This window comes from Colossoma macropomum, unplaced genomic scaffold (genome assembly GCF_904425465.1).
Source record: "Colossoma macropomum unplaced genomic scaffold, Colossoma_macropomum, whole genome shotgun sequence".
NCBI lineage: Eukaryota > Metazoa > Chordata > Actinopteri > Characiformes > Serrasalmidae > Colossoma > Colossoma macropomum.
In genome coordinates, this window is record NW_023494787.1 from 32719716 (window position 1) to 32854841 (window position 135126).

General features: G+C 38.9%; 7 protein-coding genes across 8 annotated transcripts; 6 read left to right on the top strand and 1 right to left on the bottom strand.

The window, feature by feature from the left end:
• Positions 1–43001: 43001 nt before the first annotated feature.
• On the top strand, positions 43002–48069 carry LOC118805876 (immune-associated nucleotide-binding protein 13-like). Its single transcript, XM_036567015.1, has 3 exons — positions 43002–43158; positions 44752–45063; positions 45512–48069. Exons 1-3 carry the CDS (start codon positions 43146–43148, stop codon positions 47050–47052), a joined length of 1866 nt encoding a protein of 621 aa, XP_036422908.1. The 5' UTR covers positions 43002–43145; the 3' UTR covers positions 47053–48069.
• Positions 48070–48928: 859 nt separating this feature from the next.
• On the top strand, positions 48929–82233 carry srebf2 (sterol regulatory element binding transcription factor 2). The gene is made up of 20 exons (XM_036567014.1): positions 48929–49299; positions 60012–60295; positions 60532–60742; positions 61604–61782; positions 63545–63694; positions 65004–65279; positions 65637–65751; positions 66247–66398; positions 67445–67658; positions 69560–69735; positions 71831–72080; positions 72377–72546; positions 73117–73288; positions 75291–75408; positions 76216–76325; positions 76584–76716; positions 77200–77365; positions 77728–77904; positions 78883–78988; positions 79343–82233. The coding sequence occupies exons 1-20, from the start codon at positions 49209–49211 to the stop codon at positions 79546–79548; spliced, it is 3456 nt and encodes a 1151-aa protein (XP_036422907.1). The 5' UTR covers positions 48929–49208; the 3' UTR covers positions 79549–82233.
• A 2368-nt stretch (positions 82234–84601) lies between these two features.
• nol12 (nucleolar protein 12) lies at positions 84602–87079 on the top strand. The gene is made up of 6 exons (XM_036567016.1): positions 84602–84773; positions 84902–85007; positions 85101–85149; positions 85461–85603; positions 86049–86137; positions 86393–87079. The coding sequence occupies exons 1-6, from the start codon at positions 84667–84669 to the stop codon at positions 86592–86594; spliced, it is 696 nt and encodes a 231-aa protein (XP_036422909.1). The 5' UTR covers positions 84602–84666; the 3' UTR covers positions 86595–87079.
• Positions 87080–97362: 10283 nt separating this feature from the next.
• On the top strand, positions 97363–102759 carry LOC118804908 (serine/arginine repetitive matrix protein 1). Its single transcript, XM_036565521.1, has 5 exons — positions 97363–97366; positions 97887–99825; positions 100523–100607; positions 101363–101428; positions 102721–102759. Exons 1-5 carry the CDS (start codon positions 97363–97365, stop codon positions 102757–102759), a joined length of 2133 nt encoding a protein of 710 aa, XP_036421414.1.
• On the top strand, positions 102523–123943 carry triobpb (TRIO and F-actin binding protein b). 2 transcript variants are annotated; one of them, XM_036567019.1, is made up of 13 exons: positions 102523–102895; positions 107044–107100; positions 107311–107398; positions 107772–107861; positions 108152–108261; positions 110636–111056; positions 113478–113709; positions 116521–116632; positions 119987–120146; positions 120278–120394; positions 121327–121413; positions 122143–122325; positions 122882–123943. In XM_036567019.1, exons 2-12 carry the CDS (start codon positions 107093–107095, stop codon positions 122302–122304), a joined length of 1587 nt encoding a protein of 528 aa, XP_036422912.1. In that variant the 5' UTR covers positions 102523–102895; positions 107044–107092; the 3' UTR covers positions 122305–122325; positions 122882–123943. The 2 variants fall into 2 exon arrangements, with proteins under 2 accessions (XP_036422912.1, XP_036422910.1); XM_036567017.1 differs by having other exon boundaries at positions 102527–102895; positions 107330–107398.
• A 2071-nt stretch (positions 123944–126014) lies between these two features.
• Positions 126015–128265, top strand: ndufa6 (NADH:ubiquinone oxidoreductase subunit A6). Its single transcript, XM_036567020.1, has 3 exons — positions 126015–126170; positions 127007–127122; positions 128038–128265. The coding sequence occupies exons 1-3, from the start codon at positions 126044–126046 to the stop codon at positions 128167–128169; spliced, it is 375 nt and encodes a 124-aa protein (XP_036422913.1). The 5' UTR covers positions 126015–126043; the 3' UTR covers positions 128170–128265.
• A 1123-nt stretch (positions 128266–129388) lies between these two features.
• Positions 129389–132201, bottom strand: LOC118805880 (essential MCU regulator, mitochondrial-like). Its single transcript, XM_036567021.1, has 3 exons — positions 131996–132201; positions 130638–130781; positions 129389–129623 (listed from the first exon to the last, which is right to left on the bottom strand). The coding sequence occupies exons 1-2, from the start codon at positions 132170–132172 to the stop codon at positions 130644–130646; spliced, it is 315 nt and encodes a 104-aa protein (XP_036422914.1). The 5' UTR covers positions 132173–132201; the 3' UTR covers positions 129389–129623; positions 130638–130643.
• Positions 132202–135126: the final 2925 nt, after the last annotated feature.

The following is a 135126-nucleotide window of genomic DNA, read 5'->3' on the forward strand; positions in this document are numbered from 1 at the left end:
ATTTTGTAAATTATTGAAATTATTTAAGAATGTGCTATTAAGTTTTTTCTTCTTCACTACTTAAGTAAGTGACCTGGAAGGACCTCCAGAGAATTACACTGGGCAAGTGGATATTGGAAGGTTTTGGAACGCTCTGGCCATGGAGGTAATTGGTTGTAGATTTGTAAAAAGTAATGAAAGCCTGTAAAGTATGCCTTATGCCAGCATTTCCCAATCCTGGTCCTGGAGAATCCCTGCCTTATACATTTTTGTGTAGTTCCAGCTCTAACACAGCCACTTTATCTCAGGAAGGGCTTGTTATTTAGCTGATTAATTCAATCAGTCGTGCTAGAAGAGGCAAAACAGCCCTATATGGAGGGCAGGGGTACTCTAGGACCAGGATTGGGAAAACGGCCTTATGCTATCAGTGCCATATGCGTAATAGACCAAGATATAACACATAACTCTTTTTGGCATTTTCTCTCGGTTCAAAACACAATCCGTTTGCAGTCCCACCAACCTATCACTTTTGGGCTCCATGGATTGATCCGCGTACAAAGAAGTCTGATGTTGTTACTTACACTTCAGGGTAGATGCTAAACTTTATTTTGTGGTGTCTTTTGACTGTGCACACATACGGTGACTAAATTTAAATTAATACTATCGTATCTTCTTCTAATAGGACTTCTTTACCTTGATCTTGACTTTACCTTGCAGTTCTTTTTAATTTGTTGACTAGGTGGGAGTAATATGAAAATTTTGTAGAGAGTGTGGTTTAGACTCCAGAGGATCTCGTTATGATCTCCTTCTCAGACTTTCCAATGAGACGAAATCAAGACACACTTATAACAAAGTGTTTGAGAAAATTTAGGCCACCTCAGGTAATCACATTTTTTACTAAAACAAAGTGTTGTTTGAGAATGGTGCATATTACAGTATGCTATTTGTAAAAGTGTATAAAGAAATGACTTGTTTGAGATTTAACATGGTAGAGACCATATTATGATGCATTCACTCTTAGGTTATTTGAAATATAAAATATTATTTGTACTCAGAATGACTGTTTATTGTTATGGGTAATGGCTATCTTTCTTTTTTCTAACTCCTACTCCTGTCTAGCCATCTTTTCCTTCGGTAGGTGGCAGAGCCCAGAGAGAGAAGGAGACCTATGAAGGCATGAGAGCTGAGCTGAACTCAACCAGAAAAAAACAAAAGAAAAGAAAGGACTGAAAAGTCCCAGCGAGCGTCTTGTCTTACTTTGTGGGCTGAAAAGCTGAGTGTTTTGCGTTGTGTATAAATAATAATAAAAGAAAGCTCTCCGTCTTCACACCTGCCCCCGGCGTCTTTCCTCCACCCATCGTTAAAGTTGTTACAGTTGCCTACTGGCACCTTCTAAGGAAACAATAGCCCATGCAAAACAAGGAAGGGTGAAGGTTTCACTACACTGGCTGGAGAGCCCCAAAGAAGTCAAAGACAAGGGGGTCACCCAGTGACCGGCTCGGCAGAGTATTATTGCCTGTATGACAAGTTTCATGAGGCAAATATGAAAGATGACAGGGACCTTCTGCGGAAAACATCCCTGGTCCCACACCTGGCTGGCAAAGTAAACAACCAAGTGGCAGAGTAACTCTTTGACAAATTAAGAAAAAACAACTACTTCCTGAACATGAGCCAGCCCTCTACTAACGTATTCTTGATAAGGAACATTGTTCATCACATAAATGCACAAAAAACACAAAGCAAGGTTGGAGAGAATCCAGAGGACATTTGGAGTTGACGTGTCACTGAACATCCACAGCCAAGCTGTGACAGGTGGGCAACATGGATACAATATTCATATCATATTACATTTTTTTTGTGTCATCAACAATAAATAGTACATATCATTTATTTATTTCTTTATTTATTTGCTACGTCCAGTATATAAGAACATCCCTGGTAAATGCCGAAATTACATAGATATTAGGAGATATCAGAGTTTTGTTTGACTACATCTAAATTACCCCATGTATCGGTTGCAAACATGTTTGCCAGTGAAATGTCAGGCTGTTATGGCAATGTCTTCCAAAAACGTATGTTTTTCGCTACCAACAGATTTGTTTTATTTCAGATCAGCTGAATTGCATTGATCAGTGCTGTACTAAATGTTCTAGCAGCAATTTGTTTCATTCTGTTGAAGATTAATTTGGTGTAATTGTTATTCCAGGAACTGCAGTTTCCTCTCAGATCCCTGCTGAATTACCCCACACACAAGTGGTGATTTTAGCTGGTGAGTGAGGCATTGGATGGATGTTTGCCTGGGATGTCCTGGATCATGTACTTACTGTGGTTTTCTTTTTAGTCGAAATAGTACAGGTGTGTGGTGATGAATGGCGACGTCTGACATCACTGGACAATATTCATGACACAAGAGCTGCCTGGAACTTCACTTTACATCCTGGTCAGAAGGCACTGGTATGATTGTTTAAAAATATAGAAGCAAAATATATTTAAAAACTTCAGTAATAATTCATGTAATTGCAAATCTCAATATCTGAACATTGTTTAAAGCTTGATTATGTGTTGGACACAATGAGGACTCCAGATGAGCCAGTAGTTGACATTGGCACAACTACACTTAAGTGCTCTGAGTTCACTTTACCACCACATAAATATCACTATAAGTGAAGTAATGTCAGTCAGAATAATTGTTGAATTGATTAATTGTCAGGGAAAGGATGTACATGCCATTGATGCCTATGTTATAGCATGTTGGATGCCCCCTCTGGAAGCAGGTTCAATCCTGTCTCTTCCAGTAAGTGATCACTTTTTTCCCATTCACTTTGATGCTGTATTAGTGAAACACTATTGTCTTTGGTACTCAGTAATGTTAAAACTCTACTGTCTGTTGTACTACTTCTGACTTTCTGTATGCATTTTCTCTTCAATTTGATCCATAAGGTTGATGCAGTATCTAAGGACATGATTCTCCCTCCTGTGTGGAAACCAGGACACTGGGATTTGTGTGTACATTTAAGCTTTTTACTGAATTTTAAAATACTTTGTCAACTGTGTACTGTACAATTAATCTGCCTTGTAATTAGTCACAATCAGCTTGTCACGGAACCATTTTTCTTTTGATTCAAGGGAAATGTCATGAAATGAAATATTACAAGTCTGTAGACCCTGTATTTCACAGGTCTTAAAGCCAAAAGACAGAGTGATGCACTCCCTTGACTGAGAGCAGGTGTTGAATGGCTGGAGGAAAATCAACATCTACTGAAGAACAAATGCTTGACACCACAAATTCTTTTCATGGAGGAGGACAATGCACTGAATGCCCTTGCACAACTGCAGGCACACTGTATGGCACTTCTGGATGATGATGATGAAATAAGAGCCCCATTTTATTTCACATTCAAAACCATGGAAGACATGGAATTGTTCATGTCAGAAGTTAGGGACAAGAGAAATGTTATGGTATCATCCTTTTACAACCCCAACATTTAATTAGTTTCTTTACCTCGTGGTAAAGCCTAAAAACCCTGTCCACGGTTCTGAGAATTCTGAAACACGCTGAACATCAACATTCTGTTAATTTCTTTAGGTTTTTCTTTAGGTAAATGTCAGTCCATCCATCCATCATCTAAACCGCTTATCCTTCTGGGTCGCGGTGGGGTGCTGGAGCCTATCCCAGCTGTCATGGGGCGGAAGGCAGGATACACCCTGGACAGGTCGCCAGTCCATCGCAGGGCAGACAGACGTCACCATACCGCCCGGTAAATGTAATTTGTTTTATTTATTATTTTATTTTTATTGTTCCAATAAAATATTATGCTCGGTTTAAGCCTGCTTTATGTAGTTTCATTCCTTCACATGTGTAAGTGTATACATAAAGCCCACATATTATTTAAAGCCCACTTTCAACCTTCAGGTCAAATCAAAGGATAACTAAAAAAAGTTTGTGCTGATAATTATTTCAGTTAATTAAGGAATCAGGTCCTTAGGCCTACATATTTCCGATGTTGGGGTGTCTACATAACCCACTAGCTTCCCCAGGCCACATAAGCTCAAATTTGTGCATATTTACCCTGTGAATGTCTATATATGTTTGAAAACTAAAGTTTGTTTAAACCCTAGGCTTAATATTATGCTTAGTTTAAGCCTGAGGTAAAGCTTTATGCCTGCACATACAGTGTTAAGTGTACACATAAAGCCCATGTATTAGTTATGCCAACTATCAACTCTGAGGTTAAATTCAATGGGAATTGAGCTAACTATATGTCTACATAACCCATCAGCTTACCCAGGCTACATAAGCTAGCTAAAGTAATATTTACCGTGAATATCTATACCCGTTCAAACGAAAGTTTATTTTAGTCTAAAGCTTAAAATATAACACCTGCCCAATGCAAACTGATCACAAATATATCAGAAACCCACATAAAACAATAGAAATTTTTGATTAGCCTAACACTCGCTAAGAAAAAACAAAATTAGTGTCAGTGCATGCGCAGAATCCAACTGGCCTGAAACTGCAGGTGTAAATCTGCGGCTCTGCGGCAAGATATGATTGGTTCACTCCACGTGCTAATGTGGTGAGTGTGCCCACAAAGGGGTTGGTTTCGAAATCTGTTCTGTTACCTGTCACTATTTACTGTCATCCCCACTGTCTTGTTCTTTCAGCCTTGATCGATTCCGGGGCAGAAGGCAACTTCATCCATGCCAAACTGGTGGAGCAGCTACGAATTCCTGTACAGAAGCTCCCAACCATACTCAAGGTGGCTGCATTAGATGGGGGACCAGTGGGAGTTGGCACCATTTCCTGCATCACAGACCCTCTAGAATTGCATACCAGCGCCCTCCACAAGGAGACCCTATCCTTCCTAGTTCTTGAACAATCTGAATTTGAATTAATCTTAGGCCTTCCTTGGTTAGAAAAACACAACCCTACCATCTCATGGTCTGAACATACCATCACTAAATGGTCAGATTATTGTGTCCAATCCTGTCTGACAACTCCTATGTCCATTTTATCCACCTCAATAGAAAGCCCCAATGCTGATGCCACATTTGTCATTCCCCCTGAGTATCTCGATCTTAAAGAAGTGTTTAACAAACAGAAAGCCACAGAGCTGCCCCCACATAGAGAATATGATTGCGCAATCGAACTGATAGAAGACCCTGTGTTTCCCAAAGCCCGAGTATACCCATTAACACAAGAAGAACAAGAAGCCCTCGACGTGTACATCCAGGAAGCCCTCCAGCAGGGTTTCATTCGGCCATCGACTTCCCTGATTGCTTCCAGTTTTTTCTTTATTAAAAAGAAAGACGGCGGGCTACGACCTTGCATAGATTACAGAGCTCTTAATCAGATATCTAAGGCCTATCCCTATCCTCTTCCATTGGTTCCGGTGGCATTAGAACAACTGCAAGGAGCCAAATTTTTCACTAAATTGGATTTACGTAGCGCCTATAACCTCATTAGGATTAAGCAGGGTGATGAGTGGAAGACTTCTTTTGTGACCACCAGGGGGCACTATGAATATCAGGTGATGCCCTTCGGACTCTCTATCGCCCCCTCTTTGTTTCAAGCCTTCATTAATGACGTCCTTAGAGACATGCTAGGGCACTATGTTATCGCTTACCTTGATGACATTCTGGTCTATTCACCTAATCTAGAAGTACATGTCCAACATGTGAGATCTGTCCTGTAACGCCTGTTAGACAACAATTTGTTTTTAAAAGGAGAAAAATGCGAGTTTCATTTACAGTCTGTAGCATTCTTGGGGTATAAGTCCACAAGGAGTAACAATGGATGACCATAAAGTAGACGCTGTAGTTCAATGGCCCACACCTAATTCAGTTAAGGAACTGCAGAGATTCTTGGTGTTTGCCAATTTTTATCGCAGATTTATTAGAAATTTTAGTAGCATTCGTTTCGCTTTCGTTTCAACATCACATATAGACCAGGGTCTCGTAATACCAAGGCCGATGCATTGTCCAGAATCCATCAGGGGGATAACTCCACAGCCAAACCCGAGGTCCCAGAACGCATTCTGCCCCCTGAGGTGACTTTCTCCTCTATACGTTGGGAGGTGGATGAGGAAATCGAAAGGGCACTGCTCAGTATACAAGTTCCCAGCCAATGCCCCCCACAGAAACTCTATGTTCCCGAACCCTTCCGTACCCAGCTTATCACCTGGGCCCACTCTGCGTTAACCTCAGGACATCCAGGTGAAACAAGAACCCACAAGCTCCTTGCTCAGTGTTATTGGTGGGAGTCGATGATTAAAGATATCCATTCCTTTGTATCCTCATGCTCCTTTTGCTCCCAATGTAAAACACCAAAAACTCTACCCGCAGGAAAATTAATGCCATTACCTGTACCCAACAGGCCTTGGTCACACATCGCGATAGACTTTATCACCGATCTACCAGAGTCACAAGACTATACTACAATTCTAACCATAGTTGATCGATTCTCAAGAGGAGTGCGATTTGTGCCGTTTACCACCATCCCCAGTGCCTTTCAAACTGCACAAGCACTGTTCCAAAATGTCTTTCGCATATTCGGAATTCCAGAAGACATGGTATCCGACAGAGGACCACTATTCACATCCCAGGTATGGGCGGCGTTCTTTGAACACCTCTTAGTTTCCATTAGCCTATCCTCAGGGTATCACCCCCAATCTAACGGCCAATGTGAAAGGGTTAATCAAAAATTAGGCAAGTTCCTGCGATTGTTCTGTCATGATAACCCATCTGAATGGTCTAAATATTTAGTGTGGGCTGAGATAGCGCAAAATTCTTTAACTAGTTCTGCCACAGGGATGACTCCCTTCCAGTGTATCTTAGGCTATCAACCACCCCTAGCTCCTTGGACCGGGGTGCAGACTGATGTTCCGGCAGTGGATGAGTAGATGACGAGGAGCGAACAGGTTTGGGAGGAAACTCATCAATGCATCGAAACTGCTCTCCAGCGCCACAAGGAACAAGCTGACTGACATAGAGGTCCAACCCCTATCTATCAACCAGGAGATCGGGTGTGGCTGGCCACTAAGGATTTCCGCAGCTTGGAGGGAAGTTGTAAAAAACTACAGCCCAAGTATATTGGGCCTTTTAGGATAGTCAAAAGAATTAATGAAGTCACTTACAGACTTGACTTACCTCCACGTTTCCGGGTCTCATGTTCATTCCATGTCTCACTTCTTAAACCTGTCATTGCAGGGCCCTTGGACGAGGCCACTCCTGACGTCACCCATCCGCCACCGGAGGAGATAGACGGGGCTCCAGTCTACGCTGTCCGTAGGTTGCTGGACTCCAGAAGACGCGGGGGGCTTCTTCAGTACCTGGTGGACTGGGAGGGGTATGGCCCCCCAGAGGAGCAATGTTGGGTGTCGGCTAAGGATGTGCTGGACCCAGCGCTCGTGGCGGACTTCCACAGTTGACATCCAGAGAAGCCAGCTCCTCGCCCCAGGGGTCGCCCCCGTAAGCAGCTGACCAGTTCTCTTCCAGCCTGCCTGCGAGGTTCCCACGAGGAGGGTTCCTCAGTCCAGCACCTCGGCAGCTCTGGTTCAGCCCCTGTTCACGGATCCGGTGGTAGGTGTGGGGGTCGTCCTGGTCGTCCTCGTGCCGAGGCCCGCCCGGACTCTTTGGGGGGGGGTACTATCACGCATTGTACGAACTCTCAGACGGGAACGGACTTCATTTCCCAAGCTCCTTTGGAAGATCATGTGACTTCGAACTTCCCTTCTGAATTGGAGTCTCAAGTGGCCTCCATTACCCACAAGTCAAGCGGGGATCATATGACTTCTGACAAGCACTCACACACCTATCAGCGCTCCCAATTCCCTGAGTATTGACTAGCTTCACCTGTGTGCCTAGTCATGTGTTTAGTTTAGTAATATATAAGCCCGGGCTTTAGTGAGTATCAGTGCGAGGTATTGCTTCCCTGAGAACTTACTGAGCGTTAGTTCTGATTACTTGATTCTGTTTTTTTGACCATTGCTTCGTTTTTGACTCGTTTTTGCCTGTACCCTTTTGTACTGTTGCCTGGTATTTTGGATTTGTGTTTTGACTATTTTGCCTGCCTTTTTGACCTCATCTTTTGTCTTGCCCCATTGTTTTGTTTGCTTCGTGATATGATCACTTTTGTGATCTTTTTACACTTCTTGGTTTTGACCCACGCCTGTGTTTTGACTACGTTTTTGCCTAGTGTTAATAAAACCAATCTTGTTAGTTTTATCCGCACGCATCTGGATTCTGCTGAATGGTTACAGTAAGGCTGTACTATCTACAATAATAAAACCGTAATATCTACAAAAACACTGAAGAGAAAATATAAAGAATATAAAGAAAATTGCAAAAGTAAGTGGAAAAAAAGAAGTGAAAGAGATTGGTTGAAACCATTCACAGTGCTTTGTAAGTACACAGTCTTGTCCCTTCAGCCTTTTTTCACTTTTCAAAATCTTATTTGCACCAATTTATAATTTGTAAAGTCATGATTTGTCTAGTAGATTACTGGTTTGGTTGAGTGCTTAAAACTGTTCATTTAAGGATTTAAAAAAAAATCTGTGGAGAAAAAAGTGGGCAGTCACTGTCCTGCTCTATTATGGGGCCTTTAAAAGCAGGTAGGCAACAGTAAATTGCCCATTGTCCCTGTTGTGTGTGATTTACTATCAGAGTAAATTTGCAGTATTTTCTGTACAGCTTAAGTCAGCTGGTGGTTAATTGAGTAAAGAAAACTCTGCTATAACAATGGAAAACAGTGCTTTTTACTGATATGTAAAGCATGTGGGCATGGCTTTGGAAATCACTTGCAATCTTGAGTTTTTAGTTGGGAGGGCATTTAGCATGCAAGTCGCCATAAATCTGCACAAAAAGTTCATGAGCAGATGTTTGCAGTAACATCTATTAAAACTACAGATAAAGTAGTTTTCAAAAGATTATTTAATATTGTGGTTTTATTAAAGATTTTTGTTAAAACACAATGTTTAGAAAAGCATATAAAGTAAAACTACAATAGAAAAGTAGGTCAAAGCAGATATTGAGAAAATTTTTAGACATCTCCTAGGCCTACAATATTATATTATTTAATTTTTTTTTAAAGATTTTAAACAAATCAGTTAATATTAAAAGCTGTTAGCTAAAGATATAGGTCTAAGCAGCAGCAGAACGTGTTTCTCACGGTTATCTGCTGCTACTCAAACTGAACATGTCTGTGCAGTACAGAAGAGCGAAGGAAGCAAACAGCATTTTTCTAAAACTATTTCTAATTTTCATTATCATTTAAATTATTACATTTTTTATAAATCTTTAGATTTTGATAAATTGTTGTAGAAATACACACACACACACACACACACACACACACACACACACACACACACACACACACATATATATATATATATATATATATATATATATATATATATATATATACACATACACCGACTGATACCGACTGGCCACTCCATTAAGTACACCTCCTTGAATCCTTGAATCTGCACTCATTGCCAATTTTATCCGCTCCACTTACCATATAGGTATGGAAGCATATCAGTGGCAAATTCATAATGAAAATGTAATATATAAAATGGCAATTTATTTGTATGTTTACATTTAAATTTCCCACGCATATATGCAATGTTGGGCTCAAAATAAAAAGCTATTTTAACTTGTCATTTGGTACACTAGTATTGACATTTCATTTACACAAACATTTAGATGCTTTATAAGTAGCTTTATTTAAATTAAAAGAGTTGCATAGTTATGCTTCATACGATTGGTGTCAAAATGATAATTAAAATGTAATTTACCTTATACGCATTTACACTGTCTAATAATGCTTTTGAATTTGCATCATTAAAGAGAAGTCCAAGCTAGAAAGAGGGCAAAGTTCAGATGTAAAAAAGTGCCTCTCCTCTTTGCAATTAGATATTCTTACCTACTGTGCTCATTCTGTGGCAAAATGATTTTGAGAATTTGACCTGATTGTATTTTCTTTTTTATAGACTTTCACCTGTCAGGCGTCCCATCAGGTCAGGGCCAGCAGCACACTCGGCAGAAAGGGCGTTTTGCCTGAAGAATGGGGCCCGAGTGGCGCAACCGTCTAAACGTTGTCCAATGACATTGCGTGAGCGGCAGTTCGAAAAGAAGCGGTGGCTGGCTTCACAGGTCTCGGAGGAAGCCTATGTTAGCCTTCACCCTTCAAAAGAATGGGGCCCAAGAGTTTGCAGCTATTCTTACATTAGCAGATGGGGTAAAGCAGAGCAATATGTCCCCTGGTGTTGCTTACTATGTCTTTATATATGACTTGATGAGAGTGTTACTTGAAAGTGTGGCCAGGTTTTCTGGTTTATCTTTAGCTTTTTTTAAGTTTCCATTCCACATTTAATGAAGCTGCAGTAACATTTGGGTGCATTTAGGCACCAGAATGTAATTGCTGTACCATTTAAGGTTGAACAAATAAATTCGAAAAAGCAGGGGCTGAAAGACTGCCTATTAATAGGGGAGCAGGGAGGCCTGCTAGTTGATGCCATGAAGGAATATTTTCTACAAAGTGAGTATCCGAGTTGGAAATATTGTTTTTTGTTGTTGTTGTTTTTTCTGTTTTTTTTTTTCTAAATGTGTTAAGTGTTTAATTATGCTCCTGGCAACCACTGCAGTTTCACCTGTTTTCTAGCCCACATCTGATCTAGCTCATCAACTGACTATCACCCTTCATGAGCTGGATCAGGTAGGGTGAGGAGAGAGTAGACAAAACTCAGGTACTGTGGGTTGCTAGGAGCATAATTAATAATAAAAAAGGGGGCATAATTAAGAAGTAGTTGTCTGTTCACATGCTGTTCTTAAAGAAATGTAATAAAATTTCCTCCCCTGCTCCTTTCGTGTTTTCTCTACTCTCTACACACCAGATCCCAACTAATCATCTCATTAACAAAACTTTCCTTTGTTGAAGTGGGTGAGTTAGAGCAAGGAAAACACTCAAATATGCAGAGCAGGGGTCCTCCAGGGGATTGTTGAATATCACAGCATACGGTATTTGGCCCAGATGTGAGTTGGACCAGAATTGGCCTAGATTCAAACCGAGGCTGTGCCGAGTGTCACAACACACAATACTTGGCCTGGATGTGGGCCAATCAAATAAATACCGGCTTGCGGTACTCGGCCCGGATGTGAGCTCAGCATTTGGGCCGGAATTGGGCCTAGATTTCAAACCGAGGCCATGCCGAGTGTCACAGCACGCAGTACTCGGCCCGGATGTGGGCCAGTCATTCGGGCCGAGTACTGCGTGCTGTGACACTCGGCATGGCCTCGGTTTGAAATCAATGGACCGATCAAATAAATACCGGCTCGCGGTACTCAGCCCAGATGTGAGCTGAGCAATTGGACTGGAATTGGCCCTAGATTCAAACCGAGGCCACACCAACTGTTGCGGCTCGCAGCACTCGGCCTGGATGTGGACCAACCGTTCAGGCCAGACGTGGGCCGATCTAATAAATACTGGTATGGGGCACTTATATAGGCCACAGAGTCTGGGCTGATGAGATTCAGCCTTGGCATGCGGCATTTGGGCCAGAAGTTGCCCGACTGATTTTTGCTATCTGGTACAGGCCATTAGACTACTCAACTCCCACTAACAACTCACGACACACTGGCATATCAGGACTGTTAAACCCCTGAACATACACACAGACTGTCTGAACACTTTCTTAGAACTCTTCTATATACTCTTCTATATAAAATCTTCTGTATAAAAATAGATTTTTTTTTCTGTGCAATATTTTTAATGTTCTCATCACTTGAGCACTTTATCACTATTCACCAGTGTCAAGTTTACATTTCCTGTTACACTGCAATAATACTATCACTGAGAACAATGTGCAATATTTTTTTCTATACAATGTGCAATATTCTTTTAAAAATGTGTGTGTATATATATTTTTCTCTCTATTTGTTTTATGTCTGTCTATGCTGCCTAGTATGTCTATGTGGAGTCGCGAGTTGCCTTTTATGTTATAATTATGTATATTTTTGCACATCAGAGTTAGAGAAACGGGTAACACTTTATAATAAGGGTACATGAACTGGCAGTAATTAAGGCATTTACTAATGAATAACTAAGCAGAAAGTAATGAGTCACTAATCAGGAACAAATGAATAAGTCATATATTAACAACCACGACTAAATTACTAACACATGTACTAATGAATGAAGATGAAGGTAATAAAGGCTTTATTCAGTGCCTGAATTAATTAGGAATTCATGTGTTAATTAAGCATACAAAAAGAATGTTAGTACACATTGGCATACTGCCAGAAGCTCTGTTAGTTTCATTCTATTCATGTAATTTATGATTACCTATGTCATACTGCAATGTCATACTGTTACAACAGAAACATAAACTGTTGTATGTTTAATAAACTATAAACTAGTTTATTTACTGAAAATAGGCATTTGATTTAATTAAACCTGTGAATTATCTTAATGTATGCCACAGCTATTCTGAGAAATACCACCTTCAGAAAATGAAAATGTGTTTCCCATTATACATCTATTATTCTTTTTAAAAATTTGCTATATCTAAATGTTTTATTAATGGAAACACAGCATTTTGCAATGTAACACTTCAACTGTTTCCGCAGCTGGAAATTACTGCTATTTTTCTTCGCCAGTAAATGGCAGTAATTGTGTTAAATGCTATATGTCAAGCGGCCATAGAGTCTTGAGTGAATATCTCTAGTAAAACGTTCAAGAGAAGCGAATGAAAATAATTGAAATAATAAAAAAAAAATTAAATATTTCTCTTTTCGCCTTTTTGCAATATTTTGCATTTTTCTTACTTTTAAAGGTGAGTTATGCATATGCATACAGTATTATATACGTAATTTACATCGCAGATATAATATTTACACGTGGTATTGTTGTCTGAGTGTTGTGAGTGCTAGTATGTATGTTCGTGCTTCACCTCGTTTTAGACTAAGGTGTAAAACATGCAGTTGTTATCTGTGGTGAAACAGAACGGATTTGCAGGAACTATTATTTCTAAATTCGTTATAAAGTAGCTTAAATATTTGGTTTTGTGCTTAGTTATTTGCAATAAACCTTTTTGGTTTTAATAGTAAAGTGTTTGTGTTTCTCACGAGCGTCGTGTGATTGTAGTAGTAATATGTGGCGTCAGGCACGTCTATTCTGTCTGGTTAAAATCACGTTAATTTTATGCAGCTTGGTTCATTCGTTATTCTTCCTTTGACAGGGACTCTTATTGTGAAGGGCTATGTGTGCTGTGGCAGTGCTTCACAGGGCCTAGTAGTAAACAGACTGAGCCGAGACGCCGAGACGGCGAGAGGGCACGCTAACTGTGCTTAGCCGAGCGCTAACCTAGCGCCATATTCTCCCCTTTCTTTTGTGCTCCGTTCTGAGTTTTTCAGTAAAGCTGAGTCACAGACTCGATCTTCACCTTGTGTGAGTTATTTGGAAACACCGCTGCAGTATGAATATCTTTGTGACTTCAATTAGCTAGCAGTTCGGTCCGTTTTACAGATGTTTGTGGAACTACAGAACCAGTATGTATTGGTTTCTCTTCATTTTCCGTGTTACAGTGACATATTCACGTGCTCTAGTTCTGTGTATTGTGTAGAAGTCATAAGATGATAATAAAATATGCTTTTTATTCCTGTGAATTTCGTCAATGTCATGTTTTCATATGAGCCATATTGTAGCTACTTCATCACTGTTCTTGAGAGGGCAAAAGAATGACTGTCATTTTGGTAAGTAAAATGATTAACCGCTGCTATTTTATTAGCTCATTAACTCACCATGACGAATTAGTATATAATCAGTAATAAAGTGTGAGTCGCTCATCACTTTCAGGGGCACAAACATGAATTCATTATGAAGAATCACTATTTAATGAGTAATAAAGTTTGACTGGTTCATCACTTTACTTTAGAGGGCACAAACATTATGAATTCATCATGAGTTATCAGTAATCACTGCTTTCTTTATAGTGAATTGAGAATTGACATAGTTTTGTATTTTTCTCACTCTGACACACCTCAACCAGCACAACAGGAGCTTGTAAATTAGCAGTTGAGTTCAATCAGGTGTACTAGATCTGGGAAAGTACAAAATGTGCATACAATTAAGGATTCTTATGACCCCAGGAGAAAGACACTCCAATAATTAACTCATTTCTGAGTTCAGTGGTAACTTTAGGCTAAACCATTCCCTCATGAGGCACTGTGTATCACTACAGGAGTTAAAACATGTCATATTATTAACATGAAAGATGAATTAAAACTATGGCAATTGTCACAAATGAGGACTAGTTGCAAAACAATTTCAATGTAAGCTTTTAATTTTACTAAACAGTCACTAGGTGGGCAATAAACTCAAGACCTGACAGATAGAAACAGGCAAATACAAGGGCTGCTTACACAACATGATGAAGAAGAAGGATAAGATGATGAGAGGATGGAGCTATAAAAAAAAAACAGTTGACTTTGATAGGCATAATATTCCAGAGCACTGTGTCCCAGGGGGCTCTTGTGACAACATTGATTAACACATGAATTCCTAATAAATTCAGGCACTGAATAAAGCCTTTATTACCTTCATCTTCATTCATTAGTACATGCGTTAGTAATTTAGTCTTGTGGTTGTTGATGACTTATTCATTTGTTCCTGATTAATGATTCATTACTTTCTGATTAGGTATTCATTAGTAAATGCCTTAATTACTGCCAGTTCATGTACGCTTATTATAAAGTTTTACCGAGAAACGCAATGTCGTTCAGCTGTGCACTGCTTGTTGTACAGTCTGAATGACAATAAAGTTAACTTTGACTTTGATTTCCCGGAAAACGTTTGGGGTTACGGGAAAATTGTTACTTTCAAACTCAGATCTGGCATGGCCACCAAGAAATTTCCGAAATTTAGTAGGAACGGATGGTCAGGCCAGGTGCAAAGATGAACTAAACCAAAGCCCAGTGCACTTACCTCCATTGCTAGGGCACCCTCCTTGCCCCGTGTCTCTCTTTCTGTCATGTGATGGGTCTTGTACACATTTCCATTCCCATTAGAAAGCAAGACCACTAGGTTTTAGTCCTAATGGTATTAATAGTCTTTTTTCAGCAGGGTTGTGCTTCCTTAGCCTTGTCCAGAAGTGACTGCTTTAAATCATGTACAAACCTACTGTGTCTACGTCCTTCCATTTGTGCTGCTCAGCCTGTTTAAATTTTTCTACATTTTCTGAGCTTAACTTCATGTTTTAATTAAAAAGTAAAAGAGATACTTGAGAGGATATTCGGTAGTTCAAGCTCTAGGGGAACACTGTGCTATTTGTGTCCCACCAATATTACATTCACAGATCTAAAAATATGTATGTACAGTAGACGCAAAATACATTTTAAACATCAGTACAGCGGTTCTTAACAACCTATGTGCATGTTTCAGGCAGGTTAAATAAATTTAAAGAGCGCTTAGAATTCAGGATTTTGCCAATCCCAGCTCACCTCACCTAAAAATGTAACAACTGAAGGAAATAAATTTTGCTTTTTTTTGGAAATAGGTTTTTGCCTTTCCTTCAGTGTGTTATATAGCTTTTTGTGCATGTAAACAGTCTGTAAAGTTATAAAGCCAAAAGTACACACCAGAGGGAGTAACTCTCACAGAAACCACTTTTCTTAGCTGCCAAATAACGACATTTTGAACACAGCCTGTTCAATACATCACACAACAAGCAGTAATGCTGATGTGTATGGCGTGATGATATTGGCTCGTCACCAGACAGAACACCAATCGAAGCATAGTCTAATCAGCACACATATCCCGTATGCTGCACGACAGGAATACAAGCATTCATATTTTGAAACATTTATTGAATATTATGAAAGTTATTGCATATTAAACATACTTGTACATCGTGTTGTCTGAGGAAAGTTTTGGTGTTTTTTTCCCCATCTACTATGAACAGGAAACATTATCAGTGTAACGCTTAAAAAGCCACCGGCTTCAAGATAACAACACATAAGAAGACATTTGCCCATTTTTTTACACAAGACAGACACAAAAGGCCGCCCATATGCGCCATGTTTTCTAGCAGCTTCTTTAAAGCTTCTACCGACCTTAATGTCACCTATACAAATATTTAAAACAACCATTCAAAACAGACTTTTAGCTGACTCAATTTACTATGCTCATTCCATTTTTCACAACAATTTCTTACTGCACATCAACAGTAGGCCTAATATTGCAAAATAAATGCTGCAGGATTTACATTACTGCTTTTCAAACCTTCTCAGTGCTATATAGCACGCATACAAACACGTCCTTTACAGGGAACAACTCTAAATACGGCATTTATCTGCACAAGAATATCAGGTATCAAATTGATACCTGACTTATGCATAGGCTACATTTTTTACGTTTTATTTCCTCTCAGTATGTTTAATTCAGTGAATAGACACTAGCTATACATTTAAATGAGCATAAGTGCAAACACTGTACAAGACAGGGCAGCAAAATACAAAAATAATGAGCATGTGTTTATAATGACATGTATAGCAGTGAATACTTCCACCAATAGATCACGACCACCACCCGGTTGTTATTTTCCAAAACGGCACCATGCGTTAAAAGTCAAAACCATTTCTCAGGGAGGCTCACAGACAGACATAACACACATACAGACTGCAAACAAACTGATTACCACGGATGCTGCCCCATACATAATTCTTGACAAACCATTTTGGGCAATAACAGCTTTCTGGGTGTATAAGAAAGTCTGACTAAATGTGTTGGAGCAAGAATACAGAGCTACAGCACTTCATCAAAGACAGGGGAGCGAGCAGCATTTCTTATCTCCTAGCAGCTCTCCACATCATGGACTTTAATCCAGTATCCACTGCTCGTGGACAACTTTTACTTGTCTGAAATGTAGACTGCTTTTCTGTAGAGCCTGATGGACTTTAAATAAACAGAGAGGATCATAAATCTAAACAAGGAAAGTCAGTCCTGCTGCTGATAAAGTTAGCTAGCCAGCTAATTACATTTTATAATTAATTATTAACTGCAATTATCAAAGAAATCCTCAAAACAAACTCACAGTGCTCATCAGTATCTAAAAGCACACAGGTAAACACACCTTGGGGAGTAGCTGGGTAGTGGACTGCATTGTGGAAGTCGTAGTTTTCCCAGGTGAAGCTTACGGAGACCACAGTGAGAATAAATATGTGTATTTTCTCAGAGTTTTGCACAATTCATTTTCAGAGACCCTAAATATTTCTATTCTGTTGCTAAGAGCGGCAGTGAATCATCTCCTTGAGCTAGCTGAGCTGTCGACTGCTGTGCCAAACGGGGGGCCTGCTGGCTTGTTGGTCTAGGGGTATGATTCTCACTTAGGGTGTGAGAGGTCCCGGCTTCAAATCCCTGGATGAGCCTTGGCATTAAAAAAAAAAGGTAGAGCTTGAACTGAGAGGGTGCTCCTACTCTCTCCTCGATAACAATAAAACCATTTTGCTGGCTGAGTTGGCGAATCTGGCATCTCAGCGGCTGTGTGTTTGTGAAATGGAGTGAAATTATGTTCCTCCAGAACCATGGAACAAAATAATACAGTACAGACAAAGTGCAAATGTGTAGACGTAAGTGTGCAAACATTAAACTAGAAACAATACAGTAAATACGATAAATAAAACAGACATTAGACACAGTAAACAGACAGGACAGTGCAGCACCCATTTCTGAACATGAGGCAGTGAGGATATTTGCAGAGATATTTAACATGCTATGATATGTAGGTATACGCAGTCAGATTATAACATACGTGAGCACAGAGGTTACTGAGCTAGAAATATACAGTACTTGAGTAGAATACAGTATTAGTAGCAATGTTCCAGATAGTGCAAGTAGGTTCAGGTGAGAGTCAGGTGGAGATGGCATCATCTGTTGAGCGGTTGGGGCGATACACAAACTGCAGTGGGTCCAGTGAAGGGGGAGCTGGTCTTCAATGTGCCTCATGACAAGCCTCTCGAAGCACTTCATCATGATGGGAGTGAGTGCAATGGGACAGTAGTCGTTGAGGCAGGATACTGGAGACTTCTTCGGCAAGGGATGATGGTGGTAGACTTGGTGGTGAAAGGATGTTGGAACGACTGCAGTGCACAGAGAGATGTTGAAGATGTCCGTGAGAACATCTGCCAGCTGTTCAATGCATTCTCTGAGCACTCAGCCAGGTATGCTGTCAGATCCTGGGGCTTTTCACGGGTTGACTCTGTGTAGAGTTCTCCGCACATCAGCAGTGGACAGACACAGTACCTGTTCGTTTGGAGGAGGTGTGGTCTTCCTTGCCATTGTGCAGATCTGTGCTTCAAACCATGCATAAAAGTTATTCAGCGCATCTGGAAGGGAGGCATCACTGTGACAAGCAGGAGGAGATGTCTTGTAATTGATGATGGCCTGGATGCCCTGCCACATGCGCCGTGTGTCAGCATTTAGGGAGCACTGACTTCAGATTAGCGTGGTTGAAATTCCGGCAACAATAAATAGTCTGTCTGGGTCTGTGTTTTGGAGATCACTGATAGTGCTGTACAGCCCGTTCAGTGCGGCGTTAGCATTAGCACTGGGAGCACACCGCTGCTATGTACATTGTAGTCAGCTCCCTTGGCAAATAAAAAGGCCTGGCTCTGACAATCACAAACTCCACCAGCGGTGAGCAGTGACTAGAGACTAGCGCCGCATTTTTACACCATTCAATGTTGATGCAGACAAAAAGGCCCTCTCTTTGAGTCTTACTGCACAGTTCAGCGTCTCTGTCCGCCTGGAAGCACAGCAGGCCGTCCACCTGAATGGCTGAGTCCGGAGTGGAGCTCGTCACTCATGTCTCCATAAAAATGAAAACACAGCAGTCTCTGAACTCATTCTGGGTTGTCCGCTGGATTCGGAAGTAGTCCAGTTTATTTTCAAAGGAACAGACGTTCAAAAGCACGATGGATGGCACCATTGGCCGCCTGGAATTAGCCATTAGCCTCGCGTGCACCCCAACTCACTTGCCGCACTTCTGTCTCCTCGCGCACCGCTTTCGACAAGCCCTTCTTTGGCCACCAGGCTTACGCAGCACCATAGATCGAAGTAAGCTCTTCCCGCAGTCCGTCTGAAAGCAGAGATTGTGGCTGAATTCTCAGCTGTAGCAGGCTCTGGCGATGGTAGACATTGCTGCTGGTTGTTGTAGTCATGATTTTTGTGTTTTGGTCAGGTTACAGCGACACATAGTAAAGAAAAGGAGAAAAAAGCACCACTTTGTTCTTCCCGTAGTGGCTGCTGCAGCTACACACTGTGCCGCCCCGAAGTAATGGCATTTAGCTTCAGCCAATACAGGTCTTCTAAAGTAATCAAGTGGAATATATAACCAAGTACATGCAGACTTCCTATTTGCTGTCTTAAACCTTCTACTTAGTCAAACAGTATGAACTTCTTTTCACTGTATCCATAGTTTAGTTTCAAAATAAAGGCTTGATTTAAAAGCTTTGAACTCCTGGCAAGACCCCTTAGAGCCACTGGTTGATGCCGGTTTAGAGTATTGGCCATTTAAAGTATCCCACCACTCTATTGGGACTCAATAGAGGCTTACCTTTTTTTAAAGTTCTTAATGTACTGGGCTCACTAAGTGTTTCCGCTACTTAGCTATCCAGCAAGCTAAACATGAGGCTATAAGATGAACAAAGACCATGGATGCAGAGTTTGATCTTTAGTTCCTTTTCTCCTATTACTCTATTCTGAAACTGCAAAAATGCAAATAAATCCTTTTTTAACTCATACATGTCTCAATGAAGCGCAAATTCCTACAGACTATGAATCTCACTGACATGCTCGACAGTAACTGGGACCACGTTAAATATAGCCCCTATTACGAAAGCAAAGAAAAGCTATTTTTAACAGAAAACTACATAGTATATTGCTTGTTCTCATAAGTATACAACTGATACGAAGTAAAAAGTAAACAAGTTATACTTATGGGTATTGCCCACGTGGTCAAAAGAATGCCTTTAAAAGCAAACTGATTCTAACTGTGACTTGAACATGAGGCGACAACGAGCGAACTGCAACTCTCTTCTCCCCTACGAGAACCGAAAGAGAACGTGAATCCACATATTATAACGTGAATAACCTGTAGCGGCCAGTAGGTGGCGATCTAAGACTGCAAACAACAAATAAAAACCTTCTATTACATGAACAGACTACATTTGTGGTCTACTGAGACCATGACACTTAATTTTGAATCACATTTATTTTTATTTCAAAGTAAAGCTTAGATGCAAAACCTGATTGCAACTTCTACTGTCAGTTAGCTTTCAATACAAGCTCTTAACATGCCCCACATTGCTTAGTTTCTGATATTAGACCAGACCAAGGGTTCTCATAGATTATTGGCCATTTAAAGTATCCCACTAAGCAATGTGGGGCTTGGTCATGGCTAGTATTGAAAACTAGCTTATATTAGACGTTCCGGTCAGGTTTTGAACCTAACCTTTACTTTGAAGTAAAAATAACCTTGACCTGTATGTCCCATTTAAAGTATCCCACCACTCTATTAGGACTCAGTAGAGGCTGAATTTTTTTTAACTTCTTAATTTTGAATCAAGGTTATTTTTACTTCAAAGTAAAGGTTAGGTTCAAAACCTGACTGGAACGTCTAATATCAGCTAGTTTTCAATACTAGCCATGACCAAGCCCCACATTGCTTAGTTTCTGACATGAGACCAGACCAAGGGTTCTCACAGATTTGTATACACTGGCTGAGGCTGGAAGCCAATACAAGTCTTCTAAAGTAATTCAGTAGAATATATAACTAAGTACATGCAGAGTTCCTATTTGCTGTCTTAAGCCTTCTGCTTAGTCCCACAGTATGAACTACTTTTCACTGTATCCACTGTTTAGTTTCAAAATAAAGGTCTGTTTGCAAAGCTTTGAACTCCTGGCAAGGCAGCATGGTCTCCCATCCAGTCACTGAACTGGACCAGCCTTGCTTGGCTTCATAGAACAGTCAAGCCTAAGGGTTCCCAGCATCATGGAGCCACTGGTCTAGGCAGGTTTAGATTATTGGCCATTTAAAGTATCCCACCACTCTATTAGGACTCAGTAGAGGCTGAATTTTTAAAGTACTTAATTTAGAATCAAAGTTATTTTTATTTCAAAGTAAAGGTTAGGTTCAAAACCTGATTGCAACTTCTGATGTCAATTACATTTTAATATAAGCCCCACATTGCTTAGTTTCTGACATTAAACCAGACCAAGGGTTCTCATAGATTTGAATACACGGGCTGAAGATATTAGCCAATACTTCTAAAAAAATTCAGCAAAATATATAACTAAATACTTTCTTTATTCTGTCTTATGTCTTCTGCTTAGTCCCACATTATAAACTACTTCTCACTGTCTCCAAAGTTTAGTTTCAAAATAAAAGTTTTGGTTGAAAAGCACTGAACTCCTAGCAAGGCAGCAAGGTCTCCCGTCCAGAGAGCTGGTTGGAGTTTTATTTATTTATTTATTTTTTTAATACGATTGGTTATGGTAGGCGACCAATCAGAATACAGGGTGGGCAGGGTTATAAGAACTTTGAATGCAGCGACAAAATCTCATAGACCACTGTAGTCGTGCGTCATTCTGTGGTCTTTGTTATGCCCATATTAGGAACTCCGGGTATAAGCTCCATTTCTCTATGGCCGGAATGAATAGGGTTTTCGAAAAATCGCCTCTATCGCCCGCTATGTTAAATAAAAATTTTCAGAACCCGATACGTTTTGTCCTGTGTACATTTGTCTCCCGAATACCACTGGATCCTCTGAATTACGAGGTCGTAAAGAGCTATAATACTAATATTGCTACATAAAACTAAGGCGGGCTGTGGCAGTGCTCTGACAAGCTGTGCTACCTTATCAAAATCTTCTACCGTAGCGCATATTTACAGGTATACCCGCAAATAAAACCTCTGGGTGGGATATTCTGATAGGCTAAAACCCCTTATCAAAAATACTACCCGTGTTAAAACTACGAGGCTGAATTTAGCTTTTTTTCACCAGCTTCCTGTTTGAATGTTCCCGTTCCACCTTAATTGGGGCAGCAGCTGTGACTAGCTATCACAAACATTAGCAAATAAGACAAAATACTGACCTGTTAGTTCGGTCAAACAGCAAAAATAAGTTAATGTTGCTCACCTGTTAAGCGTAAATAGTGAAACCTCCCCATATTCTGCCTTTCAACCCTCCATGAAGCTGAAGTCAGCTTCTTTTTCGCCGGCTGCTTGTTGGAATTTTCCTGTTCCACCTTAAATGGCGCAGCTGTTCAGAACGTGACTGCTGCACCATTTAAGGTGGAACGGGAAAAGTCGAACAAAAAGCTGGCGAATGTTCTGAGAAAATATCTTCAGAAAAATGTTCCCAGCATTGAAATAATAATTAGGATATTCTGATAACCTAAATCAGTTCATCAGGGGTGAGCAGTGATATTAAGCTGAGTTTGTACTGGATTAGCCTGAGTGGAGGTACGTTTGTAGATCTTTTCAAATCAATCTATCGTGTTTCAGTGAGCATCAGATGAAGAACAGAGAACTGCAGGGAAACCTGCTGATTTTGTTCTGACTCCTTTTCATCGGCCCTCAGTCTGTACATGGAAATGTACACTGCCAAAACCTGCTTAAGGGGCTGCCAGTCTAATGACGTAAATTCAGTGCGCAGTAGCTTTAGCTCACATGTATATATTCTCAATATTCATATTTTAATTCTTTAATGACCTCGTAATTCAGAGGATCCAGTGGTATTCGGGAGAAGAATGTACACAGGACAAAACGTATCGGGTTCTTAACATTTCTATCTAACACAGGGGGCGATAGAGGCGATTTTTCAAAAACCCTATTCATTCCGGCCATAAAGAAATGGAGCTTATACCCGGAGTTCCTAATATGGGCATAAGAACATGGCGCCGACTACAAAATGACGACACGACTACAGTGGTCTATTGCTAGCTACGAAAGCAAGCAGCATAACTAGCCGAAATGGACGACAAATCTGCAAAAGAAAGAGGTAAGTGGACTGACAGAGAGCTCTCGTTTCCACGTAATTGCTGCAGCAAAGGGGATTCTTCTTCGCGAGGGGCTGAAGGCCTCAGCATACTTCTTGCAAAACGAAATTCTCGAGGGTTGTGCGAAGCCTTCGCGAGCTTACGACCTTCGCATACTTTATGCGCCTCTTTTTACCGACCAATCAGAGGCTTTGTCGCGTAGTGTCTTCGTCCGCGGAGTTCGCCGAGCTGCCTCGTGCGTGACACGGCGAACGAAGCCTCCGCGCGACGTCTGCGGTTGTTCGTTTTCTCCGCAATTACGTCATATTGTTCGCTGAAGCCAGGCGAACGTCGTCACCACAAGAAGTCTGCTGAGGCCTTGAGGGCAAAGATGGCTGTAGTTCGCGAGCTGAGGGGCGACGGCTGCTGTGAGGTTTGAACTGCGAGCTGAGAAGCGACGGTTTCGCTGAGGCTGCTGTGCTGATAGAACTGCGGTAGGACACGAACACTGGAGTTGAACTACAACTCCAGGTACTGAGATTTATTTATTTTTTTTTTTTCGTTTGCTCAGTGAGCGAAGGGGACAGTGTTTCTCTTTCGGCCACAACGCACCCCAGCCACGTTAAGGCCTTTTTGTTGTTTTTTTTTGGTTTTGTTTTTTTTTTTGGTTTTGTTTTGTTTTGTTTAGCAGCTGGCTTAGACATATTAAAGGGCCCATGTTAGCTCAGTACCACTCATTTGGAGTTTTCAAGAAAGTGAATGTAAAAGCTTGATGTTACCTTGAAACGACTAAGATCTGGTGAATTTACCTAAGCCAAAATTTAGAGCCAAATATTTAATGGATTTTCATGCTGAGAGTTGGTAGTACAAGAAATTAGCCCTTAAGTAAAATCTTACATTTTTCTACTAAACAATTGATTTCACGTGGTTGTTTATTAGTACTAATATTTGTGCATTATTGTTATTGTTCACATTACTATTTACTGCAAGCAGTAACTGACAGCTCTGTTATCCACAGTATTCCTACACATTTAAGGTTAAAGACTTGGTTGAGGGTTAAGCTGAAATATACAAGAAGCCAAATAAAGAGTTAAATTAGGCTCCTAAAGAACCCAACGCCCACTTGTAGTCTATAAAACTGGGTATCGGGGCGTTACACTGTCTTCAGTTTGCACAACTTCATCCACATCCTGCTCTCAGACCACCTTTTAACCTTGTGCCATTTATATGAAGCTTACTTCTGTTCTCATCGCACTGCTCTGCTGGTACTTATATTTATATTCTGTTTATAGAGCATCTTACAGTTTGTACAGCACCTTCTACATTCTGCTCCTAAAGTAGATTGTGGTACGTTTAACTTGTACATTAGCCACGTTTACATTCAGCCTAATAATCCGTTAATAATCCGATTAATAGATTAATCGGAATAGAGTACGTCCATGTATACACTTCAGTCGGAATAGCCTAGTCCGATTCGGGCCATTCGGAATACAATTTCTATCCAGTTGAACGAGGTGGGTAATCCTGTAAATAATCCGTTAAGTAGAAGAGTAATAACCATATAAACGCTTGGATCTGATTGCATTCAGTCGGAACGTGTAAGTATGTTCTGCGCATGTCTGTTCGTGTCATAGCAAAAGCGGAGAACTCAAACTGGCTCTGGCAAAAGTTTATAACGTTCAACGTGGCGGGAGCAGAAACTGGTCTGTAGAGAAAACGAAGTTTATGCTTTGGGCTTTAAAAGACGGCGGTGGGAGACAGCGTCCATCTTGTGTGTCTCAGAACATGACGTCTTCCTCTCGCCCTTCTTTAATAACAACATGTGAGGTACATTGTTCTGAGTCTGACATACTTTTAAAGTACTTAAAAACAAAAGCACACCAGCTGAAAACTCATCTCACGCTGACTGGACTCACGTGATGTTCGCTGTCATGGTAACGTTTACTTTAAGTGGTACTCCACGCATACGCGTCATTTTCAATCGGATTACTTTCTGCTCCTAAAGCAACTTGTGGTACTTGGACATTCTGTTTGATAGATCATCTTTACCGTTTGTACACCTCCATCTACATTCTGCTGCTAACGCAGCTTGTGGTTCTTTTAACTTTTAAATTCTGATTATGAAGCGTCTTACAGTTTGTAAACCTCCATTCTAAAGAAGAATTTTCTTCATAAAATCCACTCGTGCAGTTTTTATGAAGATTCTGACATTCAGCAATGTTTTCTTATTTGGGATTTGTTCTTGTAGTGCGCATGTAAACGAAGACTTTCCATCAGATTGTTTAATATTGTGTTCATATAAACACCTCAGTCTCAATCTTTAATCGGAATGTATTCAATCGGATTGGCAAAACTCTTTGCATGTAAACATAGCTTTTCTGTTTATAGAGCATCTTACAGTTTGTACAGCTCCATCTACATTCTGCTCCTAAAGCAGCTTGTGATTCTTTTAACTTTTAAATTCTGTTTATGGAGCATCTTGCAGTTTGTACAGCTCCATCTACATTCTGCTCCTAAAGAAGCTTGTGGTACATTTTAACATTTTAAAATCTGTTCATACATCATCTTACAGTTTGTACACCTCCATCTATGTTCTGCTCCTAATGCAGCTTGTGGTACTTTGACATACTTTTGTTAGAACATCTTACAGTTTGTACAGCTCCATCTACATTCTGCTCCTAAAGCAACTTGTGGTACTTGGACATTCTGTTTGATAGAGCATCTTACAGTTTGTGCAGCTCCATCTACATTCTGCTCCTAAAGCAGCTTGTGGTACTTGGACATTCTGTTTGATAGATCATCTTTACCGTTTGTACACCTCCATCTACATTCTGCTGCTAACGCAGCTTGTGGTTCTTTTAACTTTTAAATTCTGTTTATAGAGCATCTTACAGTTTGTAAACCTCCATTTACTTTCTGCTCCTAAAGCAGCTTGTGGTACTTTTAACTTTCAAATTCTGTTCATGAAGTGTCTTACAGTTTGTACAGCTCCATCTACATTTTGCTCCTAAAGCAGCTTGTGGTTCTTTTAAATTTTAAATTCTGATTATGAAGCATTTTAGAGTTTGTACAGCTCCATCTATGTTCTGCTCCTAAAGCAGCTTGTGGTTTTTTTAACTTTTAATTTCTGTTCATGAAGCGTCTTACAATTTGTACAGCTCCATCTACATTCTGCTCCTAAAGCAGCTTGTGGTTCTTTAAAATTCTGATTATGAAGCGTCTTACAGTTTGTAAACCTCCATTCTAAAGAAGAATTTTCTTCATAAAATCCACTCGTGCAGTTTTTATGAAGATTCTGACATTCAGCAATGTTTTCTTATTTGATATAAGAACAGTTCTGCGCTTTAAGAACACATCATGAATCTGACAGACTTTTTACTTAGGAACTTTCCTAAGAACACATTTACGAAAAAACAGGAAGATACTTGTGAATGAGACCCATTGTTGGTCTGTGCTTATAAATTTATATATTTATTTATTTATTCATTCATTCATTCATGTATTTGTTTATTTGGTGTTGAAAATTAAATAGTGTGTTAATCGGTTTCTTTGTTTTGTACAGACCTTCAGAAAGTAATGGAGAGGGATGACGTCCCTGGACATTTACTTTTGGGACATGTGGGGCCGTTCTCCTTATTGTATGACCCTAGCAGAGTTTCACATGAGGTATGTATAGCCTTAAACTCACATTGGTCCTGGGCAAAAGGTTCCACTCGCAAATACTCAATCTTATTAGAATCAGTTATATTTACAAGTAGGTTACACATGGAATGTTTTTACTTTTTGTTTTCTCTACTACCATGTAATGTTTTCCTGTGTTTCTGCATTTTATTTCTTTATTTGTATGAGGTGCTATTGTTTGTCATCATTAGCAGCACTTAACTGATATGCAAAAAATATTGTTAATTTCAGGTTTTGCTTTTCTAATTTTATTGTTATTAAAGAGTGGAGAATATTCAAAACATTGAAATGTATTGGGTTGAATTTCCAGTATATTAGTCAAATTTACATGAATTTTAAACAGTTCATGTTGTACCTGCTTTCTCAATTTCTCTCCCATTTATTTGTGAATTCTTCTGATTTTGTACTTGACCATCTGCTGACTTTTTTTTTACACTTGCACTATTTTATTTGTCAAAAAAGTCATTTTTCTGCTTTTAGATCATAAATGCCCCTTTCTTTCTAAAGAACAAGGTAATGTGCTATATTGCATCTTGTACAGTGTGCAAATGTCATTTATTACTTAATATGTCTTGCACTGGAAAAAGAAATTGACACTGCAACATTTTACAGATGCTCTATATAGAGTGATCTGTATCTTCTCGCCATAACAGCCCATAGTACGTCTAAGATCCATGATGGATGCAGAGGGGTAAGGAGCGCATACTGCATGAAGGTATGATTAACAACAACCTCAAGAAAACCTGATATTCCAGTTATTGCAATGGGAATAATCCCAACTGTTTTCCTTTGTTTGTTCTCTATCTAAGCTGTCCAAATATTATGACCAGGTTTAAGTTTTATGATATGTTCTTTTCCCCTACCAATTGGCTTCCAAGAATGACACACTACATGCCTACAAATGAATTATGGCTGCTTAACTAGAGGGCTGAGATCACTGGATCTTTATTTCAAGTACATCAATTCTGCAAATTATAATGCTTGATTTTAAATTTTTTTTCTTTTTTTTTTTTTTCTTTTTTTTTAATCATAATGCAGCGTTCCGTAGCAAGCGTGGAGTAGATGGACAAAGTATGTTTCTGAGAGCCTAAACCAGACATTTGGGCTTACACTAAGCAAGTATGATGATGTGTCTGTTGTTTGGGATGGCTGTTCTGGTTTGAAACAACACCTGAGGATGTGAATGAATGTGCAAAATTACATGATATAAATTCAAATGTCTAGTGGTTTGAGTTTCTCTATACTTGTACTTATTTTAGCATTGCAACTTGGAGAGTAAAGAGATTATGTATTGTAATCCCTTGGGAAAGTCAAAGGGAAAAAGTGTAAGCATCAGAGACGCCTGTGAGTATGCAAACCATTTCATTACTGTTTCCTGTCTTTCATCTCACTTGATTTCACTTCCAATATGAACTTTCATATTCTGCTTTTACATTTGTTCATTTGTTTGCAAAGAGGAGAGATCCTCTTAGTCCATGGACAGTCAAAACTTTTCCTCATTCAAAACAGCTGGATTCTGTGTCATGTGGAGTTTTCACCATAATGGTAAAAAAAGAAAAACAAAAAAAAGCACATACTTTATTAATACAGTACAAGCTCAACCCCATGGAACAAAGATGTTATGTTACTAATTTGTGGTTTTAGTTTGCAGAATGCATTCTTGATGGAAAGGAGTTTCCATACACCTGCATACTACAGACGCGTAAGGAACTGGCTTCTGAGGTATGGGCGGCACTAGGTGACTAGACTTTTTTGAAATTTCATTAATTTATATTTTAAATTATTATTATAAAATCATTATTTTCTCAGATTGCATACATTCCACAGATCGCAAGAAAAGTTGTGGCAGTTGCAGTGAAAGAATGCTGCCTAAAGATGGGGTTTAAGATCAGTAAGTACTCACATAAGCTCACCGGTTAAAAATGCATGCATCATTTAGTTTCTAAAATTTGATTGATGCTGCTAAGGCAAGGTGTCACCCTGCCTTAACAGCATTAATCCTTTCACTTAATCATTACACCAGTCTCACCAGTCAACTCTTCTACAGACTGGCTGCACATTTCAGTCAGAGTTCCTCTGTTCCTGTTTTAGCATTTTACCTGCTGTTCCACATTCAGATTTGAGATTGAGGTCTGGCAACTTTTCTGGTCAGTTTAAACTGTTTCAGTGTTATATCATGTCTGTTGAACCAATTTTATTAAGCATTCAGTGGAAGAGTGGGCTAAAATGGACAAGAACTATCTTGAGAGACTAGTGTAATCCTAACACTAAAATATTGGCACGGTTGTTAAGGAAACTGGATTGCTTAACCAAATATTAGAGAAGAGACAATGCATGTGACTGATTTTTATTATTACATGGGTCTTTTCCCCCTTCAAATAGGTGTGAAAGAACAGGTCACCAGCGAGGTCTGACACATGGGTCAGTATGACCTCATACATTATGCATAATTTAGTCATGACGATATTCTGTGAGAACTAAACGCCTTTGTTTTACACAGACTGTGATGCTACACGATGTGGAACTTCAGTCCTTACTTACTTGTGTAAGTTTGCATTTTGATGGCTGTTTAACTCCATTGTCCTCCTTGCTAACTACCCTTTTATCTCTATCTGTCAAAACAATTATTATGTGTTTGTCTTACCATTTTACCTGTCTGGATTTTTTTTTCTCTGCAGTCAGCGCTAACACACTGGAGGAGCTAGAAGGTTGCACACATGCTAGGACCCAGTGTCAGCTGGGTTGTGATGTGTTCAATATGATAAAACAGTGCCTCACTGCCAAAAAGGGTGCTCTAGAGGAGATTAAGAAAAGCTAAGCAGGTTTTGCATTAGCTTGTTCACTATCACTGATGCATGTGATTGGAGAACCCATCCCCCTTAGGTCAACACTGGATAGCAAACAGCATTAGTATAAAATATTAGAGCACAAAACAGAAAAACCAGGTGAAGTAATGGTTATAATTAGATAATTTGAGTCTGTGCAGCAGCAGAAACATCTTAAGGCTCAGTTCATGCAGATGAGTTTCGCAGCGTTGTACAGCGAGAAGCTCCATGGTGGTCAAACCAGTCCAGAAGGCTGGTGAGCAGTGGGCACACAATCAAGGAAGAAGCAATAGCATCAGACCGCACAGGATGGGCAGTTGTTCAACGTGGCAAAGAAAAAGAAAACACACAGAGTTCTGTAAAGAGGGACTGACTACAGTTTACAGTGTTGACAGAGAGCAGCAGAGACTCCGGCAGGTCTAGTTATTACGGCCTAACTAAAAACGAGAGCCAAAAGGTAACAGTGACACGAGGGCTCCCTGAGGTGTCAGCACCCCTCCGCTTCACTGTAAGCAAACTTATGTGAACGTGTGAGAGCAGCGGGACGACGGCACCAACACTCCCAGTTTACCATAATACTGTCCATATATGTCCATGAACCTCCAGATCTGCACCTTTTATCTAACCGGAAAAAAACTAAATACCATGGGCTTGACTAAACAAGTGGGTTTTTAGCCTAGACTTAAAGACTGAGGCTTTGTCCGAGTCCCGAACACTGACTGGAAGATTTTTCCAGAGTTGGGGGGGCATTTTATGAAAAGGCTGTATCCTCTGATGTAACTTTATTCATTCTAGGTACTAATAGTAAGCCAGCACCTTGTAATCTAAGTAGGCGTGATGGTTCATAGTAAGATAGAAGTTCACTTAGGTACTGAGGGGCGAATCCGTTTAGCTTTATATGTCAGTAAAAGAATTTTGTAATCAATGTGAAATTTTAACTGGCAACCAGTGAAGGGTTGATTAAACTGGGATGATATAGTCAAACTTTCTGGTTCTTGTGAGGACTCTGGCTGCAGCGTTCTGGACTAACTGATACTTGTTAAGGCTTTTGCTGGAACATACAGATAGCAGGGTGCACCTCCTGATTTTACCAAGTCGCGGCTGTCCTGAGGGCAACATCTGTGATGAAGCCCTCAGGCCAACAAAACACATCAGCCAATCAAAATCTCTTAGCGTCTGTGACATCATCAGTGTGAGCCTGTTTTCTTTTCAAAAGACATTTGAAAGGAGGAGCGGAGCTATATCAGGAGCTGCAAGCAGAGCTAACCGACCTGCTAAAGTTTCTAATCTTAAGGTAGGGACACTTCTGTCAGACTCCTGCTTATTTTCTTCTGCAAAATGGGTAGTTAGGCACAGATATGTGTAGGTTTTGTTATTTTTGTACAACTTTACCACGAAAGATAGCAAATGTTAGCTAGCTAGCTAGGTGAGCAGTTAGCCTGTCTTACAATGAAAGTTATTAATGTTGGCTACTTAGAACAAAAGTTACCATGCTCCACAGCACATAGCAGTATAATATTATCTAGTATAATATTATATAGTAAATTTGTACATTATATGTAAATTTGTGAAGGTATCTATTTTAATGTAGAGTTAAGTTTTGAGAGTTAAGTTTTTTCCATCACAAAAAAACAGATTATTTTCTCATTTGGTCCTTTGTGAGCTCAAAATGGCAAGAAATAGTATTTTTATGAATTGAGTAATAAGCTAAACTGAAATATTTAGGCTATAATAGCATGTTTTCAACAACATGTTTAGTCATTGAAATTAATGTCTCTGTGTTGCTGTGAGTGTTGTCCTGAGTCCTGCATCATCATGTGTGTTGTCCTGAAGGCATCATCATCATGTTATCCTGAATCCTTCATCATCGTTGTGTGTTGTCCTGAGTCCTTCATCATCATTGTGTGTGTTGTCCTGAGGGCATCATCTTCATTATATGTGTTGTCCTGAGGGCATCATCATCATGTGTGTTGTCCTGAGTCAGTCATCATGTGTGTTGTCCTGAGTCCATCATCATCACGTGTGTTGTCCTGAGTCTGTCATCATCATGAGTGTAGTACTGAGTCCATCTTCACCATCATCGTGTGTGTAGTCCATCATTTAATCTTTTGTTGTCCTGAATCCATAATTTTTGTTTTCTGTTTCCCTGTCTTCGTACTACTATGACTACCACTCATAATATTAACAATAATAATACTTTCTTTGCTTGTGATGCTGCTTTTTGTTATGTTTAAATCTAATTCCCCCTTCAATAGCTTCAATTAATGGTCAAAAATAACCAAAAACAATGTATGTTTAGTTTATTTGCATCTATTGTTGTCTGGCTTTTGTTTTGTTTTGTTTTTTTTTTTTAGACAAAGATGGAGTCTGATGATGATGATGATGATGATTTTTTTTTTTTAATGTAATTCATGTTTAGTATGTATTTAACCTCTTATTCTCCAGGGTATATTTGGGTTGGTCCATCTGAATTTACCTGACCAAATTGTAAGGCAAGTTATTGAATAACTGCATGAAATAAATGCATATTTTTATTTTATTCCTTTATTTATTTTAAAAGCTCCCCTCAAATTAACAGAAAATGTTTTATGATCATACACATATTGCTATATGCTTACAATTTACTGCTGAAAGCCAAAAATCTTAGACGCTCTTTGTAGTATTTTATAAAAAATAATTTTTACAGAGCAGATCACTGAAGAGACACCATCTTTTTATAGCCCAGATTTGTGGAAAAAAGTGTCGACTTTCAGTACAACAAAAATTGTGAGTTCAGCTTTTTCTATTATAAGGGTTTAAAATTACATTACTCATCTATTTGACTGGAAGGAATACGGTTACAGCTCTCATACGACACCCACTTTTTGAATGTAGCTCATCAAATATGAAAGTTATTAAGAATGTGACGAAATGCATTTTGGAACCACAGGTGGTTCCAAGGAGCTTAAGAGGTTAAACAGATTCAGAGGATCAGGATGTGTAATTCTTTATGGTTTGAATACAACTATACAAAATAGTATTTTTACTGACATAATGACAAAGAATGGTGGTTTTATATAACTGAAGTTGACTACTAATTTACAAAATTATTATGGTTTTTAACATGTTGGGAAGTGAGTCTTTCCCTGGGAGGCACTTGCACAACCCAGGAAGACAAAGACCCAGGGTTAATGAAAAGTCATGAAGTAAGTTGATTTACTTGAAAATGGTATTTAGTCATCTACTGGGATTTGGGTTCAACAGGAAATTTTAAGTATGTTTTGTTTGCTACCTTTTAAAATCTGCACTGAGCTACACGACACTATAAAAGTAATACCATATTATGGATGTACTTCAACACCTTTTTCAACTCCAGCAGACTGCTAAAATCTATTGTTCTGATTTTTTTTTTTCTTTCCAGGAAAACCGAACAGACGATGAGGAGAAACTTGCATGTGCTCAGCACGGATTCTGACCTCACTTCAGAAAAGCATAATTTTGGCCCATTTGAAACAGACCTTTGCCTCTCTCTTTTGTTGAAGATTTACTAAACTAGTTACTTTTTCCAATAATGTTATATTTTATTGGGTTGTTCAATAATGAATTAATTGATTTTGATGTTGATTTTGAGAAATGTTACTTTCTCCTCAAAAACAGAATAAAAACGTACATCAGATCACAAATTTGTTGACAGGTTTAATTAAGACACACAGTAGCATCATTCAAGTACTTTGTATCCACTTTATTTTCCATGTTGCTGCTTATTTTTCACAAACCTTGGTGACTTTTTTTGATTAATCCAAGTCCATTTATGACGAACAGCCAAAAAGTGTAACAAGAAGGAGTCACTAAAGAAAAAAAAAAAAAATCATACTATCTAAATATGTAGAAAATAAAGTACTTATACCTTATAAATTTATAAAGTCCCTGTCACCAGGGTTAGATCAAGCTTAAAGTTAGCTTGGTAAGAAGGATTGTTGCATGATGAGAGAGAACTCTGGTTAAAGAAAGCTGAGAAAGTCATCTGTAATTTAAATTGTAGTTTAACTAATTAGAACTGCAAACAAATTATCCAGTTATAAATTTATATAATTTAGACAGCTTGTGCTAGTCATTGTTGGTGTGGCTTTTAAGCAAGTTAGTGGCATGGACTTGTTGATTGTGCGCTAATATCTGAAAAGTTTTCTTATCATCACTTTGTAACAAATGTTTCAAAAGCACATTAGCTGGCCAAACTCTGAAAGCCTGTAAATTTAATTGTACAGTATATGACTGTATTAAATTGACTTTACCAAGCAAATAATTTTCTCACACTGTTTGCATATTTTGAAATGTTGTATTGTTCTGCCTACAGGGGATTTAAGACCCTTCCAACTGCTTGTAGATCCTATATTATGTGGTATCTTGTTTGTCTTCCACAGAAGCTCATCAGTGAGGTCATCCCATCTTCAGTTTCTTACTCTGCAGAGAAACTGGGACTTGAGGTGGTGAAAAAAGTGCTATAACAAATGATAGAAATTAAATTTTAAAACAAAATACAGCAGAATAGCAAATTAAACATTCTCATACAACGTACAGAATATTTTACATATGCATATTCCACACAACTGCTGTCCTCTTAGATATGGATACATTTCAAGAAAGCATTTTTGTGACAGCTGAAAATCACTATAAATGGATTAGCAGTATGATATAATCACATCATAATGAAATAAATTACTGTATCATAAGACTAAATATTCTAGATTTTTTCATAAGTATATACGTACCTTTACAAAGTTAGCAACCGGACGAAGAAACTTCCATGATGTTTCTTGAAATTCTTCTTTCTGTCATACAAATGCATACTTTAAATACGTTAATGTGTGGATTTAAATGTGTTTTCTGTGTTAAAACTTGCTGGACGTTGTCTATATTTACTAAACATTGTTCATTTATCCACTTACAAACATCAGAACAGAGTTTTAAAAATACTAATGAATGAATTGCCTTACATACCATGAAGAATGATTTCAGTATTGAGAAAAACTGCATAAAGTCCTGTCTTGTCTCTGTCTTATCAGGCCATTCATGCCAGATTCTCCTCTTGACAGCCAGTGCATCCTGACTATGGCATCCTAAACTGTTTTCTAATAGGCAAAACATGCAGAAGTGCATAGGTTGTGGTCAGAACATTTGGAGCAAATTACAATTACTAATAGTAGTTGCAGCAGAATTGAAATAGCATAGCGAATATTGTAAGTATTACATGTCTCCATTCCATCATTAAATGAGGCAGATAGAAAGAACAGTAGATAAATTTAGACACATGATGAAGATGATGCCCTCCAGACAACACACTTGATGATGGAGGACTCAAGACAACTCAAATGATGATGATGGACTCAGAACGACACATATGATGGTGATGGACTCAGGACAACACACATGATGAAGATGATGCCCTCAGGACAACACACATGATGATGGACTCAGGACAACACACATGATGATGATGAAGGACTCAGGACAACACACATGATGATGAAGGACTCAGAACAACACACATGATGATGATGCCCTCAGGACAACACACATGATGATGCAGGACTCAGGACAACACGCATGATGATGATGCACTCAGGACAACACACATGATGAAGATGATGCCCTCAGGAAAACACACATGATGATGCAGGACTCAGGACAACACTCACAGCAACACACAAAGACATTAATTTCAATGACTAAACATGTTGTTGAAAACATGCTATTATAGCCTAAATATTTCAGTTTAGCTTATTACTCAATTCATAAAAATACTATTTCTTGCCATTTTGAGCTCACAAAGGACCAAATGAGAAAATAATCTGTTTTTTTGTGATGGAAAAAACTTAACTCTCAAAACTTAACTCTACATTAAAATAGATACCTTCACAAATTTACATATAATGTACAAATTTACTATATAATATTATACTAGATAATATTATACTGCTATGTGCTGTGGAGCATGGTAACTTTTGTTCTAAGTAGCCAACATTAATAACTTTCATTGTAAGACAGGCTAACTGCTCACCTAGCTAGCTAGCTAACATTTGCTATCTTTCGTGGTAAAGTTGTACAAAAATAACAAAACCTACACATATCTGTGCCTAACTACCCATTTTGCAGAAGAAAATAAGCAGGAGTCTGACAAGTGTCCCTACCTTAAGATTAGAAACTTTAGCAGGTCGGTTAGCTCTGCTTGCAGCTCCTGATTTAGCTCTGCTCCTTCTTTCAAATTTCTTTCGAAAAGAAAACAGGCTCACACTGATGATGTCACAGACGCTAAGAGATTTTGATTGGCTGATGTGTTTTGTTGGCCTGAGGTCTTCATCACAGTTGTTGCCCTCAGGACAGCCGCGACTTGGTAAAATCAGGAGGTGCATAGCAGGGCATTACAGTAATCCAGCCTTGAGGTAATAAATGCATGACCTATCTTATCCCATCCTGTAGAGACAATGCATTTCCTAATTTAGCAATATTGTGGAGATGTAGGAAAGCTATTCTGATAATATTTGTTATGTGCATCAAAGGACAGATCAGGACCTATCGTGACACCAGGGTTTTTTACAGATGTACCTGATGCAACTGAGAAACTATTAAGTTTTGGACCAAGAAGAACCTCTGTCTGAGTTGAGTAGGAGGAAGTTATTTGACATCCAGTCTTTTATGTCATTCATACAGTCCTCAATCTTGCGAAGTTAAAGTTTATCATATCGTTATAATTGAAGAGTTCATGTTAACTGGCAGTCCTTGCATAAGACAGACTGAAAATAACAGTCCATTCTGTGATACTTTTGATAGCTTGTCAAAATAAATGACAGTCGACTTAAGAATGCTCCTGGGCAAGACTGTATAGGACCCAGGTCACCAGTTTTATTTGCAAAGGGCCTATGTGGCTGAAGGTTTTCAGTCCAATCGCTCAGAAGCTGACATGTTTACGACGCTTGTTTAATCAGCTGGTCTCTGTCTTTAATTGCTATTATTTATCAAGCTGGCATGAAATCCTTAATGGGCCAGTGTGGCTCCAGGTTAAGATTGGTTACCCCTGGTGTAGGACTGTTTTAACTCTTAAGATTCAAACAATGACTTAAACCACAATTTATTTACATTCATGCCATCCATTTTATGAATCAGTATTGGAGTACATATAGTGTGGCAAATAGTACTAGTTGTCAACATGTTACACTTTTTTCTTCTCCTTTACCTTCAACACACGTAATTTGCCCCGTATGATCTCACAGGTTTAAAAATCTCCCTTGGCCTTTTCAGTGCGTTGCCGATGTGCATGCAGGGCAGAGATCTTGCATTTTTGGGAAATTATTCCAAAGTTAGAAAAAGCCATTTTGTTTGCTCTCTGAATTGTATTGTACAGTTCCCTGCTGTTTGTGTAGGTGAGTAATTCCACTCAAGCATGTCTGTACATAGCCTGCAGTGTAGACTTTGGTTTAGGACATACCTGATGGGGAATCTCACCTTAAGTCATGGCAGAGCAACATGAGGAGGTCATCTTCATTTCAAGGCTATCAGCAACATGCAACTACACACATTTTTCTTGATAACTGCAGCACAAGTGCAAAAGGCAAGGTCACCTCTGAAGACAAACGTGACATTGCCATCATGATGGTACGCTGAAAGACAGTCCTCATCTATGTAGTACTGATCATTGTCAACAATTTGCCTTGCTACTCTACTGCGTGAACCTAGTATGTCTAAGCATCTTCTTTGTGCCTCAATTTTGGCCATCATCATGTGCTTGCACAGATCTCTCTCATGTTTTGCAGTCAGCGTGCATCCAGATTAAATCAGCTGTAATTACATCAGGGTCCAATTCTGTTGACATGAGGTCTGCTGGCAGTGAACATTTACCATCTTCACGTATGTGAAAATTTTCACTCTGTCTTTCCTCCAACATAGTTGTGGTAGGTACATCAGCTCTAGATACTGAAGCACAGCTTAAGGAGTTCAGTCTTCCAGCATCTACAAGGTCATCCAAGTAGCTAGAGGAAAAAAATACCATGTACAATTATATGGAACCAGTGTGTGACACACAAGTAAAGATTTCATACAAAAAGGTCCATGGGCCCAGTTGAATTTGCCCCATTTGAGGGCCTCTTTTAGATCTTTCTTCAGGACACAAGTGAAACAATCTTATTTATTCAGGGTTTCCAAAACTGAAGTGTTTGCCTAGTTGTGTGACACATATCAGCAAAATAGATCTTTGCCAAAGATGAAAACTCAGACAATGATCTTACTTGTAATATTTCTGGACATCTCCACAAAGCATTTGAAGAAACTGGTCAACTCTTTTGTTTCCCTGACCTCTGAAGAACTGGTATTTCATGGTGAGAAAGAATCTAAAAGCAGAAAGAAAAATAAATAAATCAAAAATCAGTAGAAGACAATGACCCAATGCCATAATTTTTAAATAGCGCCTGATTAGAGTGTCAATTTCAAGTTTGCTGGAATAAACATGTTTTGCCAGAATACTGTTATTGGGAGTAAACTGTGGAAACATACATCAGTTTACTTTATTTATTTATTTAATTTTCTTTATAACTGCAGTTACTACCCATGTGAATGCTACTAGAGGCAGTGTACCCTATTTCTCAAGTGAAACTGTATGGCCCTCTCTGGATTACCTGCTTTGAGAATAGGTAAAGTACCTCTCTGTTTTGTTGTTGGTGTCACTGCTGCTGTGATGAAACTTTTGCCCAAAATTGTCCCAGAGCGCAGCCCCACTGGTCCCTGACATAATGATGCCCAGCTGCTACCAAATTGGGCCTCAAGGTCTCTACACTTTAAGGTAGACACAGGCTTAAATTCTTTTTCCTGAAAAATATTACAAACAGATGACTCATTGTCATTTGCCTTGTAAACAAAACAAACTAGTAAACTATAACAAACTGTAAACTAAAACAAGACATAAATGGCCTGGGAATGTTATATGTAAAAAAACACAAGCTGCTTTAGGAGTAGCATGTAGAGGGAGCTGTACAAACTGTGAGATGCTCTATAAACAGAATTTAAAAGTTAAAAGTACCACAAGCTGCTTTAGAAGCAGAGCAGTGTGCTGAGAACAGAATAACAATAAGCTCTATATAAATGGTATAATGTTAAAAGGTGGTCTGAGAGCAGGATGAGGATGAGGATGAAGTTGTGCAAACTGAAGCTAGCTAGCTTAACTAACCTTAAGGTGTCATGAGAGTAGAGGCTCCGAATCCAGCATATCATGCATTTACTAGTCTCCATCTACTGCTAGGCAAGTTAGGTAAGCTAGCTAGCACGTTACAGCTCATTTGAAGGTAATAAGCCAGCTACCTACCTTTCTAGCTAGCTAAATTGAGCAACCTTTGAAGTGCAGGGTGCTGTGCAGTTTAAAATATGGGTGGACGACATGCGAGTGTGCTGCTACAGCTGCGCTTATCTCTTCCTTTTGCAGGTTTTAAAGTTATTGTAACCCTGCCCAGTCAATGTTCTGATCATAATTGATAAGTTTATTTCAAATTTTTATATATTTATACATATCAAAGTATTTTTATTTCAAGGTGAAGGTTGGATTCAAAATTTCATTGCTACTTTTAATGCCAGTTAATTTTCAATACAAGCCCTGAACAAGCCCCACATTGCTTTCTGACATGAGACCAGACCAAGGGTTCACATAGATTTGTATATACTTGCTAAAGTTGGAAGCCAATACAGGTCTTCCAAAGTAATTCAGTAGAATATATAACCAAATACATGCAGACTTCTTATGTTCTGTCTTAAGTCTTCTGCTTAGTCCCACAATATAAACTACTTTTTACTGTATCCAAAGTTCAGTTTCAAAATAAAAAATTTTGGTTGAAAAGCTTGGAACTGCTGGCAATACAGCATGGTCTCTCATCTAGTCAAAGTTGTACTTCACTGCATGGTGGAACTCATAGTTTTCTCAGATGAGGCTTAAGGAGACCACAGAGAGAATAAATATGTGGATTTCTCAGATTTTTTGAACCACTTTCTACGATTCATTTTCAGAGACCCTAAAAATTTTGATTCTATTACTAAGAAAGGCTGAGAATCATTTCTTTAATCTTGATGGGTTGACCCTTTGTTTTCAGTTAAGGACTGAGCTAGCTGAGGTTTGGACCGCAGCCCAAAAGAGTGTGTATGTCTATAGTCTAGGGGTATGGTCAGGGTACTAGAGGTCCTAGGTTCAAATCCCAGATGAGTGTAGTTTCTAAGGTGACTTCCCTCTAGTTGGCATGTGTTAACAATTCATCAGACATGTGTTCTGCTTCTGCTGTGACACTTTCCCAAATCCTTCTTCCTGTGGTCCGTTTGTGAAATGCCTTACAGTCAAAATCTTGATAAATGTGACCAAAAGCCGCATCATTTATCTGTAGACTTATTGTTTTATTCTGATTTACTAAACCCCTTGCATTAAACCTTGCACCTTGCATTAGCAACAGCAATGTACATTCCCTGCTACGTTTATTCAGTCACTACAAGAAAATGCCAAACCTTGTTCAAAAGTTGACCACAGGCTTTATTTGTGGTCAACTGTGGTCATTTTCTGTGTTTAATGGCAATAACCATTAAACACAGAAAATTAGTAATGATCAGCTTATCCAGGTTGTACACATTTTTACTCAATGTGTAATACTAATTCAGCTTCAGTTTTCTCCTACACAATGCATCATTACCTGGGGCTTTAAATCAGAGTCAATAGGTCAAACGTTTGAAGTCTTCTCACGTCTATCCATCTTGAAAAATTCTTAGAATCTTTTCATTGTATGTAATAAATTACCATACCAAAAACAAAGCAAAGACAGAAGAAGTTTGAGAAAAACAATACATTTTCTGTAAGCCTTTTCATCATGTTCAGCATCATCGTGTTGATGGTCTGAATAAAACTATAATTCTGGATGAGCCGTCATATTTCATCAGTTTATCATTTGTTTTGATGTGGGCAAAACACTAAGAAAGGTAAAAATGAAGAAAGCTTTGATCCGTTGGCTCCTTGGTCCAGGTGACATTAAATGACGTGTAGTGCGTCAGTCTTTTGATGCTTCGTTTTTTTCGAACACAAACGTGCTGGCTAAGGCGGCGTGTGTAGCAGAGAAACGTCTCCGTGCTGGTTTGTTGATCTAGGGGTATGATTCTCGCTTTCGGTGCGACCAGTCCCGTGTTCAAATCCCACACAAGCCCAGATTTTAACGTCATTTTCATGTTCAACATCACCGAATTTGTGATCTGAAAACTGAAACTTTGGGAAAGAAAAAAAAGCCAAATGTCATATACTGTCCGTTTTCATTTGACTTTGATAGGAGGAGTTAAACAACGATTCTTGCTAAGGTTGAGGTAGGTCCTGGCAGCAAAGCTCGGACGAGCCTTGGTTTGGACGTGATTTGCAGAGCATTAAAGGGAAAGTTCACCCACATAAAATATCAAAATGCATATCCATGTCACCAAGAGAAAAGTCTGGCTGAAAATGAACCATTTCAAAGCAACCTGTGGGTTCAGATAAAGCCTGTGGTCAAATTTTGACTCGTGGTGACGTATTCATTGGTCTTAGGCCTTGTTCAGACTGCCAGACCAAATCTGATTTTTGCCATATTATGATCGTTTCTAGACTGATTTTTGTTTGTCTGGACAGCGAGAAACCCCATGAAATAAACTTTATCCAAATCCTTTTCAAACCAAATTGCCCACATGGAGATGGTTTTAAATGCGATTCCAGTGGGATTTTCACAGATGCCTCACAGTCTGGCCGCTCAAATCGGATTTCAAAGTTTCTTTTGCCTCACTTGCAACGTGATAAACAACGACGTTGTCAAATCCAGAGTGATGGAAGTGCTGGGATTCAAGAAGAGCGCCAAAGATTTGTGATTATTCCAAAGAATTTCGAAGAGTCTGGAGGGCGAGATGGCGCACCTCCATCTGCCCTGTATCTGCGTCACCAGTTTTGCAGCTATGTAGTTACTGACGCCTACGTCGTGACCTCAGCAACCTCAAAGCCTCAAATGTATCAGATGGGGTCAGCAGAGTCATTTACATATAGCTTTGTTTTTTAAAACAAGCAGGAGGACTTTTTTCTGATGACCGCTTTATTGATGATGACTGTCCCACTTTCCATAACTGGGGCGGACAGAAGATTGTCCATATCTTATGGTAGGATGGCCCTGGCCTCCTTTGCCCACACCTTGGCTACCACTGCTGCTCTTAGGGAGTTTTTCCTTGCCACTGTCGCCACTGGCTTGTTCATTGGGGCTCGGACCTGAATTTTTTATAAAGTTGCTTTGTGACAACACCAGTTGTAAAAAGTGCTATATAAATAAACTTTGACTTGACACGACAGTCTACCTCATGAAGCACTGGCTAATTACATATTGTTTGTTTATTAGCATATTGCTCTCATGGTGTGGTTTGATACTTAGCAAATCATCCAACTGCAGGCCCTTGGAGGGTCCTCCACAGTCAAACATTTTACACGAGAATGGGTCCACTATTACACTGATGCTAAGCTTATCATTAGCAAACATGCCCACTACGGAGGGGATTATTAGCTCAAAGGAGCTCAGTAACACTGAGACTAATAACTGGCACATTGATTTATCAGTCTACTCAGGCCTTAGCAGTATTCAGTATTTGTAAAGAAGCCATTAATTACGGTCCTGTTTGCTGCCATGTGCTGATTTTAAAATAGTTGATAAACAAGAACTGATGATGTTTCTTTTAAAGATGTAATTTTTATTTAAAGGGTACGTATTCTAAAAGTATTCTCCTAAGATGTATGAAGTAAATGCCTTCTGAGTACTGCCTTTACAAAATGTAACTTGGACTGAATACAGACACTGAATTTCTGTATTCTGAATATGTATTCCCAATGCTTGTATTCTGTTACATCCCAGCCCTGAGTACATCACACCTCATCCCACCCTGTCCCACGTCCTATCTTACACTGTCCCATCCTGTCCCACCTACTGTCTCACTCCCTATACAGGTTTAAACACTTACTCCATATGTATCTGTTTAGGCAGTAAGGACAAAGTAGATTTTGTACTTGTTCAAATAAAAATAGAAAGATTTAGCAACTCTGTCCCTTGTGCAAATATTTTTTCACACACTTACATCAGTTGTTGCATGATGTCTACATATGTGGAAAGTTGGTTTCAGAGTTGGACCTGAAGAATTTTTTAACTGGGTAGAAATTTTCATGTAAAGTCAGAGACACTTGTTGCATTTCTGTTACTGTCACGTGTATATCAGCACTTTTGGAGCATTGAATTAATGATAATGGCAATGTTACATTATGGTTATTGCGCTCATGATTCAGCCAACAAGTGGTTCGGATAGTTGCATGTAACACATCACTAGTATGAAAGGTTAATATTAACCTTTTATACTAGTGACGTGTTAGATGCAACTAAAGTCCGAACCACTTGATATCAAACCAGCAGGCGGCGCCAGATCATCAGTTAGAGTTCACACAGTGTGTTGGTGACATTTGATCAGACCGCTCAGTACCAACACACACGCACAAAACACATAATAACAAATAGAATCGCTGTCCACTGTGTTCAGCTGCTAACCTAGAACAGTCTCTGATGTGGGTGTAAGTTCAGTCCTCCACCATGGCTACATCAGGTAAGAAAATTATGAATGTTTAAAGATTTGTTTATGGTCTTACGTTTCAGAGGGAGATTAAAGCTAAAGCTAGTTTAGCTGAAGTCAGTTTAGCCAAAGTTAGCCTGTTTAGCTAACGAAAGGACGTCTGTTGTCGGCTAACTTTAGCAGTATCTCAGTTAGCAGTGCTAATTGTAAGTAAAGTGAGAAACCACAGATCGTAATTTTATAAAGGTAGCTTTTACTATGACTTCATTAAGGTAATGTGGACTATAATTATAATAGTATAGTCTGTTACAGTGATATAGTTGTAAAATATATGCTATAATGTAACGTTAAGCCTATCTCTCCATCAGGTGTTGATGTGTTTTGTTGAGGTGGTGATGATGTTGGTGCCAGTTTGCACACTGTTTTGTTCTTGAAAAATGTTGCAATTCTATTCTGCTACCTCTTTTACAAGTAATCAGAAATTCACTAAGATATTACAACAGACCACGTTCATTAACTTACACTCTTAGTACATAATTGACACCTTCCTGATAAGAAGATTCATCCGCAAGGTTATAAATTGTAAGATTTTTAGTGATTATAATGCAAATCTACAAGCAGAGGATTATAAGGTGAATGTTAAACTATTGAGGAAGGTCTTGTCTTAGTATGTATCTTATCCTATAACAACTAAAGCTAAAGAAACACATTTTAAAATAATAACATCTGCATGTCCAGTGAATGTCTTTTTGCGGAAGAGGTTTCATTTTGATCTGGATCTTTGTCCTTTTTGTACTGCAGAAGCAGAATCGCTAGAACATTTATTCTGGAATGATATTTATGATTGGTTAGCTGTCAGACTGTTTAATTCTGTAGGTTACTAAAATACCTGTAGTTACTTTGTGAACAACCTAAACAACCAACTAATTAAAGAAGTATCTAGTTATTATTAAAGAGTAACTCCTGTTGTTTTTATAGTATTATGCAACTAGCATATATAATAATATTAAACACATCATCAGTTGTTATTGAGACCTTAAAACACATATGGGTCAGATTTCAGCATGATTTGTTCATCTGTTACTAAAATAATTGATTAATTCGCTGATTAATTAACAGTTTATGGAACAAATCATGGACATGTGCTTTTTCCAGTTTCTACTGTTTGCTGTTAAGCCATGAAGTTAAGGCCCAAATCACTGTGGCTGGACCTTCATTCATTAAAGCTCAAACCAAACCACATCACTGTGTTGTTAAATCTGCAGATGAAATGAATATGTTTTTGTGATAGTTTACTGATTTGCATTTGCACCACTGATTTTCATTTTGGAGGTTGGACGTGGCTATGATTAGCCTTAGCTGTGTTGGTTTTAAACAACAAAATCGATAAATGGATGTTTTTTGTAACGCATTTTTAAGAATTAACTTTCGTTTATGTCCGATATTATGTATTTAATGTTGTATTGCAGCCCGAGCATCTACAGGGCAAAAAAACTTTGTTTTATTTACTTGTTTGTCAGGGAGTTATACAGTTAAACATTGTTACATAAAAAATACAACAAATATTGCATCAAATAAACAAATAAAGTGACTATTTTTGCTTTGTATTTCATCTTTTTTTTTCAGACAGGACAGCTGGAAATGGCAGTGATGAAGCAGCCATACAGAGAGAGGAAGAGAGAGAGGGCGAGAGAGAGGAGGAGCTCAGGCTCGTGCTGATTGGCCGGACCGGCTCTGGGAAGAGCGCTTCGGGGAATGCCATCCTGGGACGACGGCGCTTCCTGTCTGAGCTGAGGGCAAGCTCTGTGACGCGAGTGTGTGAGCAGGCCAGTGCCGAGCTGCCCGAGGATGAAGATGAAGGTGATGAGGGCTCCAGCAGGTGGAGGAGGGTGGTGGTGGTGGACATGCCAGGATTCGGAGACACTCGATTGGACGCAGGTCAGTTTCACACAAGGACTGAACAGTCTATCACTTGTTAATCATAAGCACGATATTTGCCTTTGCAATTGTGATATTGCAGAAGGCTGCAATATGCAAATGAGCCCTCTAACGAATCAGTGTTTTTTTTACTGTGTGAGATGGGCATCCTGGCCAATGACAAGAGTGGTTTAATGTGAAATTCTCCATTCTAGAGAAGCAGACAGAGTCAAAATTATTCACCGTGGTCATGATGGAACCAAATGTCCGAAGAGTTTAATTCCTTTAAAATCTTCCTCACAGAAAGCCATTACATGAAATGGCTATGAATATGCTGCCTGATGCCTGAGACATTGTTACACAATAGTTTTGAGATAATCTTGGTGTAAAATATTTTTAAACATTCAGGACATTCTTGCAATAACATATATTTAATATCAAAGTTATACGTTTGTCCATATTTTTGCAGCTCTAGTTCACATTGAAATCGCAAAATGTGTGACGCTGACTGCCCCTGGACCTCATGCCTTCCTGCTGGTCATACCGCTGGGCCGTTACACAGATGACGAGAACCGAGCTGTCCGAGAGATGCTCCATGTGTTTGGTGAAATTGCTCTACAGCGGCACACGCTGGTGCTCTTCACCCATGGGGACGAGCTGGAGGAGAACAGAGGTGGGATAGAGGGATTTCTCGGTCAAGATGACACGCCAGAGGAGCTGAAGACTTTAATCCAGACCTGCAGAAGTCGATATCATGTTCTAAACAACAAGGATCCAGGAGACAAGCAGCAGGTGAAAATGCTATTCAGAAAAGTGGAGAAGATGATAGAGGAAAATGGGGGACAGTTCTACACGAGTGCTATGTTCCAGCAAGCTGAACTTGCCATCCAGGAAGAAGAAAAGAGGCTGATGAGAGAGACAGGAGAAGGAGAAGGAGAAGAGGAAAGAATGGATGAAAGATTGGCATTAGCTAAGAGGAGAAGGATGGATCTGGAGGAGGTATTGAGAAGGAGGGAGGTGGATGGAAGACGGGATGAGGGTGACCAGGAGGACAAATGTTTGGATGAAAGGATGAGTAAAGGGTGGGTTTTTTTGCAGGAGAGACGAGAACATTGGAGAGAGAGAGAGAAGAGAAGAGGAAGCCGGCGCCGTTCACTCCAGCTAGCGGTTAGCCGCTTCCGTAGAGACGCAGCTCTGTCTCAGAAGGTTCTAGACCAAGTGAAAACGTTGGTGGCAGCTGGGGCAACAGGAATGGCAGTGGGTGCAGTTTTTGGAGCTGCTGCTCCTCTGGCTATGGCAGCCGGAGCGTCCATGGTAGGCAATTCGGTGGGGCTGGTTGGGGTATCTGTGGCAGGAAGTAGTGTAGGTAAAGCCCTTGGCGCTATTGTAGCAGCAGCAACCGGAAAAACAGCAGTAGCTGTGGGCGCTGCTACTGGAGGGCTTCTAGGGGGGTCCATGGGGGCTCTAGTTGGGACAGAAGCAGAAGGGCCTGGGGAGGCAGCACTAGAAGCCATGGGGCAGGTAGGCACAGTGGGAGCTACAGTGGTGGGTGTGGCTGCAGGAGTGGGTGGGGCTTTGGGGGTAGGGACAGTAATGGGGGCACTGTTTGAAGGTGGGCCTGCACTAACTGGAGTGGAAGCCGCAGCTGGAGGAGCAGTTAGCATCGCTAATGCTACAGCTGTCGCTGCACCACAGGCAGTGGCCACCGGGGGTGCTGTGGGACGTGCTGTGCAAGCAGTAGGGGGTGCTGTGGCTGCACCACAAGCAGTGGCCACCGGGGGCGCTGCCTGCAGCGGTCAGAGTGGTTTAGCTGCTAGCATTGGGCTAACAAGTGCTCTTGACACAGTGGGAACTACAGCACGGATTTTAACAGCAGTGACGGAAATTGGAAAGGCAGCGGCTGGAATCATAGTGGCCGGAGGACTCGTGGTGAAGGTGGTGAAGGAGAAGGTTCGATCAGCAACTGAAAACACGGAGAGACACTCTTATGAGATCTACTGGAACAAATAAGGGATTGTATTAGTACACTTTGCTTTGGAGCACATGCTGATAATTTAATACGTACAGTTTAAATCTCTGAAGGTCCAGTCCAGGATTAAAGTGCAGGCTTGCTGTTCCATTATTAATCTTAGGTCTTATTATCCAAACTACTCTTCAGTGTTATTCAGTATCTTTTACAAACTATTTCTTATCTATAATGAAAGTGCTATGAATCTGGACCCAACGACAAATCCTTAGGTTTTAAGTGTAAGGGATTCATTTCTCAGTTGATTTGCTGGAGCAGTGGAACAAAAATAGCAATGAGTTTGACTGCCCTGATTTGTGTAGTGCTATTTTATTCAATCACTATACTAAAAGATTTTTTAAATAATTGATGATTAAATCTCTAAGTCACTTTCCTTATGAAGCATCAGCACAGTTGAACAGACTGATATTTGCAGTGCAATTTGATAATATAGGTTTTTGCTCTTAGTTATGGGTTGCAACCAATATTTGCACTTAATGTTGCTGAATGTCAAAGGTTCAGTCATTTGCTTAACATTTATCCACTGCATTGACAGGTTATTAGGTACTGTTTTGTCAGACGTGGTACTGTCATGGTCCTTTTCTGTTGATGTACAGGGTGGAGGGAGCTGATAAATTGTGCAGCAACAGATGGGCTACAGTCTGTAACTGTAAAAAAGAAATGATATGGAGGACTACTTGAAGCATGGTGTGTTCAGACCATGCTTCAAGTAGTCCTCCATATCATTTCTTTTTTTTGACAGTGTTCAACCCAGCTTCTAAAGCTCAAAACAGCATTTTTTCCAGCATCAGATATTTTATTATTTCTGTAGAGCACAGAACTTCAAGTAGACTTTGATAGTTTTGCAAGTGACCAAACGGCTAGTCTTTAAAAATTGCTTTGGTGAAATATGTCCTTATAGAACAGACATCCTTGTGGTGATGTGCCTTCTGATGGGGCTGTTTGTATTTGTTTCTGAAGGAGGAGCCTGCTAAGATCAATAAAACTGCTTTCTTTGGAAATGGTGGTGTAATGGAAATGTATTTTGATGAGTAACTAATTCTGCTGCATACTCACCAAGCCACCTTCGTCCATTACTACAGTATAATCAAGCACATTCCTATACACTGGAAAGCACCAACTGGAAAGCACCAAATGGTTTAAGGTGTGTTCAGCTATCAATTTCATTTGAGTTGTAATAAAGTTTATATGTGAGTAGCATGCAAAATTGCCAGGTTAAATAGTCACCAGCAGAAGATCAAAATGATCCCTCTTGTTTGGGTATTGCTTTGACCCTGATGATCTGAAGAGCTGAACCGCCTGCAATAATAATTTGTCAGTCACAGTTGGAAATCTCAAAAGTTTGCTATATGAAGTATCCCTGAAAATGTCTTTTGTGTTTACTGGCAGTTCATAAGTGCGTATAACACTATAACAACCATTTAAACTACTGTTTAATAAAATACTAATACTATGAAACTATTATGATGCAAATCCTATAAAATGTTTATAATACCAATACCGAAAAGCTACTGCAACTATGAACCATTATATCTTATACACGTTATAATTTTGAGTAAACAGGCCATGGAATATTTAGGGCTGTAAACCCGTTTTAAAATAATGTTTGCTTTGGAGCAGTGGGAGGTGACGGTGATGCAACGCCAGTAAAACAAAGCGGAGTCGCCGCCACAACGCATACATATTCATATAACCCTCGCCTACCCTCTTTGCATATTTATTAGCAACGCCGTTCACAAACGGTTGTACTGGAGGAAACGGTAGCTAGGGGCGGGGCGTATTCAAATATGCCAAGCGCCTCTGCCCATCGACGTACTATCAGACCACGGCGCGGCGGATGAAGTGATAGGCCGACGACGCCTGGTCTCACTACAGCAACGAGTGCGACCTCGCCAATCAGGCTTCTGGTGGTGTATGACGTCACCATCCGGGAACAAGATGGCTGCGTTTGTTTTGTGAAGGAGTCTTTCTGTCTGTTCGCTATAGAGATGCGGTCACATACGGTTTTGCGTGTTTTGTTGTGTTTTCTTAGCCTTTTCTGATATTAAAACACAACTCACACGCACATACAAACAAATAATCTACGTGTTTACTGCTAAAGTTTCCCCGGGTAGAGGCCGGAAACGGGGAGAGTCAGAATATGGACGGCGGAGAGTACCTGTCAGCGATGGATAATATGGACCCTACTCTGTCCGAACTGGGAGACGAGTTCACCCTGGGGGACATTGATGGTAATCAAAATGTGTATATAGCTTATTTTAGTCTGGACGATTGCCCAGTGGCTATTTTCTTTAAATAGTGTATAGTGTGGAAGTTGAAATTGTATGTCTTACTTAGTGTCTTGTATAGTTGTAACGTTACATCACTACTACCGCTCGCCTAAGTTACAATGATAGCATGTCTGGCTGTCAGACTCGTAAGTTAGTAGTAGTAGTAGTGGTGGTGGTGGTGGTGGTGGTAGTTGTATAACTTACTATTTTTACTACACTACATAGGGCCTGTAATGGCTTGTGTGTCTAAATAGTGCACAGCATAGCGCATATGATGGTTTAAACACTTAAATGATACACTGCATAGCTCATATAATCCTTGTGCAGTTATGTAGCGTTAGTGCAGTACATATGGCGTATGATGTCTTGAACACCTAACCTATATAGCGCACTACATAGAGCACATAATGGCTTAAACAGCTACATCGTGCACTACATAGGGCATATGATGCCTTAATACTGTGTAGTGCACTGCACAGAGCACATAACTGCTTATATACCTATATATTGTAGGGCACATGTTAGCTCCTGCACCCCTATGGTAATGCACTATAGGGGACTGTTAGATAAAGTTTTCTCAAAGTACTAATTAGCATCTTTGATGTGGCAAATCAATAGTTTTGAGTGATGTGCATCCAGATTTGGCTTCTGTTTCTGCCTTTCCCTCCCCTATCAGGTTTGTAGCAGTAGTTTTTATTTGCCTAAACCCCTGATTTTGACTCTTTTGTTAGTATTTTGGTGCTGTTTGTTCTCCCAGCTTTAGCTCCCGAAAGCCCTTTTTAACTCAGGGGAATCAGTCAGCCGTGGATGATTTGTGGTTGGTCTCATTTGTACAGAAAAAGAACCTTATCATTCAGTAACTAAGATAAATGATTCAATAACTAACTGGTTTTAAATCCCACTGTTGCAAATTCATGCACACATGTGCAACTTCTGGATGCCACAGTGGAAAAAGTCTTCACTGAAAGAAAATGACAGAGTGAAATTTCACTCAGTGTGACACACAGGCTGGCTTTGGAAATTTGGACAGTGTTGTTGATGCCTCCAGATTTCTATGAAAGACCTTCTGAAGTCAGCAGAGATGAGCCATTTGGGGAATATATCTAATTGTGATTTTTCTGACCAATATTACAATATTACGAATGATTGCAATGCGATTATTTCATCCAGACTAGCATGTGCATTTTTTCAGACTTCAGGCTCGAGCACTGACTGTACACCAGGTGCTAAGTGCAGCTGGAAGGCATAGGATTAGAACAATGCACGTTGTACTTATGTCCGTTTTTAGAGATAAGTGTGTCATACAGTGTCAGAAACTGCATAAGAAATTCTATTAGATATTACTTAACAACCTGATACAATTTGAGGCGAGTGGGTGCTGATTCAGGCATGCATTTTGCACGATGCTAATTGTTGGGGTATAAGCTTCTATTACTTCTTAGCTAAATTAGCTTTATAGATCCAGTGCAAAACTAAAGAGGAAACTTCAGACAACAGCCATGTTTTGGCTTTTGTAAAGGGATCAAAAATATTTGATTTTCACTAAACTGTTGAAAGACTGTTTGTCATATTGTTGTCCTCCTTCTTCATAGCACGCATCCAGAATATTCCACCCTGATTACTGTCTATTGTGTTACATAACATACATGTGCAGTGCTCAAAGAATCCTCAGAAAGCACCTCCTCTGAGGGGCTACAGTGTCTGTGCACATGTGGAGAAAATGAAGCAGGCCAGAGGTTGTGCTGGTGAAATTTGGATGAAGAATGATGCTTTTGTTTGTCTTTGCTTGATTTGAATAAAAGAACCTACAGTACTGTGCAAAGGTTTTAGGCATGTAAAAATATTGGGTTTAAAAAGCTGTTTATCTCGTCAGCAAATGTTTGTTTGTATTAAAAAACAAGTTAAAAAATAAAAATAATTTACTTGGTGATTATTTATTCTAATGAAATGTGGTGATTTTTTAAGCAAAACATGTACTGCCAAGATAAATAGTTTTAAGTAATGTGCCTAGGTGCTAAGACTTTTGCACAGTACTGTGTATGATTCTAATCAAACTACATAAAGCCACATAAATCAAATTAAGTTCACTGTTGAACTGGGAATTTTTATGTTATATTTTTACAGCATGCAGTAAGACCCATGCTGGGTATGGGTGAGTGTATATTTATTAGGAAGTGCAGGATATCGAAGCAGTTGCAGTTTAATTCTTTCTTCAGGTAATTACTGAAGAAAATGTGTAGCACTTTGAAAACGTCATGCAGTTTACTCTCCTCTTGCTTCAAATGTTCCAGTAAGTTGTGCTCAGTTAGGTACATGTGGTGGAATTAACGCTAGGTGCTGTAAAACATCAACCAGACTGGACTATTATCACTCCATCATTGTTTTTATGTACTTAATTAGTGATGTCAGAAACGACCTTGGATTGCTGTCATTCAGCATGTCATTGAATGCTTCAGGAATGTCGTTTCTTTTTTTTCTTATTTCTGCAGAGCAGGTGTTTCGATGTCACATTTGTTATCGGGAGAAGGTAATGTCACAACAATAAAAATTACCTTATCACATTTTATCACTTCATTTCTATCGTAGGCCTGTTTGTATTTTGATGGCACATTTGATACCTGAAGGAGATCATGTGATGTAACAATAAAATATTACCTCATCATATTTTATCATTTGCCTGAAGGAAATGCTTTAGATCTTCCCTTAGTGTGTGTCCTGCAGTTTGATTAGATAGTTGCAGATTGTTAGTGTAGCATTAATAGTAGTCCTCTGGCAGGAGGCCTGTGTGTGATAGAGAAAGTGTGTCTGTTCAAGGTTGAAACCGTAAGTTCAAGGCTAATTCTTGCGTAGATCCTGTAGTCCATCTGGAGCACTAGGTCCCATCTTTCAGGCTTTTTGCAACCAGTTTGCTTAAAAGTGGTATAATCAAAGGTGAATGTTGCCTTGCTGTGTCTGTCTCCTGTCTGTAGTAAACGGCAGCTTCTTTTCATTCTAATTTTTCCCCCTTATATTGAACATTAAAATTAAATCACAAGGTGATTCCACATAGCGTTGTGTGTAATTAGTGAAGTTAGCTTGCTGAGAAGGAGGATGATGATGAGGATGTATTTGTCTGCAGCCGATTTGGTCAGACTCTGAAGATGAGACTACACTAAATTCCAAAACTGTGATAACCACTTAGCAAGCTTTTCAGTCAGCAGCTGTGACAGAAGAACACCTAAACAATCTGGAATTAGCCAGAAATGAACCGAATGCCATTCGCCAAACAAAATGGGCTGTGAAATGCTTTACAGACTGGTTGGAACAAAACAAAATTAATATTGATCTAGCAAAAATTGACAAAACTGAGCTAAACTTGATATCGTGACAGTTTTATGGTTCAGTCCGATTTGGTCAGACTCTGAAGATCAGACTACATGTTTGGTGAATGGTACTCTGTTAATTGTTACTCTGAAGTAGCAACACGCTGCTTGTTAAGGAACTATAATTTGGCGGAAGGAATTGCTAACATTAAAACATATTAAATGCCACGTTCACGGCCCAATTTTTATTTATTTCTTACTTTATTTATTTAACTGTTGTATAAAACAATAGAACACTCGAGGTTGTGTGTCCGTTCATGCTGCGTGAAACTCTCTAAACATGAACAATTTCAAATAAAGCTGTTTCATTAAAAGAGTACTGAGCAAAGAGAAACTGAGCTACATCACTGCTAACACCGTGCACCTAAGCTAAAAGCAGGTGGTGATCTACACAGTAGGATAATACAGTCTCTCCACATACTATTTTACAAAAAAACGCTATTAACGTTTATACCTCGTAAGTCTGCTCAGTCAAACAGAGTAAAGGAAGAATGTCGACTCTTCTGCCTTCGTGTCTCTACCTGTGTTGGGGAAGCGGTTGTGAATTGCATTTAGAAACGGTCTAAAAATCACAAAGAGGTCTCTTGGGAATGTGCTAAGATGGAATGTTTAAAATGAGCAGTGAATTTGTGTCTGATCTCCATGGAGTCAGTAACGCTTTTCTGTGTGAGCAGATCCTCCTTCACTGCCAGCTTGAGTCCTTTGTTGATTAGCGCCGCAGTGTATACGCTCAGTTCATGTCATCAGTGGGTATCAGAATGTTGGTATCTGAATTTTATGAGTACGAGTGCAAGTAAATGAGCGAGATATCGGACCTGATATGAGGATCAGTATCGACGCATCCCTGGTTCCAAATGAAATGCATTTTGTCCTTTTTCCTTTCTTCTTCCAAATATCACTGGATCCTCTGAATTATGAGGTATTTAAGGAAACTATTACAAAATATTAAAAATGCTACATGTAAGCTAACACTCCTGCACATTTGAAATAACATCACATGAATGTAAGACTGCTATTGAACTTCAACATTGTTTATATAACAATACCGGCTACTCACACCACAGGCTACTACTGCCAAATCAACGAAACTGGAGAAAGCTTGCTGGTTTGTGTGAGGTATTTTGATGAAGTTTCTAGTCCACATTATTGCAGCAAAACGTTTTTGCATGTGCCTTTTTAACTTTTAATGGAGCTGTTTTTTGCGGACTTGTGCAGGTAATGCTGTGGCGTGTCGCGGCAAAGTTATAGGTTGCTAAACTTCAATCTGTGCTGCACTAACCTTGTTTGAAAACAATGACTGAAAGCTATTTTTTCTAATGCTGTGGGATATCAAAAATGTAGTATGTTTTCTTGAATAATACAATAATCAGTTAACAATATGTTTGAGTTCCTCTGAGGGGTGGTTTGCTGCCTTGAACATAATCAAATCACATTGTGTTTGCTGAGATAGTGTAAAGGTAATGTTGCCAGTTCAATGTTGTCAGGTCAGTAGTGTTAGCTAACGTGGCAATATTCATATGTCATTTAGCAATCATTTGGAGGAAATGTACACAGGACAAAATGTATCAACATTTTTGTTTACCACAGGATGTGTTTGCAGTGATTTTTGAAAATGTCATTCATTTTCCTAATAGAGAAATCAGACCTAAAGTTCATAATATGGCTGTGACGCCGGCTACAGAATGATATATGAGTTCAGAGGTCTGTTGTAGATGTTGTGTGTGTATGTGGCAGAAAAAAAGGTTGAAAAACATGGATTTAGTATTTGTTTGTGCCTTTGCTCCACTGCTGCAGCTCCCTGGAGTGTTGTGCTGATGTAAATAAACAGCAATGTGATGAAACTCTCGTTGGAGTGCAACACCGCCAGAGGGTGTATGAGTGTGTGTGCTTTTTATTCACAGTGACCTCACCCACCAACTAGCTTGCAGCACAAAAGAGACATTTAACAGCGGAACTATTTTGACTTTGTGATGTGTCATCTGTTTGTGTTTCCCTTTTTTGCTTTCCAGCTTGAGTCTTCAGGCTTGTAGGTTGTTTTCTTGGCACAGGCTGACCTTCCAACATGAGTGTCACATAATGAGGTTTTACACCCAGTAATTTTTTTCTCTGTGATCATATTCCAGACTGTAGTTCCAATTTCTTAATTTTATAAAGCTTGCATTGACGGATACTTTAGTGTTCGAAGGTTTGAGATAATAGTTCAGACGTTTTAGTTCACAGTTTTCAGTAAAATAAAAAAAATGTTCCAAATAAATGTGTGTAATGATTATATATTGCTACTACTCTACAATTTCATACATTTCAACTAATTATTAAAACAGTGAAAAAATACAAAATGTAGGTGTACAGAGCAATAATCAGAGCTATAGATTGAGCCACAATGATTGCGAAAGCTTTAAAATGTCCAGAATGCCTCTTGTTTGAAAAGTGGAGACCAAATCTAAGGCAGATAGTTTATCAAGAACATATTACAGTATACTTGAGTATATTTCATTCCATTTTAACAATATACAATTTTCATTTGGTCCGATTGTGACAGATTCCAAAGAGGAAATATTTTATGAGTAAACAGTAGCATACAGTGTCACTGATGTAAAGCATCACTCTTTTTCCCTCTAGTCATTTCCATGACCTACGCCTTCACTGTAGTCAAGTCTTTGCAATGCGTCTAAAAAATGCGGGAGTAACATTCACTTATTTGATGCCTTATTTAAATACCAGAATAAGTAAACAAATGCTGTGTTAGAATTGTGGGAAACTATTGACTAAAACTTCTGAAATTCCTTCTGACTTGTGTCTTAATCTACATATAAATTAACAGCATAATGACATGACAAGTGGTTCACAACTTTGGAACTTTTGTTTGTGTTTGGGGTTTGTGAAGCATTTATTTTTAGTGTTGAACTATTGAAGTTTTTGATGGTTGTTTAGTATTCATTGTGTTGATTTGAATAGTTCGGTTTGGGTTATGTTGTTTTTGATTGAATAGATTGCAGTGTACTGTGGAAACTGGAGCTTGTACTGCTGATGTTTATTTTTGGTAAAAGTCCTATCTACACACTACACACTACACTCACACACACACACACAAACACACACAGCACCCTATGTGCACACTAGCCATCTCAGTGAGACTGTAGTGTGTGTATATCCAGTCTCAGGGCTAAACTTTAACTCACATGTACTTGATACTGTATTCTTACCAACAAACAGTATTGACCCTTTCTGATTCCTGTATGCCACACACACACACACACGTGTACCTTTTAACAGACCTGTCACAACATTACTATTCAAAAGTTTGAATCTGCTTGTTAGTTAATCATCTCTGCAACCTGGTTCTGGAGGAACCCTGCTCTGCATTTTTGTGTTTTCTCCACTCTAACACACCTCCTTCAACTTAGTAAGTGGTGGTTAGTGGGCTGATTTGGATCAAGTATTGGTGGCAGCGAAAACTCTAACATGTGCAGAGCAGGGGACCTCCAGGAAATACTAGGGGTGCTCAATATGATAATATTTATCATTATCATGATAAAGTGTGTCACAGTATGCTTCGGTGAGCATGTTGTGAATATCGTCAACTGGCCAGCTGCATGTTTCATTATAACGACAGCAGAGTTAGTACTGTTTAATTGGATTTAGTGAAGCATATAAAAAGTTAATGTCTTTTTTTTTTATAGTTTTGCTAAGGTTAAATGTGGCACAACTGTTACTTTAGCGGTTAGTATAGTGTCATAGGTAATACTGCTGCCCACCAAACAGCAGGGTGAGATTTGATTCACCGTCCGGGCAAGCACACTACACTACACCAATAAGATTCCTTGGGCAAGACTCCTAACATGCATCTGTTGCGTGATTGAACTATAAGTCGAAAGCCTTGAAGGATTGTGACGTTAAATGTTTACCACGCTGCCCACCCTTAGGAAACTACTTCAAACTGTATGCACTTGTCTGTGCTTACTAAACATTTTATGTGTTTTTTTTTTTTTTAAATAAGCAGATTTTTTTTGGTAAACATTTAGTTTTAAATGAAAATATAAATTGTGTAGATTTCACCTAAAAGCAATGAGACTTCAGTCTGAAGCCTAGATCAGCTTGGAAAGACATTTGCTTTGCACAGTATGTTCTGACAAATAAACAACAAATGTAAATGTAAACAACTAAATTGTGCAGCGGTAGTGTGAGCTCAAGGCTGTTTCACGTCTGCAGCTGACCTTGGCTATCTTGTAGCCTTGCTGTTCATGCTGTAATGCTATAATACCTCAATACAGAGGGCAGTAATCTATCAGATGAACTTTAATGCTTCTCTTTCAAGGCCAGTGGGTTATTAGTGATATTTTAGTAGGTCAAGGAACTGTTAAAGATTGATTAAGTGAGATTGTGATATTCCAGTAGACAGATACTGGATGGAAATATAAGTTGTCATATCTATTTTCTATTTATATACTTAAAAGACTGGTTCACTGAAAATTCAAGTTCACCGTTTTCCTGTTACCCCAAATGTAGTCAATCAGCCAAAACATGGTTGGTGTCTATAGAAATGGACAAATGCATGTCTTTTTTTCCGACTCCCCAAGCCGTATTCTCACCTCAGGCTGTGACATGCAAACAGCGAAGCAGATTAAGTTTTAGTGTTTGTTGTAGTTGTAGTCCATCAGGTAGTTCCCCCAATGTAGAACATAGTTGCGTTTGTGAGGGTTTTGCGAAGTACAGAATTTTGGGCAAAATATGCCCAAAGAGAAATACTAGGGGAGAATGTCATTTGAGTCTCAAATGGCTCCATGCTCCCTCTATAGTGTCCTAGAGAAGATTTGAAATTCGAGCTTCTAAAACAGCACACAACCCACACAGCCAGACTAGGTCACTTGTGCGCAAGCCTGCACAGTTCTTTAACGTGAACCGCAATTTCCCAACACATTTTGCAAGCTGTTTAGTGGTAAATTAGTCCTCTCTAATTCTTTTACCAAAATGGCGATTATCGCCTTTTACACATCACCATGGGGTTACCTGTCTATCATTGACAAAACCCGATTGCATCACCCTGTCGCTTGGGCCTAGTTTACAAATATTAGAGTTGGAGCTAAGCTCTGCTGGCTGGTAGATCTCCAGGACCAGGATTGAGCACCCCTGGCCTACATTATTAACAATGTCTTAGATTTAAGTGGGGAAATTATTCCTAATGACAGGCAGCTTATGAATGATCAGAAGCAACAAACCCCCCATGCTGTGATATCACACTCACAACTAACTCTGTTTGGCACAATACGTTTAGTGTTGAAGCCTTAAGCCAGCATCAGTGGTCTTCTTGGCCAAAGTAACAAGCCTCATTTTATAGAAAATAACTGCAGTTTAAATCACAGGAACAATATTGGTCAGAAAAATCAGTATTAGATCTTTTGCCCTAATCCTTCATCCTTGCAAGTCAGCCCAAAAAATGTGTTTGTATTTTGGAGCTGCTCCTCCTGCCTTGGCTACCATTAGCCTTTTTTAGAATTAAAAAAAAGACTAAAGATGTAAATTTCAGACTCCAGACATGCCTGTCTGATTGACTACATTTGTGATAAAGGACAAAATTGTGCAAGTTTGATTTTTCACTACACTGTTTCTTCAGACTGGTTCACTGTGAACCACATTGTTACAGTGCTGTGATCCAGGATACAATATGACAGTGCTGGCAGCAATGGGTGTGTATGCATATTTCACATTCATTTCAGCAGCTATCACTTTTCTCTTTCATACACCCCAAACTCTGCTCTCCAACAACATGTGACTCACACCTAGCTATGGATTATATTTGGGATATGTGCTAGTAGGGGAACTGGGTGTTGAAACTGAGCTTATGAGGCAAGACTTATCTGAAGACTTAAAAGCATGTAGTCTTGTCAAACTTACCAATGTGGGGCCAGTGTGACCGTAATTGGTGCATGTGCGTTTGTTTGTATGAATTGAAACAGGTTTTGGCTAATGATTCAAAATAAATCCATAACTAATCCTTTAGGGGTAGACCTTTTCTGTGAGCTGTATACTTGCTTAGACCTATAACATAATAAATGGGGTGTCATAATACGCATGTTTATCTTTTTTATTTATTTATTTATTTTACTTGGGGAATACTAGACAATACTCTCTGTGAATCAAATACAGCCAGTTTTAATGCTATAAAATGTTTGATGTATAATAATGGGAGTGATTTCTATAGTTCTATTTAACATGATAAAACATGGGGTGTCCATTGTATTCCTAACCACAAAAGTTAAAAACTCCACTGCAACTGAACATTATTGAAATTGACTGTGAAAAATAATTACAATCTCCTTAAATAGTTACCATAATCTGAAGTAATTGCAGTCAGGTGATTATACAGTAACTGTGACAGACCTAGGGGTGAGGTTTCTCAGTTGAGTACAATAATGTTGAGGATAGAGTGTAGATCAAACACTGACCGAGTGCTAACATTGCTTAACGTGAAGATCAAATACCCGTGCTAATACCTCAAATATGCTAAGTAATTTGTGAAGACATCACCTAAAGGTGTCAGTTACCAGAGCGAGGAGAAAACACAAAGCCGAAGTTAGCCAGCTTCTTATTTGAGTTTTCTGTTACACCTTAAATGAAGCAGCAGTTACATGTTACTGCTGCTCAATTTAAGGCAGAATGGAAAAATGTAATGAAAGGGTTGGTGTTGGCGAAAAGGAAGCCAGCTTCAGCCGTGTGGGGAGAAAAAAGGTCTCAGCACAGGACTGAAGTAGCCGCTAAGCACAGGTTCTGAACAGCTGGAACAAGTAACTCGTTCCTGTATCGTATCGTGATGCAAAAATGACTATACTTATTGTGCATCTTGTGTATCATTACACATCAAATAAAGCATGAGATCACAGTTTGGCAGCATAGTGGGAACTTGTAACACCACAACTATTGTGAAGAAATAAAAATTGGTGAAACTGCAGCTTGTTTGACTAAAATGCAGTAATGGAAATTACAATATTATGTGTTTTGAATGTTGCAGTATGTTATTGAATATCAGCCTTTGTCCACTTTTCCTGGTAATCAGTAATATTATATAACTGTAATTATTAGAATTAACTTTCACTGTTCACAGTAAAAAGTTATTCTTTTCCCCTTTCATTTAACTTGAATTCAAAATATATAACATATTTTGTAATAAATGCATGTTCTAAACATTAATCTGTTTTTGTTGTCAACTTTCTGTTTGCATTTTAATGACATACATGACCTAGTTACCCAGTTTCAGGTTAAAATATTGCATAATTTTTGAGGTGTTTCTTTCTCTTCGTCTCTCTCTCTGTGCAGAAATGCTGCAATTTGTGAGTAACCAGGCTGATTTTCCTGACCTGTTTGAGGATCAGGTTGGATCAGTGCCCCTGCAGGCTGGAGTGGGAGCTAACATTCGGTCTGCAGCTCAGTCGTCCGCTGCTGGGCTACAGAATAACCCGGTGACCCTAACACCCACCACCCCAGCACCTGCCCTGCCACTCACACCACCACACACACCTGTACAGACCGTCACAGCAAGTCAACAAACCCGTGCACCGCCACTGCTGCAGCCCAGACCACAGCCTCAGCAACACATACAGGTAAAGAAAAATAGGTACTGACACACATAAAGTCATACAGATACAACTACACTAACACACACATACATATAGTGAAAGTCTCGCCAGTTGCAGCATCTAAACATTAGAGCCCCATGCTTTAATAGTAGTGATTTTAAAACTGAAATTTACAGAAATGTAGATATGTAGGAGCAGTGTTGGAGCTAAACTTTGTAAGGTTTTAGAAAGCTGCTGTAATTTGTGTTGTCAATTTGCAGGTGGCTGCAGCCCCAATGCCTCTGCAGACGCAGACAGTGGCAGTTCAGTCTCAGAGTTTTCCTGTGCAGACGCTGGCTGTGCAGGCTCACACTCAGACACTTCCTGTGCAGACACAGGCACAGACGGTGATGATCGCTCCCACAGCACCGCAGTCACGATTCATACAAAACCCAGTCATCTGCCACCAGAACCCAAACACCAGCTTCCAGGGTGAGACAGTACAATGCACTGTTTGCTGTTTTGCACTGTTTTTTTTTTATTTATTGTTTTATGCATAACAGAGTAATATTCCATGTACTTTCCAGTGTGATAAACAGAGAATACAGTGTTATACAAAATATACAAATTTATATACCAAAGACCTCCTGACTGACTATCTCAGAATTGCTTAATACTTTCAAGAAATAACGTAAGTGTGCCTCATAGATAGTGTGCAAAACTTTAGGCCAAATCTTCATTTGTTTTTTGAGATGTAGAGACTTTTAAAAGTGGGCATGGCATGTGATTTGGAAAGGTGTGTAGACTTTGATCAACACTTTTTAATTACTGATGTCTGATACATCATGTTTTCAGATAATATTCTTTGGTTTAAGTTGCCTTTAACTATCAAAACAAGGAAACTGAGACACATATTTGCCATTTTATGGTTTGCCGAAAATCCAGAATAGTGCGTATTTTTTTTTGCATTGTACCTCACATCTTGTAACATTTGCATATTAATTGAATTATGTTTTTATAAGTATAATTATTTATAGATGTATTTTGTGTTAGCCCTTGGAATATACATTTGAAATTGAGACATGATGTGATTTCATTCATCTCATCAACCTTTATTACTATAAGGAGAACACGTAGTTGCCAAAAAGTGTGTTGTAATTTAATACCACCATTTGAAAGATTTGATTTGCTCAGTGTGGCAATGTTGGAGGCCTAAGTTGCTTCAAAGTACAAAAAATGTACAATGTAAAAAAAAATTCTTAGATGAAATTATGGAGATGTGGTCCAGTTATTGCGGCACAATATGTGTCTCAGTAATATTACGTTATTCATAATTTCTTTTTTTTTCTTTAGTCCTTCAACCACAGATGCAGAGCATTGTAACATCACCGCAGGTTCAGCCAATGACCATCCAGCACCAGCGTTTGTTAACTCCTCCTTGTCAGACAATTCAGACACTGTCCACAGCACCCACTGCTGTTCACACCATGTCACCGCAGGTGCAGCAGGTGCAACAAGTGCAGCAAGTGCCTGTGAGTAAGCATGATGTCAGAGCTTTATTATTATTATGAAGTTATTTCAGAATGTTATTATTATGTTATTTCAAAGTCAGAGCCTTATTATTATTGTTATTTCCCACAATACACATACAAACACAGTCTGACGTAATTACCCTTATGAAATCTATTCTTATTATTGGCATTTTCCTATACATTTTTTTCCATTACTTCATTATTTTAAATGCATTACATAATACATAATTAACTGCATAGTTATGTGATTAATTACATTTTTATGACATATATATATGTATATATATATATATATATATATATGTGTGTGTGTGTGTGTGTGTGTGTGTGTGTGTGTGTGTGTATATATATATATATATATATATATATCGACAACTTTGAGTTTGATCTTTTCTGTTTGTTTTGCCAACAAAAAGGACAAATGAACAAATAAAGAGTATTTTCTTTCTGCAAAACAAGACTATTCAGAATAACTTTTAATCAAATTTTAATTAGTAGAAAATATCTCTTTCTCTACTGGATTGAAAGTTTAGAATCCACACTTTTTGCAGAATTTCTTCACCTGTTTCTGGTCAGAAATAATTAATATAAAGTTGCCACTCTTTGCCAGCGACACACACACTCAACAATACATTTTCCAGAAATAATTCTTGGCGTGATGCCATAGAAGAACCTCTTTTGGAACCCTGAAGAAAACTTTCAGTGGATGGTTCTTTAGAGAACCATATATGTAAAGAAGATGTGTGGATGTGAAGAACCTCTTGAAAATTCAGAGAATCTTCACATAATGTAAATATTCTTGGAAGAGCCCCTAAATTGGAACCTTTTTACATTATGTGAAGGTTCTTTAAAGGAGCAGTATGTAAGATCATGCAACCTGTCAAATTCATACTCCACATCTTCAGAAAGTTGTGGTGTCCACCCTTATTGTAAGAAATGCACAGTCTCTTCTCCCTCTTCATTATTGCCCCAAACTTCAGCACCAAACTTCATCTTTTTATTCCCCAAGAGCTGTCTCTAGTGGTGAAGAGCAATGCCAATGTTAACTCTTGTTTAGCCTCTATTAATGTCACTTTTTTCTTTGCTGCTGAATGTGGTTTATTTCTGGGAGCAGATAGTGGTGTTGATAGTGGTCACTTGCCAAGAGCTTCAGCCATTGCTGTGTTTACTGTCCCATTCATTGGCTACCTGTCCTTAAATGGCCTAACCTTATTTTAACCCAAAACCTAATTCTAACTCCAACCCCGGTCCTAAATCAAACACCTACCTTTCTGTAGATAATCAACTGTGGTCTTTCTAAATAAAGTGAGACCAAAGATTCTTCACATTCACACATTTCTTTTTCAGACGTGGTTCTTTAGGGAATTAAAAGTGGTTCTTCTATGGCGTCACTCAAGGAACGCTTTGTGTTTTTTGTCTGCATCTTCTAAGATTAACCCAGTGTTCTGTTATGTTAAGTTGTGAACTTTGTTCTTTAAATTAGCTGACAAGACATTAATTCCATTGTTCAGAATAAGACATCCTTATTACCGTTTACTGTGTTTGTTATTTACATCTTTTCTAATGGTACATAGCATTTTCACAAATAAAATCACACTTCTTACCAAAATAAATGGTTTTAAACAATGTGCCCAGGTGCCTAAGACCTTTGCACTGTATTTCAGTGTCTCTCACCTGATACCAAATCTAAACTGTAAACATGTTTAAATGTGTTTGTGTGTATTTCTCTCTGTGTGTGTGTGTGTGTGTGTGTGTGAGATAGGTGTTGGTGCATCAGCCGCAGATTCTAAAGACAGATTCATTGGTTTTGACCACATTAAAGCCTGATGGAACCCAGGTTCTCTCCACCATGCAGAATCCAACTGGAATCACCACACTCACCACACCACTGCAGACTGCACTGCAGGTTCCTGTACGTACACACACTCACACAGATACTGTGTTTCTTCTAGAGCTCTGCTACCTGACTCAAGCCTGAAAAGGTCTGAAAAAATATTATGTTTTGGGTTGAGTTTGGGTTGATTTTACAGCAACAGGCTCCTGACAGGCTCAAGCTTGTTTTCTATTGATTAATAATAGTTTAAGTTGTAGATTTTATTTTTTCACAATGAAGGAATATGCCTATATAAATTTAGCACACTCTCATACATTCTATTCTCTCTCTCTCTCTCTCTCTCTCTCTCTCTCTCTCTCTCTCTCTCTCTCTCTCTCTCTCTCTCTCTCTCCGTGATGGGTTGATGGAAAGGTCATGGTGGATGTTTCCCCTGGCATATTGTTTAGTTAAAATGTGTTCTGTTAGTGTATTACAAATGTGTAACATACCCATTTATTCCGTAATGACCATTTCTCTCAATCATCTCAAGCATTTAAAACAAACCACTGTAGAACTGTATCCGTGATGATACATTTCTTGTTGAGGGGAGTTTGAGTCGGGTTGGGCTTTCAAATTGAACAGTACTGGTCAGGTCAAGTCTCAAAATCAAGAGTACTGGTCAGATTCAGGCTTCAGTTTCATGCCCATGCAGACCTCTAGTTTTTTTTTTTGTTTGGTTTTTTTGTTTTTACTTACTTGGCCACACCTCAACTCTTCTCAACTCTCCTCAACTCAAAAGGCTACTTTTGGGAATAATATGAAGTTATGATTTTAACAAAGCATTTAAACTGTCCATGTAACTTTTTATATGAATATACATATTTTTAATTATAAACTAGGGCATATACGTACAGGTAAATGCACACATGCCAACCTACATGCATAAATAGTATTATTTTTCACTAGAAATACACTCCAACCATGTTTGTTTCACTTGAGTATTATTAGGGAATGAATAGCCATACATTAGGATTTGATTACATTTAATCACAAGAGTATTGTTGAGGTCAGGTACTGATGTTGGATGATTAGTTCTGGATCAGAAACACAACTACATCTCATCCTAAAAGTACTGGAGTGATAGAGCTCCATCCAGAAAACACAGTTTTCCAAGCATTACTCCACAGCCCAATACTTGGGGGGCTTTATACCTCACTGGCTGATGCTTAGCATTGGGTTGGGTATGGTGACCTTAGGCTCATGTGCAGCTACTCCACAGCATCCCAACTAACTGGCAATGAATTCACTAATCTTTTTTTTTCTCTCTCTTTCTCTCTTTCTCTCTCTCCATCACTCTCTTTCTTTCTTTCTTTCTTTCTCTCCCTCTCTCGCTCTCTCTCACTCTCAGACACTGGTGGGCAGTAACATTCTGACCACTGTTCCAGTTGTCATGGGCGGTGGCGACAAGTTGCCAATCAAACAACTCCAGTCAGGCCCCACCCACAGCGGGGGCATAACCAGAACTGTAGTGGAGCAAAGCACAGCTGTTACCACGGCAACAGGTGGAGTGGTGAAGGAGGGCGAAAGGAGGACAACCCACAATATCATTGAGAAGAGATACCGCTCATCCATAAACGACAAAATCCTTGAGCTCCGAGACCTCGTCATGGGCAGCGATGCCAAGGTATGGGCTCTAGATGCATGCTGGGAAGTGGAGTTTTAAAAACTAGTGGGCATTGTTAGCATGCATTTATTTGCATTATGCTTACATTAGCACTTACAGATGATGCAGAGGGAGTGAGATCAGCTTTAGCTATTAGAGTGCAGCTGAAGTGATATGAGGTAGCCATTAGGTAGCATTATGTAAAGAGAAAAGCCTTTACAAGAGTTTGAGCAAGAACATTATAAGCAGTCTCAGACAGATTTATAAAGGTAATTCAAAAGTTAAGGGGTTTTTGTATAAAAAAGCAATACTGTCAACAAAGACAACAGTGAATTAAAGGAAAATTAACTGAACTGTGTTGAATTGTATGTGTGACAGATGCATAAGTCAGGTGTGCTGCGGAAGGCGATAGACTACATTAAGTACCTGCAGCAAGTGAACCACAAGCTGAGGCAGGAGAACCTGGCACTAAAGATGGCCAGCCAAAAACACAGTGAGTAGAGTACAACGCACATACCTATAAGTAACAGTGATATGTCTCATGTTACGTACAGTACCGTACAAAAGTCTTAGGCAATGCATTGTTTAAAACCATTTATTTTGGCAACAGATTTTTTTTTTGGTAAAAAAAAAACAATATATATGGTTAGAATAAATACAAATAAACAAATACAGAAAAGGTTTTTTTTATGTAGTTGATATCTTGTAAGCTACATTGAAGAACAAAGTTTGGCTCCAGATTTCTCCTGGATACCTGCAGTCCCTGCCTAGATTTGTTAAATTCCATCAACAGCACACTTGATTTAACTTAGTGAAGCATTGATTAACAGAACAATTGTTGGATGATAACTACAGTTAATTCTACACTTCCTTGAGGAGAGGCTTGGAAAGAGTTCAGAGAACACATTGACATTTGTAAAACTTTTCTCTCTCTCTCTCTCTCTCTCTCTTTCTCTCTCTATCTCTCCATCTCTCCATCTCTCTGTAGAAGTGATATGTGTGGCAGATGATGTGGAGATGAAGCCAGATGTGTGTGTGATGACTCCACCCCCTTCGGACTCTGGCTCCAGTTCTCCACCTCAGTCCTCTCCGTTTTGTCTGGACTCAGAGCCAGGCAGTCCACTGCTAGAACATGAGCAGGTACACTCATACATACCACCACTAGTACCCATCAGTTTGTTTCTGTACTACAATAACAGTAGTGCAGACCCGTCAAACAGTAGTACAATGAAAACAATAGTACTTCTTTAGGCTAATGTAGCTAAAAAAATGATTTAAATTTCTACTACTTATTTATACAACACTAAAAATTTCAAAATTTAATTTAAACATTAAAACATAACTGAAAATGTTCTAACTCAGCTAATGAGTTAGCTTATGTTGCTTGGTAGCTACTAAGTGCTGGATGTGAGACTGAAGAAATAAACGTTGCGAAAGGACATCTGTCTCAGTTCAGTGTGCAGTTAGCACAGAGCGGCAGTTACTCATTTTCTGATCTCAGATATCGGACACGATTTATTCGTGCAGTATTTTCTGATGACAGTAAATGATTTCGATCATGTGTACAACTGATATCTTGCACATCAAATGTATTTTTTAAATTGCGAATGCAGCAACATCATTTTTCCTGCCGCTTTTTCACGGATGGTGTAAGCATCTCCATAGGCAGCTCAAATAGTGCTCAGACTCCGAAATATCCGAAAGCTCTTGTAGAGTTCCAGCTCCTGAATGAGGTGGCGAAACTCTCAGTGCTCCTTTTACTTTTCCTGAATGGAATGTCAAATGACTTGTCATTTGTTTTTTTCGATGTGTGATAAGGCCTGGTACTCACTGCTGTATCTTCCAAAGTTTCAGTTTATAGGATGGTTTTAGGATGGTTTCTTTCTGAGTTATACATTTCTCAGTAAGACATTTCACTTCTTTTGGCCTTATAATTAAGACTAATTTACTGCCACCGCCATTTTAACTGCAGGTTGATCTGAGAGAAAGTAGCCCTTAGAGATGTAGGTGATTGACTGAGGGGAATGTCAATCATTATTTTGCAGTCAACTGATTTAGTAAGGGAAGTTAACAGATCTCCAAAGGCAGGGGTGCCCAATCCTGGTCCTGGAGATTAGGATTGATCCTGAATGAAATATTCAGTATATCCGAAATAAGAAGTGTAACCCCCCACCCCACCCACGCAGGTGAAGAGTGAGCCAGCTTCCCCCTCCTCCTCTGTTGGTGTGATGGACCGCTCCAGAGTGCTGCTCTGCGCTTTGACCTTCCTGTGTCTGTCCCTGAACCCTCTACCCTCCCTTCTGGGCTCTGATGATAACAGTGCCCCTTCATGGCCTGGAGGAGAAGGACATGGACCCTCTAGATCACTCGTCTGGCTGCCTGCACAGACACAGAGCTTCGGTGAGTTTCTCACACACTGCATACACACAGAGTAACTCAGTGTGCATGTACATACTCCATGTACACACTTCCATACAGCCAGTGGAACTGGAAGGGGTTAGCTTAAAAGTCAGTCACCTTTCAAAATGTTGTTGTGTGTGGGAGTATTGCTGTTTCCAGATGCAAATGTATTAATGTACATTAATTTAAGTCCAAGTGGTTCCCAAACTGTGATAAATGACATTGGGTACCTAAAAAATTCTGTTGTTTGATGTGTACACTTAAATCTTTTCCATTCTATCAGCGGGCCACATAATTACACAAATACTTCTCTGATATAGACAACACAAACAACTCTGCACTCCACTCCCCAACTCCTAGACAAGATATTCTCACTGAAAGTACTATGAGTCGATCTTTAAATGCTGAGTTTAATCTGTAGAGCTGTTAAAAATAAATGTCTGGTGTTACTGTGCTGAACTGTATCTGTGGTTAGTCCACATTTAATTGTTCACTGTTCTTTTTACAGCCACACACATGCATAATGTGCCCTCATATAGACCACTGTTGTAAATAACATTATTTATTCAGTATATCTGGCATAAAGTGTTATGAACATGTTTGAAGGGGAGCTGATATTATAAGACTAAATGTCTAAGATATGCATAATGGCAGTATGTGCATATGTATATATAAGGAGTTAGAGGGGGTACGGTTAATGTTAGAAGGGGCACAGGACTGTAAAATTGGGAACCACTGATTTATACAAAAAAGCCTTATGCTGAGATCAGACTACACAAATTCAGCCTGATTTTGACATGATTTTGTTGCAGCCGACACATTTTCAGCATGGGCCCAAATATGAGCATTGGGAATGATGAACCAGTCTTGTAGTCTGACATAATTGAAGAAAAGCGATGTGGAGTCTGGGACACCCCACGACACCCTAATGTAAAGTCTAGCATGTCCTGGCATTATTAATCGAAAAACCAACATTGAACTCAATAATTAAACTGCTACTAGGTACAATCTTGCTTAGACACGAGTTAAGTTTCTTTGACCTTAAACTAGAAACAGATGCCTTCTTCATGTGTGCTTTGTTTAGCAGGCTGCAGGGGCACTCGCATTCATATGGATAGTCTTATGTAAAGCTGCATTTTGTAAGTATGGAACTTTGGGCAATTGTCATTCTCTCCGGTGGAAATATGTTACTGCATGAAACGTGTAGAACAACATTTTGTAATGGGGGGTGTGGTTGTACTTTGGCTATGGGTGATGCCACAGAGGATGACTGAATTTGCCTTTCCGATGTGTCCATATTCAGTGATATCTAACTTTTAGCACTCTGAGCAGCACCTGTACCAATGTTGCTCAGGTAACCCCTGTCAAGTGAGACCTTCTTTTTGAGTCTGTGTGTGTGATAAAGACATCTGATGTGGTCTGAAAAACTCCTGCCAAATCCAAGCCGACAGCTCTGACTCACAGGAATGCAAGAACACCATATTTTAGCAGATTTTTTTTCTCTTGTCTCAGTAATTCCTTTGATTTTACTGAATAACTCTTACACAGTGCAGCTTTAATTATAATTATGCGATTTATGATAATTATACAGGAATATGCAAAAATTTGAGCACCCCGGTCACATTACATGTTTTATTGCTTTTCTAAGTGGGAATAAGTTAACACAACGTTTCTGAAAATTTTAGTTTCTGTTCATTTGCAAAATTTAAAAAGATCAAACACAAAATATACAATGTGCTGTAAATGCAACAGTAATTATGCATTACAATGTGCAGATGCATGTTATCTGTTCAGGATGTGTACTTAATTCCATGTAGAAACCCAGTAAAACATGTCACTTGACCAGGGCGCCAAAAGTTTTGTCTGATAACCTCTCTCTCTTTCTCTCTGTGTCTCTGCAGCAGCGTGGCTGTGGTGTGTGTTGCCGTGGGTGACGGTGTGGGTGTTGTCTGGTGTTGGAGTGGTATGGGGGTGCGTGAGGATTTTGTATTTGTGGGAGCCAGTAACACCCCTGCACTCTCCAACATCAGTGCTGTTCTGGAGACACCGCAAACAGGCCGACCTACAGCTCTTTAGGGTACACACACACACGCACACACACGCAGCACAAACCAAAGAGTAATTTATGCATCTAGCTTCAGAACTAACAGCTTATGAAAGTGCATCTTTGTCCTTAGCAAAGGCAATTTAAGGCAATAAATTAACACCACGCCCACTTTTTAAAACCAATATAATAGTAATAATAATAATAATAATAATTTCATTTATAGAGCACTTTTCATACCAACAGCAGCTCAAAATGCTTTTCAGACAAGTGATAAAGTTTAAATTTAAAAGAAGAAACTGAGAATTAATTTAAAAATCTTATAAAACAATAATGTTTCCTAAAAGTGTGCACCAAGTTTGACTGTATAATAAAAGGTGGAATTGAGTTCCACAGCTTAGAAGCATAACAACCAAAAGAGGCCTCTCCACGTTTTCTGTATTTTGAGGAAGGTATATGCAGAAGGCCAGTATCTGCATCTAAGATTATATTGAAACATAAAAGGTAAGCAGTAGTGGTGTAATGGACTGTAGTTGATCCATGATCAATACAGAATCCCCCCCTCTTTTTTTTGTTATATGTTGTTGCACCCAGAGTAAACAGGTGCTCGGTCATTTGGAACCTTAAAAGCTGTAGCAGAACTTTAAAATCTATCCTTAAAGATACAGGTAGCCAGTGCAGTTCTTTCAAAACTGGAGTGATACAACCTCTCTTTTTTTGTTTATGTTAGGATCCGTGCTGCTGCATTTTGTACAACCTGTAGGGGATGTATTGTTTTCTTCGGAAGCCCAGTAAAACGAATTAGTATTTCAGTTTTTTGTGTAGTTTTAGAAAAAAAACTTTGTGACATCCACTGAGAAATATATTTCACACACACCTGCTAAGCCTGTCAATGGAGTCCTGATTATCAGAAGGAATGAAAATGTATAGTTGTGTGTCATAACTACAGCATAGCTATGAAAATTGCTATTATGTTTCCTAATGACATCACCTAGAGGGAACATGTACAAAGTGAAAAGCAAGGGTCCTTAAACTGAACCTTGTGGGACTCCACAAGAAATGATCATTTTTGTTTGATGAATGATTTCCCAGTGAAACCAAGAACTGTATTCTTTAAATATGATTTTAATCCAATCTAAAACTATGCCTGAGAGGCCTATCCAGTATTCAAGGCGGTGGATTAGAATCTTGTGAGCAGTGGTATCAAAAGCTGCACTAAGATTCAGTAAGACTATAATAGAAGGATTTGGACATCACCCTTTAGCCTGAGATCATTGCAACCATGAACCAAATGTTGTCTCAGTACTGTGGTTATAACGAAAATCTGATTGAAAGTTCTCATATAACTTGTTTGATATTAGATTAAATTTTTTTAAATTATTTTTTCTAAGACTTTAAAAAGGAACTTTTGAAATTGGTCTAAAAATTATTTGGTATGAAAGGATCCACAAAAAATAGAAACTAGGGTCCCATTTCAATGCTCTTTTTAACATGCCTTTGCCAACTTCAGCTCACCACTCAGATGTGTGTCTCACCTCTCTCATCTTACACACTTGCAGCAGAAGGGAGGGGACAACCGAAACATGCTTGGACTAATCGATGAGCCATGAAAGCTTTGTAATGCCAAAGTTTTTTTGACAAGTTTTAACATACATAACATTTGTGAATAATTGCTTTGTCTGGCTGTAAACTTGATGTTGGTGTGGTGCCTTTCTTTTTGTTGTTGTTAGCCATTTTTAGCCTTTACCAAGTAAGCAGAGTAGAATGTATGGTTTTGAATTATTAAGCATTTTAAAGTAGTTCACTCCTACTGCTTAGAAATAGCTTTGTCTGGCATTACTTTTGGGTTTGGAACGGGAAATGTGGTAGGTCGCAATGATTTTTGGACAAGTTCTACTGCTGATGTTTACACTTGTGTGTAGCATGAGATTTGGCACATTGTGGGGCACAATGACATTTCCTGAAACTTTGAAGGAAATCTGAGACGGTTACTAGAGATGCCTCTCTCTCCCTCTCTCCCTCTCTCCCTCTCTCCCTCTCTCTCTCTCCCTCTCTCCCTCTCTCCCTCTCTCCCTCTCTCCCTCTCTTTCTCTCCCTCTCTCCCTCTCTCCCTCTCTCCCTCTCTCAGGGTGATTACGGCGCTGCAGTGGTCAGTTTAGAGACATGTCTTTCTGTTTTATCTCGGGCTCTACCCTCTTCCAACTTGGACCTCGCCTGCTCTCTCTCCTGGAATCTGATTCGCTACTGCTTGCACAGACCCGCCCCCTTTGGCTGGCTGGTGCGTCTCGTTGGTGGAAAACATGAGGGAGAGGAGTCTCAGACCAGCTCTAGAGATGCAGCTCTAGTCTACCATCGACTTGGCCAACTGCAGCTTACAGGTGTGTGTGTGTGTGTCTTTTTTGTTTGTATTTGGACCATTCTACAGAATTAGTTCAAATTGCAGTCCCACAGTTACAGACTGTAAATATTTATAAGGATTCTTTTTGATCTATTAAACCCAAAGCAGTAATGAGCTAATTACATACATATTTGTGTTTTGAACTCTGATTTTTCACCAGTACGACAGAAAGATCCATCTATGATTCCTCAAATGTGCATTATTGAAATTGCAAAAATGTTCGATTTTGATACTAGGGCGATAATTCTGTGGATTAAAAAAATTTTATGTGTATAGGTAAAATGTTGGAGCGCAGTGCACTGTGGGGTGTCTGTGTATGTCTGAATGCTGTTAATCTGAGTGAAAGTGCACAGGGAAAGATGAACCCTACTGAGCATGCTCAGATTTACATCTCTGCTGCCATTGCACTTCGTACTGCACTGGGAAACCACCTCACATATCTACCTGTAAGTATGCATATGTGATTATGCACACACACTACATTAATACCACTTTTATTGTACTAAGCAGAGAAACACAGCTGTGCTACTTAAATATGCTTTGTGCAGCAGACAGATGTGCAGACAAACTCTTACTACTTTTTTTCCTTTGTACTAGATTAATTACTGATTTGTGGCTAAATCAAAAATAACATTGTACTACAACCAAACTTTTACTGGGCTGCCCCATTATGTGCTTTTTATTTGAGGATGATTAAGCCTGAACTCGCCGAATGTCCAGTACATTGATTAATATAAATATGTTTTTCAGATTTTCCAGATGTTTTTGCTGTAAATTGGCCTACATTTCAAAGTAGTTTTCATGTATGTCTGCACAAAACATTTTGGAAAGCCACTTTGAATAAAGTTTTAAAATATACTGTGTGCCTCTACATTTTGCTTTGTACTATGGATGCTACCAGGTAGCTCTAAGAGTGTGACAGTTGTATTCTTGTTTTGCTGATAATGTAATCTCTTATAATAAACACATGCAGCAAATATTCTCATTTTTTATGCTTTCTTTTCACTCTCTCTCAGGGTTATCTGTTGAGTTGTGCGGAGAGTTTAATTGGTCATTCAGACTCTAAGCCCCTCCCAGACAGCCTACGTTGGCTCTTCACTCCTTTAGGCAGGCAGTTTTTCCTGAGCTGTGATTGGTCTGTGAAGCCAGAGAGCAGTGGAGGGGTTTACACTTCTGAGAGAGAACAGGGTAAGAACAGAGAACCACATTATATACACACACAAAAAATATAGATGGACCTAAAATAAGCAATATAATACTAGGGAAAAAAATAAATTAATAAAAAAGTAAATTATAATTTTAGGAAGGTTATAATCCTGTTTTAGTTTAATATTAAATAAACGCACATTAAGATACCTAATAGATTAAACTGATAGTTCTGGTCCTAAAATCTGATTGGCTGAGCTGCGTTAGAACAATATACACACACGTATGACTGCCTCACAACAACTGAACTCTTTATTACTGCACCACGTCATAAAAAACCCTTTTGCTGTTAATGGAATAATCTTTGACTGTAATGCTGCTTGCATGGACCACCAAGTGATAAAGTAAGAACTCGTTTTTTGTTTAAACTGAGGAACTGGAAGCTTATTTTCTTAACTAGAACTAGGCTGGTCAGCTAGTTAATAGGCTGAAAGATAGCTAACAGTAGGGGTGGGAATCTCTAGGCCCCTCACAATTCGATTCGATTACGATTCAGAGGGCTGCGACGCGATTATAAAACGATTATCGATGCATCTCGATGCATCTTTTTTTTCTATATAGCATTTATATTTTCTCACTTTGTGAGCTCAAGTTTCGAGTTCAAGTTTCAAGTTTATTTGTCATTTGCACAACATGTCAGGACATTTATGCATTGAAATGCTTGTGGTGAGGCTCAGGTAATCACTCTACAGAAAGTAAATAAGTAAAAATAAAAATACAAGAAAAACCAACTGAAATATATTAAATATACACAAAATATACACAAAATATACACAGAATATACACAGAATATAGAGACAATATACATTTTAAAGTGACTAAGTGACTCGGTGTTATTGTTATTTAAAGTGACTTGGTACTTTTAAAGCGAAGTATTTGTAATGATCCATAATGAATTTACTTCCAATATCTTTTTTTAATAAAACAAATGGAAGTGATGTGGCAAGTGAACTAGAAGGCTCTCATTCACTGCTCTTGTTTGGAGCACGAGAAGCTGCTCATCTGCAATAAAATGCGCAGTTACGGTGAAATAAGATCCAGTGGCAGCACGTTACAGCCGTCCTACCCGTTTTCTTTAGTGATTTTTTTTTTGAGGGAGCCGGTCGGATTTCTCGCTCATCCAGTTGTGTTTTTGTTATGTGCCGCCGCAGACTGTCCAGGCGCTGCGCTTACCCACTTCCGCCTTTTGCGTTCCGTCAACATTACGTTATAAATTAAATATTTAGAAAATCGACTTTTGACATTTGTGAATCGATTCAGAATCGATTTTTTCCCACACCCCTAGCTAACAGTCTAAGCAACTCCATCATTAATATCACAGGGTTGTAATAAAATACTTACAATATCATTAACTGTAAAACTGCAATATTAAAATCTAAAGAATGTCACTTGAATGGCATACACGCTTTAAATGTTTGTTTCAGTCAAATGTCACGTCAACCCCAGGCAGAATCCCAGATGCCTTACATACTCCTTAAGTAGTGTGCTAGCTTCTACAGCCAAATAGTGCACTGTTTGTCGAGCATGGATATAGCTGAATCCCAAATGAGTTTGCACTGTTGGGGTGCAGGAGCTAGTATTTAAACTCCTACGTAGCGCACTATGTAGGGAGAAGGGCGCCGTTTGAGATTGAGCCCCAGCACGAGATGGGGGGTGTGGTTGGACTGGTGTTATATAAGACTCGCGGTGGTAATTTGGTGACCAAAAAGTGCTTACAAAGTGAAGGTTTTGGCATCAAACAGTGCTGTGTTATGAAATGTTCATTGTTAAAGGACAAAAACTTCATGAAAGTTCCAAAGTTCATGAAATTACCGCAATATACAGTGATGGGCAAGATCATTAAAGATTAGTGGAGTTAGAAAGTCTACAGTGTGTATCAGACAACATGAAACATACAGCTCTGTAATGCTGAAAACACAACACAAAACTTCAGCCAATTGAACTACTAATTGAGTTTTTTCCTACTTTTTGTGTTTGTATGTAGCGGATCCTATCGCACAGCTGCATCGCTGTTTCTGTGAAAAGCTTTTGGAAAGAGCTGTCCACACACTCATCCAACCACACACTGACACAGAGACAAGCAAACACAGGGAAGAGAGCGGGTACGTACACACACAGACAAACACATGTAGAAATGTAATGTGTGGATTGCTACATTTTCATCCAGGCCTGCTTCTTTCCTCATGCTCTGCATGTTTTAGAGGATTTGAGTATTTTCTTACTCCCCATTTTACCCTTATGAAGGGCTTTAATAAGTTGCTTGATTGGAGCACATATGTTAGCAAAGTGTTTCCATGACTGGGATTAATAAATATTGAAGTAATGAATATTTACGCTACTGTTCAGTTTCAGGTTACTTACAGAATAATTTTAATTGAATAATGCCCTACAGAGTGCAGATTGAAAATTTATAAACTAGACACCAAAATGTAAACTGATGATATATTCACAATTTTAAGTATTTTAGAAAAAACAAGTGACATGACATGGCAAAAAATAGTAAATGGTATTAATTTTTAAACTGTAATTGTATGTTTATAGTATTTTCTTGACATGAATAGTTATTTAGTCACCAAGATTTGGTCACTGCTTTTGAGGCTTTCTGGATATTAGTTTCATTCTAAGTTAGTTCTCTAAGCTATACATCTTACATACAGTTATTATAAAATCATCTACGGCCATGTTCAACTTTAAAATCTTTGTTCTTACAGCTTCCTACGAATTGTTTGAAACCGATAGAATATTAGCATCATATTTGAATCATTTTATACATGCATGCTGGATTTTGAGGAACTGTATTATTATTTAACCACTGTGAAGACCTGGAGCACCCAAACGTCTGCATACAAATGTCTGATACTCCCTTCCTCTCTCTCCCTCTCTCTCCCATTCCCTCTCTCTGTGTGTAGAGAGTTCAGTGGTGTGTTGGAGTTTCTGCAGTTGTTGAACAGCTGCACTGAAGACTCTGCCTCCCCCGCTCCACCCTTCCCTGCTCTAGCCAATCACAATATGGCACCAGGTACATGGCTTTTGCCTTGCATATGTGTATGTCCTTATACCACAGCATGAGGACAGACAAATCCCAACTAACATAATTCTTGCAACAACACTAGGATATGCAATGATTTAATTGAGCAATGCAGTGTTTGTCAAAGAATAGGTCTATAAATCCTGCCTTTCACATTTCATTGGCTGGAAAAATATTGGCTAATCTATATATTTATTTTGCTCATGCTTCCTGTGTGTGTCCTGTCTGCTGTGGTCTTGCTGTGGTCAGTGGGAGACCCTGTGTGCCGCTGGTGGGCATCCATCCTGAAGGCATCTGTTCACTGGCTGCAAGGTGATGATGTGTCTGTGAGGTTAATGCTCGCAGAGGTGGAACGAATGCCCAGGGCTCTGCACTCAATAGAGTGAGTTTTTAACAAGTGTATGTGTGAAAGTGAGTGAGTGCACAAGAATATAAATAATTTACTTGTGTAAAGTAAGGTTTTATGATGAGTCTAAATTTGTAATTGGCATACTTGGTCCCTGAGAGGCAGAAAATGCAACTGAATCTGAACTTTGGAAAAATGTTTCTTAGAAAAACTGAAAGCTGATCTAGTGTAACGTAATGCAATGTAATGTAAGCTGCAATAAGGGGAAATGGTGGACACTCTAAATACTGAAAAATGTGATAATATATTTAGTTGTTAATTCTTCTGTGTAATGTTCTGTTAAATATGTTTTTCCTAACTCTAAAAAATTTGTACTTAATGGTCGTTTTGACAGAAAATTAAGTAAATGAAAGGTGGTATCTTTTGCACAGCATTGTATTTGATGCAGTGGTCAGTTACGGTGTCCATTTTTTCCTCTTTCCATGTGTGTGCTTGTGTGCGTTTGCGTGTGTGTTCTAGCCACCCATTGTCTAAGGCTGCGCTGGCGCTGTGTAAGGCAGTGCAGATGAGTGTGTGTCCACAGAAGGGAGAGGGAACGTTGAGCTGCATCACACACTGTGATCGGGCCAGTGCTTACCTGCATTCCAGCATCTCACACACACACACCTACACTTGGTTGCACAAGGTACACACATGCATGAACTTAATGCAGCAAAAGTGACATACTGACTCATATTGAGTGTAAAATTGGGTAGATGTGTATGTACAATATTTAACCTGTGAATGTATGTTTGTAGAATGTGTGTGTGTGTGTGTGTGTGTGTGTGTGTGTGTGTGTGCAGTAATTAACGGAGGTGGCTGTGGTGCATTGTAGTTGCATTGCATGATGCTGCAGCCTAGTGCAATGTGTCTGCAGTGCAATACAGAGGCCTACCATTTCCCCCCTTACACACACACTCACACGCACACACACACCATATCTCTCTATAAACACACACATTCACCATGCACTCATGCATACATACCTGCTTTGTGTTTCTCCTGCAGGGAATGGAGCTGCTGATGTGTGACCTTCTGCTCACTCTGAGGACCAGCCTATGGCAACGAGGAGGCGGAGCCAATGGAGAGCCAGGCCCTGCCCCCAGTTCACAGTTGGCTGGATTCCAGAGGGACCTGAGCTCTCTTCGTAAACTAGCTCAGGGTTTCCCCCAGGCTCAGCACAAGGTAATATTAAGACCTCACTGTTGGTCATTGATACAAAACCTATAACCCCTAATAATACAATACTGATTTTTAATACAAAACTTAGAAACTCTCAGGCCTCATTATTGGTCTGTAATATAAAACATATTAGTCCTGTTTGTCTAATTAGCCTAATTTGTGCTGTTAAATGGCACAGCATGCAGTAGGCTAACAGTAGGCCCACACTAACCACAGTTAAACTAAGTAATTCTGATGCAAACATATAGGTCTACTTTGTGTGTGTGTGTGTGTGTGTGTGTGTGCACTACGCCTGTTTAACATTAATAACACTTCTTTGTTTTGATTTTATGTTTCTATTCTACTTTATGTAATTGTTTTGTTAAAGATTTTTATTTTATTGTTTTTTCACTCCTAAGAATTTTGTCTTTATAATTTCATTTTGATGTTCCTTTTGCTTTATTTATGTAAACCGCACTGAATTGCCTTTGTGTATGAAATGTGCTGCATAAATACACTTACCCTGCCTTGTCTATTTATGTGTAATACTGAAGCATTCAGTAAATAAATAAAGTTTTGCCACTATGGCACCATAACAACTTCTGGCAGTAATATCTTATCACAGTGGTAAGTGGAACACTATGGTATTGAAAGTTTGCCATTATTATTTGATTATTTTTCTCTTTATTGTTTCAGTTGTCTTACTTTACATGTAGGGTTATGTTTAGGTTTTCATAGCAGTATTCTATTGTGCTTGTTTTGGTCATATAAAAAGCAGTAATATTGAGTAAAAGTGGACTTGTTGTCACTTGTTGTAAAAGTGGAATTGATGTCATATTTCCCAAAATATGTCTATATGTAGGTCCCAACATGAAAATATTTGGGAGCCCCTCCTATAGAGCTTGTATCGTATATAACTTAGGGAGTTCTACCTTTGTGTATCTAAAATCTCTCTCTCTCTCTCTCTCTCTCTCTCTCTCTCTCTCTCTCTCTCTCTCTCAGGTGTTTTTGCATGAGACTACAGTTAGGTTAATGGCAGGAGCAAGTCCAACTCGCACACACCAGCTACTGGAGCACAGCCTGCGTCGAAGAACACACACTTATACAGGTATATGTATTTTCTTTTATGTGTGTGTGTGTATGATGTTGTATAAACAATTTTTTTGTTTTGATTTATACCAAGCCATAAAATGGCAAACATGTATCTTTGTATCTTTTGATTTTAGTAGTTAAACACACCTTGACCCAATAAATTTCATGCACCAAATATCAATAATTTAAAAATAGCAACTTGAAGTTTGCAGTTTTAATTACAGTCATCACCAACTATAATGCTGTCAAACGCTTGTGGACACTTGGCTTGTCAAATTTTATTTTTGTATGTATTTATTACTAATAGTATCACATATTACAAACCGTATCACACATTTCCCTGTGCTGCTGTTTCCTTTCATGCCTGTAGAAGGCGTATGTGTTGCGGGTGAGCGTGAGAGAGCACATGCCATCCTGCTGGCCTTCAGCCATCTGCCTGTACCCCTGCTGACCCCTCCTGGACACCGTGCCCGTATGCTTGCAGAGGCCAAACGCACACTGGAGAGAGCAGGGGACCGCCGTACACTCACAGACTGCCAGCATATACTGCTGAGAGGGACCACCATCACCTCATAAACACATACACATACTGCACATAGTGGGATCAATCCATGTAAAAGTCACTGAGAACCTCTCAACTGACCCTCTCTGATTTGCTTTTGATGCTAGATGCCTGGAATTTTAAGAGATTGTTTAGTTGAAGGTGCATTTAAAATTATTTTATGGTAGACTTTGGACTTTGGCAATTATTCCTTCTATGATTTTAATTTTTAATAGCTCATCAGTCAGAAACCTGTATTACATTACAAGGCTAAAACCATTTTTTAAAAGAGTGTTGAGATATTAAAGGGGTAATAAATACCAGTTATAGAAAGATGTTTTGTTCAAAAGCACACAAAAATAATACTGCATTTCTCTATCTTCGCCTTAAAACAAGGAATAATCTCTCAAATTTCTGACCTTTTTCTGGACCACTTAGATACAAGCATCGCTTTAAAAAGCCTGTGCGATAAGGCAGTGTAATTGGATTGACAAGTAAGCTGATGACGATGATTCAAAGGCAGAAATTGCCATGTTGGTAAAGAGAACTCAACTAGGATGGCTAATTTTAAACAGCTTTATAAATAATTTTAAATAATATGTACACGTAATGTTTTATTGTAAATAAAAATACAGTATATTTTATGGGGCATTAATAAGACGTACTTCCCAGTTTCTACTGGAGGTTTCTAAAAGTGCGAAATACTATCTGAGGAAAATTACTAGCATTTTCTGTACAGTGTCCTGTACAGTGTCTGCTAAAATGAAGAAACACCAAATTTTTTGTATGTGTAGTACATGGACATGGCACTGGGGCTCACTGCTCACATTCTGCAGTGTGAAAATTCTCCAACAGGGAAAGTTATTAGCAAGCTAGTGGCTGATGTGTGCTTCCAGAGAAAAAATATTCATGAACCCAGTGATACACTTGATCATCCTGATTTTTCAACAAGAAAGTATTGCACTAAATGTTTTAGACATCGTCCAGGCCTAGTGTATACTGCTCACAATAACATTGATTTCTAAAAATATTAAGCAAATCTGAGGTGGTCAATAAGAGAGTTTATGAAATCAGATTACTGCACTTCACCGCTGTACACACACACAGCTGCTGGGTTGGCATACACATAGTAAGCTTATGTACTCAGGCTTGAGGCCTTACTGATAGGAATTTCCTCTTGATGCAGACACACACAAACAACTAACCAACACAGAGACTCACACTCAAACACACATATAAGAGGAATTTAGGCTGATGAGGTTTGATTAGAATTAAAACCTCATCACAGCCCAGTGTGTCTCTATCTACCTCACACACACACACACACACACACACACACACACACACACACACTGCACAGTGCTTTAACATCCCTCACATTCACCCACCCTCCCATTCTACACATTGTGCATGAAGTGGAACCTGCAACCACACACACACACACACACACACACACACACACACAGCAGGAACCCTTATGTACAGTACTGTGCAAATACCACCTTTCATTTATTTAATTTTCAGTCAAAACAGCCATTAAGTACAAGTTTTTGCTTCAAATCTAAAAGAAATCTACAGATGTTTCTTCCATCCTTCCACTGTGAGAATACAGCTCAACATGGTGGGTTTGAAAGGACATGTAGCTGTCAAGAAGCCATTACAGAGAATTTTAGTATCATGCAAACATTTTAATCATCTACATTTGGAATTTCAATATATGTTTATTACTTTTTTTCCTGGCACTGAAAATGATTAACTTGTACTTAATGGCTGTTTTGACTGGAAATGAAATAATTGAAGGTGGTCTCTGAATTTTGCACAGTAGTGTGCAATTATTATATAATTATATACATTGTAGACATTGTACAACACAACACCTATTTCTGAAACATGAGCTTATAGAATCTATTATTTATTCAGAATGATAACACCCACATTCACTCAATTACACACACACACATCAGATTGTATATAAACTGTACATAGCATTGTAGAGACCAAAGTCTTAAATAAAGCTTAGTGGAATCACTTCACCAGTACATGAGCGAGAGAGAGACTGAGGTAGAATTGGGGTAATAGATAGTGTACAGCTAGAAAATGGTCTGTCACAGATTTTAATTCTTTTTTTTACCATGCTTTCTCCAAGATGGTTTTTTTTTTTTATTTGGTGGTTTTGCCTGTCAGAGCTGCGTGTGTGTGTCTGGGAATTTAATGAGCTGTTTATTTGTCACAAAAACTTTGTTCATTTATTTGTTCTTGTATATTTTTTCCCTCATCTTTTTCGACCAGTAACTTTTCCTGGCATTTTTTACAGTTCTGGTTGTCAGTTTGTCCTGCTTGCTGACACAAAAAATATCAGTTAAGAATTTTGGGCTATTCAATATTTTTTTGTTTTTCTTCAGTAAAACGCTGCCTGTGTGTGTGTTTACGAGGAGGTTGACGTGATTTTATAGGTAATTTCTATTTCTTGTGGATTTGAATGCTCACAACTAAAACTGTAGCTAAAGGTTTATCTAGACTGTTTGCATTTCGATAGTGGAGCTTTGTGTGTGTGTGCGCGTGTGTGTGTTTTAAAGCCCTATAATGGACTGATCTGACTGGGTGGAATTTCTGCTGAATCGTGTTACAAATGGCTCCTCTTACACGCTTCCCTTTAAATGTGTTTGCTTTTTCCTGTTTATTTTGTTTTGTAATAAAACAGCAGATGGCATTCAACAACACACCTGAGTTTGTGCCTGCTTTACACACAATCTGAACTGTTGTGCCATTTAAGGGGGAACAGGAAAATTTTAACAAGCAGCTGACATAAAATGAAGCTGACTTAAGACTTCTCTGTTAAAAATACTGGAACATCCGGTTTGCCGTTTACCGCAAACGTGAACGCAGCATTGGCCCAATTTAATCTGTTCTTTGTGGTCAAGACCCCACAAGACACTCACAGAGCATGTATTATTTGGATGTTGGATTATTCTCAGCACTGCATTGACACTGACGTGGTAGTGTAGTGCTCACACACTAGAGGCGCACGCAGCGTCAGAAATGCAGCCCCCCAGCGTATTTCAGTTAGGACGGTGGGTTAGCGCTGTCTAACTACAAACATACCTGTATGGAGAGAAAAAATGCTCCTCTGAACGCAAAAAAGTTCATTTCATTTCAACTATTACTGGAACGATTCTGAGGTGGAGGCACGTTAACCTATAGAAACGTGGATGGGTGGCCCTTGCAGAAGAAGAATGAAAATCCAAGAAGGAGAGGCTTACCAGTAGCAACACCAGAGAACTTGCATTACTACTCTGTAATGTGCACAGAATAGCATACAACATTATAACACCGCTGTTATATTTGTAAATGCTTTGGAACTCGAGTTACAGAAGTGTAAAGCGGCTCCTCATGTACATCCAAGAAGTCAGTGAGCGCGAACAGTTAATGAGCTGTTCCGCTCGCCAACCAATCAGCACTTAGTAACAGTAACGCTAGCATTGCACTGCCCAAAACCCGTTTGCTGTAGAACAAGGAAATATATATGTGAGTTTTCTTTGATTTTTTGTTAGTGAAATACAGCCTTCTACTTTCTAAAATCAGAGGAAAGGTCTGGGCAAGTGATGAGAATAGGAAGTGGCCAGGCTCCTCATAAACTAGCTCTGGAAACTCTGGCTGTACTCTGCTTGGCTCTGTATGGCGTTTCAGTCACTACATGCAAGGGTGTATTCCTGCCTTAGCATATTTGTATTTCCATACATTTACATAAAAGTGTAATTAAGATCAAAATAGTTTTTTAATTTGTTTATTTTTGCTTTGATATTTACACATAAAGCCTTAGATATCATTACAATATGAAAATTCTAGCTGTTGTAGGCTTACTTAACTTTGTTGTATGAAATAGCCTGTCGCCCACTTACCAAGACACTGTAATACACCAATAAATTGGCCATTATATGCATCTGAAGCAGTATCTCTCCAGCCATAGGTTAGGTTATTATAAAGCATTATTGCCATAGGTATAAATATCACAGATAAAGTACACAACATGCTATACACCTGTACAACTGTGTACCTGCAATACACTGAAAAAAAATCTATAAACAATGGTTTAAAAAATCAGCATTAGGTCTACCAAACAAAACCAATAATTGTGAAAGTAGATTTTCTCAATGATGCTAAAAATTATAATCTAAAACTAGCTAAAAACTATAGTCATTTAATTTCTTAGAAATACAGCCTTTACAATTTTTATCATTCAACAGTTTTACCAGCTCAACTAGTTACTCTCCCATACAGTATTTTACCGTAATAATAACAGTGACCACATTCAACCACATTCTATTTAAATGAACAACGTTAGTGTTAAAATACAGTGTATGTGTGGTTTGTTTACATGTATTTAACCTTTTTTAAAAATGGTATTGATCATGAAATTTTACAATACACTGACATTATTTTTTTATTTGTTTGTTTGCTTGTTTATACAGTGTTTAGTTACCCTGTACTCTGGTTGTTGTGCGGCGTGTTGGAGTCTGATACCTACTGAGCTCAGCTTTGTCGACCCCTGGTGGCCGAATCAGTGACCGAATCAGGCTCCCATTTTCTGCACATTTTATTGAATTATAGCGTTTGTTTGTTTTGTGAAACTCAAAAAAGACGTCAGTCTCATTTCCTATTTAATTCACAATAAAATATGCCAGCAACTGTCGAATTTAAAAAGTCTTTGTTAAAAGAGAAATGCATCTGAAAACAGTAGAAAAGACAAGCTATTATTATTATTATTATTATTATTATTAGTAGTAGTAGTAGTAGTAGTAGTAGTAGTAGCAGTAGGAGTAGATTGTAGTGTGTAACTATTAACTAACAATATGTAAATAATTAACTAATTACTATCAAGTAAATCTTTCTGAAAATATTCAGAATCGGTTTTTGCTTTAATATTTGTATTTTTAAGTTAAATATGTAGTTTCGATAGTTTATAAGACATAACTATTAAGTTTCTAATTAAATTGTCTTCAGTTAACGATCTAATTTACTACTTTACTTGGTTTATTATTACGGATATTTGAAGTGGGAACGTAGTGTTAGAGTGCTATGAGTCTTACGGGCCACATTGAATGATGCACACTTGAATAGATTTTCACGTGTTGAGGAAAACTGAGTGAAGAAAAATGAAGAAAAATAAAACAAAGGGGATGAAAACAGGGTTTAAAGCCAAACCTGGAGTCAAAAGGAGAGAATATAAACGTGTTGTCGTGTTCGACGACAAGGAGCGCCAGTAAGTTCGAAGAGAGAGTGAGGACGGAAAGAGAGAAACGAAGTGAACGTTAGCTCCGGAAGATCACTGTTGCACCATTTAATGGGAACCCAAAATTCGAATTCTTTCTGTGTTTCATTATTTTTCAGAGATTTTCTCACCGGATTCCACAAAAGGAAGATGGAAAGGAGGAAGACGGCGATAGAGGAGATGAAGAACAAACTGAAGGAGGAGCAGAAAATAGTTCGAGAAGAGGTGAGAGATGTAGAGCTGATAAAGAGACACTCGTATTGTTGATGGAGAAACTGTACCTGAACATAAATGTAAACACGGTGTTACTGTTTACAGAGACACAAAGAATATCTGAGAATGCTGAAGGAGAGGAGAGAGGCTTTAGGTATGTTAAAGTCTGTATGCACGAGGGCTCGATAAGGGTTGTGTAGGTGAGAGGGTTCTAGGAGCTCTGGGTTCTTGATCAAGTTTGTTTATGGGGGAGTTCTTTATAAGAGGTTTGTGTGTGTGGAGGGGGCTGTAAGGTTTGTGTGGGGGTTTATTGGTAAGATTTATGTGGGAGTTCTGTTATTTATTTATTTATTTTTTGGTGAGGGGGGGGTTCTTACTAAAGTTTGTGTCTTTTTACTTTTTCGAAGCATTTGAAGTTAACTTAAACACTACCTGTCTGTATCTACAATACGTAATGTTGTTCAGAGGAGGCTGATGAACTAGAGGACGCAATCAAAGCTACCACCGAGAGTGTGCAGTATGATCACCCGAATCACACAGTTACCGTGACAACCATCAGTGACCTCGACCTGACCGGTACTCGGTTACTGGAGCCTTTGACTTCTCAGGTAAAGCAGCAGGTTGTAAGTGTGATATTTCAGTGAAAAAAAATCTTTCCCTTGTTTAAATATATAGTCAATCAGCCACGACTTGTTTGGTGTCTGAAGACTTGTTTGGTGTCTGAAGTGTGCTTGGTTAGTTTTTCACTGGAGGTTTGAGGCTAATGTAGCTAACACGTGATGGAAGCTTTATACCCACCAAATAGCATGGTGTTAACTGTACGCCAAAATTGTCATGTGTTCACCTCAAACTGCATCATGTTTTTAAATTAAAAAAACAAATTTCAAACACCAAATGTATCTTGGTTAATCAGCTACAGTTATGCTAAGGGGGAAATTGTGGAATTTGGAATTTTTCAAAACATTCTTTCTGTGTCTGAAAGTTACCTGTTTTTATGTATTATCTTAAAATAGATATTTGTAAGTATTGACAACAGTCTGTGCCACCCTACAGGAAGAGAGTGATGATGGAAAAAAATGTGATGAAGAGGAGAAAGTAGCAGCATTACCGAAAAAACCTGGAAATCCCTTGCTTTCTAAAAAGTATTTTCTTCCTTTTTATTTGAGCTACTTTTGAAGTATTATTAGAAATTGAAGAAAGTCTTCTATTGATCTGTCTCATTTCAGTTTATCAGTGCTTCACTGGTATTAATGTCAAGTTACACTACCACCGGAGAAATTATCATGCATGAAATAAAGAAGTATAAAAACAGAACATTAGAAAATAAATTGTTTGGCAAGATTATTCGACTAATTTTCTCTTTTGCTCTGTCTCTGTTTCCATCTCTGTCATTCTAGAATTAAGTCCATTTCATCCTCGCTCCAAGCTTTCACTAAACAGAAGAAGAAGAGGAGGAAAGGTAAACAGGATGTCAGGGGGTCGAGACATCAGGTCGAGAGGAATTCATTGAATGTCATGGGCAACAAGCGCCGACTGGGGCGATCTACGAAGAAGCAGCGGCGCAGACGCACAGGCAGGAAGGGGCAGAGTCAGGACTGAAGGGTTTAAAGCTGTACAAGAGGATGAATAATTACAGATGGATGTGTTCGAGACAATGGCACTTTAAAGGCATTTGAGGTGGAATTTGTTGTGGTGAAGTTTGAGCCTCCACTACAGCAGGGGGTACTCTTTATATTTTTCCACTTAAGTGAGTAAAACTGCAGATTGTAATGGAGGCGTAATGAAGAAGCCCACCCACTCCTGTGTAACACATTGTTGTGTTTCAGCGTTTACAAAGAAGCTGCCTGTGTTCTCAGAAAAATGGACCAACCTCCCCAGCCCAGACGACACTGTTGAATGCATTTGGGATTAATAGCAGAAAATATTTCTATGACTAAACTTTGGAGATGTGGAAAAACATCCCTGCAGATTTGTTTGAAAAACTGAAACTAAGTCATCTGAATGGAAAGAATGGAAGCTGTAATAAAGGCAAATGGTAGACACACTGAACAATGAAATTTTGCTATTAAATTCACTTGTTGAGGCTTCTTTGTCTATCTCTGTTAAATGTTTTCTGCTGTTTCCTGATGTTGAAAAATGAACAAATTGTACTTAATGGCTGGAATTGATTGGAAATTAAATAAAAGTGTTAACCACGACATGCAACAGAAAGGATCTGCAAGAATGGCATTAATTTCTCCCCATGGAGGAAAAAAGTGATGCATAACTTCAGAGGTCTATGAACAAGCAGCTTCTTTGTTTCACTTGTTTCAACTAAACAGTTACAGCTTCTTGACAGTTACACATCTTTTTAGATTCAAAGTGCCGAGATGAGAGCTGACAGTGTAAGAATAGACAGAGGTATCTGGATTTTTGAGACCTGAAGTAAGAGTGGAGCTTGATTTTCTCTACTGCCAACACTTGGTTAAGTTGCTTTGGCAGTAGTAGCCTACAGTTTGAGAAACTAGTGATGTGTAATAGCAGTATACTTTTCATGTTACACTATTTCAGTGTGCAGGAATGTTGGGTTGCTTATAGCGTGAATGTAGCAGTGTTCATATTTTGACAACTTGGAGAGAAAAAAAAAGACATTGGACATAATTTATTGCCTTTGGAACATTTTCATTTATCACAATGCACAATGGTAGTGATCTTTAAAAAATGCCATTTACTTCTAAAGAGAAAGGATGCTTTTTTATATGGGCATGATGCCAGTTCTGTTAGCATAGCACATTACATGGAGCAGAGGCTTTCAGGAGCTCCAACTGTAGTAGCGTAAAGAGGAATTTTATCAGTTTATTTAACCATGGTAGTACAGTCAGGTCTCTCTGTTGTACATTAAATGTAGAACCTGTACTCTCACTCTGATGTGAGCTACAGTCTCAAACTGTTCACCAGCAAGGTGGACCCTCAGGAGAGCATCAGAAATAAATATGTATATATAAAATTTATTTTCTAACCCAGGAGCTCCATTCATTGCTAATGGAAGCCAGTTTCTTTGTTTTCCTTAGTTTTTCTCTTGCTTTATTCTGATTTTCTCAAACTGAATGTGTATGATTAAACATTCCATTTTGTCACTTCAGAAACAATCATAACTCAATCATAACCCGAAACTACCAAGTGTTTCTATAGTGACTCTTTTGGTAGTGACAATTTTAGCTACTTTTGAGCAGAAATATAATACAAAAAAATCATAATATTTTTCATTAAAACACAAGTTTATTGGCAGTTCTTAATGTTACACACTGACACTGATTTTCAGACTTTGGGACACATTTTCAACACAATGGGATCTAATCAATCACAGGGATAGGGATAGGCATGCAGTCTCACTTCCTGCTCTAAAATGCAGGGGTGTGGCTAAAATAAGGCTCTGCCTATTTACTGAAACGGTTAGGATGTTTTTCCTAATTAAATGCATGATATCATATACATCTTTCAGCTTTACTTTAAAAGAAATGAAAAAATCTTTGAAGCATTGGAAAAAATATGTAAATTATGGTTTGGGACAGGCACCTCCCAATAGAAAGTACACTATAAATGATGATTTGTACATATTTAGCTTATTACTCTCTCAGTTAATGTTTTGGGTTTAAACACCTCATAACACTCTCCCTTTTAAAATATTAACATCTGAAAATGCAATTTTTACTGTGGGACCACACTTTGAACTAATATGGTATAATGGTCCATATAAAACAAAATTCTTGTGTCAAAAAGTGTTGACTCCATCACTGTACATCAGCAGACAGGGGAAAACATATTAACCAATAATGTCATGTTCCTCCACCTGTCATGCTCACAGACTCTCTCTAATACTGTGTTTCATATTACAAAAAGAAAATGTTCTTGGATTCATGTTGACTTTTAATGTATTTTGGTTGTTAACCCCTTTACTCTCCTATCTACATAACTTACATATTAGTTTGATAGTAGTTACTAAACGATTAGTGATCAAGATATGAAAACTGAACAATAAGCTTGGTGTACAGTTCAGCTGGGGGGACAAAATGTCCAAAAAATGTTAACTTCCTTGGAGGATTAAAAAAACATTAAGCTTGACTTAGTTATAACACTTAACTCCATTTTTAGTTACAAAAAAATTTGGGGTCTTTTTGTTTGGAAAAAACTGAGTTAACAGTCAATATGACAGTGGCACTTTAATAAAGTGGTTAAAGAATGGATGAACAGCTTGTTGCTGTGGGAGATCGTCTGATCAGTTGATTGATTAATTAATTGGTGTGTGTGCCATCTGCCTGGTGGCTGGTTTGGTTTCTCTTTTGTAAAGTAGCTGACATTTAATCTGTCCCTCAGGCCTCAGAGCCAGCATGTAGAAACACTGAGCAGCAGCCATTGTAGTGGCAGCCAATAGGACGTGTGTGTAAAGATGAGTAACAGTGGGGAAGAGACACGTTGCTGTCTTCCTGCACTCTAAATACACACACACAGCCTGGAGAGAGCTGCAGCAGGTAAGAGTAATGAACAAACTACATTAGTCATTAAAATGACACTTAGCTCATGTATAAAGTTTTGTCTTAATGGCTTATGAATGCTGTAGGACATGAGTATGCTCTGTGTTCAGTCTGATGTATCTGTGTGTAGAGTGTGTGGTGTAACAGAGCTGGTATGTATAATGTTTCACTATTTAGTTTTCACTCTTAAAGCAGCACAAACTCAACTCACTGTCACATCAGCCTGGTAATGAAGGAATGAAGCATTTTAATGTTGAAGTGTAATCAAATTAGGTGTCAGTCCAGTCAGACATTACAATCTCTACTCATATCTCCTAAAACTAGCACAGAAATGCATATAATGCTATTGATTTAGTTTATTTTCTTTGTTTATTGTTATACAGTACACTGTAGATTAGATTGCTAATAGGTAGGGGAGAGCACAGCACAACCTTACATATTACAATAATTTAAAAATTAGAAAATAAAACAAAATATTAAATATGCCATAATTTCTGCACACTTTGTCACATTTTATTATTTTTTCCCCAATGTTACATTCAGCAAATAAACAATAATTGTGCATTAAAATAAGCAGAAGCAAGTTCTCTATATAGACTCCAGTACCCCTGTGACCCAGAAGGATAAGAGGCTTAGACAGTGTGTGCATGTTTGTGAGTACGTATTAACTTATTTTTACTTAGAAAATCAACATTATTTTACTGGGGCGCCCAAACTTTTGTATACAACTATAATCACCAGATAGGTCTCAGCTAGAAATGAAGATCTACAATTTGTGAACAGTTCAGCCAAAAATGGCATGAGGGCAAATGGTGCAACTTACCCAATAGGTGAGGTTGAAAGGGAATTCCACCAATTCTTCAAAATTTCTGTATAATTTAATCTTAGAGAAGTGAAATGTTATGTTCTAGAAAAACTTGCTGACTCACATGTCTTGTTCAAAGGTGGTGATAGGAACCAGGAGTTGTGATATTTCTATGTTGTTTGATTCAGATAAGCTCCCCAACCTAAATATATAAAAAAAATATCTGCATCAAATTAAATATGATCAGTGAAATGAGGCTGTGGCTAATTTACTTTCAACCACAGCATAGAAGAGCAAAGATTCAGCATGCTAAAACATGTATAGCATATGTTTGATGGATCTGTGAATGTAGGATGTACTGTAGCTTGGCTAACTCTCACTGTGTATGTATATCCAAAACAATGCTACATTACAACCATCAAGACAGTAATTAAAATAATATAGGTGTGAATTCTGTAACACAGTTAAAAAGAAAAAAACTTGCTTTCAAGGGACAAAACAGTATTCAGGGTGAATTGTGAGAAATATCTGTCCATGTCAAAATTTGCAGATGACATATCCAAGGGATTATGAGAAAATGTAAGCAGATGCAAAAAAGTGTTCTACTTTACTCTCTAAAAATAAACTTAAAATTAATCTGAAGTAGTGTGTGTCTAACAAAATTCTGTTACATTTTGCTTTGTATGGAAACATGGATGTGCATGTTTTCTTCGCTAGTTTTTTCCTTGATAGGTTATTTCCTTTGTTTTAACGAGATCTTATAATATTCATGTCATCACGGCAAAAAACAAACGTTGTTTTCTTGAGAGCTCAAGTTATTAATATCATTATCACAATGTAACATTCCTTGTGATAGTATAAATAACTTGAAATTAAAATAGCTTGTTATCATGGAGTAAAAAAATAAAAACATGCAAATCCATGGCCCTTTAGGGCTTCTGTATCTTTGAGTACATGGACTACCATATTATAAAGATCTTCATAAAAGGTTCTTTGCATGGTGAAATGGCTATTTAGATTGATGGGAAATGTGTTTTCTGGTTTATGTTTCTATAAAGAACTTTGTTGAAAATGGTTCTATAAAGCACCAAAAAGGGTTCTCCTTTGACTGTAACAATAGCAGAACCCTCTTTGGTGCTATACAGAACCATTTTCAAAAAGGTTTTATATGGAACCATACAACACATTCCCTATCCATCTGAAGAACCATTTCACCATGCAAAGAACCATTTAAGCATGAAATGGTTCTACATAGAACTCATGCTGAATTACATGGGGCATAATTGTTAACTCATGTCATTGGTTTCTGAAGGTAAGCATGGAGAAAGGAGACTGTAGACAAGTGTCTCTCAGAAGAGGAATAGGTAACAGGCAAGACTGTCATTAAATAAAACTGATTTACACAATGACAGACTTGCCTATTGGAAATGTAAAAAATTCTGACAATGGATTCTATCAGAGACACTGTAACCAGCTCAATTCGAAACCCCCCAATCCCCCCCCCGTGATGTTCAGAAATATTTGTTTCTGCTTTTTTCCGTACTCACTCAAAAAAAGCTGAAAATAGTAGAAAGCAGTATTGTGCCAAGTGATATAAAACAGGAGGCTAAAAACTGCATTTTTCAATAGAGGGATGTGTGACAGGTAAGTCTGTTCTAGTGCAAAGTCAATTTATACAATGTCAGATTTACCTAATGAGATTTTATAACAATTTGTACAGTAGATGCTAGATGCAGTAGACATTTTTTTGGTCTGAATTTCACTGAAATTTTCAGTCCAGTATGGTATGTATGTTGGGACGGGGGCAAAATAAGATCGAAAAGTTTATAGAATATTTAAGTTACATCGTTTTGAGACATTTCACAATAATCAACAAAAACAGGCTGCACTCTTTGTCAAGTACGGAGCCCTCAACGGGCCGTGGTTAAAAAAAAGTGAATGACATTGCGTTGGAAAAGTGTCCTGTGGCCCGATGAATCAACATTTGAAATTCTATTTGGAAATCATGCACACTGTTGTCCTCCGGGCTAAAGATCACACAGCTTGTTATCAGTGCACAGTCAAAGCCAGTATTCATGATGGTATAGGGGTGCATTAGTGCACATGACATAGGTGATGTGCACATCTGTGAAGGCATGATTAATGCTGAATGATATTTACAGGGTTTGGCAACATACGCATCCAGACGATGTCTTTTTCAGGAAAGGCCTTGCTTATTTCAGCAAGACAATGTCAAACCACATTCTACATGTATTACAACAGCATTGCTCCGTATTAAAAGAGTCCAGGTGCTAAAAACATTTGGTGCATTATGATAAGAAAAACACAACAAAGCAGACCCCGAACCGACGAGCAGCTGAAATCCTATATCGAACAAGAATGAGAAAACATTTCACTTTCAAAACTACAGCAATTGGTCTTCTCTGTTCCCAAATGCTTACAGAGTGTTGCTAAAAGAAGAGGCAGTGAAACACAGCGGTAAACCCCCAACCCAACTTTTTTGGAATGTGTTGTTGGCATCAAATTTAAAATGAGCATATATTTTTCAAAAATCAATAAAATTTCTCAGTTTCAGCATTTGATATGTTGTCTTTGTAATAATTTTTCTTTAAAAGTATGGTTTACATGATTTACATATCATTGCATTCTATTTTTATTTACATTCTGCACATCGTCCCAACTTTTTTGGAAATGGGGTTGTACCTACCTCTGTCTGCCTGTGACATCAGTGGTATTAATGAATGTGTGATCTTCTTTTCTCTGTTGTCTCTCTCCAGTGTGTGATGATTGTGTGTGTGTATTCCTTGTCTACCCACAATGCCCTTCACTGGTGATGATCTCGTGTGCCCAAAGTTTCAGCCAAACATCTTCAACTCGTCCCGCTGCCACGACTGCCTGCGTCTCGAACACACACACACACCTCACAAAGCAGAGCAGGTAAACCCCTCTGTGGAGAAAAACAGCAGCCACAGCACAGCTCAGGTACCGAGAGAAGAGGAGCAAGAGACAAGCAACAAGGTAACACACACACAGAGAGAGAGAGAGAGAGAGAGAGAGAGAGAGAGAGAGAGAGAGAGAGAGAGAATAAATATTTTTTGTGAATAAGTGAATAATTGTTCTTAGATGAATGAGAAACTGAGCTCTGAAACAGCAGACAGGCAGATGGTATCAGATTCAGATTGAACAGAATGAAATTCAGAACAAGTTTGATTGAATGGAATGAGATTCAGAATCAGATTCAGAATCAGAAAAGGCAGAATTGGAATCAAAATAAGCGGAATCAGTATTTAAAACGAATCAGAATGAACAGAATCATATTCAGATTCCGAATCCGAATATCTGAAAAAGCAGTATCATGTTTAATGTTGAGTAGTCCTGTCGCAAAGGGCACATTTGCTCACAAGCAACCCCCATGTGCCATTATTGCAGCCTTTTGTGAGGATTGTTTCAGATCAAAATCAGAAAGAGCTGAATCATATTCAGAATCAGTATCAGAACAAGCAGAATCAGAATCGCGCTCCCAGAAAAAAAAGTACTAAACTGTCATTGTGGTGCTGTTCTCAAGGGTATGCCTTTACTCAAGGAAACATAATTTTACCATATTACATTGCATTACATATTTTTTAAGTTGTATTGTCAGCAAACACTGTCTTGTCTACAACCTTTTTTTATTTTTTGTTATGATTTTCAGCATATCAGAAAAAGCAGAATCAGAATTAGAAAAAACAGTATCAGATTTAGAGTGAACAGAAAGTAGTGATGAAAAGTTAAGATGGAGAAGTTGACAAGAAATTACAATCAATAATACTATCAATCAATAATTAAAGACACATAATTACAGATAATTGCACTGAGAACTAGTGCTTTATAGAATGGTTCTTGTCTGTACCACACACTGACTACAAAGACATCACTTGCCACCTACCTGAGACTTTCTAGCCCAGTGGTTTCTAGCCCAAGACAGTCTAGGGGGACCAGGCTTAAAGCCACTGTGCTAGAGAGTCTCAGCTGTGTGAGGTAAGAGTGATGAGCAACGTTTCACTAAATCAGTTGGTGTGTAAGAGCCATTGCGGTAGTCTTTATGAAGGTGTCACCAAACACCAGTAAACCATACACACGTTCTGGTCTTGCCCTTCTTTATACTCTTACTGCTCAGACATATTTAAATCACTATCAGCTATAACTGGAAAACCCAAACACATCCACTGCTTTGAAATCTTTGTTGTAGTGATTCCACCAGTAGCTCTGCTCTCTACCTTGAAGACTATTTTTTTTAGCCTTTGTCTCTTTTCTGGTCAGGTGTTTGATTCTAATTAGATGGAAGTGTTCGACACCTCCCTCTCATACATTATGGATAAAGGAGTTTCTTAGTTTTTTTAAGCTGGGCAAAATGAGATGCAGTGACTGACTACACAAAGATATTTTCTTTAAAAAAAATTGGGATTCTGGTCTAAACGTTTAATATGTTATTGTGTTATTCTGTAGTGCCTCATCAGTTTCACAATTCACATTCTTATTTTTCATTCAGCAATGTTCTCTCACTACAAGACCCAGCATGCATTATCCAATAAGTCATACAGCCACTGGGAATCCCTACGGTGTTAACCGGTGCTAACTCATAGCCTAGCCACTGATCTATAGGCCAATAAATGCAACCAAGTAGTTAGTGTAACTCTTGCACTTGTTGTCGTACAAAAATGGTGAACATAAAGGGGTTTTCAAAGTCTTAAAGCCAGAAAATCTCCATTTAGAGACTACTACAGCACCACTGTATGCGAGTAAGCATGTTTACAACAGAATTAGTGGTGGTTAAATTTTTCATTTTGTCCCATAATTTCTACATATTAGTGCTTGTATTGCTTACCATGATTGTTGATGTAGTACTGGATGAACAGTACTGCAGATGATGGTTCAATTAATATTTTTAACATTATTAACATGTATGCCCCCTGTTTTCTTTATTTTCATTATTTCTTTTTTCTTTCCGCCCTCTTTCTTCTTGTTTTTTATTAACTAAAAAAATATTTCAAATGCAGTTTTGAAAATGTGCATGGTTGAATGAATTAAATGGAGGATTAGCTTAAACTTTTTCATGCAAATTTGACATGGTCTAAGTTAGCATGGAGTACACTAGGATCATATCTGTCATATAAAAACTTGTTGTGGCTCCCATAACACACACTGAAATATTAAAGAAAGCACAGGGGCTTATGGGGGATGGAGTATGTGTGTGTGTGCTCCCATTACAAATTAATGAAGGCAGATCATTTGCTGCTCTTTGGGGAATCACAAGTAATACAATACACCTTTACTAACAGAGAGAGAGAGAGAGAGAGAGAGAGAGAGAGAGAGAGAGAGAGAGAGAGAGAGCTGTGATGGTGTGTAACTAATTTCATTTTCAGCTGGAAGCAATATGACTGGAAAAAGTGACCTTAGGTTGAATGTCATTCTGAGTTGAATAGGTTATTTACCCGCTTTGTCTAATAGTGAGAGTATTGGGATTGATGCTGATGTCTACACACTAGCTATTATTTCATGTTACACTAGAGTGAGAGAGAGAGAGAGGAACGGCAGAGAGATTAAATAATGATGAAGCAGAGCAGCACCCAGCTAGTATTACAGCAACGTAATGCAAACCTAGCCACACGTACATGGAGTTGAGTGTGTAAGATAGAGAGGAAAAGACACCCAGGATTATATGAATCAGCTGTGCAAAAGAAGCTGCTGTGTCTTGTGTTCAGCTCCTCCAGCTTTTTTGCAGAAGCAATTTCGGTAAAAACTGAATCTCGATCAGCCTTTGGATAACTAACTCACCCTGGGGAGGCTGCTAATCAAGATTAGATTCAGACAATAAATCAGAAACAGAAAGTCTTAAGTTAGCTAGTTCTGGCAGTATTTGATTGACTTTGCACTGTTTGAGTAAATAGGCCTGCAATGCTCATAGCTGATTGTAATGTACTGACAGCAAATCATGTGCTGAACTGTAATTCACAGAGTGAAAAAGCTGCTAGTACATCTTTAACCTTCTCACACAAGTCAAGTACGTCAAAGTACACAGATCAAGTGAGGTTTCTGCCTAAGCACCCTAATCCTCCTGTGGCAGCTGCCATTGGATGATATGGTGATTTGCTCTGTTTTGTAATTGGCTGGTCGTGCTTTGCTGGCCTATCAGGAGGATTCTGATGAAGTGTCGGTGGTGAGCAGCTACTGCGATGTAAGTGGAGGCTCTCTCTGCATCCTCAGCCCTGGCTGTGACCTTTACTTGTGTGACAGAGACGACGACTGCTGCTCTGACAGGTAAGGCTCACCTGGCCTCTCTGCTGCGGAGTTCAAATAAGAATTACCATTTCTGACTGCAAATAGTAGGCACTGTTTAGCATAAAAGAGATGGTGTTGTTTGCTGGATTTGTAGTTAGTTATTATCCCTGTAACAGCATAGTGGACATTTTGATTGTGTTATTGTAAGCAAGCTGGTAATGCACACCACTAAATCCTTCTGTTTGATGCTGTTGTCTTCTGTACTTAGTCTCATTTTTGCACTGTGTATATGTAAATATGTTAATTTTTATATGCACAGTGCAAATAATAATGTGTCTTTTATATGTACAAATTGTTTTACTACTGTAATATCAAATGTTCAACAGGGATTATCTACTTAATTATCTAAAATCCAGATTTAACAATGCTTAAGAACAGATAATAATAGAAAGTCTTACAGTTGAGTTTTGACTTTGAAATAACTTATTTTCTGGTCCGTGTTAGCTTTTACACTTTTTAAATTTCATACACAGTTTTCTCTTATTCGTTCTTATTCCAGTCAGCGTGAAGACGACTTGGCCTCCAGCGGTTCTACTACTCCAGAGGAAGACTTTCTTCCCCTTCATCACCACAAGATGACGCGCTTGGGCCCTCCACCCCACCGTCCAAATCCCCGGGCATGGATAGAGGAAGCACGGGGCCGTGAAAGCTTCGGACGCCATTCCTTACCCTCACATGGTGAGGAAGGCTCCAAAACCACATTCAGGCAGCTCCAGTTACAGGGTGACGAAGCATGGGTGTTGTTTACATGGTTCTAATGATTTCTCTGGGTGTTCCTCAGTGCTGAGTTGCTGTGCACGCCACTTTTCAACTAACAGGGATAAAATAAGAAATTGGTCCAGAGTAAGAAAAGCTGGATTGGGTCGTTCAATAGTATTGTACAATTCTAGCACAGTCCTCAGAGATCCACTAGACAGTCCATTTTTTTTCTCTGTTTCAGTTTCCTCACATGCCTGAGCCTAAATTGCCCAGCAGTAGAAAGTCTTGGTGTGAGGCGGTAAAGGACTTGGCGAATTGATTTGTGGTATAAAGCAATACAAGTCAAGGCAGCTTGACTTGTGATGTTGAATTACTACCACTAGGCATGCTTTGTTAAGTAATCAGCATTTTACTTATTGATTTGCTTGCTTGGACTACAACAAAAATGTGGACTGTCTGGGAGTCTCTGAGGTCTGGGAATGTCTGGTTTATCAAGTACTTGTGGGATTATTTGCAGGCTCAATCTGGCTACTGTAATCCCTCTCTGTCTTTCTTCAGGGGGCTCAAAAGCAGATCGGGACCGAGAGAGTGGATATTTCTCTCTAGGCCGGGCTGCAGGTGCTAGAACATTACGAGATAAAAGCCCCCCACCTCCTCATCGACATTCTGAACGGGGCCATCCTCTACCCAGCAACTCCGCCCCAGAACCCAAAGCCACCATCCCTTTCCGTAACCCAGACTTGGGCGTCCCTTCTTATAGAAGAACCACTGAGATCCAGAACCCAGAACCAGAACCTCCAGCAAGCTACTCTCCAGAACCTCTGGACCTTAGCATTGAGGTGGAGGCTCAGGTTGGCCCCAGGTCCCCAAGCCCCACGCCTTTCAAACAAGCGGAATCTCTGGCTGCATCTAGCCGAAGGGGGTTGCGGACGTCCTACTCATCCTCCTACCAACAGTCTGGAACCTTCTATTCTTCTCGACAAAGTTCAAGCCACTCTCAGTCCTCTTCTCCTTCCCGAAGTTCCTCCCCTTTCAAACGGACTGAGTCAGTCTCCTCCCTGCCCTCTCGGGGATTTGGGTCAGGTGGAGGTTTTGGGACAGGTGGGGGACCTGGGTCAGGTGGGGGACCTGGGTCAGGTGGGGGACCTGGGTCAGGTGGTTTTTCACAGAGACATAACCAGAGGTCCAGAAGCCCCACTCAGAGTTCCTATAGCTGTCCATCAGAGTCCACAGGCCTGCAGAAAAACTTGAGGACCTTCGCCACCTCTGTGGGTACTGCCAGCAGTGTTGCTAAATCTCTGTCCAACTCTTATGCCGATCTAAGAGCTGGGTTACGCAAGGCGGAGACTAACAGTGGACATGGCAGCAATTCCCAGAGCATTTCACCATCAAGGCAAAGGAGTAACGACTCTTCAAGCCAATCATTTTTCCGGAAGACTGAAACAAACAGCTCTTCAAATAGTCGTGGCCGTGACAGTCATAGCTCTTCTCCATCTAGGAGAGGCTATGAAGGCAGCCAGTCATTTTTGCGCAAGGTGGTTGAAGGTCAGCGCAGTGCGTCTCCTGTCAGGAAGGGCTACGGTGCACCAAGCCAATCAGATACAAGTCGCATGTTGAATGTGAGGGGTCAGAACAGCACTAGTTCCTCTCCATCACAGAGGAGCTTTGAGACAACCAGTCAATCGCTGCGCAAATGTGAGACCAACAGCTCCACTCGCAGCCACAGCTGTGAAAGTCGACACTCCTCCCCCTCAAGAAGAAGTTATGATATACCTGGCCAATCAGTGCCCTGCAAAACTGAAGCAAACCAAACGTCCTATAGTCGTGGACTTGATAGCCGCAGTCCCTCCCCTTTAAGGCAGGGTTATAATACTCCTTGCCAATCTCTTCTTCGCAAATCTGAGGCTAGCAGTTATAAGGGTGGCAGAGAATCTCGGAGTTCCTCTCCATCTAAAGCAAGGCATGAGCCAGCAGGACGGTCAATCCTGCACAAGACCAAGGCTGAGATGATCTCTTACATGAGGAAATCAACCAATAGCAGTGCAAAGTCATGGCGAGGCTCCATCCACTCTCTTCACAGCCCACCCATTTCCCGTAGCTCCTCCCCATCCAGAAAAAGTGCTGAGAACAAGCCAATCGGTTACTCTCAGAGACCTGCCCAAGTTGCTTGGGAAAACACTCGGACGGAAAGTAGGAGTAGCAGTCAGGACAGGAGGAGCCAAGAGGCTCACAGCCCCTCCCCTGACTTCAGAAGATTGTCAAATAGGAATAGAAGCCCCTCCCCTCAGATGCAAAGACATACTTCCTCTCAGAGCTCCATGGACTCGTTAGAGTCAGGCCACCTGTCAGCTGGCTCATCTGGTCTGAACCGGGAGGAGTACGCCATCATGGCTGACCTTCCGAAGGTCAAGACCGTCTTCCAGAGGGAGGGGCCAAGCCGGCTGGAGCGACTTGAAAGCAGAAACAGGGACGAACCCTTATATTACAAACCTGCCAGGTAACGGGCTACACTGCTCCAAACGCAACATAAGCTTAGTGCTGGGCGATACCATCTATTCTGGTATACCGGGAATATATTGATACGCTGTGATACTGATTTTTAGTTTTTGCAGTATTGATTGATAATAAGCATTGTTGGGAGAAAAGAAGGCCCATCCTACCCACCCAGAGAGAATGCTCTCATGGTCTCTCAACTATGGATGGCTGTGGTGTCAACAGGGCAGCAGTCGTGCCATTCAATAGCTAAATCATTAACTTTATTAATGCTAATTAAATAATGTCTGTTAACATGAAACCTAGAAATATCATGCTGATATTTTAGTACCTTACAGCACTAGATCAGCTTAGAAAAACTGTTCATAGAACATGTTACATATCCAAATCCAAGCATATAAGGTTATAACACTTTAAAACACATACTTGTTGATAATTACTTTATGAGTTGAATAAGGTGCATTAAGGGAATAAGGTGACTAGGGGATATACATAATCATGCAGTACTGCAGCCCTCTAGTGTTGTTCCTGCAATGGTTGTAACTCTTAAAGGAAAAAAGTTTGGCAAAAAAATCCAATTTACACAATTTTCGTATTTACCCCAAAATAATCCCAGATTGACTTGCTTATGTGGGTTCTGAAACTGTATGACGTACTGTTATCTATAAACATGGACATGGACATGGACCATCTCTCCTCAGCCATGCCCACTCTAAAACTGTCCAGAGCACCTGGGATGAGTCCAGGGAACAGAGGGCAGCTCCATCTTCTGCTCAACACACACAGGTAACACACCTGAACGAGTAAATCACTTGTACAATGACTAAAATCCGTAAACTGTAGACTTACTATTCAGTTATTAATCTACTTATTAATCTAGTATCTACTATAAATTATTCAGTAGTTACTATAAGTTATTCAGTATATGCTAGAAATTGTTTAGTATCTACCACAAGTTATTCATTCTCTACTATGAATTATTTATTAGAGTATAAATTACACAGTTACTACAATTATTTAATATGTACTATAAAAATCATTGTGTTATGTGTAGTCAAGAACAAATATACCTCACCTGCACAGGTAGTGTACATGTATGAGAAGGTGTCCAACATCTTAAAGCATCATAGCTAAGGATATACAACGAATACCTCACTACTGTTTTGACTCACTACTCAGGTGTTTAGCGTGGCAATGTATTTGATCAGCCAAGACATGTTTAGTGTTTGCTTCTTTGGTTGTGCACTGGAGTAACAAAGCTAATGTAGCTAACAAGTAATGGAAGCTTATTTATCAATTAACATCATGCTAACTACATGTCTAAATCATAACACACTTACCTCAGACTATATTTAGATGTTAAGTAATCTCAAACAGACCTGTTTATGTGGTTTCAGACACTGAATGACATACTGTTTTCTATAGAAATGGTCAAAACTATGCTGCATAGCTAAAACAGTGCAACAGCTGTCTTGAAGCCTGAATTTTGTGCCTGAATTTTTGTGACTGCTGTAAACACTCAAGTGTTTTCTGGTTTGCAGGGCAGCAGGCCATCAGTGTATTTCTCCTCCAGTGTGGAACAGGCTGAGGATGAAACCATTGACCAGGCATGCATACTTCCTTCTGTGTCTCTGTCATTATCTTACACTCTTTCACACTTTTTATTCTCTCTGTCTTTCTCTCTCTCTTTCCTTTTCTCCATCTTTCTCTCTGTGTCTCGGTTCACTTTATGCATGAGGACATAGAAATAGTAACTAGTTACTAATGCTAATGCTAATCTGTCACAACAGAAGCATCTTGGTGCTGGCTTCAAAAAAGTTTTGATTTGGCTTCTTGTTCTTTCCATATCATTACACTTACCTTTCCATTTTTTTATTTGGGCATCACTGGAATACAAGCATTTTCTTGCTAGCCTAAATAAGCAGAAAAGCCCTGAATAGCTAGCTAGGTTGCCTAACTAGTCGTGATATAGTTAATGTTTCTACCGCTTGTGGCCAGCAGGGGGCCCCAAATCTTCAAGGCCAATATGCATTTGCCTGGTTTCTCTGGTACCGCTACTGCATCAAGCACATTCACAACCCAAAGATCATTAGTTGGTCCGTTCACATAAGTTGTTCAGGCCAAAAAACTGTGTTGAGAATGTGTGCTTCATGCAGTAGCGGAGTTTCTTACTGGCTATGAAAGCTGTCCTGCAGTTGATCCTGCTATAGAATGACGTTTCGTTCATCAGTGCCCCGTTTTACCAGAGTGAAAATTCAAAGACCTTTTTTAGGTCCCCCCTAGCAACCTTTCATTGCCATGTGAAACCCTTAACTCCTTTATCAGCAAAATAAACAAATATAAAAAAGGTTAAAATCATTTAATTTCATTACTTTTCATTTAATTTCATTCTGATTTAAACTTTATCTACACGGTATGGCTTTCCTCGGGGTTAACAAAAGCATGGTGTGCTGATTGGTTGCTGGTAAAAATTTGTGGTGTCCTGATAGGTTGTTAATGGTGCCTCTGGTGTTCTGATTGGTTGTCATGATTGTTGGTTTTCTGATTGGTTGCAGTTTATATTGGTGTCATAATTGGTTGCTGTGAATGCTTCTCATGTTCTGATTGAATGTCCCGATTGTTTCTGGAGTTCTGGTTTGTTGCTGTTTTCCTGTATGCTGAAGGGTTGCTGCGCGCGTTCTGATTGGTTGCTGGTGGTGAGTTCTTATAGGTCGCTTTTGATGTTTGCTGAGGGATCCTCCCAGGAAGTCGCGCGCAGCCCAGAGCTGGAAGTTGTGAAAGGGTGAAATTAAAGTTTAAACGGGACGGTAGAAGCGCTAGGCAAACCCGCAGCGTGGGTGTCAGTGTGTGTGATGTGAGGGTGTGTATAAGTGTGTGTGTTCGTGTGTTTATTCCGGAGTTGTTGCGTCCTGAGCTTTCTGTGCTCGCGCTGCTGTAGTAGCTTTAGCTTCACAGCGCTCGCGCACAGCAACAGGTAGAGCCGCGCGATTACAAAACGTCACTAATGGACCAGTGATCGATAATCGGAAGTTCTGCGCATCCCGATCATCCTCCTGCAGATCATAAACATGACGGTGAGTTTCTGAAGACGAGTTTAAAAGTTGATATATATATATTTATGTGTGTGTGTGTGTGTGCGCGCGCGTGTGTTTGAGGGTGTGTCTTCTTACACTCTGTATTGTTTGCCCCAGCGGTGTTTCAAGTAAGTGTGAAGGTTTCGCTTTGCCGTGGTCGTGTGTGTACAAGCCAAGAGACAGCACGTAGATAAGTCAACAGTATGTGTTTATGTCTTTATGGGGGTCGAATGTCCCAGTATGATGAAAATAGTGTGTGTGTGTGTGTGTGTGTGTGTGTGTGTGTGTGTGTGTGTGGTTAAGGTTATGGGTTGTTATGAGTGTGTATCAGTAACATTTACATAAACACATATAGAAACACATGGAAAAACACCCCAAAAGCATACCAGTGGTTCTCAGCTCTAGCCCTGGAGACCCCCTGCCTAGAACAATTTCACATATTCCTTGGCTCAAAACATTTGATCTAGCTTATCCGCTAACTATCAAGCCCTGCATAAGCTGTGTTAGATTTTTTGGAACAGGGAACAGTTGAAACTGTGCAGGGCAATGGGGTCTTCAGGACTGAAGTTGAGTAGAGTGTGTTTCTGTGAGAGCAAAGGAAACAGCACCTCCTTCATCACTGCTGATTATTCACTATTTTTCTCAGTCTGTTTGCTTTTCTTCGTTGTTAGCAAAGGCCCAGTGAGCTTTGGATTTCATCTAGTTTGTCTGTAGGTGATCCAAACCTGGGCTGCACAAAATGAGCAAAATACCACATTGTGAATCTCATGTTGAATATTATTGCAATATGCTTTGAAATGTCATCACTGTCAGAACAAAAGCTCAAGCCCCAGAAAATAACTTGGAATAACTTTTAGTAAGATTCAGTGGAACAAGATCTTATTTTGAATTGTTTCCGTCAGTCCATTCAGCATTCAATATTGATAGGATGTAAAGGCCAACTGGCATTTTTAAAATGTGAAAAAATGACAAAAGTGAGATACAAGGTTTTGTTTTGACAGCAACAATATTTTGGTTAAACTTTAGTAAACATCGATCACAATACTTAAAGGCAGTTTCACTTTATAAGATATGTATCATGATATTTAATGGTGTTTTAGGGATTTTTAAACACTTGTCACTGCTGCGCTGAGAATAGTCCAACAACCAAAAATGTCCAGCCAACAGCATGCTGACCACTAATGAAAGAATGAAGAGTGAAGGAAGATGGCTAATACAGATAGCCTGCAATCTGTAACAATACACTTGTGATCTGTATCTGTAAAAAGAGAAGAAATATTAGATGTGTGATTCCATAATGACCGAAAAGGCTGAAAAAAGTTACAAAATAAATGTTATATAAAAAAATAATAATAATAATTAATTAATATCCAAACTACACACTTGAAACATAAAGATCTGGTCTCTTACCAAGTATTTAGTATAAATAATTTACAGTATATTATTTCTCATTTAACAACTTCTAAACGCTGCCTAACTCCTCTGAACGCTGCCTAACTCTACTAAATGCGCCTTAATGGCCTGGCTGCTAAACTGAGAATACAAAACGCTTCAAAAAACACTCCTGCTAAAGATGAGTCACCTAAAGCTGATAATACGCTCCTAAATCACACAGAATTAATTAAGCCAGAATACACTCCTGGACCTGCTGAAAACACTGAATACAGCAGTGTTAGTCAGAGTGAAGCATTCTGGAGAATTCTACAAAAGATTTCAGTATGTGGAATGGAGCGGCATGTTGAAGCGAGAGTGGCATGTTGGAGACTGATAACAGTTTGTGTGTGTAAGTAAGAATGCAGACAGGGCAGCGTTTCTTAATCTTAATCCATAATCACATCTTTACTGCCTTGAGAGCACTCTGAGTGCGTGTGTGTGTGTGTGTGTGTGTGTATGTATGTAATATAAGTAGGTTTTAGGAATATAAATGTTTGTCAAGCATCCAGATATACAGTTGTATGCAAGTTTGGGCACCCCTGGGCAAATTATACATTTATGTTGATTTTTAGGAGGGGGATAAACATAATCTCTCTAGCCAACTGAAAAATAAAAATCATAGTGCACAATTACTTTATATTCGTTTAACTTAAAAATCAGGAAAAAGTAAAATGGTGATTGTGTAAAACAAAAACACTTCCAGCTGAAAAGTCTCATAATTAACTTGTTAGGCTTTAATTGACTTGTTAGGACTAGTTAGGCAGACCAAGAATTGTCATTAGCATAATAAGTTTTCTGACTCTTCAGACCATGTGCTAACACTCAACAACAGTGGGCTTCTCTAAACTTGCTGGCTGAGGATCTGAAAATTAATCTAAAGCAGGGGAAGGATATAAAAATATATGAAAACACTTCCAGGTTGCAATTATCACTGTCTGCAGTGTCGTAAAAGCGTAGTCAACGTGCCCAGATTTTTGCATGCCACTTTAAACAGTGCATTTCTCTTCTCCACCATTTTTGCATGTAAAACTTCATCTTCTCTCTGTCTCTCTCTCTCTCTCTGTCTCTCTCTCTCTCTCTCTGTCTCTCTCTCTCTGTCTCTCTGTGTGTTTCCTGTTACTTTCACACTTAATCCACACTGTTTGCACACACCCTTGTGTGTAATAGTGTAATGCAGAGTAAGCCACTCTCAACTTCGTTCATATTGTTTTAAAGTGACAGAAATCATTTTTTAAATTCACCTGCTGATTAAAGTAAGAACAAACACACGATTTGGGTTATTGTACAAACGTGTTACTTATGTTTTATTATTTATTTATTCTGCATTAGGCCTGTGAAATATCTAAAAATAATTTTTTCAAACAAATACACATGGTCAGCTGGGGCTTCGACCTATTTTTAGTGTGTATGCTTTTTTTGAACAACACTGTTTTAATGAAAATCTTTAATAAAACCACATATTAAATAATATAATACTGAATAACCCAACATCTTTTAAAAACTACTTCAGCTGTCGTTATATTAGGCGTTACGACTACACATGCATTCATGAGCTTCTTCTGGTGCATATCTAGGGTGACTTGCTTGCTAATAGCACTCCCTGCTGGAGAAACCTAAGCCATGTTCATGTGAAAAGACACATGAAAAGACAAGTATTTTTCTGTTGTTTTCTGTTTTCTGTCACACAGCCAGTGGGAAATTTACTCTACCATCACCTTTTAAATAACGCCTGGTGTTTTAACATTATATGTACATATTATTCAATACTATATATGACCTTTTTCTCATCCTGTTTCTTGGTTATAGACATATATTACTGTACAACTGTAAATTGGAAATTAGTGGTGTGTATTAATGTGTATATTGTGTACATATTTAGAGACGTGTGTGTGTGTATATACAGTATATATATATATAGTCTTTTTTCTTTTTAATTTGATTTTGGTTTGGGATCAGAGGAACCTTTTCTCCACATTAGAGCTAGCTGCTCTAGGGTAACACCCTGTCACTTGAGCTTTGTTGTTTCACTGCAGTAAGCCACACTGAAGCAAGCTGAAGGTATAAAGCACGGCTGCACTCATTTTTGGTTCCAGTATACTCAGACTAAAGTTCATGTGAGTTAAAGCACGTAGAAAGGGAAGAGACATGCTGTAGGTAAAGCTAGCATTACAGCGCAGCTTTTTAATGAACTTCTTAGCTCTCTTTGTCTCGATCTCTCTCTGAAACAGAAAAAAACTGACCATTAAGGCGCATTCCTGCACATTTCTTAAACATGAATGGCAATTTCCCTACTTATTTACAGGCTGTTTAATGGTAGACTAGTCCTTTTTATTCTCTCTTAGTTCTTTTCTCAAAACTGCGATTAACGCCTTTTACACAGCGCCATCAGGCTACTTGTCCATCATTAACGATATCTGATTGTCATCATCCTGTCACGCCAGGCCTAGTCTGTACACAGTCATACTAGAGATACCAAATAAGGAATCTGATCCAATCCTGTAACAAATGTGATGTGATGTTGGCTGTGTGTTTTGTTTTTTTTTTTCCTGTGGGGTTGTAGAGTGATTATTGGCCTACTTTTTAGATGCTCATCTCTGAACTCTGAAATGAAAATAGTTAATTATAAAGCTTAGTAGTTTTTAAAGAAAAATATCAGTATAAGGTTCCAGTATCAGTGGAGATCTTGCTTTCTCTAACTCACTTTCTCTCTCCAGCCTGACCTGCTTAACTTCAAGAAAGGATGGATGTCAAAACTGGACGAAAATGGAGAGGTACAGCATTCCTGTCTTTAGTTTTATCAGTTCATCTTTTTCTCTTTTTTCTGTGTGTGTGTGTGTGTGTGTGTGTGTAAGGTGATAGCTTCATGTTCTTTTAGTTTGTCTACTGCTGTTTGCTTTGACAGCAGATGTGTGTGTGAATGAATGTATTGTTAAGCATTTAAGTGTTCTCTGGTCCCTTGCATGATATTATGCACATTGCAGTGTGTGTGTGTGTACACAGTGGAAGAAACACTGGTTTGTGCTGACGGACGCTGGTCTTAAGTACTACAGAGATTCTGGAGCAGAAGAGGTAATCCAGTGAGTGTGATCACTCACATTAATTATGACTGTTTAAATGATGTTTCCCCTCCACTAGTGTTTTGACACTGAGCAGGTCAGACTGGCTCTGAATTTCAGTGGGATTGTTGGTTTAACTGAGGCTGGCTTGTGGACCAAATTCAGGCTAGGTTGAAATGAGGCTGGGTAGGGCTGCATTGTGGGTTCAGTTGAGGCTGGATTTTGGGTTGAAATGAGGTTTAGGTGTGAATTGCAGCTGGCTTGTGGGTGAAATTGAGGCTGGATTAGGATGCTGATTTAAGGTGGAATTTGGACTCTCTTTGGGCTTCAGTGGGTCTGTATTGTGATTCTGACTATCAAACATTTTCTGCTTCTGTCTACTGCAGAAAGAGGAGCTGGATGGGGAGATAGATCTCAGATCATGTGTGAAGGTCTCAGAGTTTGATGTGGAAAGGAACTATGGGTTTCAGATTCAGGTGAGTAAAATCCCAGTGAAAGGTGGAGATTTATGGATAGTCTTGTAAGCAATAGAGTAGACTTCTCTAAGATCCATAGAGTTTTTAGAAAATCTCTCTTGAAGATATACATATCAATCATGTAATTTGACTAGGAGTGCCCAAACTTTTGTGTAAACTGTATAACATGAAGCAGTGACTAATACACCCTAATAGTCTACTATATGTATAAAGGGAAGCTTTTTGAGACATATCCTTAACTTATATAGCTGATGTAAAATAGTTCTGCTCCCTCTTTCTCTCTCCCTCAGACAAAGGATGCTGTGTTTACATTGTCGGCGATGACGGCCGGTATCAGGAGAAACTGGATTGAGGTTCTAAGGAAAAGCATCAGACCCAGCAGCTCTCCTGACCTAACACAGTCAGTCTCACACACGCGCACACACACATCTCAGTTTTACACAGTTCATCTCACACTTACACAATCTCTTAGACATTACACAATCAGTCCCTTTTACACATACTAACCATGCTAACTCTTTCTCACACACACACATGCAGAGTGATAGAATGGGTTGTACTAAACGGAGCAATGTCACAGGATGCCACTTTAGCCACGAGTTAGTTTGTGACATTTCTACCATACTACATCTGCCCTGGTCAACTTTAAGTGCTATTATTATGAAATGGACACATTTAGGAGCAACAATAGCTTGGCCGCAAAGCAGTAGACCATGCAAACTCAGAGCGGAACAACTGTGTACTACTACTACTACTATTAATATTAGTAGTATAATAATTTTGTAGGTAGTTTGACAAGAAGAGGATGGGTCCCCCCTTGTGAGCCTTGGTTCCTCCCAAGGTTTCTTCCCCAGCTCTGAGGGAGTTTTTCCTTGCCACTGTCGCCACTGGCTTGCTCACCTGGAGGATTTACATTTCATGTTATAACTTTGTCCTTAATGGATTTCTGTGAAGCTGCTTTGTGACAACATCAGTTGTAAAAAGTGCAATACAAATAAATTTGACTTGAAATTTGACTATGTAGCGAGCACACATCAGCACAAGAAGGGTTCTTCGGGAGCTTCACGAAATGGGTTTCGATGGCCGAGCATCTGCACACAGGCCTAAGATCACTACGTGCAATGCCAAGCTTAAGCTGGAGTGATGTAAAGCACACCACCACTGTACTCTCGAGCAGTGGAAATGTGTTGTCTGCAGTGATGAATCACACTTTGGTATCTGTCTGATGGATGAATCTGGGTTTGTTGGATGTCAGGAGAACACTACCTACTGAAATGCATAGTGCAAGGTGATTTCAAAAAGATTCATCCGATTTCAAATTGATTTATTTCACTTACAAATCATTACAGAACAATGCAGTAAAATGTAAATGGTTTAAGTGAGCATAAAGTTTATTATGTCATTTTACAAGTGCTCAATGTGACCTCCTCCAGCTGTACGGACAACATCAACGCCATAGTCAAATTCATCCCATACTCGATTGAGCATGTCGGGTGTCACTGTACTCATGACTCTTTCAATGCGATTTCGGGGATCATCCAGTGTTGTGGAACCAACGACGAACACTCTGAGCTGTTGAAGGTTCACCACCGACGAAATTCACCTCGCACAGTTATGACAGATTCATTCTTATTGAAGTGGAGAACACTTTCTGCCTTTCTGCTCCCCCTCTTCCAGTTGGTATGTGATTGGTTCCTAGGCGCCTCATGGTTGTAAAAATATGGCGCTTTGAAATCAGATTAATCTTTTTGAATCATCCTGTATGTTGGAGGAGGGCTAATGGTCTGGTGCTGTTTTTCAGGGTTTGGGCCCCTTAGTTCCAGTGAAGGGTAATGTTAATGCTACAGCGTACAAAGAGGTTTTAGGCAATTATATGCTTCCAACTTTGTAGCAACAGTTTGAGGAAGGCCCCTTCTTGTTCCCGCATGCGTGTTCTCCTGTGCTTAAAGCTAGCTCCATAAATTACATAGGTTAATGAGTTTGGTATGGAGGACCTCCAGTGGCCTGCACAGATCCCTGAGCTCAAACTCACTAAACTCCTTTGGAATGAACTAAAACGTTGATTGTGAGCCAGACCTTGTCGAACAGCAGTGCCTGAGCAGTGCTCTTTTGACTGAATAGGCACACATTCCCACAGACACACTCCAAAATCCTGTGGAAAGCCTTGTCTGAACAGTAGATGTTGTTGTAGCTGCAGAAGTTAAGTCATTCTCTAGTTCTTCATCACTGGTCACAAGACGCTGCCCAACAGACCCTGCTGGCTAGATATTTTTCAGTGGTGAACTTCTCAGTCCAGCAGTGACACTGAGGTGTAAACATGTGGATAATAAGAAGATTGATATAATGTCCTGGAAAAGTGTAAATTAACCATTTAACTACCAAAACTGCATATTTTAGCATTTTCTTTCTATCATATTTTAGCATGTTTGGAGATCCCCAATTTGAGTGTCCAATAATACTTCTCATAGTTTATGATGCTAAAGTGAGGCATGTGAACAGTATTGTGGATCTAGTGTCAAAACACCTAGAGCAAGGCGTGTGATTATTGAGGAATGGTTTGTAGGTGTATGTGTCAGTATATCACTAAGTCAGTAAGGAGTCCTTAGGGTTTGTTGAGCAACATTTAAGTGTGTTTTTAAAACTGTAGGAAAGTGGAAGCTGAATAACAATACTAGAGATAATCAATCTCTCTCTCTCTCTCTCTCTCTCTCTCTCTCTCTCTCTCTCGCTATCTCTCTCTCTCTAACTCGCTATCTCTCTTTCTCTCTCTCTAGGCTTCCAGACAGTAGCAGTGATAAAGAAAACTCTCGTCATCCATCCTCCCGGCGTCTTCTCTCCCAATCAGAAACTTCCTCCGCTCCAAACCCCACCCACCGCAGATTTGATTACGTTGAGCTGTCTCCTGTAGCCAGCCCCCTTGTCCCCACCCCATCCAATCAGAGAGAGGCTGGGGAAGGGCAGGTCCGTGATCATGGCCAGTGGCAAGAAGAGAGAGTCAGAGACCCTTCCCAAAGCGAATGGGAGGGGGTGCTGCATCGTAAGGGGGCAGTGACAGCTTCGGAACAGAAACGAATCGAGGAGGAGATAGAGAGGAAGTGGGCGGAGTTTGAGCGTCTGCCGCTCAAAGAGATGAGATCACTTCCTGCATTGGGGTCACGGTCTGGCCCGTTAGCCAATGAGGCGCTGCAGAGGGAGGTAGAGCGTGCAGATGATTTTCAATTTGCAAAATGACAACTGCAAATTATCAATCCATCTGTGTGTGTGTGTGTGTGTGTGTGTGTGTGTGGTGAAACAGTGACCTAGAATGCTTTAGTCAAAGACCACTAACTCATGAAGGCCCTGTGAAGGTGCACAAAAGAATGAAACAGCAAATGTAAAAATTTAATAGCAAATCCAGAGACAAACAAATAAGTAAATTCAGAAATGCAACAACATGAACTTTCAGGGCACTTCTGTTGAAATCATTCGAGTGGTTTAATGTAAAGTGGAAACTTACTGAATTAAAAATTTTTTCACAGTGGTGGAGACAAAACCAGACGTCTGAAGAGTTAATACCTCTCAAATCTCAATCACTGACAGTTTTTACCTGAAATGATTATAAATGTGCTGCTCGATGCCTGAGACATTGTTTTATGGTAGTTTTGAAATAAGCTTTTGATGCATTTTATTAAATTCATGCATGGTGGAGAGGTACATGCAGTGTTTTGTGAGACAACAAAGCACCCCTCCCAAAGAAATGTCAGGTTTACCACTATTTTACCATTATCAGCATTACATATAAGAACTCAGAAGACATGTAGGTTTGCTGGTGGTGTTGGATGGTAAATAAAATGGCTATATTTGTATTGTAGACATGACTCCTGGTTCCTATCACCACAACTGTAAAGAAATCTGAGTCAGTAGGGTTTTTCTTTACATTGAACCATGTAACAGCAAACCACTCTGAATGGCTTTGTTTATATCTCATTGAATGAACTGTGCATACATTAAAAAATTGGGGGAATTCCCCTTTAAACTACAGGAGCTATGAGAGGAAATATGAATCTGAATGAAGTGTTCTTTTGTATTTTGCACGTATTCTTGCTCATTATCATTGTGTTTCTGAATTTGCTGCTGTGATTTCAGGTTTTCTGTTTTTTGGGTGTTAATTTGTTGTACTTAGGGGCTTCCGTATCGATGAGCAGATTCAACAGGCATGAATTCATGCTCACAAATACACATTCAGAAACCATAGCGGACATAAAGGAATGAGCTAGATTTTTATTTTTAATTTGCTGTATGAGCCTTAAAGGCATGTTATAGTGTATTCATGAGGGTCATTTGGCTAAAGTGCTCCTTGTATGTGATATGGCTGCATACATAGTGGTGTGGTGAATGAGTAAGCATATAAAAGTCAAAAATGTTCCATGGATATTTCTTCATTTCTGCATAGATCAATTGTACACATGCAAACAAAGTCATTCAGAGTGCTTTGTTCTTGAATGCTTCATTGTACCAACTGGTGATAGGAACATGTTTTCTGAGTTTTTGTTTTATGCTGATAATGCCAAAATAGTAAATCTGATAAAGTTTTCTTTTAGGACTATTCTGCTTTAGAACGCCCTGCATGTACCCCTAAACCAGGCATGTCAAACTGGTGACCTTCTGGGCCAAAGTGCGTTTAGTGTGCTCTATATTCAGTTCATGAAGACTTTGCTAATTAGCTGATGAGCTGAATCAGGTTTGTTTAATGAGGCAGTGTGCTGAAATCTGCAGTGTTTTGGCCCATGTGGGCTGGCACTTGACACATGTGCCCTACACCATGAATGGGTTTAATCAGGCAACCCATTCATAATTATTTCATGTAATAACTTTTATTCAGTCATTAAAAGCTTTAGATTGTGTGGATTTGATCACTGCTGTAAACAGTTCTCACTTGTTAAGTTTCTCTAAAATGGAACATTTTACATTAAGCCACTCTTAAATGACTTTATCATAAATGTTTAATTATGCAGAAAGTCCAGTGTGCACTTTCTGCTGCACTGCTCGCTGCATGTGCCTGGCATTAAATGCTACATCGATTAACATAGGAAGGTTTGCATGCCTCACTTGGTATTTGCTGCATTTCAGGGATGCACCATAAATGTTGTGGGAACATAGTATAGGTTGAACTTGATGATTTGCTGTAAATGTATCTGTCCTGTTTAATTCTCTGCCAAATGTGTGGCTCCTTTGAAAAACAGAAGCTCAATAAAAGATTATTATTATTTGCCCAGTGGCACCCCAAGTTTTGCATGGGCCTGTATGACACAGTGTCAAACTTTGATTTGAGGCAAGTGTGTGATGATTTAGGCATAAAGTTGGCACAGTGCTAATTGGTGAGGTATAATTTTCTGTTACTTGTTAGTTGCATTAGCCTCGTAGCTGTAGTGTAGAACTAAAAAAAGCAAACTTCAGACACCAAACAGGTTTTGACTGATCATCTATATTTAATATAGAGGGGGAAAATTTGACTCTATTTCTGTTTTACAAATCAGTCCAAGTAATTCATAGAATTCATTCTTGAAGGTTTTATTGCCACATCTTTCAGTGGGCTTTACCTCCTTCTCCCTGTCTCTTTTTTTTTCTCTCCGCCAGGTGGCATCTCTGAGGCAGCAGCTGGAGCGAGTGCAGGGTGGTGGGGGTGTGTGTGGGGGATGTGTGTGTGGGGAAATATGTGGGGGTGTGTGTGGTGTGAGTTTGGAGCAGATGGAGCGTGCTCACAGACAGGCTCTAGAGGAGCTGCAAAGGAAGCATGAGCGTCAGACAGCTGAGCTGGAGAGAGAGAGAGAGAGATTACTGCAGGAGGAAACACAGGCTACGGCGCGTGGTAAAAACGCACACATACACACTGTCAAATCTGCATTACATTTCTCATTGTCATTTGTGGTTGACGCAGTCCTACACTGTTGGAAGTTAACTTGGCAGCCTGTAGTTTGCAGATTAGAGAAATCACATTTCGTAATGTCATGTAACAGAGAGCACAGTGGTCTGCTTGATTAGCTACAAAAGCCATTTCTAACATGCTTATCAGCTAGATAACGTTAGTCCTACAAAAATTATTACTACTTCTGCTGCTACAGAGTCTACTGAGCAGAGAAAAATTATCTGGCATAGCGTTTAGCACAATGTGATTGTTTATGTCACATATAGATGAATGACAAAGGAAAAAAACTTTAAAAATTAAATCAAATTTTTTGGAGGGTGTTGGGCCACCACAAGCTGCTTCAGTGCATTTTAGCATAGACTCTGCAAGCTTCTGGAACTGTACTCGAGGGTACTACAAATTTTATTCTTCTTAAAGATATTCCCTTAGTCTGTGTTTTGACGATTGTCGTGGAGAGGGCTATCTAACACGTCGCTCCAAAATGTCCCATAAATGCTCACTTGGGTTGATTTGTATCATTTTCATAAACAAAACATTCAGTACCCTGTGGATGGGGCATTTTCCCCCATCCGCAGAGCATGAGGGGAGGGTCACTGCAAATCAATTATCAAATGTTCTGCCTCTCAGTGACCCTCCCCTTTTAACCGCACAAATGCCAGCAAAGTGCCTAAGTACCTATTTACTGATGTGTTTTTCATAGATCTAAATGCAGATCACTTTAGTCTTTGTGGCTGAATCTCCTACATCCATGTCCCAATAAGGAACCCTTTTTTAAAGTCACTTGTGCTGCATTTGCTTGTAGCCGTTGAAAAATCGACATTCTGTGCCTCATAGCCCAGTTCCTAACTGTACACAGCCAACGGAGATAGCATTACTGGTGTTTCTGCCTACGTGCAGGGCAATTGTGTTGAGCACCGTTTTATTCTAAAAGTCTTTTGAATGTGCTCTGAAGTTTTTAAAATTTTGTTTAGATTTAAGCTTAGTTGTTGTTACTTAAACAGGGACGCCAAGACTTCAACTATGGCCGATCAGCAGGTCACTAGAACCATTTAGCAGATCAAAAAATTAGCATCTGGTTTATTCCACTGCAATGTTCAATGGAAAAAGCTGAGCAAATTGAACTCTTGATGGAAAAATTCTGCAACCATCCACAGCAAAATTCCGCTGACCACAGCCGTAAGCGGAGTGTTGCTGCTGGTGGTGGCAGAATTTTCCATCATTGCTCCATTTAAAAAAAATAAAAAATAAAAAATAAAAAAATCTGGTTTCCCGTCATCTGTCTACAACAATGTAAATGGCATCAGACATTCTCCTTTGTGCATCTTGATTTACAACTGAGGTCAAGTGGACCTGCTCCATGTGCCACAGAGCACAGGAAGAGCAGTTAATTGTTTAATAGTATCATGCAGGATACCTTCTGCAAGTGTTTGCACTCGCTATCTTGCTCCACTCATTTATTCAGGTTACCTGTTTGTATGTAAGCATATATGTTTGTATGTCCCATTTGTAATGTACATGTGTATATGCAAATACATAAATGTAATAAGGTCCCATTTTTCACATATGTGTGTGTGTGTGTGTGTGTGTGTGTGTGTGTGTGTGTGTATATATATATATAATATATACAAACAAGTATTTGTAATACTTATTACATATAATAATGACACATTTATTTGGTCTTGTAAACTAGACCTGTATTTTCTCAGGTTTTCCTAGATGTCCTGAAAATGTATAAAAAGAAACACTCCATACTAGAGAGCTGCACAGGGATGAAATTCTGTTCCCACCCCAACCATTGCCAACATCTCACCGTCCCCACCATCTCTGCCTTACCCACCACCGTACCCACACAGCCCAGCAGTGCTAATATTGACATATGCCCTACTATCCCTATACTTGAAAATGTATCATTTTCAATCCTATAAATGATTTCTTAATGTTTTTTTTTTTTTTTAACTCTTAGAGGTGTACCAGTATGTTCACTGATATGACATGATATGATATAGGCTGAAAGATACACCTAAAATGTAAATATTTGGCCTTATAATTTGGAACAATTTTTCATCTGACAGACACAAAATGTTTCTTAGTAATTTTTTCTTTTTAACCATATTGCTGAAAAACGTGGATCTTGCGTCAACAGGTAGTTTAAAACAGGTAGTTTAAAACTGTACTGTATTAGTTCGATCTTGTTAATGCACAAGGAAAGATTTCACTTTTACTTTGTGGCTTGTTATTCAGACAGATTATCTCATATTACCAACTTCACAGCAAATAAAATGACTCACCTTTGAGCAAACATAGGATTAGATAATTCTACTTTTTGTGTTCAGCTAATGCTGAGGTTCACTACACAGACAAATCCAAACCTGATGTTTTTATTGTTGTTTTTGGCATTTGAAATGGGTGGTAAACAACATCCAGTGTGTTAGACTGTTGGGTCCCTGGGGCACATCTGACCATATCTGGAGCTTTACATTTAAAATGTATGTATGTGGGAAATGCTGACTAAAGAACTAAAACTTCATAGGAATCATGGATTGCGAAGCAGTTTGATATCAGTCGTTGCACAACAGTGACTGGAGGACTAAGAAAATAATGTATGAGATTCTGTAAGAGATCTGTACGATTGAGGGTCTGATTTACAGTATTATGACAGCGATTAATCAGATACATTATTATTATCATTGTTATTATGCTTTTTTATATATACATGTGTGTGTGTGTGTGTGTGTGTGTGTGTGTGTGTATCAGCTATGGAAGCCCTGAAGAAGGCTCATAAGGAAGAGCTGGAGCGTGAGGTGCAGAAAGCTAAAAGCTTGGCGACACACACAGCAGGCACACAATCTCTCAGAGACCAGCAGCAGTAAGTATAAACACACACCAACTTTTGCAAGCAACAATGTATGATGTGTATGTACTGTGGCAGTGTGTAATGGGATGTGTAATCTCCATGTCACTGTCTATGTATATGTAGATCAGTAATGCTGCTTATTGTTTGTCTTAATATGTGCAGTATAATTTGTACTTACAATTTGAGAAAACTTGTGGAAAAAAAGTACAGTTGGTAATAATTAAGGAAAAGAAAACAAATGTTCATTTTGTTAGTTCTGAAGAGATATTGTTATGTTTGCACATTCCACCTCCAGCATTCCATGCTAGAGTTGGTAACTGGTTAGAAAGGAATTAAGAAATTTAGACTGGTTAATAATCCTCTTCTGTTATAGCAGATTGTATGTGGATTAGGCCTACGCTATTTAAATAACAATAGCACATTTACATTTATTTAATTAATGTTCAGTTAATGTTTGTTTTAAAAAAAATTATACACAGATAAATAACACTTCCACAGTGTTAGCTAGGCTGACATAATTTTGACCTCGCTACAGTTTGTTTATGACAGTTCATAGAATATTTGTCAAAGATATATGACAAGAGTCTAACTTTAACGAAACTAGCCAGACAGAAAAGTATAGAGTTAACATTATTACTGACAAATCTTTGCCTATGCACAGGCTGTGCTGCTGTTTTTAGAATGGCAAGAAAAATAAACCAGAGTGAATAAGAATAGAACATTCTAGAGTCAAACACAGGTATGGCGTATCAGCCAAACATTTGTGTTTGTTTATGTTTGTTTGTTTTTGTCCAGGCAGTGTACTAGCAGAACTAAGAAGGCAAAATGACAAAACATCATAGCTGACATAGCATAGATGTTTTGTTTTTTTCTGATATGCCAAATCCTGCAAATAAACAGTTGTTGTGTTTTAAAATGTACAAAAGTTTGTTCTCTGTAGAGGATCTTTACTTACTTTCTCTTAAACAATCACGTAATTTTACAAGGCACAGGTAAACTTTTGCATATGGCTGTAGCTGCACTGCAGAATGGAGGAGCTTGAAGGAAAATCATTATTGTACTTAAAATTGTCGAAAAATGAATCAGAGCAAAATAAGATTTTACTGTGAGAGGCACCATTTACAGACACTTTATGCTGGTGGGGGTATCAAATTTAGCAGATTATCTGCTTAGAATTCAAGTGCGATAAATACAGGTACAGTGTTGTCTTTGTGTTTTTTGTATGCAAGCACTTCGACAAGGTAGAATAAAAAAAGACTTTTAATCTCTCTGTTTCAGGTTCAACCTGTGACTCATTACATCAAAATGACATTTTCCTGATTTAGTAGGTCAGGGTAATGACAAAGTTAAAAGAAAGTATGTGATTATTTCAACGTAGTAAATAATTATTTTGAGAAAATGAGACATTATTTCAACTTATGTCAGAAATTCATTTAGCAAAATATAACTAAAATATTAGAAGTTTAAAATATTGTTAATTTTTTTTTTTAACTTATTTATTTCCTTCATCAAATTTAGGATAGTGTGGCCTGGCAGGCCTTTACATAAATAATAAATCACAAAAATAGGTACATTTGTTTGAAAAACTCTTTTGCTGTCTGAGCACAAGCTATGGCAGCTATGTTAGCACCAAAAAGAAGATGTGCTTTTTACAAGTGTTAAATAACACATACTCAGTATTTAATATCAGCCTCAGTAAATCAGTGTAGGTGCTTCATTATAATAATCTCCTCTTAGTATTTTGTGATTTGAGAAGAAAATTCCTTTAAATGCATATGCAGTGAGGCATAAGTGCAAAATAGCAGCAACCACTTCTTTGATCTTATTATGGTTGCTAAAGTGCTGTTTACAACAATTTTTAGTTAATCTCTACAGTCACTTTATAACACCAAAATGCAGTTTGTCTGTTTTTAGTTACATTATATGAAAAGCATTGTTTATTTACAGTTTTTATTTTGTTTATGGCATCTTTTAACATTTGAAATGTTTTGATACCTGCAAAAAATAATTGAATAGTAATAAATATTGTGCAACATACTTATGAGTAGAAAGAGACTACATTGGTAGGAGAGAGAAAAGACAGTAGAAACACATGGTTGAGCTTAAAGGAAAATCTTTAAAAAATAATGTTGCGAATATTCTTTGCTGTATATATTTGGATTATTACATTGTACATATGTCTGTACCAGATGCCGTGGTAAAATCTCACCAGCTGACCTATTCGTGTTCTGTTCACAAATGTGTGCATTTGTAGCTGCTTTTGTGAGTTTTGACAAGCTTACAGAACACTGCTAAAAAAAAACCCCATTCAGTCTACAAAAGAAACAGAGTTGCTATAGTTTCTGTAGTAGTTTATGTTGAAATACCTACACTCTTATGAATTATGGTTCTTTAAGGGTTCTTTTTTTACAATGTCAAGCCTGTAGCAATAGAAGAACCCTTTTTGGTGCTATATAGAACACTTTTCTTCATGCAAAGGGTTCTTTGATTGTTTGTGGATTTGTATAGAACCATTTTCTTTATTATGGTTCTTCAAACCCTTGAAGAGCCCTGCGATGGACTGGCGACCTGTCCAGGGTGTATCCTGCCTTCCGCCCAATGACAGCTGGGATAGGCTCCAGCACCCCACCGCGACCCAGAAAGATAAGCGGTTTAGATGATGTATGTATGTATGTATGTAAACCCTTGAAGAACCATCTTTTAGTGTGTACTTTTAAGTGAATACAATTGAAATCTGGTAATAATTTCCAATAATTACCAATGTTAAAACAGCTGAAGCTGATGTACTTTCTAACTAGCCCATCAGTAGGACTGAATGTTTTGGGGGAATTATCAAATTTTAGTTTTTTTCTGACTAATATTGTGTTTTTTTTGTTGTAAATGTGAATTTTTTTTATAAAATAAGCTGTAGGCCTTTTTGGGCAAGAACACAAGCACATCGTTTTTTCAGACGCTGAATGTAATATGCCAGACTTCACAAACTTGTTTTTTGGTTATATTTCCCCACTTCAATTTTTTCCTTTTATTTAATCATGCTTGTATTTAAACTTGTATTTGAAGTGTTACGGTACTACACTAATTTCATTGTAAAGTTTTGGACAAAGACAACAGGTTTTAGATCTTGAAATGCATAGTGGAAAATTGGCCAATCAGGAATTGTTTTTCTCTGTAGTATCTGGGTAGAGATAGCTAAGTGAGAAATAATGTTTATGCAAATCACCATTAGCTGAGCGCTAACAAACTACTAGAATCTCATAGGGACGTTATTAGCCAGAAAATTTGAACTTATTATTATCGTGGAGAGTTATTTTTCCACACTGGAATGTGTTGCTTATAGATTGTGTGTGTGTGTGTGTGTGTGTGTAGGTTGGAGTTACTCTCTCTGGGCAGAGAATTGCAGGCTCTGTCTGAGCGTTACTCTCAGAAATGCCTGGAGCTAAATCGCGCCCAGCAGCACAGCGGAGAGAGGGAGAGAGAGATCAATCAGAAGCACAGAGAGATAGAGCAGCTGAAAAAAGAAAACAAGGTGAACAAGGGTCGGAGGGAGAAGGAGGTTTTAGTTTTCTCCAGCAAATGAGTATCTGAAGTTCTTAATTTTTACTTTATTCTCTCCCTCTCTCTCTCTCTCTCTCTCTCTCACTCCCTCCCTCCCTGTAGGACCTGCACACTCGTTTAACAGAAGAGATTCGGCGAATGCGCTCATTTGTCACGGGTCAAGGGTCAGAGGAGGTTGCTGCCATTGACCAAAAGGAGCGTCCAGGTTGCGAGCTGGAGGTGAGGCTACATCACTGCCTGCCAGATGAAAAGCTGGAAACATTTTGTGCCCATTGTAATTATTGTAATAGATACTAGTATTATCTTAAGAGTAACATGTTAGCATTGTAGGAATATGGCAGTATTAGTAGTTATGTAAAAGAAATAGAGGTAAAAGTAGTAGTAGTAGTAGTAGTAGTAGTAGTAGTAGTAATAAAAGTTGCGTAGACATAAAGGTGGTTTTGGTAGCAAAAGTAGTAGTAGTAGTATAGAAGTAAGAGTAATAATATCAACAGTAGGAGTACTACAGATGTAAAAATAATTGCAATAGTAGTAGTAGTAATATAGAAGAAGTAGTGGTAGTTGTATTATGAAAGTAGTAGTAGAAAAGTAAAATGTGTTGTTGTATAGAAGTAGAAGTACAAAAAGAAGTGCAGAAGTAAAAGTTGTGGTATAGAAGTAAAAATAGTCTTTAAAAATAGTAGTAGCATAGGTGTATTATAAAAATATTAACTAGTACGGATGTAAAAGTAGCAATATAGAAGTAGTATAAAAGTAAAAATAGTAGTAGTAGCAATTGCATTATAAAAGTAGTAGTAGTAGAAAAGCAAAAATAGTAATAGTAATAGTAGTAGTAGTAGTAAAGATACCCATATAGAAGTAGTGGTGTTAAAGTAGTAGTAGTAGTAGTAGTAAAGATACCCATATAGAAGTAGTGGTGTTAAAGTAGTAGTAGTAGTAGTAGTAAAGATACCCATATAGAAGTAGTGGTGTTAAAGTAGTAGTAGTAGTAGTAGTAAAGATACCCATATAGAAGTAGTGGTGTTAAAGTAGCAGTAGTAGTAGTAGTAGTAGTAGTAGTACTATTAGTAGATGTGGTACAGCAGTTGTAATCAGTAATGGTGGTATTAGTAGTACAGGTGTTTAAACAGTCATATTGTGTCTCTGTGCAGGTGTTGCTGAGAGTGAAGCAGAATGAGGTGGAGTATTTACATAAAGAGATCATGTGCCTGCGGAACGAAGTGCAGTTTCTCAACACGGTAGAGTGAGTGAGTGAGGCAGTGAGTGAGTGAGTGAGTCAATCAGTCAGTGAGTGAGTCAGTGATTCAGTCAGTCAGTGAGTGAGTTAGTGATTCAATCAGTGAGTCAGTGATTCAATCAGTGAGTCAGTGATTCAGTCAGTCAGTGAGTCAGTGATTCAGTCAATCAGTGATTCAGTCAGTCAATGAATGAGTCAGTAATTCAATCAGTCAGTTTGTCAGTCAGTTAGTGAGTGAGTCAGTAATTCAATCAGTCAGTTTGTCAGTCAGTTAGTGAGTGAGTCAGTAATTCAATCAATCAGTCAGTTAGTCAGTGAGCAAGTGAGTGAGTCAGGCAGTAAGTCAGTGAGTGAGAAAGTCAGTGAGTGAGAAAGTCAGTGAGTGATTGAGTCAGTGAGTGATTGAGTCAGTGAGTGATTGAGTCAGTCAGTAACATTGTACATGCTGAAACAGTGAAGATACCACTGGTGTGCACTCCAATCCTGGAGGGCCAGTATCCAGCACAGTATGGTGATTTACCTGCTCCAACACACCTGATTACACTTATCTGTTAACTGCCAGGTTTAGTGGGTGTGTTTGAGCAGGGAAAACTCCAAACTGTGCTGGCCTTCCAGTACTGGAGTTGTGCACCCCTGAGATACCACATCATAAAACTCTCCTCTTGCTAAGTTGATCATGTGTTTGTACACAGCTCAGACACCATTCATAAAAGTGTTTGTGCATGTTCAGGAGAAGCAGGGTGTGTGTGCACGCTATAAGGATGTGTGTGAGGAGCTGCGGGGGATGAAGGAGCGCAGTGAGAGAGAGGTTCAGACTCTGAGGGAGCACCTGAGACTGGCCATGGCAGCGCTGCAGGAGGGCCAGCTCCTCAGCAACAGCCTGCAGCACTGACCCCTATTGGACACACAACAGGTACTGCAGCAGCTGGAGGGTTAGAATTCAAGAGTTTAGAGGTTGGGGTATAGGCTTTAGGGTTTGAAGTTTGTAGATGGGGTTTGCAGTTTACAGTTGGGGTTTATGACTGAGGTTTATGATTTGAAATTTAATGTTAGGGTTTGTGGTATGAGGTTTATGGTATGGTTTAGGGTTTAGATTTTGAGGGTTATAGTTTAGACTTTTGGATTTGGTATTTAGGGCTATAGTTTGAGGTCTAGGGTTTTAGTGGTGTTGATATTAAAGGCCTTTAGATAACTCTGCCTCATAGCTTTAGTGTTTAGTGAGCTTCTTAAACCTGTGTTCAGTTTATATAGCCCATACCTTTGAACTCAATTTTTATTGGGCCATTTTATTTGCATGGATTAAGCCTAGTCCTGCACTACACAGTATTTTGAATGGAGATTTTCCATTGAAAGGAAGATACAGTCCATGACTAGGCCTAATTCCTGTCTGGTAAAGTGGCCCTTTTTTTTTTACTTTAGCAGTGTTATCTGCAGTTTTCATAATTTGTAATATATTGTGTTTATTTCAGCTGAAGTGGAGGAGCCAGGTGGAGCATGTGCCTTGCATTTCAATCCAGTCAGCCAATCAGCAGCAGGGAACTGCCTCAGCTAACCTGTCCTGATACACTGGGTCGCTTCAATCTGTCTCTGCACTTTTTATCATGTGTGATTGCTGTCTTTTTTGTCTTTTTATCTTTTATCATATTGTATTTTACTGAGAGAGAATCCTTGAGTCTGAAAGACATGAATCAAAACTTAAGCACATGGAGGAAAAAAACATGGGACTGAACTGGAATATTTTTGCTCTCGGGGGCTTTTTTACAACAGGAAACTTGGAGAAAACCTGGAAAACCACAGGAAGAATACTGAAACTGAAACTTGTAAACTCATCTCATCTACTGTGGCACGATGTATGTGGATCCGTGCTCATGTTTTCATGATTTTTCCAGCATAGGTAACACACTGTTTAGGATGGTTATGTGTTGCTGTGTGTTTGTGTTGTGGAAAATCTCAGTCCAGCACACCCCCAACACACTTCAACCCCAACATTCTATAAAACGTAGACTTCTTATGTGTGTTAACCCCTTAAACTCCTCAAGTGTCTGTCTGTGCGATGCACACCTCAGTTCCTCTCCCTCATAGCTACATAATTTACATATTAGTCTAATAGTAGCTAGTGATTTTTTTGTAACAGTTAAATATTAAGAATTGCAGTTAATAGTAATTCTGGAGCTTAAGGGGTACGTCACTTGGATTTATTTGTCCAGGTGTGTTACCTGTGTGTGCAGAGCTATAGAGTGCTGGTCATCTGGCTGAGACTGTTAGGCACAAAATGTGGACGATCAGGGGGTGAGTGAGGCCTGAGATCCTGGAACAGTAGCACAGCTCACTATTCTGAAGTCTGAGTGCTGCAGTGTCCGTCACTCTTGAGTGCCACAAAAACAAACAGAAACCCAGTTTTGCTTCAATGAGCCAATTTTGTTTTCTTAAAATAGATGCTTTGTTATTCTGCAAATGTTTTTACATATTTAAAGTAGTTATTATTTTACAAATTAATAAAATGCAGGTTGCAATTTTTGTAGCCTAATTCATCTTGTGTGTATGCAGAGTAGAATATCTTCAAACGCCTAGATCCGGATCCGATCTGTCTGAGCTAGAACTGAGAAAATGAGCCCGTCCTTGATAAGAGGAAGTAACCAAGGTCATTATAATTCAGTAAAAACTAATTGGAATTTTCCCCTCATTGAAAGCTTCTGTTCAGTAAAGATGTACAAAAGTAGATTTGGCGTTCTAAACTGCTGATGTAGACGAGTATTATAAAAGCCCAAGTGTGGAGTAAACCGTGAGCTATTCCTCTTCCTTATAGTCCTTATCATAGACAGGCTCCTCTATAGGTGGAACCCTAGCAAATTGGTTCTGATTCTTAGTAACATTTTGTGTAAAAGAATAACTCAATAATATTAACATCAGTTCCTATCTAAACTCAGAAAGCTGGGAGGTTTGGAATAGAAGACAGTAAAGACTCTGAAGTAGAACAGTAGTAAAATGGTACTACAGTTTGGGATGGAAGTGCACTGTATTTAAGAAAAAACACATTAATGCAGTGAATGTCAACTTCAGTCCCAAGACACAGCACACTTAATATATTTAACCTGCTTGTAAAGATTTTATCATCAGCTACTGAGTTAGTAATTTTTTAACTGCAGTGGTATTTCCAAATATTATAGACATCAAAATATGTTATGTAAGAACATTTATTACAAAGTAAATTTCCAGATGATTTAAATGAGAAAGAACTAGCTGCAGAGAAATTTGGGGGAAAAAAGCTATATCAAAATAAAATTTCTATAAACTATTTTCAAACTTACTGCAACAGAGTTACAATGATATATAAATATGAACTTGAGGAAACCCTGCAGGCATGAAGGGGCATTTTGTATAGTTTTTGTATTTTTGCACAAGTACATCAGACAATCGTTGGGAATCCCTCTGGCACTCAACAAATCCTGACTGCTAGCTCTTATCGCAAGGATAGAAAATACATCTGTGATGCTATCTAGCATTATACCACTAACCCTAATTGGCCATCAGTTTTTTTTATGTTAGAGGAACGATTCAGTTGAAATTGAATTAACCAGCTAGCTTAAAAAATATCCACCCAAAGCACTCGTCTTTCAAAATCTGCTTTCACTTTCAAGATACATGATGACAGTGGGGTTTTACTAGTTTTTAAATAAAAAAATCTCACTCACAAATACTACTGTGACATCACTGTAAGGTGAGTGAACATGTTTACAACAGATGTAACAATGGTTCAATTTTTTATTTCTTTAAGATCTGCCATAGCATGTAACATGTATTACATTAAATTAATTCGATCATAAAACATTTCAGAAAGACTCCTACTTGATCCTCACAACAGCAGGATAGAGTCTCATAATCACTGTTTTGTGAAACCTATTAAGTCCATTAGAAACATTTTATGTTTCCAACAGAGAGGGTGGAACCATTAAGAATCCAATCGAATTCAAAAAGGAACGACAAAACTCCAAATATAGGACATAGGGTTTTTGACCAGGATAGAGCTGGCCTAATACTTCTCAAATATGTTGTTTGTGTGTCTCACAAAACTCTTAAAATCTTGCTCTAGGTCCGCAGATGCTGATGTAAGAGATATTGATAAGAGTATTAGATCCCAGCAGAGGCTTCACCTCCAGTGCTGTAGAGGGCGGCAGTGCTTAGTCTGCAGACCTCCCAGTGATGTTCAAGGGAAGGTGGATCAATTCTTCCGAACTTTCCAATTTACTGAACCGAGCGTCCGACTTAATGGATCATTGATTCATTGAAATCAACTCCATTCTTATAGCTTCCATATACAGCAATGTTAAGCGAGCCTGATGTGCTACTTCTATTCACTAATGCGATCACACTTTAATGCACAAAACACAAATACAACAGAAAGAGTAAGCTACAGTCAATATAAAATGTGAGTTGAAAGAGTTCTTACTATGTTACAATATGTGATTACATTTTGAAAGATTATTATTCTTATTTTAGGCTACTACAACCCTTCAACCCATAACGACGATGTAAATTCTGTACGGGTGCTACGAAAAAGTTTTAGATTTAGTTGGAACGGGCGAACCGGTTCATAGAGCCGATTCGTTCGCGAGTCGCTCTTTAGAGCAGTCATGGCGTCGTTTGTGGCCCGCGGTGCTGTGAAGGCGGTCAAGCCGATTTTTAGCCGGGATGTGGACGAAGCGAAGCGGCGGGTGAGGGAGCTTTACCGAGCATGGTACCGAGAGGTTCCCAACACAGGTACTGACCCGAACCGGACACACACAGCGGCTATAAACGCACAAGGTCAAGGTCAGAAAGAGCAGGACGACTAGCACAGAGCCGATAGCACTGATACAAACAGCTAACGCTAACTCAACACTGCAGGATATAACGTTAGCGCTACATAGTTAACGTTACATACAAATCAATGCGTCAGTTGTCATAAAAGGCTACCATTGTCCATTCCGCTGTCGTTTCATTTCCACAAGTGATGCTTGTCGTAATAATAAATGTTTGTGAAGATTAATGCCAATTGTCTTAAAAGGGATAACTGTAATGTCGCCTTATAAATGCTGCCCTCCAGCATTGTTAGCCTACCGAAAAAACGGAGAGCAAGAACTTCGCCGTCATATACGCAACAACTTTAAGTTGTATTCAGCAAATGCAGGACATTTTGATAAATGCATCAGTTGACACTTATAAAACTGTATTCTTATATCTTTTGTGGTTTTATAATTTCAGTTATAATTGTCACAAGCCTCCTAAATGAAATTGTAACCTGGAGAAAATTTTCAAATATATATAAGCCATGTGTCAGGCTGATCATTAATGGCTAATGTAGTGTTTTTCCCATTCTGCTGCCGAATTAAACTCTGATTCTTAGTGTTGTTCTTCTCCATTTCCCTTTTTATGCTCTTTTTCTGTGAAGGGCTTTAATGAGGTGATTAATTAGAGATGAAATATGCGGAACAGTGGAGCTCATCTTACAAGGAATCATAAAAACTGCACTTTGTAAATGTCATAGATAAACACTGAAATAATCACAGTTCTTGTTCTTGCTCTGCATAACTGTGGTGTTATTGTGCTTTTTTTAGTGGCGATGTACCAGCTGGACATCACTGTGCGACAGGGCAGAGAAAAGGTCAGAGAGATTTTCAACAAAAACAAGCATGTCACTGACCCCCGCATCATTGACATGCTGGTCATCAAGGTAAGAAACAGGATCAAAAACAAATCTAGCTGTAATACTAAAAAAACAGCAAGAGCATATGTGGCTGTAGGCTTTCTTTTCAATAAAGCAGAAACACACCTGATTCCACTCATTTAATCAGTTCACAGACTTTAAGCAGTTTTTGTTATATTAAGTGTGCTTCTGCTTGGTTTGAATAAAAACTTTCCCACTGCACATAAGATTGATGATTCTGCATTGTGTAACCTGCTCTAACAGACCTGATTCATGAAGGGTTGTAAATACCTGCACATTTACACAAACGCATTAGTTTCTGGCCTGTAGCTGCTTGTAGCAGTGTGACAAATGTCTAGTAATAATGGTGGACTTTTTTGGGTCAAACCGCTGCAAGACGGGCGTAACCAGTTGGCTAAAAGTGTTGCATTTATATTTTTGTTCAGTATAGTTTACATACATGGGAGTATGTCAATTTCATGATATCATTTGTAGCTATGTATAGTATTTATTTAATACTATTTACCAATAATACTATTTACTTATTGTTCACTATGATAAAATTGTATTGTTCATTTACATAAGCACCAGTGTCACCAAGACAAATTGTTCATATATGCAACTGTACTTGGTCAATAAAGTGACTGTGATTCTGATTTAATGAGCAACTGCGTAAATCAGGTGTGATTTTATTAATGTTTAGGTATCAGCTTGGCAGATATATACATGAAAAATATTGCATTTCAGCATCGGCCCAAAATTCCCATATTGGTGCTTCCCTAGTATATTACGTTATTGTGTAAATAGTTCCTTCTACTTTAAGCTGCACTAAGCTGTAAGATTTTTTTTTTATTTGTTAGAACTGAAAGAAACAGCATTACTGAGTTAGAAGGGGAAAAACATGCTATAACGCTGTCCTGTGTCTTTCTTGTCTCTCTACAGGGTAAAATGGAACTTCAGGAAACCATCCACATCTGGAAGCAGAAAACACATGTGATGCGTTACTTCCACGAGACCAAAACCCCCCACCCCACTGACTTCCTGTCAAAATTTTACCATGGACACGACCCCTGACCTCCCCCACCCTACATTTGCACATCTATTTGTGATGAATGAATGTGTGCTTATTATCTGCTGTTGAACTGTAAATACACTCATATGTTATCCAAACACTGTGTCTGTCTGCATTCATACACACTGAATTCGTATTAAATTTCTCCAAGTACTTTTTTAAGGCATAGAAGCCAAACAGATCTAACATCTCCCTCCTGTTTGTTTAGAGGTTTTCATGCTTTCTCACAAGTCTAGAAGGAGTTTTGGCAGTATGTTCCTCAGTAAGAGGTTGCCTTTTTTGGAAAAAGTTTGCTTCAGTAGTTTCACACTGGAGCTACAAGGCCAATGTAGCTAGCAAATAATGGTAGCTTATACCCCACCAATTAACATGGTGCTAACTGCATGCCTAAATCAACAACTTAACAAAGTTAAATATTCTTGAGTAGACTTATGTGGTTTCTGACACTGTGGTTTAATGTTATCTATAAACATGGACAAAAAAAACATTGCGTAGCCAAATCAGTTGCCACCCATCTTACAGGGTGAGTTTTGTCCAATTTTATAGATGACAGTATGTCACAGAGTGCTGTCATGCACCACCGATGCCAATACCATGTCAGTCTTACTGCTGTGTTGAGAATGGTACACCACCAATATAACATCTGGTCAGTTTTGGTCCTACTGTGGTCCTTTTCTAATTACGAATGACAGGGTGACAAATTGTGCCGCAACAGATGGGTTGCAGGCTGTAACTCTAAACATACAAATATGCTTGTTATATTAGCCTTGTAGCGTTAGTGTGGAACTAAAGAAGCAAACTTTTTTCAAGAAAAGACATCGCTTTGATATGGTAGTTTCTGATAAAATGGCCAGTAATATAGGTACAACATAGATATCAGAATATGTAGTTTTGAAGTCAGAGATGCTTTTTTACTAATCAAAATTAAGAATTCTTTCTCTATTCTTGCACACAAAAGAATGAGTGGGAAGGGATTGTATAATTATGCTATGATCTTTTGGTAGAGGTGTGAAACATCTGTGAAGCAATTAAATATGCCATGCGTGTACCATGGCTCACGTACATTACTTAGCAATTCTCTGTTCTTTAAAATGTAGCAAATAGAAAACAGCTCATGCATATTAACTTTACACAGGGTGATGTAGTTATTCTGGAGTGAATCAGAACTGCTTGGGTTGCCTTACTGTATCTGAGTAAAAATCATACAACTGCAGCACCAGACTGGTTTCTCCAGTGTTGACTTTATTGGGCTTCATGCAGAGAGTAGGAGAGCTCAGCTCTGTTAAATACACACTCTCTCACACACACACACACACACACACACACACACAAACACACACCCATGCTCACTGCAGAGTCACTCTAAAGTGGCGTTTGAGAAATGATAAGACACTCTGCTGTTTCTCTGCGATGTAATCTTCCTCCATTAGCAGCAGCTTCAGATATCTGGAGACACCTATTGAATGTAACATATTGGGGGATGGGGGATTGGGGGGGTCAACAATAAAAAACATAAAATATTGATGTGTCATAACCTTTGCACAGGACACTTTTTGTTTTTTTTCCTCCAGGGTGTTCAGCAAATTTGCACATTCACTGAAGTGTGTTCTCTGTAGAGGATATGTTTTTCACTTAGAAAATCAACAAAAAATGTCAACAGGAGCACAAAGACGTTTGCATACAACTATATGTACACGGGGGGGGGGAGAAACAATACATAACAGATTGAGCAATATGTACAGGTAAAACAAGGGAGATGTGGAATCAAGGAAGCACCCAAAACCCAACCAGTAGGGAAAAAATTAGATCGTTTTAAAACACTGAAAACCTGAAAGCATCTAAGCTGGTCTTGTAGATTAGGGCTACACAGATCACAGGAAAAGCTGTTTTGTTTAATATAATGAATAGACAAAATCATTTTGTACATAATTTTCACTCTTACTGCAAATGTAGCTGATCAGCCAAAACATGTTGATGTCTAAAGTTTTCTTAAGCTTTGCAATGGAGCTTCGACAAAAACAACTGAGGCTTTTAAATGGTTGCTTCATTGTGTTCACTTGTCCATTTTTATAGATAACAGTATGTCATACTGTGTCTAGTTGAGATTATTTAGTAACTAAACACACACAAACCATCTAAACAGCTTATCCTTCTGGGTCGCGGTGGGGTGCTGGAGCCTATCCCAGCTGTCATAGGGCAGAAGGCAGGATACACCCTGGACAGGTTAACTATACACAGTTTGAGGCAAATAAGTGATGTAAGCGTACAGGTTCCATGATGCTAATTGGTGAGGAATAAGCTTACATTAGCCTTGTAGCTCCACTGCAAAACTAAAACTAAACCTTAGGACACCAAGCATGCTTTGGCTGATTGACAACATTTGGGCTGAGGGGGAAAATATTTGACTTTCCAATCAAACTAACGTTTCGCCAGAATCTGACCTGTTCAAATATGAGTGAAGGGTTATTACCTGAGTTCAGTCATCATCATCATCATCTTCTGGGACAAAGATGTCGTGCTCCTCCAGGAGAGCAGCAAAGTTTTTGCTGATCAGTGTTCCCACATACAGGAAAGGAGCCACCACCATGGCAATACGCATCAAACCGAATGGCGTCTAAGGGGAGGAAGGGGAAAGAGTCAAACAAAGATGGGCCTCAAGGCCATTAGCTCTCATTGCTTTTTTAAATGCATTCATTTACACCTACACTCACCAGCCACTTTTATAGGAACACTTGTAGACCTGCTCAGTCAATCAATCATGTGACAGTGCAACATATAAATTAATGCAGATGCAGGTCAAGAGTTTATGTTATATGAATGGGGAGAGAAGAGTTTATGTATAGTTTATGTTCACATCAGAATGAAGAAAATGGGTGATCTAAATGACAATGACATAGTTGTTGCCAGACAAGATGGTTTGAGTGTTTCAGAAACTGTCGATATTCTGGAATTTTCACACACACAACAATTTCTAGAGTTTACACAGAATGGTGTGAAAAACAAAAACATCCAGTAAATGCCAGTTCTGTGGGCAAAAATACCTTGTTATATTAATAAGAGAAGTAACCAAGGACAGAGGAGAATAACCAAGCTGACACGTGTGTTTAAGCTGACAGCAAGGCTACAGTAACTCGAATGACCATTCTTTGCAACTGTAATCAAAAAGCATCTCTGAACATACAACATGTCAAACATGAGGACTGGCTACAACACAAGAAGACCGCATTGGATTCCACTATCAGCCAACAACAGGAATCTGAAGCCACTATGGGCACAGGCTCACCCAAACTGGACAGGTGAAGAATGGAAAAACCCTGACTGGTCTAATGGATCTTGATTTCTGCTGCAATATGCAGATAGTAAGGTCAGAATTCAACAAGAGATAGGCGTAAAGAGTGTTGTGTCAAGAGGTGAAGCTGCTGCTAGTGGTATAGTGGTGCGGAGGAGTTTTTTTGGCACACAGTGGGGACCCCTAATACCAATCAAGCATCTTTGGAATGTCATAGCCTTTCTGAGTATTGTTACTACAAAGCCCTTAATGGTCACAATTTAACCATCTTCTAATGCCTACTTACGGCATGAGAATATGCCTTTCCACAAAACATGTAATCTCAAACTGGTTTAGTGAACAGAACAATGAGTTCTGTGTACTTCAGTGGCCTTCCCAATAATCAGATCTAAGTCCATAAGAGCACCTTTGCTACGTGGAGATTCGCAGCTGACAAATCTGCAGCAATTATAATTATATAATGCAATCAAGTCAACATGGGCGTGTTGAACCAAATAAAACATCAGCAAACCGTTCATAGTCAAAACAGACAGACTTACCTTTCTCGGTTTGGGCAAAACGGCACCTGTAGATGTGCAGACTGCAGTACGACACGGAGTCGTTGTTGTCCCGGGACCGCTTCCGCGAGGAAAAACGGCGACATTTCGCCTAAAAATAGCAGAAAACCTCGTCAGGTGCAGCACCGATGTCATCTTACCCCTCAGTATGTGTCCCATCCGGTCTCCTGCGGCAGCCTGCACCCCAAGGACCCTTTGGCACCCGCCGTGTCTGCCCGATTAAAACCGCTAGCATCAGCTCCGCTAACAGAATCTTTTTAAATGATCAAAATAAGAATATTTATTGTAATTGATGGTTCAGTTGATGTAAATGGGCAACTGATTTTTCGAAAGCCCATTTAAGTTTGCTAGCTAACTACTGAGTTACACGTTAGCTTAGCATAAGGCTAATGGAGCTGCTACCTGGGACCATAGATATATATGCCTGGGACTGTTTCGATTCCGGAAACTGTGGAGTTGACTCCGATTTCAATACCAAGTAATGGTAATCAATGGAATCGATTTCAGACAATATTTTTTTCTTTTTCCGATTCCAAATTAAAACACAGAGGAACCAGAGACTCTGAGTAAGTGAATGGGAGTAAACTGAGGAAATGCATGAGTACCGTGAACAAACAACTGTTTTATGGACATAGATCGTAATATAACAAACTGCCCATCCTGTCGTTCATCTTCAACGTGATAGAAAACGTGTCCATTTTAATGAGCCGCAGTATGTCTAATACGAAAAAAAACAAAGGTTTTATTTTTTAATAAAAATATATATTTTATTGACCAGTAAGTATTTTGATGGCAAATTCCATTTTTTCCAGTTAAGGCCACCTCTAAGGTTATTCTGTTAAGACACTATGTAGATTCAAAACTACTTACTTCTGAAACAATACTTGTATTTTATAGTTATTATAATCCGCCCTTGGAAAAGGGACAAAGGGACATCCAATATCAGTGACAGCAGTGTCTAAAAGCAACAAGGACGGATGAAGTCCTCTTGTGTTTTGAACAGCATCTTAACACCTGATGGGACTGCATCAGGGTCAATCTACAGAAACGTCCACTTTTCTCTCTATCCGTAGGTGTCACTGGTGTTACCAATCCTCATTGGTGTTACACATAAGAAAGGTAACACCAGTGACATTTTTAAAGAAAAATGCATTTCACAAAATGGCTGCTACAGAGCATTATGTTGTCAATCACGGAATATCCACTAAAATATGTAATTTAATCCATTTGTTTTCTGTTTTTTCACAATTACCTAAGAATAAAGTAGGTCATACCAGTGACTTCAACTAAAAGCTTCAAATGAAATGAGCTAAATGAGCACATTTCTGATAACTAAAAAGACACAGTGGACTTACCATGTGTTTTTTTTTCATAGATCCCCAGAAAATAGGTAAAAGAAAGTCAAGTGATGTCATCAGAAGAAAAAAACTATTTTTATTGTAAGTCAGTGGAGCTAGACTTTTTTCCAAGTCATTATAGGTCATTTCTTTTAGTCCATTCATCTGTTTTTTCACAATTACCTAAGAATAAAGTAGGTCATACCATTGACTTCAGCTAAAAGCTTCAAATGACAAATTGACTATTGAAGCTTCAATAGTCCATTCGTCAAAAACTGGAAAATGACAAAAATGGAGATACAAGGTTTTCTTCTGACAATGACAAAAGTATGCCCTCCTGATTTAGAGAACATTGAAAATGAAATTTCATATTTGCCTAATCCAATTTATTCTACAAGAATTGTTGAAGATTGAAAAGTCAAGAAAATTAAGACCACCATTGTCAGGAATTCATTAAAACAGATTTCCTAATATAATGATTCTTATTTCTCCAAACAAAATTAAAAAGCAGATTATTGATTGCTGTAGAAATCTGCTTGTTCACATAAAGGGACTGAGCTAAGTAAATTGAGATATACTCTCAGCTTTGGTCACAAGAATTCTTTCTCTCAGAGATAAATCTCTCTGCACCCACTGCATTAGTTTTCTTTTGCACTTATCTATGACAGGAAAGAAGTATCCACTGTATTACCATTAGACAGTGAGTCACACTCTTTCAATGCAAGAAGTGCACATTTTTCAATATTTAAGGTGAGCCCAGATGCATTAGAAAATGTTCAAGTCAATAACTACAAGATCCTGTGAAGCATCCTTTAAAAATAATGCTGTATCATCTGTGAGCAGCCTAATAAGTATCTTTTTGTCCCAGCTGAAATACCTTTCGGGGGCTAAGTTAATTAATTTAAAAGCTGAGTAGACAATAAGAAGGAGATAAGGAAAGGCCAGGGAACTATGTCTAATACACTGCAAATCAAATTTTTGGGGAGTTTAATAGAGCAGTTATTGTTTTCATACATTGTCTTAACAGAATTACAAAAGTAAGTTCCAAATCCAAATCTCTCCAAAGCATGGAAAATGAAATTATACCATATTGAATACTTTGTGTCTGCGTCTTAAAAAGACATGCACTCAGGCTAAACCAAAATGCTAGCAATGCTAGCAATACTAATAGAAAGAAACTTAATACTAAGTAGTATTAAACCAGGAAAGAGAATGAGACTGCTTATTAGTGGGTTCAGCATTAAACACCCCAAGCTAATCTGTCTGTACAACATCATACAAAAATAAGCATGTGGGGTACAGATCAGGAAGTGTCGTAAAACACAATGCAGTGGCCAAATTAAGCTGAATTACCGTTTCAGAAACATTTGAAATCACTGGTAAAGGCTTACAAAAACCTCACAAATAGTTTGTAGCATTTGGCTCAAATAACATACAAAAATGTGTTTATTTTCCTAGTTGTTCTCGCTACTATGCTTGCGCAAATCTCCACAACTGTAATGATTTGGAGTAGATTCCAAAGGAATCGATTCTCTGACTCCGACACATCTGAAAGTCAGGGTCAACTCTTGGTAAATGACTTTTCAGAGTCAAAACCATGAACAACAGCTATAAATCCACCCCACCAAATCTACTACACTACTTCTTTATCTGCTATAGCGATTTAAAAATATTTCATTCGTTTTTAAAGCACTAAAGTTAATTAGTAACAAACATGACACAGGAGTGTGATGATGAAAATTACATCAGGAATTCTACCATTCACAGCTGGTATTT

Excerpts from the sequence above, each read along its gene's own strand:
- LOC118805876 (XM_036567015.1), top strand. Across the intron at positions 45,064-45,511 it reads AGACACTCGATTGGACGCAG|CTCTAGTTCACATTGAAATC; the intron begins GTCAGTTTCACA and ends ATATTTTTGCAG.
- srebf2 (XM_036567014.1), top strand. The coding sequence starts at position 49,209 with ATGGACGGCGGAGAGTACCTGTCAGCGATGGATAATATGGACCCTACT. Across the intron at positions 63,695-65,003 it reads AGACTGCACTGCAGGTTCCT|ACACTGGTGGGCAGTAACAT; the intron begins GTACGTACACAC and ends TCTCACTCTCAG. Across the intron at positions 75,409-76,215 it reads AAACACAGGGAAGAGAGCGG|AGAGTTCAGTGGTGTGTTGG; the intron begins GTACGTACACAC and ends CTCTGTGTGTAG.
- nol12 (XM_036567016.1), top strand. The coding sequence starts at position 84,667 with ATGAAGAAAAATAAAACAAAGGGGATGAAAACAGGGTTTAAAGCCAAA. Across the intron at positions 85,008-85,100 it reads AGAAAATAGTTCGAGAAGAG|AGACACAAAGAATATCTGAG; the intron begins GTGAGAGATGTA and ends TACTGTTTACAG. Across the intron at positions 86,138-86,392 it reads AATCCCTTGCTTTCTAAAAA|AATTAAGTCCATTTCATCCT; the intron begins GTATTTTCTTCC and ends CTGTCATTCTAG.
- LOC118804908 (XM_036565521.1), top strand. Across the intron at positions 99,826-100,522 it reads TTATATTACAAACCTGCCAG|CCATGCCCACTCTAAAACTG; the intron begins GTAACGGGCTAC and ends ATCTCTCCTCAG. Across the intron at positions 100,608-101,362 it reads CTTCTGCTCAACACACACAG|GGCAGCAGGCCATCAGTGTA; the intron begins GTAACACACCTG and ends TCTGGTTTGCAG.
- triobpb (XM_036567017.1), top strand. Across the intron at positions 107,862-108,151 it reads ACTATGGGTTTCAGATTCAG|ACAAAGGATGCTGTGTTTAC; the intron begins GTGAGTAAAATC and ends TCTCTCCCTCAG. Across the intron at positions 108,262-110,635 it reads AGCTCTCCTGACCTAACACA|GCTTCCAGACAGTAGCAGTG; the intron begins GTCAGTCTCACA and ends CTCTCTCTCTAG.
- ndufa6 (XM_036567020.1), top strand. The coding sequence starts at position 126,044 with ATGGCGTCGTTTGTGGCCCGCGGTGCTGTGAAGGCGGTCAAGCCGATT. Across the intron at positions 126,171-127,006 it reads CCGAGAGGTTCCCAACACAG|TGGCGATGTACCAGCTGGAC; the intron begins GTACTGACCCGA and ends TGCTTTTTTTAG. Across the intron at positions 127,123-128,037 it reads TTGACATGCTGGTCATCAAG|GGTAAAATGGAACTTCAGGA; the intron begins GTAAGAAACAGG and ends GTCTCTCTACAG.
- LOC118805880 (XM_036567021.1), bottom strand. The coding sequence starts at position 132,172 with ATGGGACACATACTGAGGGGTAAGATGACATCGGTGCTGCACCTGACG. Across the intron at positions 130,782-131,995 it reads TTTTGCCCAAACCGAGAAAG|ACGCCATTCGGTTTGATGCG; the intron begins GTAAGTCTGTCT and ends TCCTCCCCTTAG.